At 45.3% G+C, this 112,293-nt stretch overlaps 1 protein-coding gene and 2 long non-coding RNA genes across 4 annotated transcripts; all 3 read right to left on the bottom strand.

Moving 5' to 3' along the window:
* Positions 1-1,725: 1,725 nt before the first annotated feature.
* On the bottom strand, positions 1,726-57,857 carry LOC106570858 (AP-4 complex accessory subunit RUSC2). 2 transcript variants are annotated; one of them, XM_014143426.3, is made up of 14 exons: positions 57,698-57,857; positions 40,735-42,357; positions 40,179-40,472; positions 38,528-39,107; positions 26,466-27,170; positions 25,629-25,862; positions 21,210-21,380; positions 19,004-19,080; positions 18,494-18,668; positions 12,645-12,750; positions 12,369-12,415; positions 7,004-8,174; positions 6,620-6,796; positions 1,726-6,465 (listed from the first exon to the last, which is right to left on the bottom strand). In XM_014143426.3, the coding sequence occupies exons 2-14, from the start codon at positions 42,151-42,153 to the stop codon at positions 6,255-6,257; spliced, it is 5,367 nt and encodes a 1,788-aa protein (XP_013998901.3). In that variant the 5' UTR covers positions 42,154-42,357; positions 57,698-57,857; the 3' UTR covers positions 1,726-6,254. The 2 variants fall into 2 exon arrangements, with proteins under 2 accessions (XP_013998901.3, XP_013998902.3); XM_014143427.3 differs by lacking the exon at positions 25,629-25,862.
* Positions 57,858-79,707: 21,850 nt separating this feature from the next.
* LOC106570857 (uncharacterized) lies at positions 79,708-94,619 on the bottom strand. Its single transcript, XR_006759109.2, has 2 exons — positions 93,656-94,619; positions 79,708-80,883 (listed from the first exon to the last, which is right to left on the bottom strand). It is a non-coding gene; the product is annotated as an uncharacterized LOC106570857 (long non-coding RNA).
* A 6-nt stretch (positions 94,620-94,625) lies between these two features.
* Positions 94,626-107,686, bottom strand: LOC145860859 (uncharacterized). The gene is made up of 3 exons (XR_014380573.1): positions 101,031-107,686; positions 100,176-100,245; positions 94,626-94,793 (listed from the first exon to the last, which is right to left on the bottom strand). It is a non-coding gene; the product is annotated as an uncharacterized LOC145860859 (long non-coding RNA).
* Positions 107,687-112,293: the final 4,607 nt, after the last annotated feature.

The following is a 112,293-nucleotide window of genomic DNA, read 5'->3' as shown; positions in this document are numbered from 1 at the left end:
CTAAGCATCCCACAAGTGCAATTTATTTCTGAATAAACAGTTACAGTACCATTTCTTTCCCCAGGAAACTTCACAGTAAGTGTACAGTGTACATTCTTGCATTCTTGTCTGTCTTGGACTATGGTGCTGTTATTTACAAGCAGACCTCGAGCATTACACTGAATTCAGTTGATTATGTGTATCAGGGTAGCCCTTAGGTTTATTACCGACCAAAAGCGTCTGACACATCACTGTTGGTTGTTCTTCATTGGCTCTATACAGGCTTTGGGAAAACTGGCGCTTTAACTCTGTTCTTCCGTGATAAGGTCAGGAATTTTTTTTAAATCAAATACCAGCTACGGTCGCATGTACTTTTAACAGTTCCAAAAATCGGAACGGATCAGGAAGTGTTTCAGTTACTCAGCTCCATAGTCTTGGAATGCTCTACAGACCAATTTGAAAACTCCAGGATCGTGTTTGTTTAGATACGTTGAAAAGGTTGGTTGACTTACTTGTTACTGAGTAATGTGATTGTCATTAGGATTTCATGCGGTGGTGCATGATTGATTTGATCTATGATGTTTGCACGTTTCTGTATGTAATGTATGTGTGTCTATGTCTATAATTTGTTTATGGTGTGTCTATGTCTGTAAGTTGTTAGGTCTGATATTTGTCTAAAACATTGTTCCCCCTTGCTGCTGTCTTGGTTGGACCAGGTCTCTCTTGAAAATGTGATTTTGTCTCAGTATTTAGGTGTCCATCCAATTGGCGACAGATTGTCATGCGAGTATGCAAAAATCCACATACAAACAATATGCACATTTTCCCACCAGAAATGTCTTTCCATCAAACGGACTTGTTGCACTCTAGCCAACAGCTAGCAATATAGCCTACATTATGATATTATTATGGACAAAATATGATATTTATTTGTCAAACGTCAGTCAAGCATCGATCATGTCACTATAATAAGACCCTTGACATTTATTGGAAAGGAGCATTAAGATCATACTATGCGCTTTCACCACCCTGTGAAGTTCATCATAATTTATTTCATTTGATGCCTAATAAACTGCCTGGTTTCCTGAGTCGTAGTGGGAGGACCACACACCAAAGCATCGAGTGACTCCAAGTTTACTTTGATATGATGGTTATTATATCAATATTTGCGCATAAAGGCGTTTCCACTGTCATTTCTCACATAATTCATTTTACTGACACTAAAAGCTCCCACTCGGTCGAACGAACATTTATAAAATTATACCGGAACTTACTGTTTCAATAACAGATGTCATGATTATGGTATGACTTTTCTTGCATAAAAACTGTGGATGGATACGTCGTTAATGAGACTACCTGGATAAATAAAGGTTAAATGAAAAAGTAATACATTTGACACAAGTCAAAGAGAGTTTAAAGAGTTTAAAGAAGAGAAGTGGAACCAAGTAAATAGTGTGGATAGTGTTTTCTACCACTTCCCTTCCAGTTCATTATGTTGCATCTTTCAAATCCATTAACAGTAATGTAAACCTAAGTCCCACAGAAGTTTCCAGCCCAATAGCATGTGAAATTCCAAAACCACAGGTCAGTAAAGCCCTTGAACCTGGTGTATCAAAATGAGGAATGTGGAACAATGGCCTCATCTAGTGGCAATATAGAAATACAAACATGTATGAAGGGCACAAGTAATTTGTATAAATGAAGACATTTTGTGACGTAAACAAAAGACAAGGGAGACATTTGAAGTATGATCACATGAGCACTTTGTTATTAACATCCATAGTACGTTGATATAGCATGGACACGGACGTGTCATACACGTCATACGGGCACGGAGAACAGTAGTAGTGCCATGGTGATACAGAATACAGAATGAGTAACAGTTTACTTCTATCAGAACATGGACGAGAGGCACAGGAGAGACGGAGAGAGAGAAATAGGTGAGAGAGAGGATACATTAGCTTCTTTCTATTTCTGCCTATCACTCCCAAGTAGAGAGACAAGACCAGAACCAGTACCGTATTTTGGCCACAGGAGGTTGCTAGTTATTATAAAGGTTAAATAATATAAAAATAAATGAAACTGCTAATTATGAAGGAGGGAAAATCCATCTGTACCGTTTTACAAATTTCTCTGTATCTTTTCTCTCTCTCCCTCTCTCTTTCTCTCTCCCCCTGCTCTATCCATCACTAAGACCTCTACTACAGTACAATACTGTCTGTCCCGTAGTATGACCCTGCAGGAGGATGTCAATGAAGAGCAAACTGTACCTGGAAGACTAACAAAAACCCCATCCTGACCTGCATATCCTGCATTTTCTGCATCTTTCCTGCAAATTTTCTGCACATCTGACACCTTTCCTCAAGTTATGAAGATGTGCCAAAACACAAGAACAAATATATTGTTATAGTGATAATAATTTGGGCAGGTATTTATCCCCATAACTGGCATTTAACATAATATGACATGTTATGTCCTTCTCCCATAACATGATACTAACTCACATTTTAAAACGCTTGTTATTTACGCAATAATGTCTTAAAGTACAGTTGTTAACATCCATATTTCAATAGCTTCAACCCCTATCTTTCAAAATTAATTATTGAAGATATTAAATATATTTAATTTAGAGTTAACAAAATACTTAAATCATTTATGTAAAATTAAAAAAAATTAAGAAAAAAAAGATATAAAAAAATAAAACTGTACAACAAAATAAAAGAAAGAAATACATTTTTACAAATACATTTTTAAGAGTAATAATACAACTTTATCTATAAGCTATATTAACTCTTATCTGATTGAACCTAACTGTTGTCCTCGTGGATTCGTCCTGGCAATGTTATGTTTTTCTAACCTATCATTTTTTATGTTACATTACATAATTTCATTGTGGATTATTTAGGCTCTACAAACCCTAATCTAGGGCTTAAGCCACAATGTTTTGACATCATATTAGGGTTTAATCCTTTTTTACCAGCTCTAGTTTACCTGTACTGCTAAATCTGATCCTAGTTTACCAGTACAGCTAAATCTGAACCTAGTTTACCTGTACAGCTAAATCTGAACCTAGTTTACCTGTACAGCTAAATCTGAACCTAGTTTACCTGTACAGCTAAATCTGAACCTAGTTACCTGTACAGCTAAATTTGAATCTAGTTTACCTGTACAGCTAAATCTGAACCTAGTTTACCTGTACATCTAAATCTGAACCTAGTTTATCTGTACAGCTAAATCTGAACCTAGTTTACCTGTACAGCTAAATTTGAACCGAGTTTACCTGTACAGCTAAATCTGAACCTAGTTTACCAGTACAGCTAAATCTGAACCTAGTTTACCAGTACAGCTAAATCTGAACCTAGTATACCTGTACAGCTAAATCTGAACCTAGTTTACCAGTACAGCTAAATCTCAACCGAGTTTACCTGTACAGCTAAATCTGAATCTAGTTTACCTGTACAGCTAAATCTGAACCTAGTTTACCAGTACAGCTAAATCTCAACCGAGTTTACCTGTACAGCTAAATCTGAACCTAGTTTACCAGTACAGCTAAATCTGAACCTAGTATACCTGTACAGCTAAATCTGAACCTAGTTTACCAGTACAGCTAAATCTCAACCGAGTTTACCTGTACTGCTAGAACTGAACCTAGTTTACCTGTACAGCTAAATCTGAACCTAGTTTACCTGTACTGCTAGAACTGAACCTAGTTTACCTGTACTGCTAGAACTGAACCTAGTTTACCTGTACTGCTAGAACTGAACCTAGTTTACCTGTACTGCTAGAACTGAACCTAGTTTACCTGTACTGCTAGAACTGAACCTAGTTTACCTGTACTGCTAGAACTGAACCTAGTTTACCTGTACTGCTAGAACTGAACCTAGTTTACCTGTACTGCTAGAACTGAACCTAGTTTACCTGTACTGCTAGAACTGAACCTAGTTTACCTGTACTGCTAGAACTGAACCTAAGGCAACATTTGAAACATCTGAATCCAATAAATGCGTTGGGGTTTCTTCTAAAATGCCTCTTATCCTCAAAAATATTTCCGACCAGAAAACCTGAGACCTCTCAGGACTGAAAACCAGGGAAAGTGGCTGGTTGGACGCACCGTCGCGTATATAAAACATCATGTAGGGACCATAGGCATGGTCATGGCTAAATACGTCCAGCATATCAGCTCTCCCGTGGTTCTTTCTCAAGCACTTTACGGCATACGCAATAAACAATACTCTCTTTCTCATTACATACAACCAATCAGAATCATTTGAAGTATATTTTTATGCTTGAAATTAAAACATTCAGTATACTTCTATTGTGTTTTAGAAAAGCCCACTTTTAGAGCGTTTTAGAATAGGGAGGTTGGGGTGGAGCTGGCTCCACCTCTCCATTGGTTTGTGTAGACTTCTCCCCAACACGTTCAGAAAAACTCACCTGAACACCTGAACAAGCCTCCAAAGCCATGTGTTGCTTTCATTCGACATCCTTCCTTCTTTATCCACCTCTACTACACGGTTTTCCTCAACGATAATAAATTATATCGTCATTAGTCATTAATCAATAAATAAGTAAGTTGTATATGCATTTACAGTATGGATTTATATATAGACACCTACAGCTCATAGCTTACCATAGCCTCTTGAAACTCTTCGTTTTCTCTGTACCAGAGGTACAGTATCCTCCTGAAAGCTGTGCAGTTTTATTGGATAAAGGAGAGAGGGGCGGAGCAGGTGGGAGGAGCTAGGGTTTTGGGGTTCGAACAGGGGTGAAGAAGAGTTGAAAAGACACAAAAACATTTGTCAGTTTGTTGCTAGGTTACATGCACTAGGCCCGGCTCCGCCCTTTTCCTTCCCAACACCTGCAGTGATAGGTCAGTTCATCCCATCCACCAAAACAAACAGAAAGTGAAGGGAGGAACCAGAGGATGTTGTTGGCTTTGTCCAATCAGTCAGGTTTATAAGTCCATCCAAAATCATTGTGTTACCAAGATGATGAGTATCAGGAATTTGCAGATGACGAGGAATTAATGAAGCCAGTTCAAACCGGTTTATCTGTCTGTCCATTTGTATTAAGCCCACACAGAGAGACAACGACAGCTGTCAGAAGACACACCCAGAGAAAGATCACACAAACAATATTGTCTTTTTTTTTCTGTTTTGTAACAACATTACTTTTCATACTAGCATCCTACTACAAAGCAGGGGTACTCTGGGCTAATTAAGTAAATCAAGTAGCATGATGTCAGTGTGGATACATTAAATGACAAGTCCTTTAACCAGTCTCCTGAAGTTTTATATTAGCATTAGCACTAGTATTAGCTCTAGCTTTAGCACTAGCACTTGTATTTAGCACTAGGACAAGGACTAGCACTAGCATTTGCACTAGAATTTAGCATTAGCATCTGCATTCAAAGTGTGGCACAGCTAGGTGATTGATAGAGTATAGTTCTGGTGCATGGTAAAGTAAAGCACAGCTAGGTGTGGTATATATATATATTGGCTGAGCTGAGGCAGTCTCTGTAGCTAGCCATGTGTCTCTGTTTGGTATTCCCATACAGTTTGTCTTGGTTTGGTTTGTGTGCGTGTGTGTGTGTGTGTGTGTGTGTGTGTGTGTGTGTGTGTGTGTGTGTGTGTGTGTGTGTGTGTGTGTGTGTGTGTGTGTGTGTGTGTGTGTGTGTGTGTGTGTGTGTGTGTGAGTGTGTATAGTCTTTGAATGTATGCATGCATGAGTTTAGTGTAGATGCATGCGTAGAGAAGTCTGTTTGTTTGCGCCTGTTTGTATATGTTTATGTACATACATGCATGTTTACATCTGTTTCTTTGTGTGTTTGTGTGTGTGTTTGTGTGTGTGTGTGTGTGTGTGTGTGTGTGTGTGGTGTGTGTGTGTGTGTGTGTGTGTGTGTGTGTGTGTGTGTGTGTGTGTGTGTGTGTGTGTCTGTATCTGTCTGTGTTTCGTACTCATCCCACAGTACAATAATTACACTTTAAACCAGTCATATCAGCATCCTCCATGAGTATCCATCGTCTTGTATCCACTCAGTGAATATATACTGTACATCCATATTTGGCCCTCTGAGACCTTTCCTCCTTTCCCCACTCTCCCTTCCTTAATGTGGCCCCTCGGTTCAGGCTAACGTTCCCAAAATCCCTAGGTTTACCAGAAATCCCGGTTGGAGGAAACACAGATTTCCTCCTTATTTCCTCTTGATTCCAGGAATCTCCCAACAGTGATTTCTGAAAAAACTGAATTTTGAAACCCTAGTTGAGTCTGTCAGGTCAGTGTGGCCCCTGAGGCCATTGGGGTGCCTGGCTGTCCTCCATGCCCCTCAGGGTAACATAGATGAAAGGCACCAGGCCCCGCTGGGCCCCCAGGGAGCAGAGGAGCCAGTCGGAGTCGGCCCGGCTCAGGACCCTCAGTACGTCCCCTTTCTGGAAACTCAGCTGGTCAGGCTCCGTGGCTATGTGGTGGCACAGAGCTCGCACTTCACTGGAAGGGGGGGGGGGGGGATATGTGTCATTGAATTTTGTATACGTAGCTTGTATCCTGTATTTTTTATTTGCATCCTGTATTGTTTTTGGTCTCTTGACCAGTCCTGCTGAAATATTGGTTGAATATTTTTTTTTATTGAGTATGACCTTACCAGGGTTGTTTGGTGTGGCTCTCCTGTGTTGTCTGAAGAGGTGGAGAGGGTTGGTTCAGAGTGGGAGGGGCCATAGGAGCTGAAGGCTCCACCCTCTTAACTGTCCCCGCCCCCACCGTCTGAGCTACGAGGTCCAGCACGGACATGTCCAAACCTGTCAGCCAGCCGGACGGCAGCCTGGGAGGGACAAACAAAGCACAGCCAAATCAATATGGAAAATTCCTTGCAAACTTGTGAGTCAAATAATTTATTGTATTCTTTGAAGTACATGTCCTAAAATATTGTCTCGGTTAATACTCAGCAAATGCTTAAAAGGTCTGTAAAATAAAGAGTAAATTATTACTGTACCATCTGTACCAATTTACATCACTTCACTTCCCTCACCTGCTCTGACTTTTGGCTGATCTCTGCTCTGGCCTGGAGGGGGTGCCACCACCTCCTACGCTGGACCCAAACAGCCTACCCCAACGCATGCCCTGGCCCTGGGAGGGACACTCAGCCTGGGCCGCTGGCTGGGCCACTGAGGCCTCTGGTGCTCCTGTCACTGGGGCCCCCAGTTCCGTCTCGTTCTCCTTGTCCTGGGTGAGCAGCGACTCTGGGGGACTCCCCATCCAGGAGAGTCTTCCTCTTCCCCTGGACCCTGTCCACTCACCACTGGAGCTGGAGCTGCTCTTCCTGCTTCTCCCTCTCTCTCTGAGACCCTCCTCATCCTGGCTAGACTCCGCCCCTTCCACCACGCCCTCCCTGGGGGGCGGGAGCTGGCTCCGCCTCTCCGCAGACTTCTTCCTCTTCTCAGTCTTGACAAACTTTGAGCCCCCCTGAGCTGATTGGTCGATGTAGACCTGGGAGCTCTGCATGAGCTGGTACCACCAGCACGCCTGTCGATCACGCTCCTGCCGCTGACGACCCTCCTCCGCCCAATCCCTCTCTCTCTCCTTCCTCCTCTCCTCCTTCCCTCCCTCACTTTCCCCTTCCCTCTGGCTCTCTCCTCCCACCCCCTTTGCTCTCTTTACTATGCCCCTCCCCCTCCCACTCTCCCTCCACAGATTGGCAAACCCTGTCCCTACTTCCGTCGTCATTGGCTGTGCTTCTAAAAGTCCTGCTCCTAAACAATCCATCCCTGCCCCTTCTCTCCTAGACCCTGTCCTCTGCATCATCCCTTCTCTACTCCCTCTCTCTCCAACCCCTTCCATCCTAGGCCACGTTCCTTCTCGTCTCAGACCCAGCCTCTCTCTCTTCCCCGCCCCGCCCCCTTCCCTTTTATCTCTCATAGACTCCGCCCTCCGTGACTCTGTGCTCCACCCCCTCATGAGCTGGAAGGTGGAGCGTGCTGATTGGTCCAGGTCCTCGCCGGTGGAGGCGGAGCAGAGCTGCTCCTTGCGTCTACGGTGTTCCTGGCCCTTCTGGACTAATCGGGGCTCAAAGAGCAGGTCAAGGTCAAAGGGCAACAGGGATAGAGGCTGCAGGAGGAGAAGGAACTCCTCGAATAGAGGCTGGCAGGGCCTCTGGGACAACGGCAGGAAACCCCACGGGTGGTAGTGGGTCGCTACGATGTCTGGGGAAGACAGGTGGAGAGAGACAGATGAGGAACAAACAATGGTTAGACTTTTATTTGAAGTAACCTTTATTTAAATCAGAAGAAGTTAGTATTTACAATGATGACCTGAGATTAGCAGAAGCATACCAGACATGGGTTGTAATAGTATCTGTTTTCTCTCTAAGAGGTCAGACACACTGAGAAATATGATGGCCGACAGGGTACTTAGTACAGTAGGAGGCTGTTCTTTCTCTTGCTAGAACAACAGACGTACCTGCTGCGTACCGACGAACCTGCCGTTTCCACTTGTAGAATCGCAATGCTCGGCAGTGGTCGACAACCTGACTTTGAGCCAATCAGAGAGCATGAAACTCCACGTGGGGGAGCCGAGAGAAGTGACAACAAAAATGAAAAAAAAAGTGCACTTCTCCCGGTGTCATCCACCATTTTCTTCATTGTTCTAACTAAAACAATAAAGCTGCATTATACAAGTCTTTACATATTTTACATCTAATCTAGCTAACGATTTTTGTGCTTGAAGAAAGATTTTTTGTTAGTTTTGATAATGTGCACTAGATAATGTGGGGGGGGGGGGGGGGGGGGGGGTGATGTACCAACAAACCGGAGGAAAAACATTTTATATCACTATAAAGCATTGTCAGAATTGATATTTTATATTATTTAATTAAATGCTGGGATTGGTCTGAGCTGGTGTTGCTTATTTTTATAAAGCAATATACAGCTGTGTCTGTCACTATATGCCCTTGAGGGGCCCCCTGGGACTTACAGCTGCTGCTGGTTAGCTACTGGTGGGGGGCCTGTCATATTTGATTGATGTGTAGCCTACCATGTCTGTTGCTAAGTTACATTCAGGTGAACAATTGATAGAAAGTACAAGTCAGGTAAAACGAGAGGAACGCGAGGAACGCGCAGAATAAGAAGTTAATTGCATTCTGTGTTCCACTTACAACCTACTTCTCCTCGTTGTTGTCCTTGCAACAAGACAACCGTAAAGATGGCATGGAACATCCAACCACTGTTGTTAGTGCTCTAGCCTGACAGTGGCTAATGGGGCGGGTGTTGATGGAAGCATGGCCTCGCGCCCGTGGCAAAAATAAATAAGAACAAGGCTTTCTATATGCACTGCTGCGCACACAACATACATTTAATTCTAATGAACACTGCAAGACCCTGTATAGCTACTGCTTCTAGCCTCCCAAGGTTTAAAATACTTCAGTTGGAACAGGAACACATGCAGTTGGAGGGAGCTGTTCTCACCCTGAAATGTTATTATTTATTTATTTGATTTAACTAGGCAAGTCAGTTAAGAACAAATTCTTATTTTCATACCCCGGACGACACTGGGCCAATTGTGCACCACCCTATGGGACTCCCAATCACAGCTGGATGTGATGCAACCTGGATTTGAACCAGGTACTGCAGTGACAGACCACTGCGCTACTCGGGAGCCCCTGAAGAGCCTATCAGACACAAGATGGGCCTGCAGGAAACAGGCCAGAGAAGCGGTTATTCAGAGCCTGACCTAGATCCTTGAACCTCTGAGCTGAATAAAGCACCATAACCATAAAACGCCAAAGTCGGCCTCTGAAGCCGACGGCCTGCTCTCAAAATGTATGTTGCTGTTTTGGAACAGTTTACTAAAGAAGACGTACATATTTTCTAACTATCTGCAAAAGGATTGGACTGCGTGGATCTCATTGACACCTGCATGGTTGAGATCAGACAGATGCGCACAGATGTGGCCTACGACAAGATAAAGAACACTGAGAAACAGATTGGCCCGACAAAACAACGCAACAACTGAGTTTGCAGAGTAGAGAGCGCGTAAGAGGAAGAGGTTTCATGACGAGGATTCAGAGGACGACCCAATTCTTGAAAGCAGAAGGCGCTTTGAAGTTGATGTATATTATTGCATACTTGATGTTTTTGTGGGGCAGTTTGATATGCCGGCTTCAGAGAAATGGCACGACTATTCTCTGTGCTCAACTCACAGCGCTTTGAGCACCCTGATGAAGAAAATAATATGCTTGAGCTCACACGTTTCTACTTGGAAGACATTTCCAAGCCTGAGGAAGTTGCGGATGAGTTCCTCTCTTTCCGCACAATGTATTCCGAGTTAGCCATGGATCTCATCACTGACGCAGTCCTACCATTCCTCACTGCCAACGACATGCACTGAGCATATCCAAATCTGACCATTCTCCATAGAATCTACAAAACCATTCCCATCAGCAGTGCCGAATGACGAGCGACGTCTCAGCCTCCGGAAGCTCATCAAGTGCTATTTGCGTGCATGAATGAAGCCAGACTTACCAACCTCACTTTTCTTTGTACTGAGCGGGACATAGACATCGACGAAGACAAAATGGTTGGCAGGTTTGCCAACATGAAGGAGAGGAGGATGATGTTTTAAAACGGGACCTTGATTTGTACACCTGTTGGGATTATTATTGTGTTCTATTGAATCCATGACGCAGACCCAGCGCTAGAAAGAATCAGTTTGTTCTATTGAATCCATGATGCAGACCCGGCGCCAGAACTAATCAGTTTGTTCTATTGAATCCATGATGCAGACCCGGCACCAGAACTAATCAGTTTCTTCTATTGAATGCATGATGCAGACCCGGCGCTAGAAAGAATCAGTTTGTTCTATTGAATCCATGATGCAGACCCGGCGCCAGAACTAATCAATTTGTTCTATTGAATCCATGATGCAGACCCGGCACCAGAACTAATCAGTTTCTTCTATTGAATGCATGATGCAGACCCGGCGCTAGAAAGAATCAGTTTGTTCTATTGAATCCATGATGCAGACCTGGCGCCAGACCTAATCAGTTTGTTCTATTGAATGCATGATGCAGATCCGGCGCCAGAACTAATCAGTTTGTTCTATTGAATGCATGATGCAGACCCAGCAGCAGAACTAATCAGTTTGTTCTATTGAATGCATGATGCAGACGCGGCGCCAGAAAGAATCAGTTTGTTCTATTGAATCCATGATGCAGACCCGGCACCAGAACGAATCAGTTTGTTCTATTGAATCCATGATGCAGACCCGGTGCCAGAACTAATCAGTTTGTTCTATTGAATCCATGATGCAGACCCGGCGCCAGAAAGAATCAGTTGGACAGGCATGTTCTTTCATGGGACCTCTTATGTGTGCACGTGCTTGTGCATTTACAAATGTTTTAATGGCCGTAATAGTAATGAATAGTAAAGTTTGGGGAAGCTTTATCCTATCATTTCTACCGATCTGCGGGCCAGTGCGGAGAGCACTGCCATATGGACATACTGATACACCGTGATCCATTGGTGGCTAAAGAAATGAGAGCATATAACTCAGAAATGCAGCAGTAAGCCTATAACTTCCATCGTCAGCTAAGTAAAATATATAGGCCTAAAGCCAACAAATAAAAATAGTAGAAAATGTCCTGTTAAAAATTCTGATTATTTCAATCACATTCAGCTCTCTATTCCGCCTATCTGCCTCTCTATCTGTCCTGACTTGAGCTATCACTAGTGAAGTGAAACATTGTATAAAATCATCATTTGGTCTGGCCTGCTAGTGAACATGCAACATTGTATTAACTATTCCGGGCCCTCCGAGTTTCCTGCGCCAGTGAGCTCGGGACAGAAAGCTGTTGTTTTTATTACTTTTCACTGGATATACGGGATCATCAGATCATGATATTTAGCTTTTCAAACGGTTTGGTGATTATCGAGGCCGGGAGTGTTGGAAACATTTTCAGATACTGAGGAACTATCATTTGCAACGGATGTTAAAAAACAGACCTCGTTGACTTGTGTGAGGCAAAGAAAAAATGTGTGGTGGACGTGGTCAGCCAATCAGAAATCAGACATTACCAAATGGGCGTTTTACTACATACAGTAGATCTATTTGTCTGCTAAATGAGCACTTCATGCGCTGCGATGAATGGTTTTGATGAATCTCTGCTTGGGTGCTGCTGTCCATGGTGCCGACTACCTACAGAGCTCTCCCGGCCGCTGCGCTTTGTAGAACGACATGTGCTGTCCTTGGTGCGTTAAAACATTGTATTGACTCACGGCTGACTGGAAACTTGTTTTCTTTTTTTGGGGGCCAACTTGTGGTCTGGAGTATTTCATCTGTAGTTACACATGCATGTCAGATTTCTCTGTGCGTCTGACCCTTAACACTTAAGATGTGCATACCTTCATGAGTGTAGAGGTGATTGAACCAAAACTCCAAAGATCGCAAGCTGAAACAGGGAAAAACACAAGAGATGAACAAGAAAGGAGTCAGTTATGCTGTATTGCTATGGAAACCAATACTGAGTTAGAGCCTTGCCCGGTCAGTTGTTTAGAAGGCTATTGTTAAGGTTTGTGACAGTGAGCGGGAGATAGAGTACTGTACAGGAGGGAGACACAGAGTACCGGTCTGTTAGTGACGACCACTACAAGTCGGTAACATAGAGGTAGTGTACTCACTTGAGCAGTCCGAAGATGAATGCGTTGAGTCTCATACTGTGGCTGGTGAACTCTGAGTACTGGGACACCTTGGAGAACAGGCTGTGGAGAACACGGGTGGATGGGCCTGAGGGAGGGAGGGAGGTCAGGATTATAACTCCTGCATTGTAAGATGATTTATTCGAATGTTACCTTGACAATTAAATATTAGATTCAGTGGTGTAGTGGAGGGTGTACACAGGTATATGCTACATAACCCACTTATTTTTCAGTGGGCTTTGCGTATACTCACTTGCATCACTAAAAACAAAAAACTATCACAAAAAACTAGCTCCCTGGTATACAGAAAATACCCGAACCCTGAAGCAAGCTTTCAGAAAATTGGAACGGAAATGGAGCTACACCAAATTTTAAGTCTTCCGACTAGCAGTACTGTGCAATATCGAAAAGCCCTCACTGCTTCTCAATACACCTACTTTTCCAACCTGATTGAAGAGAATAAAAACTAAAATGTGGTTTAGATACTGTCTCAAAATGAACTAAAAAGCAGCATTCCCTAAGTGAGGATGGCCTTCACTTCAGCAGCAACTTCTTTGACAAAAAAATCATGATCATTAGAAAACAAAATTACGGACTCCTCTTTGATTATGTGTATTTCTCCAAAACTCAGTTGTCCTATGTCTGTACAAAACTGCCAGCACCTCGGATCAATGGACACTCAAGATTTAAAATCCTGTATCTCTTGACAAGTTCACGAAAACAGTTATAGCCTCTGAACCGTCCAGCTACCTACTGGACCCTATTCCAACTGAACTACTGAAAGAGCTACTTCCTGGGCTTGGCCCTCCTATGTTGAACATAATAATTGGCTCCCTATCCTGCAGATGTGTACCAAACTCACTAAAAGTGGCAGTAATAAAGCCTCTCCTGAAAAAGCCAAACCTTAACCCATTCTCTCCCTCTCAATTTGTTTTGAAAAAGCTGTTGCTCGGTAACTCACTGCCTTCCTGAAAACAAAAAGAATGTTTAGGAAACGCTCCAGTTGTAAAGGGGTGAGTGACTGGTTGCTGGAAAGTCAGGCGCAGGAGAGCAGAGATGGGTGATAACAGGAGAACTTTAATATACACCCTGGCCCAAAGGCACAGGTGAGGCAGCACAAAGCACAACCACGGTAACATGAACCGGATTAAACAAAAACAAACAAACCTAGGTTTGAAACAAACCTAGCGCAAGCCAGCCTGTAGCGTAACACCCTACACAAAGAACAAATCCACACACAGACATGGGGGAAACAGAGGGTAATATACATTTAGTCTGATGAGGGAATGTGAACCAGGTGTGCGGGAAAACAAGACAAAACAAATGGAAAATGAAAGGTGGAGAGGCGATGGCTAGAAGACCGGGGACGTCGACCGCCGAACGCCGCCCGAACAAGGAGAGGGACCGACTTCGGCGGAAGTCGTGACAGTACCCCCCCTCCTTGACGCGCGGCTCCAGCAGCGCGCCAACACCGGCCTCGGGGACGACCCGGAGGGCGAGGTGCAGGGTCCTACACCGGGGTGCTGGGTCCTCCACCGGGACCCAGCATCTCTTCTCCGGACCGTACTCCTCCCAGTCCGAGGTACTGAAGGCCCCTCGCCCGACGCCTCGAATCCAGTATGGTCTGCGCTGGCCTTCTGGCGCAGCACGGTGCGCTGGAGGTGAACATGGGTGGCGTCCCAGGTCTCCTCTGCGCACCTGAACCAGTCGTCCACTGCATGAGCCTCGGTCTGACTCTGATGCCAAGGCGCCAGAACCGGCTGGTACCCCAGTACGCACTGGAAGAGCGGGAGGTTAGTGGAGGAGTGGCGGAGCGAGTTCTAAGCCATCTCGGGCCCAGGGAGCAAACGCCGCCCACTCCCCCGGGGTGTCTTGACAATAAGAAGGCAGAAACCTACCCACATCCTGGTTCACTCTTTCCACCTCCCCATTACTCTCGAGGTGAAAACCCGAGGTAAGGTTGATCGAGACCCCCAGACGTTCCATGAACGCCCTCCAGACCCTCGAAGTGAACTGGGGACCCCGATCAGACACTTTATCCTCAGGCACCCCGTAGTGCCAGAAGACGTGTGTAAACAAGGCCTCCGCAGTCTGTAGGGTCGTAGAGAGACCGGGCAGAGGGAGGAGACGGCAGGACTTGGAAAAACGCTGTGGCTATGAAAGGTAGCGGGTAACTGTACTTCACAGTGATCTGGTTAAGGGCTCGATAGTCAATACACGGGCGCAAACCTCACTCCTTCTTCTTCACAAAAAAGAAACTCGCAGGAGGCGGGTGAAGTGGAGGACCGAATGTACCCCTGACACAGAGATTCGGAGACATATGTCTCCATAGCCGCCATCTCCGCCTGTGACGGGATACACGTGACTCCTGGGAAGTGCAGTGTCTACCTGAAGGTTTATCGCACAATCCCCCCGACGATGGAGTGGTAATTGAGTCGCCTTCTTCTTAGAGAAGGTGAGAGCCAAATCGGAATATTTGGGGGGAATGCGCACGGTGGAGACCTGGTCTGGACTTTCCACCGTAGTAGCAACAAAGGAAACCCCCAAACACCTCCCCGAACACTGTTGCGACCACCCCGTGAGAGCCCTCCGTTGCCATGAAACAGTGGGGTCATGACAGGCTAACCAGGGAAAGCCTAGCACCACGGGAGACGCAGGAGAGTCAATGAGGAAGAGACTGATTCTCTCCCTGTGAACCCCCTGCGTCACCATGACCAAAGGAGTGGTGGCCTCCCTGATAAAGCCTGACCCTAATGGTCGACTGTCCAATGCGTGAAATGGAAAGGGTCTAACCACTGGAACAATGGGGATCCCTAAACTATGGGCGAATGCTCTGTCGATAAAATTCACAGCCGCGCCTGAATCGACGAGCGCCTTATGCTGGGAATGCGGGGAAAACTCAGGAAAGTTGGCTTGCAAAAACAGGTGGGCAACAGAGGGCTCTGGGTGAGAATGGTGCAAGCTCACCTGGGATGACGCCAGTGCGCTCTGCCTGCTGCCTCGATCCCCAGAGGAACCAACCTGACACCTCTGCGGCCACAGATGGTGCACGTGAAGGACCCCCCTCCATCCTCCCTGAGCGCAGCACCCCCCAGCTCCATAGGCACCGGAGCGGTGGTGCTGGGAGATGGAACTGACAGAGCCGCGTCTGAACATCCGCGGGTGACCAGCAGGTTATCCAGCCGGATGGACAGGTCCACCAGCTGGTCAAAGGTGAGGGTGGTGTCCCTGCAGGCCAACTCCCGATGGACATCCTCGCGCAAGCTGCAGCGATAGTGGTTGATTTGGGCCCTGTTGTTCCATCCCGATCCGGCGGCCAGGGTCCGGAAGTCCAGGGTGAACTCCTGGGCGCTCCTCGTCCCCTGCCTCAGGTGGAAGAGACGTTCACCCTCCGCTCTACCCTCGGGCGGGTGGTCGAAAACTGCCCGGAAGTGGCGGGTGAACTCCTCGAAGTGGTCCAGCACCGCATCTCCTTCTACCCACACGGCGTTAGCCCACTCCAGGGCATTCCCTGAGAAGTACGAGACGAGGGCAGACACCCTCTCACGTCCCGAAGGAGCCGAGTGGACGGTCCCCAGATACAGGTCCAGCTGCAGCAGGAACCCCTGGCAGCATGCTGCCGCCCCATCAAACTCCCTGGGAAGGGCGAGACGAATCCCACTGGGACCAGGTGCAGGGGAGGCGAGTAGTGGAGACCCCTATTGTGCTGGTGGGGGCGCTGGAGGGACTCCGTGTCTCTCCCACCGTTCCATAGTCTGGACGACGCGGTCCATGACAGCACCGAGATGGTGAAGCATCGCCGCGTGCTCCCGGACGCGCTCCTCTACCCCCACAACGGCGGCACCCGCTCCTGCTGACTCCATTGGCTGTGGTGAACGCTGCCCGAACAAGGAGAGGGACCGACATTGGCGGAAGTCGTGACACCAGTCTAGACTCCATCATAGTACTGAGACCGCACTTCTTTCCATTCACGAGATCTTTTAATGGCGTCTGTCCTCGTGCTCCAAAACCTTAGTGCTGCTATCAACACCATTGATCACCACATTCTTTTGGAGAGATTGGAAACCTATGCGGACAAATTCTTGCAAATTCTTGGTTTAGATCTTATCTGTAAGAAAGATATTAGTCTCAACTTTCACTGCTATGCAGATGATGCACAGCTGTACATATCGATGAAACATAGTGAAGCCCCAAAATTGCCTACCCTGGAAGCCTGTGTTTCAGACATAAGGAAATATTTTACTTTTACACTTGGATAAAACAGCGATGCTAGTTCTAGGTCCCAAGAAACAAAAAGACCTGCTGTCAGATCTGACAATGTATCTTGATGGTTGTATAGTCGTCTCAAACAAAACTGTGACGGACCTTGGCGTTACTCTTAACCCCGATCTCTCTTTCGACAAACGTATACAAAATATTGCAATCTTCATAACATTGCAAAAATCTCAAACTTTTAGTAAAAAATGTCTCTTTTGACAAACATCAAAAATATTGTAAGAGATGCTTTTTTTCCAATTTCGTAACATTGCAAAAATGTGAAACTTTTTGTCCAAAAATTCTGCTGAAAATCTAACCCATGCTGTTGTCACTTCTAGATTAGACTACTGCAATGCTCTACTCTCCGGCAACCGGATAAGGCACTGAATAAACTCCAGCTAGGGCTAAATACGACTGCTAGACTGTTGACTAGAACCCCCAAATTAAATCATATTACTCTAGTGCTAGTCTCTCTACACTGGCTTCCTGTTGAGGTTATGTCTGATTTCAAGGTTTTACTGCTAAGCTACAAAGCATTACATGGGCTTGCTCCTACCGATCTCTCTGATTTGGTCCTGCCGTACTTACCTACACGTACGCCACGTTCACAAGGTCTCCTTATTGTCGCTAGAATTTCTAAGCAAACAGCTGGAGATGGGGGTTTCTCCTATAGAGCTACATTTTTATAGAATGTTCTGCCGAGGCATGTGAGAGACACAGACTTGGTCTCAACCTTTAAGTCTTTATTGAAGACTCATCTCTTCAGTAGGTCCTATGATTGAGCGTAGTCTGGCCCAGGGGTGCGAAGGTGAACGGCAAGGTACTGGAGTGACAAACCACCCTTGCTGTCTCTGCTTGGCCGGCTCCACTCTCCACTGGGATTCTCTGCCTCTGACCCTATTAAGGGGGCTGAGTCACTGGCTTGCTCGCACGCTCCCATCCTTCCTGTCCTCGGGCTGGTGCGGTAGGGGAGATCTTCATGGGCTATACTCTGCCTTGTCTTAGGGTAGTAAGTCAGTGTTCTGTTGATATCCCTTTGGTGGTGTGGGGGCTGTGCTTTGGCAAAGTGGGTGGGGTTATATGCTGCCTGGTTGGTCCTGTCCGGGGGTAACTTTGGACGGGGCCACAGTGTCCCTCGACCCCCCAGTCTCAGTCACCAGTATCTATGCTGCAATTGTCTATGTGCCAAGGGACTAGGGACAGTCTGTCATATCTGGTGTAATTCTCCTGTCTTATCTGATGTCCTGTGTGATCTTAGGTACAGTATGTTCCCTCTAATTATCATATCTCTCTCTCTCTCACTCCCCTCCTGGATGACCTGAGCCCTAGGACCATGCCTCAGGACTACCTGGCCTGACCACCTTATCGTGCTGCTGATCCCATTTCTGCTGTTCTGCCGGGCGGCTAAGGAACCCTGCCCTGTTCACCGGTCATGCTGCCTTGTCCCGAATGTGCTATTTTGACCATCTCTCTCTCTCTCTCGCTCTCTCCTCTCTCTCTCTCTCTCTCTCTCCACCAGGCTCCAGGGCTTATGGCCTAATCATCATCATCATCATCACCATCATCATCATTACCTAGTTGTGTGGAGGCCTCTACCAGGCTCCAGGGCTGGTTGCGTCTCTGTCCTATGATCAGGTCCAGGACATAGGCCTTCAGCCCATCTCCCAGCACCTCCGTTAAAGCGGGACACAGGTACTTCAGGATCAGGTGGCCCACGTTGGGACTTACCCAACTGTTACCCAGCTTCGCCTGGAAGGGGGAGGGGTGGAGAAGAAATTGAAAAAAGGTAGAGGAGGAATGAGGACAAGAGCAGAGAAGAGAGCGGGAGCAAGAGAACAACAGATAGAGAGAGGAGAAAGACAACAAGAGATAGACAGTGACCAAGAGAGAGGAGAAAGGGGGAGTGACCAAGAGAGAGGAGAAAGGGGGAGAAAGAAAAGACATTGACATAACAGTTTATTTATGAAAAGAGATAAACATTGTTATGTTGTAAAAAACAACAACAGTCTACTATAGAAACCAAAAGGATGAAATAGAACAGTACTATCTAGTTATCGCTAGGGGTAAATCACACAGTAAAATACCTTCACATCAGGGTCCCGACTAGTGCCAAAATGAGCTACGATTAAATCTACCGCTGTATTAATGGCTTTGACTAAACCTGAGAGAGAGAGACAGAGAGAGAGGGAGAGAGAGAGAGAGAAGGGAGAGAGAGGAAGGGGGAGGAATGTAAAGAGGTAGTCAATTACAAGAGGCACTTCACATGTCAAACAGCCTCTCAGCAGTAAGTATGGTCTAACACAGTCACCTGCTTTTATCTGACTGTTATCACCCTCTTTCTATTTTCCACAATGATAATCCAATGGCCAACCTCAAGCAGAAAACTTTCATTCGCAAGGCTTGAAAGTAGAGGGACATTTCTTCATTAACTATCTACTTCAGTTTACTACCATGCACACAGCATGCTACTGTATATGTTGTTTATGGCATGTTTAACAGTAGGGCTTTCAGGATGGGTTAGAGTCAACATTCTTTTTTCCATTACAGACACTTTCTGATAGCTCCAGAAGCTTCTGAGTAACTAGCGGGAGTTAAAGTGGGTCTCGATAGAAGGACCCTTCAGTACCGGCATCAAAGGCCTAGAGACACCCACACACTCAGAGAGAGAAAGGGAGAGAGAGAGAGGGAAGAGAGAGAAAGTGAGAAAAAGAGAGAGAGACGGGGAGAGAGAGAAAGTGAGAGAAAGGGATGCGAGAGGGAGAAAGAGAGATGGGAGAGAGAGCACGAGAGAGGGAGAGGGAGAGAGAGAGAGAAAGAGAGAAAGACTCCACTCCGCATACAGCAGTAAAGGGAAGGAGGTGCAGTCAAAGGGTTTTAATACTGTACATAATGTAGCCTTTATTACCTTCTCTCTCCATTCGATGTGATATGACTGAAGGCTACGCTTCATCGTTTATGCATGGCTTTCTCCCGATCAAACAATGAATGTAATGGAGAAAAAAGTTATTTGAATACATACATACACTGTATTTACAAAAGTATGTGGACACCCCTTCAAATGTGGATTCGGCTATTTCAGCCACACCCGTTGCTGATAGGTGTATAAAATCGAGCACACCGCCATGCAATCTCCATAGACAAACATTGGCAGCAGAATGGCTTTACTGAAGAACTCAGTGACTTTCAATGTGGCACCGTCATATGATGCCACGTTTCCAACAAGTCAGTTCAAGTCAAATTTCTGCCCTGCTAGAGATGCCAAGGTCAACTGTAAGTGCTGTTATTGTGAAGTGGAAATGTTTAGGAGCAACAACGGCTCAGCCGTGAAGTGGTAGGCTACACAAGCTCACATAATGGGACGGCCGAATGCTGAAGCTCATAGCGTGTAAGAATTGTCAGTCCTCGGTTGCAACACTCACTACCGAGTTCCAAACTGCCTCTGGAAGCAACGTCTGCACAATAACTGTTCGTCGGGAGCGTCATGAAATGGGTTTCCATGGCCGAGCACCCGCACACAAGCTTAACATCACCATGCGCAATGCCAATCGTCGGCTGGAGTGGTGTAAAGCTCGCCGCCATTGGACTCTGGAACAGTGGAAGCACGTTCTCTGGAGTGATGAATCACGCTTCACCATCTGGCAGTCCGACGGAGGAATCTGGTTTTGGTGGATACCAGGAGAACGCTACCTGCCCCAATGCATAGTGCCAACTGTAAAGTTTGGTGGAAGAGGACTAATGGTCTGGGGCTGTTTTTCATGGTTTGGGCTAGGCCCCTTAGTTCCAGTTTAGGAATAAAATGACATTCAATGACATTCTAGACCATTCTATGCTTCCAACTTTGTGGCAACAGTGGAAAAAGCAGGGTCCATACAGAAATGGTTTGTCGAGATCGGTGTGGAAGAACTTGACTGGCCTTCACAAAACTCTGACCTCAACCCCTTCGAACAATTGGAACGTTGACTGCGAGCCAGGCGTAATCTCCCAGCATCAGTGCCCGACCTCACTAATGCTCTTGTAGCTGAATGGAAGCAAGTCCCTGCAGCAATGTTCCAACATCTAGTGGAAAGCCTTCCCAGAAGAGTAGAGGCTGCTATAGCAGCAAAGGGGGGACCAACTCCATATTAACGCACACTTTTTTGGAATGAGATGTTCGACAAGCAGGTGTCAACATACTTTTGGTCATGTAGTGTACATACATACGTACATACACACACACATACATACATAGATACATACATACATACATAAACACACACACATAAACTACACCCCTCCTAGTGGCTGTCTCACCTCTCTTCTGCTGCAGGTCCACAGCGATGTGGGACTGTGAGGAAGAGGAGGAGGATGAGGAAGAGGAGGCATCCGGAGAGAGACAGAACTCTTCTGGAGGACGCTCGGTCATGGAGAAGTAGTCTGGCAAGAAGTCACTGTAGTACTGCTGCAGCTGCTTCACAGACTGGCCTGAAAACACACACGTAGGATAAGTATACACACACGTAGGATAAGTACACACACACGTAGGATAAGTACACACAGACGTAGGATAAGTACATACAGACGTGGGATGAGAAAACACACACGCTCGACATACACTCATCACACACACTGGCAGCTATGTCTTTGGACACTATACATGAATAAACACACACACACACGCACACACACATAGGCACGTGCACAGATAGGGTCTACCTGTGCCCAGCACCTGCCAATTTGCCCTCCCACTCGCCAAATGCCCTTTTGGGTGGTAGTATAATTATTATAATTTTTTTATACAGTTTTTGTTGTTTTTCTTCTGAACCCACTGACCCCAAGTTGTTGTTTGACGTCATCAAGTTCGCCAGCCCTACCCCTACCCTGTCCGTTGACCTGTACGGAGCTCGCGTGTGCCCGGTTATGCCTTTTTCCCAGTCTGCCCTGTGTCATGACTCTCCTGTGAAGATGTGAAGGATCAGGTTACAGTGGGTCCGCTCTACAGTGACCCCTCTCTCCCGCAGAGGGGGAGAGGTGGAGGGGGCAGCTTTATGGCGGTCGTAAAATACTCTGCCTCTGGGCACTGTAGTATTGGGATTGGAATGTGTGACTGTGGGACACAGAGCGAGACTTGCCAAAACTCCTACATACCCAAAATTGGAGGATTGTTTTGAGAATGTGGAACCGGTCCGTGGACACTTAAGGAACCGTCATGTCGAGTTTGTTTAATTTGGTGACCTCATGAAGGACAAGAGACACACATTACTGTTTATTTGTTTGTATACACTACTCAGTTATGGAGTTTGCATCTGAATGTTGTTTAAAATAAATGATTAAGCATAAGAATACTTTTGGAAAGATAATGTGATCTTAGTCCGCTAAATTATAATTATTTTTCATAGTAACTTATGATCAGTCAGTGGCCACGCCCCCATGAGCACAGACACTATACCCAAACTTCATGGAACGACTCCTTTCCACAGAGTTAATAATAGGACTCCTGACAAAAATGTACATTTAGTCAAGAGAACGCAGAGACGGGGTCCCCACATTGAAATGGCTACCACTCTACAGACCAAGCAGACCAAGGCGTGAGCCAGATGTTGCAAAATGTTTTAGACGATAGAGATCAATAGATTGCTACAGAAGGAGCAAATCCTAGACGCCGCTTTACCAGTCTGCAGCTGAAAATGTGCGTAAGTCTAAGATGAGGATACCAACAACCGTGCAAGCATCTACTCTAACAGATCAACTCTAAGAACAATGGTACTCTGAAAGATCCATTTGTTATCAAACGACTGAATGATACGGCTGACGTATCCATTATAACAAGCTACAACTACGAAAGACTTTGAACTCTGGTGGACAAACCAGAGAATTTCTGTCGACTGACTATGCAGCAGACGGACCAGCGATCACAGAGAGGGACAACAAAGGCATACACTTGTAAATATGCAAATTGCTATTTATTTTCAAATGAGCAGCTGTGCATGTTCAAAGTATTAAAATGTCCATGAGTGTAGTCAACTGTATGTATGTGGGTCCACTCTGAGTTTCCCGCCCCCACCCCTTTCCTTTGTCTACAAAGCCGTCATATTGGTTTAGCCCACTTGGGACTTTTCAGTGTATCATGTGAGTAACCAATGTATAACTATTGTCTGTGTGTTTATGTAATTCTTTGATTGATTAGTTAGTTAGTAAATAAATAATTAAGCCAATTTGTATATCGCTGATTCATGATCTATGCTAGGGTTCGTGCAGAAATCCAAGGGTTTGCGACATTCAGGAATGAGACTGATGAGGTAATAATACATTAATAGAAGACTGTAATCGATAAGATAATAAAATATCTGAAGAGTTATATTCGGGAAATTGTAACTATATAAACAACATTTTCCCGTGGTGCCCCGACTTCCTAGTTAATTACTATCCCGTGATTCATTTAATCACGGAATTTTCTAATTCTAGTCTAACCAATAACCAAATGGAGATTCATTGAAAATAAAAATCTCATTGATTTATCAAGACCAGTCCCCATGCTTGTCTCAGAGCAGTGTGAAATGGTGCTAAAATAGTTGTAGGCTATTGCTTCTAACTTCAATATGCTCTTTAAATAAATAAGACTTACATTACTTTTACCAGCACAATACTCAACACTAGTGAGACTCATGTCGCTTACGGTAGGCCTACAGTATATCAAAACATATGACGTGACTCTCCGCCAATAATTACATATAGAGGATTGGAGGATATTTCTGTAATTCAGTTATATTTATTCCCATAGTAATTCATTATGGAGCCATAACTAAATAAACATTGGCATTTTGAAAGTGCATTTTTATCATAATTTTAATAATGAAAGCATAAAGATACCATTATTAGTTACATTGTTTTAGTTTGAACGTGCAAACTGGCACTAAGAACAGAACAGCGGGAACGTTTCCCTAGTCAGTGCCATTATTAGTGCAATGCCCCTTAAAGTGTTGCCAGTGTGGCGGGGTGGGGGTCCACCCGCTCCCCTTCCCCTCCTCCCTTCCCCATGGGCTAGTTCGGTCTTCTGTGCGTGGCTCTGAGGCCCATCCCGTGACCCCTGCCCTCGTGCCTCCTCATGTGGAGGATTGTGGATACAGCTGGAGAACTGCAAGGCAAATCCCACTGTGAGCCACTCAGGAGCCATGACCAATATGACCAATATATATAGTCCTGCTAATAACAGGGTTAATAATATATATGTGAGAATATCCAAGGGGCTTTTCTATCATTCTAAATTAATAATAATAATAATCGCTTTGTTTAAAAAATAAAAATATTTTGGAGATGATTTGGTTTTCAAATAACGTAAAATGAGTGAGAAAAAGGCCATTCTTGAACATGGGGTGAGACATTGTTACTAATTTGTAAATAAAGATTATTTTGTTATTTAGAATTTTTTATTTCTGTTTTTAGAGGGAGAAAAACCAAAAGCCTACAGTCATCTCATGGGTCTCCCAGTCGAGGCCGGCACAGGTATTGAACCAGCATCTGTATCAACACAGCCTGCACTGTTACGCAGTGTCTTAGACCGTTGCGCCACTCAGGCACTGTACAACTTAACCAGTCGGGAATGGCCTACAGCACTACAGTAAGACCAAAATAATCCTAACAAGATAAAATAATAAAAACCTTAGTGTAACAACTGTTTTAGTAAGTAATACCGAAGTCGTGCAAAATTATCCGTTTCTATTTAGGTTTATGTCGCCCATTCACTGTCAGTTAGAGACACAGTAGGACCCAAAAGCATAATCAGTGCTCTAACTCCCCCTTGAGCTGGTCTGGAGCAATGAAGTGGTGACGCAGGGTACTGTACTAAACCACAAATTAAGTACTGCGGCGTAAGCTCGCAACTTTTAAAGGAGGAACCAATGTACAAACCAGCCTTTAGTCTTAAAATCTTTGGTTGTTTTGTACATAGCCTCACATGTGAATCCTTAAAGAGATGGGTAGAGCTAAAGCTTAAGAGGGTGTGAATGATGCTGAATGGGTGTGGACAAAGAAGAGCTCTCCAGTAGGTGTACCGAAACATTCAAGGGCCATTTTCTCAAAAGTGGAGTTACAAGTTTATCAACTTTCAAAGAAGAATTACTTTCACATTGTTCCTGAGCTGTAGCGTATGATATACAATTTTCTAGCTCTGGGTCTCTACTTTTATCCAATGTAAAAAACACCATTTCAAATGTTGCTACATAAGTCCGAATCGAGCCGGTCGGTAACATATACTAAAATATACATACAAGCCACTAGCCAGCCAGCCATATACCATTAGTTAAACGATTATGAATATTAGGTTATAGTATGAAGTTGTTATTTAAGAGCATTGAAGATGAGCCACAATCAGTAAAGAAATATAGTAGCTAGCTAACTAGCATATTTACATCAATCATTAACGATCAGCTGACAGCCCACCCTCTGTTCCAGATGTCAATCACGTCTTTAGGAGACACCGTAACTAGCTGTGAGTGTGGTGTTGCAGAAATAATATTTAAAAAAATGTAAAATGTCTGTGCACGCCCCAGCACACACAGCACACAGACAGACAGACAGACAGACAGACAGACAGACAGACAGACAGACAGACAGACAGACAGACAGACAGACAGACAGACAGACAGACAGACAGACAGACAGACAGACAGACAGACAGACAGACAGACAAACAGACAGAGCGTCTGATCAACAGGGTTAGTAGTATATGAACACCGTTGAGTCGTCCCAGGGGGGCGTGGCCACTAGAGGCCGGAGGGAAGTCAAACACGTTCCTTCGTGTGACTCGCTGACCCCCGGCCCCGCCCCTACGACCGTTCCCGTCCAGACTGCCTGATAGAGGCGGTACACCTGACCCTGCAGAGCCCCCCAAGGAACACCTCTCCACCCCTAATGGGTTCTTTCGACGATACTCCCTCCATTTCAGAGTCTGTGGAGAGAGGTGGTGCCCTGTAAAGAAGGATGGACGGAGGAGGGGATACGGGGATGGAGAACACGGAGAAAAAATAAGAGAGGTGGGGGAAGAGGGGTTTGGAGTGATGCACGGAGAGATGAGAAGAGAGTCGGGTGGGAAAAGAGAAGGAGAAAATAGAGGTAATGGTAGAAAGACGGAGATGAGAGAGGAAGGTAGGTTTTCATGTGGAGGATTGGGGAAAGCAAGATTAAACGAGAAGTGAGAGGTAGATGAAGTGTACATGTGAGAAGGCAGAGGAAGAGGAGCGTTGAAATAGAGAGAGAGAGAGAGAGAGAGAGAGAGAGAGAGAGAGAGAGATGGGGTGAGTGTACATGGTAAGGAAGATAAAAAAAAGAAAGGATGGGGAAAGTGAAAAAGAAAGAAGAGAGAGAGAGTCACTAAACGTGTACGGTATATCTGTTGAATCACCATGAGAAGTGAGTAGTAAATAAACAGAATCAGTAGAAACCAGTAGAATCCATTAAAAGAAGACATGAGGGGGGGACAGGACTGGCCAACCCACCGTCCAACAACCGCACTGACACAACCACATACAGTACAAACCCCTGACTGGACCACACTGAGACAGAGACACCTACCATGTTGTGTCCTGGGCCCTGGTCCTCTGCTCCCCTCTAGGGAGTCTGATGTCTCCTCGTATCCCAGCGAAGTCTCACTGTCCTGGGGAACGGCTGGTAAAGTGGGCAGGGTCCCACGGTGGTGGTGGTGACCCTGCACCTGGCCCTGCACCGGAGGCAACATGGGGGGCACCGCACCCCGCTTCACCCCCAATGTTGGGGGCGGAGGTGTGGGTGGCAGAGCGGAAGCTGCCGGTGGTGCTGCTGGTGAAGGGGTATGGTGAAGGGGCAGGAGCCCGGTGGAGAGGGGGCAGGAGAGGCTACGAGGTGGCTGGGGGCTGGGGGTACAGGTAGAACAGGTCCCTGTGCTGGATGTCGCTCCATGGAGGCGGACCGGGGAATAGCTACCCAGTGGCGAGGGTCGGACCGAGCCAGGACCAAGGTGAGCCACTGCTGTCTCCATCCCATCACCACCACTACCCTGGCACCAACGCATCGAGTCTTCCCCTGGGTCGTTGGCGCCTTCACCACCCTCCGGACCTCCAGAAGGCCCTCCACCCCGGGCCTGCATCCCAGAGACGTAGCCTGTCAGCAGGGGAAGCAGGGGCTGGGGCGGCTTGGAGAACTGGTGGTGGAAGGTGAAGGGTTGAATGGGGAGGGTGGTGGGACGCTGGTCTTTAGTGTAACGCACCACTGCTGAGCTGGATGAAGAGCTGGAGAGACCACCTGGATGCAGAGAGAGCGAGAGCGAGACAGAGAGAGGAAAGACAAGGCCAGGAAAGGTTAGCATTTTCAGTTCACCATTTTAGCTCAGTCGCCATCCTCAAACCATATGCCCTGATAATAACTTTAGCACAGTAACCACATCAGCCATTACACAGTCTGATAATAACTGTAACACAGTAACCGCATCAGCCATTACACAGTCGGATAATTACTGTAACACAGTAACCACATCAGCCATTATACAGTCTGTATTACAAAGCTAGCATTTAAGTAAATATTAAATGTAATATTTTGTAAACATGTAGGGAAAATAAAGGATAAGTTGAATTGATTCACAGAGACAAACACAAATTGCCCAGTCATGATCCAGGAAGCTGCTACAGTCAACAGACAGAGAGTTGTTAGTACAAACAGCCCAGACTGCCCTTCAAGAGACACATAATACTATGACACACACACACACAAACACACACACACGGCCGGGGAGAGAAGACCTGAATAATACTGCGTCACTCTGTCCTATAGCAGAAGCACCAGAGATTGAAGAAACAGCCATTTTTCTTCTTTCTGTCTCTCTGTGTGTATTAGTGGTGCGTATCAGTGGTGTGAGCATGAATTTCAGCATGTGTGTTTGGTTCCACGATCCGGTCGCTGTGTGATCCACAGGGGTGTGTGTGAGGTCGAGCAGCGACATTGCGCAAGCTGTTTGTCTCTTTTGCTCCGCCATGGAATGTCAGTCAGCCTGGGTGCAGTAACATATCTATGTCACAAGGCGCAGTGTTGAGCAATGGGTGTAGTAACATGTTTTAACCAAAGGGGCAGTGTTGAGCTATGGGATGTTGTAAGATGTTTTAAACAAAGAGGCAGTGTAGAACTATGGGTGTAGTAACATCCCTCAGCCACAGAGTTGAGCAATGGTTGCAGTGACAGATGCCAAAACAACACAGCCAGGACTGTGCTCTGAGGAAAGAAACAATGCCTCTACCTCTCATCTATATCTCTAGCCATCTCCCTCTGTCATCTATATCTATAGCCATCTCTCTCTCAGCTATATCTCTAGCCATCCATCTCTCTCATCTATATCTCGAGCCATATCAGTCTCATTTATATCTCTTGCCATCTCCCTCTCTCATCTATATCTCATCTATATATCTAGCCATCTCTCTCTCTCAGCTATATCTCTAGCCATCTTGGTCTCATTTATATCTCTTGCCATCTCCCTCTCTCATCTATATCTCATCTATATTTTTCTAGCCATCTCTCTCTCTCGCATCTATATCTCTAGCCATCTCTCTCTCTCATCTATATCTCTAGCCATCTCTCGCTCATCTATATTTCTTGCCACCTTCCTCTCTCAGCTATATCTCTAGCAATCTCCCTCTCCCAGCTTATCTCAAGCCATCTCCCTTTCTCAGGTTTAAATCTAGCCATCTCCCTTGCTCATCTATATATCTAGCCATCGCAATCTCCCAATGTCATCTCTAGTCATGTCCCTCTCTCTTCTATATCGCTAGCCATCTCTCTCTCATCTATATCTCGAGCCATGTCTCTCTCAGCTATATCTCTAGCCATCTCCCTCTCTCATCTCTAGCCGTCTCCATCTCATCTCTAGCCATCTCCCTCACTCATCTATATCTCTAGCCATCTCCATCTCTCATCAACATCTCTAGCCATCGCCCTCTCTCATCTCTAGCCATATACCTCTCTCATCTCTAGCCATCTCCCGCTATCATCTCTAGCCATCTCCCTCTCTCAGCTATATCTCTATCCATCACTCTCTCATCTATATCTCTAGCCATCTCCCTCTCTCATCTATATCTCTATCCATCACTCTCTCATCTATATCTCTAGCCATCTCCCTCTCTCATCTATATCTCTAGCAATCTACCTCTCTCACCTATATCTCTAGCAATCTACCTCTCTCACCTATATCTCTAGCTATCTCCCTATCTCATCTCTTGGCATGTTCTTCTCTCATCTATATATCTAGCTGTCACGCCCTGACCATAGAGAGTCTTTTTATTCTCTATTTTGGTTAGGTCGGGGTGTGACTAGGGGGGGTGTTCTAGTCTAGGTTATTTATTTCTATGTTGGCCTGGTATGGTTCCCAATCAGATGCAGCTGTTTATCGTTGTCTCTGATTGGGGATCATATTTAGGCAGCCATTTCCCCACTGTGTTTTGTGGGATCTTGTTTATGTGTAGTTGCCTGTGAGCACTTCATGACTTCACGTTTCATTTGCCGTTTATTGTTTTGTGCGTTTCACTAATAAAGATGTGGAACCCAGATCACGCTGCACGTTGGTCCGAGTATGCTTCCAGTTTGTATGACAAGCGTGACAGAAGATCCCACCACAACAGGACCAAGCAGCGTGTCCAGGAGGAGAAGGTATCCTGGACTTGGGAGGAGATCTTGGAGGGGAAGGGATCCTGGACTTGGGAGGAAATCCTGGCAGGACAGGATCGCCTTCCTTAGCGGCAGACGCAAGGAGAGAAGGGAGGACAGCGACGACGCCGGGGTTCGCGGCCACAAGAAAAGCCCAAAGGACAGCCCAATTTCCCCACTGTGTTTTGTGGGATCTTGTTTATGTGTAGTTGCCATTTCCCCACTGTGTTTTGTGGGATCTTGTTTATGTGTAGTTGCTTGTGAGCACTCCATGACTTCACGTTTCATTTGGCGTTTATTGTTTTGTGCGTTTCACTAATAAAGATCTCAATCTCCCAATCTCATCTGTAGTCATGTCCCTCTCTCATCTATATCTCTAGACATCTCTCTCTCTCATCTATATCTCTAGCCATCTCCCTCTCTCAGCTATATCGCTAGCCATCTCCCACTCTCATCTATATCTCTAGCCATCTCTCTCTCAGCTATATATTTAGCCATCTCCCTCTATCATCTATATCTCTAGCCATCTCTCTCTCTCATCTATATCTCGAGCCATCTCCCTCTCTCATCTATATCTCTAGCCATCTCCCACTCTCATCTATATCTCTAGCCATCTCTCTCTCTCAGCTATATATCTAGCCATCTCCCTCTATCATCTATATCTCTAGCCATCCCCCTCTCATCTCTAGCCATGTCCCTCTCTTATCTCTAGCCATGTCCCTCTCTCTTCTATATCTCTAGCCATCTCCCTCTCTCACCCATATCTCTAGCCATCTCTCTCTTGTCCTCCCTCCACCTTTTTCTCTCTCTCTTTCTCTCTATTGCTGTCATCTATATCTCTCATTTACTCTCTCTCTTTCTCTCTCTCTGTCATCTGTCTTTCTCTCTCTTGTCCTCCCTCCACATTTTTCTCTCTCTCTTTCTCTCTCTTTCTCTCTCCCACTCTCTCTCTCTCGCTGTCTCTCTGTCATCTCTCTCTCTCTCGCTCTCTGCCTCTCTCTCTCTCTCGCTCTTTCCCTCTGTCATCTCTCTCTCTTTCTCTCTTGCTCTCTCTCTATCATCTCTCTCTCTCTCTCTGCCTATATCTCTCTCTCTCTCTCTCGCTCTCTCCCTCTGTCATTTCTCTTTCTCACTGCCTCTCTCTCTTGCTTTCTGTCATGTCTCTCTCTCTTTCTCACTCCCTCTCTCATCTCTATCTCTAGCCAGCTCCCTATCTATCTCGTCCTCCTTCCACTTTTTTCTCTCTCTCTTTCTCTCTCCCTCTCTCTGACATCTCTCTCTCTTTCGCTCTCGCTCTGTCATGTCTCTCTCTCTTTCTCACTCCTTCTCTCTGTCATCTCTCTCTTTTTCACTCCCTCTCTCACTGTCATCTCTCTCTTTCTCGCTGCCTCTCTCTCACTCTCTCACTCTCTCTGTCATCTCTCTTTCTCTCTCTCTCCCCTCACCCCTTCCTCTCTTTATTCATGGATGAATAATTTATCCAGCTAAGCGTTCTTTGCCAGCTCACCTCTCCTGTAGGCATCATTAAAGGGAAGGGAAAGGGGATACCTAGTCATTTGCACAACTGAATGCGTTCTTCTGCATTTAACCCAACCTCTCTGAATCAGAGAGGGGCTGCCTTAATGGATGTCCACAGCATCATAGCAAACACAACTTCTAAAGACTACACAACACATTGCAGTAGACCAATGCAGTTGAATGTAGTATGTATGATATTAAATAACTAGTGATGGGCATTTGAAATGATTTCACAATTTAATAATATAATTATATTTTTCTGATATCCGTGTAGTTGAAATACATGTGTTTCAAAGATACATATATTTTTATATGTATTCTCGAATAATTGCCACTTTATTCTAAAAATATTGCTACTTTCTTGAAGTACTATCATGCAAAACATAATAATCACCACCCATCGTTGACTGAACACATGGAGCAGCTGACTGAACACATGGAGCAGCTGACTGAACACATGGAGCAGCTGACTGTACACATGGAGCAGCTGACTGAACACATGGAGCAGCTGACTGAACACATGGAGCAGCTGACTGTACACATGGAGCAGCTGACTGAACACATGGAGCAGCTGACTGTACACATGGAGCAGCTGACTGAACACATGGAGCAGCTGACTGTACACATGGAGCAGCTGACTGTACACATGGAGCAGCTGACTGAACACATGGAGCAGCTGACTGAACACATGGAGCAGCTGACTGAACACATGGAGCAGCTGACTGAACACATGGAGCAGCTGACTGAACACATGGAGCAGCTGACATTGTATGAATTGTACATTGTATGTATATTGTATGAAGAAAAAAAATCATGACAGCATTGATGGAAACAAGAAGTTTCGGTACAATTTTATAAATGCTGACAGATTATTTAAATTGGTTTGTTCAACATGGTAGGATGTATTGTAACGACGGTCGTCAGGAATGGACCAAGGCGCAGCGGGTTGAGTGCTCATAATTAACTTTTTAATGAAAACACTTATACAAACAAAACAAAACGATGGACGACGAATACAGACTTGAAGGCGAACAACAGCAATTCAAGTGACAACCTCCCACAAATTACAAACACAAACACACCCTAATATATAGGACTCTCAATCAAAGGCAACTAGACAACACCTGTCTTCAATTGAGAGTCCACATCCCAATTAACTAAACATAGAAAACAGACTAACTAGAAAGAACATAGACTAACAGAGCAGTGACCAAAAAACCCCGGAATACATAAATCCACTACCCTCTACATAATACACACACCCCGAACCACATAAACCAAATACCCTCTGCCACGTCCTGACCAGCCTACACTAACAAAATAACCCTCATACTGGTCAAAACGTGACATTACCCCCCCCCCCCCCCAAAGGTGCAGACCCCGGATGCACCTCACACACAAAAAAAATAAAAATAAATAACCCCCAAAACACTAATAAATCCCCAAAAGTACATGGGAGGGAAGGGAGGGTGGCCACCGTCACCGACAGTGCTCCTGCAACACCCCCCCCCAACCCCAATACTCCCCCCTCAGGAGGTGGCTCAGGAGCCGGACGCAGACCCCACTCCACCCCTGGCTCACTCCCCTCATGAACTGTCTCTACAGTGATGTCCCTCTCTGTCGACCCCGGACTGTAGGGTGACTCTAGGAGCTCTGGACTGTAGGGTGACTCTAGGAGCTCTGGACTGTAGGACAACTCTAGGAGCTCTGGACTGTAGGAAGACTCTAGGAGCTCTGGACTGTAGACAGACTCACTTGGTTCTGGACTGTAGCCAGACTCACTCGGCTCTGAACAGTGGGCCGTCTCACCTGGTTCCGAACAGTGGGCCGTCTCTCTCCGGGGCACTGTCGCCGGAAGCTCTGGACAAGGCACTGTTGCCGGAAGTTCTGGACGAGGCACTGTTGCCGGAAGTTCTGGACGAGGCACTGTTGCCGGAAGTTCTGGATGAGGCACTGTTGCCGGAAGTTCTGGACGAGGCACTGTTGCCGGAAGTTCTGGACGAGGCACTGTTGCCGGAAGTTCTGGACTGTAGCCAGACTCACTTGGTTCTGGACTGTAGCCAGACTCACTCGGCTCTGAACAGTGGGCCGTCTCTCTCCGGGGCACTGTCGCCGGAAGCTCTGGACGAGGCACTGTTGCCGGAAGTTCTGGACGAGGCACTGTTGCCGGAAGGCCTGGTGCGTGGGGCTGGCTTAGGACGTGCCAGACTAAGGACACGCACCACATGGCTAGTATGAGGAACATGGACAGGACGCGCAGGACTGGGCTGACGCACTGAAGCCTGGTGCGTGGTGCTGGTAATGGAGGTACCATACTGGAGACACACACCTTAGGGCTAGTGCGTGGAGCGGGAACAGGACGTACTGGACTGGGCTGACGCACTGGAAGCCTGATGCGTGGTGCTGGTACTGGATATGCCAGACTGGAAACACACACCTTAGGGCTAGTGCGTGGAGCGGGAACAGGACGTACTGGACTGGGCTGACGCACTGGAAGCCTGGTGCGTGGTGCTGGTACTGGATATGCCAGCCTGGAAACACACACCGTAGGGCTAGTGCGTGGAGCGGGAACAGGACGTACTGGACTGGGCTGACGCACTGGAAGCCTAGTGCGTGGTGCTGGTACTGGATATGCCAGCTTTGAAACACACACCTTAGGGCTAGTGCGTGGAGCGGGAACAGGATATATTAGACCGTGGAGGCGCACTGGCGGTCTCGAGCGCAGTACTGGCTCCACCCTTCCTGGCTGGATGCCCGCTTTCCCCTGACAAATGCGGGGCGCAGGTACTGCGCACACCGGCCTGTGAATACTAGGCCTCAATGCCGTGTACCTCACTCCAACGCACGGGACCTGACTAATACTAGGCTTCCCCAATAAGCACGGGGATTTGGCTTGCGGCTCAATCCTGGCCCTGCCAAACTACCCGTGTGCCCCCCCCAAAAAATTATTGGGGCTGCCTCTCCAGTTTAATAGCCAGTCATGTTCCCCTGTAGCGTTCCCGGTCTTCGCTCCATTTTTTCCATGGGCCCTCTCCGGCCATAATCTGTTCCCATGTCCATTTCTCCCGTTGGTCCAACTCAAATTCCCTTTTCTCCTCAACGTCCACCTGTTGCTCCTTCCTTCGCTGCTTGGTCCGGATTTGGTGGGAGGTTCTGTAACGACGGTCGTCAGGAATGGACCAAGGCGCAGCGGGTTGAGTGCTCATAATTAACTTTTTAATGAAAACACTTATACAAACAAAACAAAACGATGGACGACGAATACAGACTTGAAGGCGAACAACAGCAATTCAAGTGACAACCTCCCACAAATTACAAACACAAACACACCCTAATATACAGGACTCTCAATCAAAGCCAACTAGACAACACCTGCCTTCAATTGAGAGTCCACACCCCAATTAACTAAACATAGAAAACAGACTAACTAGAAAGAACATAGACTAACAGAGCAGTGACCAAAAAACCCCGGAATACATAAATCCACTACCCTCTACATAATACACACACCCCGAACCACATAAACCAAATACCCTCTGCCACGTCCTGACCAGCATACACTAACAAAATAACCCTCATACTGGTCAGAACGTGACATGTATTTGTGTTGGTAAAATGTATTATGTGGTGGAAACGCCTTTATGTGCAAATATTGATATAATAACCATCATATCGAAGTAAACTTGGCGTCACGTGATGCTGTGGTGTGTGGTCCTCCCACTACGACTCGGGAAACCATGCAGTTTATTAGGCTACAGATAAAATACATTATGATGAACTTCACAGGGTGGTGGATGAGCTTGATGCTCCTTTACAATATATATCGAGGGTCTTATTCTGGTGACATGATGATCGATGCTTGATTGCCGTTTGACCCCCAAAAATATTCTCGCTCTTATCCATAATAATCTCATCATGTGGACTAGCTACCCGCAGAGCCTACCCACACTGCATCTGCCAGCTGTTGGCAATAACGCAGATGCCAAGACCAGAGTCGGTACATTTGCTATTAATCACAACAGTTTGTGACAAAACTATCGGTAGAGATGACAATGCGATGGAAGCACATTGAACATTAGATTTTTTTTTAATTGATAGATGAAAACTTAAGCGTAAAGGTACATTTTGTGTGAACTCCGTCATCATGCACTGATTTTTATTACGCAACAAGTCTGTTTGGTGGAAACACTACTGGTGTATATTTTGTTTATGCGGATTTTAAAATATTTGCATGAAAATCTGTCTTCATGGAAACCTAGCTAGGGTCACAGATCATTTAATTACATTTTAGTCAAAGCCTTTACATTGTTAAAATGTATATTATTTGTGCTCTTTTTAAATGATTAGCTATCATATATTCCAATAGTCTCTTTCTTTTACAGCATTAGAGAAAATGGTGTAGGCCTATAGTGGAGTGGATACTTGCTGTGTAACAAATGCTATTCTTCTATTGTGTTCTATCTTCCTTTTCCTCTTCCCTATCTCTCCATTCACCTCTCTTCAGTCCTCCCTCCTTTCCCCCTTCTACTGTCGATCCACATCCCTCCTCTCCCCTCCCCTCCCCCCTATCCTTTTTACAATCCCTTCAACCCATACCTGCGCCCAACGACACCAAATCCTATCCCCTGTCCTCAATCTGCTTCTAACCTGTTCCTATGTCACAGTGGTTTGTACATTACAGGCTGTCACTATGTTTTACTGTGAGAAAGCACTTGGACACCAGGGTTGGCCTCTCTAGAGTGACTGGAATGTGTGTTTCTCCCTCTCTCTTCCTCCTCTTTGTATCTCTCGCTCTAAGAACCCTGTGCTGGTTCTAGTAACTATGGTGATTGACGTGTAGCCAGGCTAGCGCAGTGCAGCTCGGCTTAGCTTGGTTTGGCTCAGTAGAATTAAAAAGGGGATCTCTCTCACTGGAACGACGCCACTAGTATACTCCCTCCCACAGTCTGACTGTCCTACTAGAACATTCCATTCAGAGTCCTCTGACACAATGTTCCACAGAGGAATTCATAGGAAATCCAAACACTGTTTGTTTACTGTAGTTCTATGGGCTGAATAGAAAGATCAGGGTGTTTTTATAAGCAGACACACAGTGAGCCTGCTGCCACTGTTCATATATATATATCATCACCTGGTGTCACATACCTATCTATTTCATCCTTCACATGCCTTGGTCATATTTAGCAATTGTTATTTGTTAATTGAAAAGGAGAAAACATACAGAACCAAACTCATTGATACAAAACTTTCCAAACTAGAGATAAAATGCCTCAATAACATAGAACTGTAACACATCCATAACATAGAACTGTAACACATCAATATCATAGAACTGTAACACATCCATAACATAGAACTGTAACACATCAATAACATAGAACTGTAACACATCAATAAAATAGAACTGTAACACATCAATAACATAGAACTGTAACACATCAATAACATAGAACTGTAACACATCAATATCATATAACTGTAACACATCAATAACATAGAACTGTAACACATCAATATCATAGAACTGTAACACATCAATATCATAGAACTGTAACACATCAATAACATAGAACAGTAACACATCAATATCATAGAACTGTAACACATCAATATCATAGAACTGTAACATCAATATCATAGAACTGTAACACAGCAATAACAGAACTGTAACACATCAATGTTAGAACATCGCCAACACTTTAACATGTCCCCAAAACAACCTATAACCCTATAACACTACAACCTTATAACACTACAACCTTATAACACTATAACCTTATAGCACTATAACAGTATAACCCTATAACACAATAACCTTATAACACTATACCCTTATAACACTATAACAGTATAACCCTATAACCTTATAACACTATAACAGTATAACCCTATAATACTAAAACACTAAAACAGTAAAACAGTAAAACACTATAACACTATAAACTTATAACACTATAACACTATAAACGTTTAACACTATGAAAATATAACAGTATAACACTATAACACTATAACACTAAAACACTACAACCCCATAACACTATAACCCTATAACTTTATAACACTATAACCCTTTTAACCTTATAACACTATAACCTTATAACACCATTACACTATAACCTTATAACCCTATAACACTATAACACCATTACACAATAACCTTATAACCCTATAACACTACAACCCCATAACACTAAAATAGTATAACACTAAAACAGTATAACACTATAACCCAATAACCTTAAAACACTATAACACTATAACCTTATAACACCATAACCCTATAACCCTATAACCTTATAACACCATAGCACTATAAACCTATAACCTTATAACACTATAACCTTATAACACTATAACAATATAACAGTATAACCCTATAACCCTATAAGACTATAACACTATAACCCCATAACACTATAACCCTATAACACTATAACCCTATAACACTAAAACACTATAACACTATAACACTATAACACAATATAACCCTATAACACTATAACCCTATAACCTTATAACACTATAACCCTATAACATAATAATATAAAAACACTATAACACTATAACCCTATAAATTAAAAAAATTATAACACTATAACCTTATAACACCATAACACTATAACCCTATAACCTTATAACACTATAACCTTATGACACTATAACAATATAACACTATAACCCTATAACCCTATAACACTAAAACACTATAACACTATAACACTATAACCCCATAACACTATAACACTATAACCCTATAACCTTATAACACTATAACACTATAACCTTAAAACACAATAACCATTTTAACCTTATAAGACTATAACCCTATAACCTTATAACACTATAACCCTATAACCTTATAACACTATAACCCTATAACCTTATAACACTACAACACTACACCCTTATAACCCTATAACACCATAACACCATAACACCATAAACCTATAACCCTATAACACCATAACCCTATAACCCTATAACACTATAACACTTCCCCTTCAACACCCTATAACCCTATAACACCATAACACCATAACCCTATAACCCTATAACCTTATAACCCTACAATGTATTTCCATTCAAAATCCTATTTTCCCTAACCCAAACCCAAAACCTAAACCTACCACCTAACCTTAACCCACAACCTAACCACTAACCCCTTATCCTAATTCTAATTCTAACCCTAACCCTAATTGTGGCCCTAACCCTATACCTAACCCCTAAGTTTAAAATAGCCTTTGTCCTTATGGGGATGTGGGAAATTGTCTTTGTTTTAGCATCTTTGTGGGCAGGATAGAAAAACCAACCATGGATCAAACACCTATCCAGGTATTGTGAGATCTGCCAGGCGACTGCATTGTAGTCAGTTTGAAATGCAATCATAATAATGTATTATCATTATAGCTCTTAACATGTAATATAATTATTATTTTAACCAGTGTTCTTACCTTCGGCCTTGGAGCGTGTCTCTCTGGCGCCACCACCAGGTGAGTGGCGGTCCACACTGCCCTGGCTGTAGCAGCGCTGGAAGGGCAAACTTTGGCTGTGGCTAGGACCCTGACCCAGGCCCTCCAGGATGGGGGAGAAGTCGGCCGAGGAGTGGGAGTGGGCTGAGTGGGTGGAGGAGAAGGGATCTGTACATCCCCCCATCCTAAGAGAAGGAGAGCCAGTGCTTCCTCCATTTTTCCTCTTGCTCCTGGCAATCTCTGCAAAGGAAGTGACCCGCGGCAGAGGGGGCGGGCCCAGGTGGGCGGTGCCCTCACTGAGACGGACAGGGCAGCTCAGCATGCGCTCCAATGAGCCAAGCCGAGGGGGCGGGGACATGTCCAGGTTCCGGTCGTAGCTACGGGAACGGGGGCGGCTGGGCCCACCTCCGATGGGTCCTCGGCCAACCACAGGAGGGGAGATGTTGACGTACACCTGGCCCTCAATGATTGGATCTGAACAGGCTCCACCCATCTGCTGCTGCTGATTCCTCTTCTTCCCGTCCTGCTCGTCTTCATCATTTTCTTCCTCATCTTCATGACGCTGGGTAGAGAAGACAGAGAAGGCTTAGAATAAAAGACAAAGAATCGAACACATTCTTGGATCAATGTCAAACAGGGCTCATGTAGAAGGAATAGTGTTTGGATCTCATGCTTGATACAGCAGACACTTACATAAATAATACATTTGAGTAGAGCCTTGTTTGTTTTGGATCAAACTACATTGGAAGTTGATCTCTTCCATTCTCTGCCATTGTGTTAAATAGAAACTCATCAGTTCGTATGATCAAGCTCTCAATCTAAATGAAAGGAATAATTGATACTTGTTTGACTAGTCTTTAGCTTTTCAGCATCATTAAATCTCCTACATGGGCCAGTCATAGTCATTCTCTTGAGAGCACTCGCATTGCTGATACAGCTCATCAATAAGCTAGCTTTACTTTCCAGGCTGTTATTATAAATGTACATTTGCCTGCCTGGTTAAATATAGTGTACTATACAGGGACAACGGTGCCACTCGGGATGAAGCCTTAGTCTTCAGTGTGGTGTAATGCCAGTCATACTCATGTGTTGTAATGTTGACACTATTAAGATACAGGTCTATTTATAGTAGCTATCAGAGTTACAGTCTGGGATTATTTTAGCTCTCTGTGGCTCCAGTCATAATGTTTATATTTATTTAACCTTTATTTAACCAGGGCCCATAGTGCACTGTAAGTAATACGGTGCCATTTGAGACGCACATACTCTCCAGGAATACTCCATTACAGATTACCCAGCTGCCTCAGTAGACGACAATAAAACATTCCTTTCCCTTCAACAGTAGTGGATGGTTGTACTGATCTGAAACCAGCTGCCCTCCAGTAGAGGACTTCCCCTTCAACAGTAGTGGATGGTTGTACTAATCTGAAACCAGCAGCCCTCCAGTAGGGGACTTCCCCTTCAACAGTAGTGGATGGTTGAACTGAACTGAAACCACTTTGATATGGCCTGGAACGGGACTTGAACCAACAACCTTCCAGTAACTGATCCACCTCTTTAACCTATCTATCAACCCTCATTCAAATAACACTATGTCTGATTCTGAACTGAACTAATATCCTACTCCACTCACCTGTGATGACTCTCCTCCCTCCTCCTCTTCCTCTTCCTCTTCCTCCTCCTCCTCCCCCTCCTCCTCCTCCTCCTCCTCCTCCTCCTCTCCCCCCGGTGGCCGCCTGAACAGGTAGTATTCGGTTGGCTGGGTGGCGGTGGGTGTGTCAGGGGCAGGGCTATCCTTGCTGTGCTCGTCAGAGCAGCTGGTAACCGACGTGGAGCTTCCCGCAGGGCTCGGGGGTGACGGAGACGAAAGGTCACAGGTCACCAGCTTGTAGTAGTTCTGGGTGGTTACCACCAGACGCGCCTGGCTCTGCAGAAGAAGTTGGAGAAGAAGAAGAAGAGAAAGAAGACTTTATTGTACACAAAGGTTTAGACTAAGTGAATTTTGACACTCAGCTTGGAGAGGATGGAGCACAGAGCAGCCATACTACACCACCCAGCAAGCACTTTTAGTAGTTAAATGTCTAGCTCAACAGCAGGACATAGCAGCTAGGATTTGACACTGTAAAGCACTTTGTGACAACTTCTGATGTAAAAAAGGGCTTTATAAAATACATTTGATTGATTTATACCTGCAGACAGGACATGAGGTCACTTCCTGAGTCGGAGTGGGGGGGGTGATAGGAGTTGCAGTTGGCGTCCAGGTCTAGAGCCCCCTGGTGTTCAGCTGAGCAGGTGCAGGAGGAGGTGGTGGGGTGAGGGTGAGAGTGGGGTTCGATGAGTAACGGCAGGGTGTTGTTGGAGGGGCAGGGGGGTTGTTGAGAGTGGAGGTGGGGGGGTTCGGTGGGGGAGGTGTGGAGGTCTAGGTAGAATGCCCCCCCACCTGCGGAGCCTCTTCGGCTCCCTGCCTCCTCATCCAGCACTGAGCAGATGCAGACAGAGGAGGTGCAAGATTGGTCGGTGGAGCTGTTGAGGTTGGTGGTCGTGGTGGCCAGAGGTGGCGGCTTGGTAGAGGTTGCCGGGACGCTGTTGTTCATGTTATTATAGATGGCGCTGAAGTTAACCAGCACGCCATCTGAGCTGTTACAGGAAGAGTCGCTGGCGTAGCCCAGCTGGCGTTCCGACAACTCTGAAAATGGTTCCGGAAAGTGTTCAAGATACGTCTGGGAGAGGCCGCAGCAGGAGTCAGCTTGGCTACTGCCCCGTCCCCCACCCCTCACTGGGTGATCCTCCTCCTCATCCTCACCCCACTCCTGCTCTCCGCAGTCCATGGAGAGGGTGGAGCCACTGCTGCCATGGAGACGTGGACTGTCCAATCCCAGCAGGTCCAGGCCCTCCAGGTGGGTGGAGAGATCAGAGGACCCGCCCCTAAGGGAGTCCAGCCTCCCTGAGCAGCCCCAAGAGTGCTTACCCAGGGTGCTGTGCAACAGGAAGGGCTTGTGTGTGGTGGACCCCAGGTCGTGGAGGTGAAAGGGTGCAATCCCGTCTCCCTTCTCGTCCAGGGCGGAGTTTGTATCGCCATGGAGATGAAAGGAGGAGTCTTCCAAGTAACCATTCAGGTTATCACCATCATCTTCCTCCTCTTCCTCATCCTCATCATCATCATCCTCCTCCGTGTTGAGCAGAAAAGGGTTGTGACGGAGCCGGAGTGGGTTGTTGACCTGTTCCCTTGGCTTCACCCTGGGCATAGTGTGGGCCACCATCACCATCACCTGGTCCTCGCAGTTACTGGACGTCACCGACGAATCATCGCTCCCCGTGCTGCCTCCTCTCCCTCCTCCTCCTCCATCTCCCTCTCCTCCTCCTCCTCCTCCTGTGGAGGTCTGGATGAGGCTGCTGTACACCAGGGCTTCCCTCTGGAGTACATCCTGCTCAGGAAGGGAGGTGGTGCGGCTCAAGCCCAGGGTTTCTGTGTAGCTGAAAGGGTTTGATCTCTTCAGGGACCCCCCTCCCCCACCACAGCCCTGCCGCCCCCCAGTCACCTGACAGTGTACCAGGGGGATGTGGTGAACGATCAGGGTCTCGCCAGACAGCTTGGGGGGGCTGTCCATGGTCCCTGGGTGTACCTGGGTATAGGGGTTCAGACAGGGGGCAGGGGGAAAGGCTGTGTGGGTGCTGGGGTGGGGGTGTAGGGTATGTGGAGGGGTATCGGACAGGGAGTTGGTTCAGTGGTTAGATGCTAGACCCAAGGCTCCAGGGCCTGGAATGTTGAAGGAGAGGTCATGGAAATTGACTCTGTGGTCTGAGTGGAACATCTGGAAGAGAGAGAGAGCGAGAGCGAGAGAGAGAGAGAGAGAGAGAGAGAGAGAGAAAGAGCGAGAGAGATAGTATTAGAGAAACACACTATCACACAATTTCAAAAATACTTATATCAATGTGATATATGAAGATCTTAAGAAACGTGTGGTTTGGCTCCAAAAGACACTATCCTTAATTAACCTGTCTGGGCTAGCGGGCAGTATTTTCACAGCCGGATGAAAAACGTACCCAGAAACTAGAATATGCATATTATAAGTAGATTTTGATAGAGAACACTCTGAAGTTTCTAAAACTGTTTGAATGGTGTCTGTGAGTATAACAGAACTCATATGGCAGGCAAAAACCTGAGAAAAAGTCAACCAGGAAGTGGAGGATCTGAGAATTGTAGTTCTTCTTTCTAGTCCTTTTCAAAACTACAGTATCTGTGGGGTTACGTTGCACTTCCTAAGGCTTCCATTGGCTGTCAAAAGCCTTCAGAAAGTAGTTTGAGCATTCTCCTGTCACTGGGCAGATAATAGGAGCTCAGTTACTGAGTGGACTGCCTGGCAACAAAGGGATTGGATATGCTCGATCCCGCGAGCAAAATGTTCATTCTTTTTCTCCTTGAATGAATACGCTATTGTCCGGTTGGAATATTATCACAATTTTACGTTAAAAATACCATAAAGATTTATTTTAAACAGCGTTTGACATGCTTCTAAGTACGGTAATGTAACATTTTGACTTTTTGTCTCTGGTACCGCACTCGCGCGTTATGCCTTTGGAGAGTGCTCTGAACGCACGAACAAAACGGAGGTATTTGGACATGAATATGGATTATTTCTAACAAAAACAACATTTCTTGTGGAAGTAGCAGTCCTGGGAGTGCATTCTGATGAAGATCAGCAAAGGTAAGAGAATATTTCTAATACTAATTCTGAGTTTAGTTTGCCCCGAACTTGGCGGGTGTCTGTATAGCTTTCTGTGATGGCGAGCTATGTACTCAGAATATTGAAAAATGTGCTTTCTACATAAAGCTATTGTCACGACTTCTACTGAAGTTGATGCCCCTCCTTGTTCGGGTGGTGTTCAGCGGTCGACGTCACCGGCCTTCTAGCCACCATTGATCAGTTTTTTATTTTCCATTGGTTTTGTCTGGTCTCTTTACACACCTGTTTCATATCCCAGTAATTATATGTTGTGTATTTAACCCTCTGATTCCCCTCATTTCTCTGTCGGTGATTGTTTGTTTGTTATGTACGTGTTGTTTCTATATCGGTGTGCGACGGGTTATTGTTTTACCCAGATTCTTTTCTACGTTGGTTTTTGGAAATAAATATTCCATTTTTTAAACCACTCTGTTTTCTCCTGCGCCTGACTTCCCTGCCACCTACATACACAGACTATGACAGCTATTTTAAAATCTGACACAGCGGTTGCATCCAGGAGTAGTCTATCTATAATTCTTTAAATAATTGTTATATATTTTGTCAACGTTTATGATGAGTATTTTTGTAAATTGATGTGCACATTCACCGGAGGGTTGGTGGGAATACATTTTCTGAACATCACGCGCCAATGTAAAATGCTGTTTTTGGATATAAATATGAACTTTATCGAACACAACATACATGTATTGTGTAACATAATGTTCTAGGAGTGTCATCTGATGAAGATCGTCAAAGGTTAGTGCTTCATTTAGCTGTGTTTTGGGTTTTATTGACACGTCCGTGCTTGGAAAATGGCTGTGTGATTATTTTTGTCTATGTACTCTCCTAACATAATCTAATGTTTTGCTTTCGCTGTAAAGCCTTTTTGAAATCGGACAATGTAGTTACATCAAGGAGAAGTGTATCTTTAAAATGGTGTAAAATAGTTGTATGTTTGAGAAAGTTGAATTATGACATTTTGTTGTTTTTGAATTTGCCGCCCTGATATTTCACTGGCTGTGTCCCGCAGGTGGGACACTAGCGTCCCACGTAGCCCATAGAAGTTAACATTAACATCACATTATTGGTCCCAAATTTGACTTTAACCCACCCCCTCCAAAGACACATACAGTACATACAAGTTTAGGAGAGGTGCAGGGGGCTACCACCCGGGGCACCCTGGGAGCTGTAGTTGTGTGGGATTGAGTGCCTTGCTAAAGGCACAACGGCAGGCAATGGAATCTAGGATTTGATACCAGCTGATTCGAACTCTGATGATTCGACAACCCCCTGCTGATCCAGACAGAGTGGTATTAATCGGCAACACCGGACACTGTCAATTGGCTTTGTCAGAAATGGCACCTTTATAGCGCTCTAGTTGTAGTCATTGCTACATACTGTACATCTGATTTTCCCAACCGATTTTTCCGGTAGGACCCGGGATTCAAACTGGCAACACTCTGGTAGCTGGCTTGCTTGTCAAACCGCTAGGCTACCTGCCGCCAGTCTTAAATAATTAGTCTTGTCATTCAGTTCGGCAGTGAATGACACATGAGTCACTGCCACGTGAGGTGGAATCAGTGAGGTCCTCTCCTCTCTCTACCACAGCTACATCAGACTGTCAAACAGGCCTATGAGCTCACCCATCTCATTTGAGCTCACAGATCTTAGACTTCCACAATATTTTCATACTTTCATCACTAACAACTACTCAAATCCATTGGATATGCGTACATTCAGACAGCTTCCTCATAAGCACCCTGACACAGGGGCAGACTAATCCAGACTCAACACCTACTCAGGAGGAGTAATCCCAACTCAGAAATAATCCTAGAAAGATGAATCATCCTGAAGGAAGAAAGAGTCAGAGAAAGACACAGACAGACAGACAGACAGACAGACAGACAGACAGACAGACAGACAGACAGACAGACAGACAGACAGACAGACAGACAGACAGACAGACAGACAGACAGACAGACAGACAGACAGACAGACAGACAGACAGACAGACAGACAGACAGACAGACAGACTACTGACTGACTGACAGTAGTCTGACTGACTACAGGATAAAATAAAAACCCTCCAACCCAAAAAGGCCTGTGGTGTTGATGGTATCCTCAATGAAATTATAAAATATACAGACAAAAAATTCCAATTGGCTATACTAAAACTCTTTAACATCATCCTTAGCTCTGGCATCTTCCCCAATACTTGGAACCAAGGACTGATCACCCCAATCTACAAAAGTGGAGACAAATTTGACCCCAATAACAGCTGTGGGATATGCGTCAACAGCAACCTTGGGAAAATCCTCTGCATTATCATTAACAACAGACTCGTACATTTCCTCAGTGAAAACAATGTACTGAGCAAATGTCATATTGGCATTTTACCAAATTATTGTACGACAGACCACATATTCACCATGAACACCCTAATTGACAAACAAACAAACCAAAACAAAGGCAAAGTCTTCTCATGCTTTGTTGATTTCAAAAAAGCCTTTGACTCAATTTGGCATGAGGGTCGGCTATACAAACTGATGGAAAGTGGTGTTGGCGGAAAACATACGTCATTATAAACTCCATGTACACAAACAACAAGTGTGCGGTTAAAAACACACACAGAGATGCAGCTTAAGCCCCACCCTCTTCAACATATATATCAACGAATTGGTGAGGGCACTAGAATAGTCTGCAGCACCCGGCTTCACCCTACTAGAATCTGATGTCAAATGTCTACTGTTTGCTGATGATCTGGTGCTTCTGTCACCAACCAAGGAGGGCCTACAGCAGCACCTAGATCTTCTGCACAGATTCTGCCAGACCTGGGCCCTGACAGTAAATCTCAGTAAGACCAAAATAATGGTGTTCCAAAAAAGGTCCAGTCGCCAGGACCACAAATACAAATTCCATCTAGACAACGTTGCCCTAGAGCACACAAAAAACTATACATACCTTGGCCTAAACATCAGCGCCACAGGTAACTTCCACAAAGCTGTGAACGATCTGAGAGACAAGGCAAGAAGGGCCTTCTATGCTATCAAAAGGAACATAAAATTCGACATACCAATTAGGATCTGGCAAAAAATATTTGAAAAAGTTATAGAACCCATTGCCCTTTATGGCTGTGAGGCGATCCGCTCACTAACAAAGAATTCACAAAATGTGACAAACACCAAATTGAGACTCTGCATGCAGAATTCAGTAAAAATATCCTCTGTGTACAACGTAAAACACCAAATAATGCATGCAGAGCAGAATTAGGCCAATACCCGCTAATTATCAAAATCCAGAAAAGAGCCGTTAATTAAATTCTACAACCACCTAAAAGGAAGCGACTCCCAAACCTTCCATAACATAGCCATCACCTACAGAGAGGTTAACCTGGAGAAGAGTCCCCTAAGCAAGCTGGTCCTAGGGCTCTGTCACAAACAAACAGACCCCACAGAGCCCCAGAAGAGCAACACAATTAGACCTAACCAAATCATGTGAACACAAAAAGATAATTACTTGACACATTGGAAGGAATTAACAAAAAAACTGAGCAAACTAGAATGCTATTTGGCCCTAAACAGAGAGTACACAGTGGCAGAATACCTGACCACTGTGACTGACCCAAACTTAAGGAAAGCTTTGACTACGTACAAACTCAGTGAGCATAGCCTTGCTATTGAGAAAGGCCGCCGTAGGCAGACCTGGCTCTCAAGAGAAGACAGGCCATGTGCACACTGCCCACAAAATGAGGTGGAAACTGAGCTGCACTTCCTAACCTCCTGCCCAACGTATGACCATATTAGAGACACATATTTCCCTCACATTACACAGATCCACAAAGAATTCGAAAACAAACCCGATTTTGATAAACTCCCATATCTACTGGGTGAAATACCACAGTATGCCATCACAGCAGCAAGATGTGTGACCTGTTGCCACAAGGGCAACCAGTGAAGAACAAACACCATTGTAAATACAACCCATATTTATGTTTATTTATTTTCCCTTTTGTACATTAACCATTTGCACATCGTTACAACACTGTATATATGCATAATATGACATTTGTAATGTCTTTATTCTTTTGGAACTTCTGTGAGTGTAATGTTTACTCTTCATTTTTATAGTTTATTTCACTTTTGTATATTATCTACTTCACTTGCTTTGGCAATGTTCACATATGTTTCCCATACCAATAAAGCCCCTTGAATTGAATTGAATTGAATTGAATTGAGACAGAGACAGAGACAGAGATACATATAAATAGATGTTGACCTTTTAGAACAGAGACTGACAGTGCAGGTGTTGGTTAGAGACAGTAGACACACACACACACACACACACACACACACACACACACACACACACACACACACACACACACACACACACACACACACACACACACACACACACACACACACACACACACACACACTAGACAGTAGGCTGCTCTATCTGCTGAGCGAGCTACAGATTAGCATTGCAGGTCAAGTCCATTCAATTTTAGCGGGCAATTCCCAGGCTAACTGAAATGCCTCTCCTGCCAGGTGCAAGAATAACCCTTCAAACAGTGAATGATTAGCCACCTGACAGCTTCACTGTTGCTGAGTGTTCCTTGTATGATTCTGTTCCCAGAGAGGGAAAGTGGTGCTAACAGGATTAGCCTCGCCTATTAGCTTATTTAGCGCTCTGAGGACAAGCCAACAATCACCACACCAGATGCTAACAGCAATAGCCAAGTGTGTTAGCACACTGAGAACAAGCCAACAATCACCACACAAATTCAGACTAAAACTAACAGCATTAGCCTAATGTATAGCATTCACCCACCCACTGTTGACCATTGAAATGGGATTAAGGGATTGTCTGAAGGATCTGGTTGGGTTTAAATGTCCCATACTATTATTTTTAACCCTAAAAGTGACAACATATTTATAACCCTAAATGTGCCAACTGGGATAATTTAGAAAAATGTTAATTGGTAATGATTGCAAAGAGACAATGTCTGTCAAGAAATAACACTTTTTTTTTTATTAACCTTTTGTAACACAAGTAAATGGTTTTAATATACATTTCTGTATGTTTTTTTTAAATGTTTTGAACAGTGATTTTTGATCAATTTCATCCATAACAACTTTTCATGAAAACATTTGTTTCATTCAAATGTTGTGTTTCTGTGATACTCAGATGCTAAGAAACTGTCAATTGAGCTAAATCTGACATACTGTACCGGTACGACCTATGATGGCCACTGCTATGGGCGCAAGTGCCATCAGACTTTTAGCTCTAACTTTGCAACGCTATATGGGATATTAACTTAGCTCCAATTGTATCTGAAAGATAAGAGCCTACTTGGTATACACTGGAAGCTTCATATCTTTTTAGTATTTCTTTTGCCGTTATAGTGGCTGCCATGCCCTAATGGTCAAATCTGGGGCTGCTCCATATCTATATATTTTAAGAGTACTGTCACACCCTGATCTGTTTCACTTGTCTTTGTGCCGAAACCAACCGAGTTCCTGCGGGAATCATCAGCTACAGGTGACTCGTTTACCTACTCCCATTACTCGTACTCCCTTCTTTGTTATCCTGCTGTAGGGTGATCGGTCAAAGTCTCTCCGGGTGCTCATCGACTCTGGGGCAGATGAGAGTTTTATGGACTCTACCCTGGTATCTGAGCTAGGTATCTCCATACAACTCCACTCCATTCCCATGGACGCCAGAGCACTTGACAGCCACTCTATTGGCAGGGTCACGCACAGCACAGTTCCCAATAAACTGCGAGTATCAGGCAATCACAGTGAGTCCATACAGCTTCTCCTCATCAAATCTCCCCACGTCCCTGTTGTTTTGGGATTCTCATGGCTCCAGAAGCACAACCCCGTTATTGACTGGACTACGGGTTCAATCCTATGTTGGAGCCCATTCTGCCACTCACATTGCCTTAAGGTGGCTCAGCCTGCCCCGGAACGTCCGCCTCCAGGGTTATGTACAGCCTCGGATTTCTCTGCCGTTCCCGCAGAGTACCATGACCTGGAGGTTTTCAGCTAGGCTCGTGCTACCTCTCTTCCCCCACATTATCCTTACGACTGCAAAATTGACCTTCTCCCGGGCACCACACTGCCTCGAGGCCAGCTATATTGTGAGACAAAGGCCATGGAGAAGTACATTGAGGACTCTATGGCTGCCGGGAGCATTCGCTCTTCTGCCTCCCCTGCGTCCATGTATCGACTACCGGGGCCACAATGACATCACGGTTAAGAATCGTTACCCACTGCCACTCCTCTCTGCTTTCGAAACTCTCTAGGGGGCTACCATCTTTCCCAAGCTGGACCTACGGAATGCCTACCACTTTGTTCGAATACGTGACGGAGATGAGTGGAAGACGGCTTTCAACACTGCCAGTGGACATTATGAGTAACTGGTCATGCTGCTTGGGCTCACCAACAATCCCGCTGTTTTCCAGGCCCTGGTAAACGATGTTCTCCGGGACATGTTGAATCGTTTTGTGTTTGTCTACCTCGACGACATCCTTGTTTTCTCCCGTTCTGTCAAAGAACACGTTCTCCATATCTGACAAGTCCTTCAGCGCCTCCTGGAGAATCAGCTGTTTGTGAAAGCGAAGTGCAATTTTCACCGCTCTACTATCTCCTTTCTAGAATACGTCATCGCTGAAGGGAATGTCCAGACGGATCCTGAAAAGGTGAGGGCGGTGGTGGATTGGCCCCAACCCATGTCCAGGGTGCAGTTACAACGGTTCCTGGGGTTTGGTCATTTCCACTGCCGTTTCATTTGGGGCTACAGCACCCTGGCGGCTCCCCTTTCTGCAGTCACCTATCCCAAGGCACCATTCACATGGTCCCCAGCTGTTGACAGGGCATTTGTAGACCTTAAGCAGCGATTAACTACAGCCCCATCCTCATCCATCCGGACCCGGCCCGTCAGGTTGTGGTTGAGGTTGACGCTTCTGACGTGGGAGTCGGGGACGTCTTGTCCCAGCTGTCTGTCCAGGATCAAAAGCATCATCCCTTTGCCTTCCTGTTTCATTGTCTCAACTCCGTGGAAATGAACTATGACGTTGGGAACCAGGAACTTCAGACGGATAAAATGGCATTGGAGGAGTGGAGGCACTGGCTGGAAGAGGCGGAACATCCATTTTTGGTGTGGAGTGACCAGCCAAGCGCCTTACTCTAGGTAGGCCCGTTGGGCTCTGTTATTCACCAGGTTCAACTTCACCATCTCCTACCGCCCAGGGTCCCAAAATGTGAAGCCGTATGCCCTCTCTCACCTGTACAGTTCTGCTGCCACACCCTCTGAATCTGAGACCATCCTCCCTACCTCATGTCTTGCGGCTTCGGTTGTCTGGGGTATTGAGGTCCTGGTCCACAAGGCACAATGTTCCCAGCGGACCCTTGGGGGGGCCCGGCTAACCGGATGTTCTTCCCTGATTCGGCCTGGTCTCAGGTCCTGGAATGGGCTCATTCCTCCAGGCTTACCTGTCATCCTGGTGCCCATCAAACCCTGGCCTTCCTCCGACAACGCTTCAGGTGACCCGCTATGGTTCCTGATGTCTCGGCCTTCGTCGCTGCATGCACGGTGTGTGCTCAAAATATTACTCTGTGGCAAGCTCTGTCTGGCCTCCTTCAGCCACTCCCTGTTCCTCATTGCCCCTGTTCCCTTTTTCCCATGGATTTTGTCACTGGGCTCCCTACGTCAGATGGCAACATCACCATTCTTACTGTGGTGTACAGGTTCTCTAAAGCCACTCATTTCATCCCTCTCTCCAAGTTACCGTCAGCCAAGGAGACGGCCCAGCTCATGGTGCCGCATGTCTTCCGAATCCATGGACTCCCGGTCAACATTGTCTCTGATCGTGGTCCTCAGTTCTCGTCCCGATTCTGGAAGGCGTTCTGCACCCTTATTGGGTCGTCGTCAGTATGTCCTCTGGATTTCATCCCCAGTCCAACGGCCAGCCGGAGCGAGCCAATCAAGACATGGAAACGACACTTCAGTGTCTTGTCACTCTACCAACCCCACCACTTGGAGCCAGCAACTGGTCTGGGTGGAGTATGCTAGGAACACTCTTCCCTGCTCGGCCACTGGGCTCTCCCCTTTCGACTTCTCCATGGGATATCAGCCCCAGCTCTTCCCGGAGCAAGAAGTTGAAGTCAACAAACACTCAGCCCAGATGTTCGTCACCCTCAGCCCAGATGTTCGTCAGCTCGGTCGGCTCTTCTCAAGACCACCTCCAGGTACCGTTGACAAGCATCGGCAAACTTTCCCCCCGTTTCATTGGTCCTTTCCCCATCTCTAGAGTCCTTAATCCCACTGCTGTCCGTCTGTTGTTACCCCGTACCCTCCGTATACATCCTACTTTTCATGTGTCCAGGATTAAGCCCTTGTCTCACAGCTCTTTGTCTTGTGTTTCCAGGCCCACCCCTACTCCCCGTGTCATCGATGGCTATCCGGCGTACACAGTGAGACGTCTCCGGAGTGTTCGACCACGGAACAGGGGTTTCCGGCTATGAAACACACACAGGCGCACACACAAACACACACATGCAAAAATGCACGCAGACAGGACACAGGAACTCACACACACACACCAAACACCAAATAACCAATAAACACAATATGAAAACGTTGCGTCTGAATGAGGGCTGAAGTGTCAATACCCATCTCTGTCCAGGGTTGATGGTGAGCTCATGGATGTCCAACACATACAGGATGCTCCATTACAGACAACAGACAACAGAACAAACCCAAACTATTTTTTTACAAATAAACTGGGCTACGGCTCTGTGTTGTTGGGTCACTGGCAGGAATACACACAATCTTTTAGCTAGTCTATCACACGCCTCAATGACCTGGCCTTCTGTCTGTTTCTCTGAAAGCACTCTCCTCGAATATCCCCTGTCTGCTTCTATCTATCCACCCAGCGAGAGAAAGAAAGAGAGACAAAGAGAGAGAGATGGGGAGAGAGAGAGAGAGAGAGAGAGAGAGAGAGAAATAAGAGAGGCCACACAGGTTCTCTTGCCATGCCAATAAAGGAATTTGAACACACACACACACACACTTTAAGGGAAAGCTGCAAACAAAGGACATCATCCTCCTCCCTCCCCTCCCTCTGACCCGCTCCCTCCCTTTCTCACTCTTACATCATTAGTGTGAACAAAGGACATCATCCTCCTCCTCCCTCCCCTCCCTCTTCCCACTCCCTCTCTTCCTCGGGTCTTACATCATAAGGACAGGGCTGGGACTCAGAGCAGACCTTCCCAGAGACGGTGCACCCCGAGCAGCTACAGAGACAGCCAGCCATGGATATTATTACCAACACCACGGTGCCTTCAGAAAGTATTCACACCCCTTGACTTTTTACACATGTTGTTATATTACACCCTGAATTTACAATGGATTGTATTGAGCTTGTGTGTCACTAGCCTACACACAATACCCCATAATGTCAAAGTGGAATTGTGTTTTTAGAAATGTTTGCAAATTAATTCAAAATGACAAGCTGAAATGTCTTGAGTCAATAAGTATTCCTTTAGGTTTGCCTTTGTTATGGCAAGCCTAAATAAGTTCAGGAGTAAAAATGTGATTAATATGTCACATAATAACTTTCATGGACTCACTCTATGTGCAATAATAGTGTTTGTCACGCTCCTCTTCGTCTGAAGATATGGAGAAATCGCTGTCGGAAGAAGTGGACCAATACGCAGCGGGTTGCGTGCTCATCATATTTTATTTAAATGTGAACACCACGAAAAAACAAGAAACAATGACCGCCAGGAACAGTTTTGCAGGCTATACACAACGCAATGCAAAAACAACTACCCACAAACTACAACCAAAACACAAACCTATATATAGGACTCTCAGTCTGAGGCAACAGAAAACACCTGCCTCCAATTGAGAGTCCAACACCTAATTACTTAGACATAGAAATACAAAGAACTAGAATGAACCTAGAAATACAAAACATAGAACATAAACCAAAACCCGGAAATAATCAATCAAACACCCCTACAAAATTCACACTCAACCTAAACCATACAAAACAAATACCCTCTGCCACGTCCTGACCAAACTACAATAACAAATAACCCCTATACTGGTCAGGACGTGACAGTGTTCTACATGATTTTTGAATGACTACCTCAACTCTGTACCCCACACATACAATTATCTATAAGGTCCCTCAGTCTAGCAATTTCAAACACAGATTCAACAACAAAGACCAGGGAGGTTTTCCAATGCCTCACAAAGAAGGGCACCAATAGGTTAAAAACAAAGCAGATGCTGGATATATCCCTTTGAGCATGGTAAAGTTATTAATTACAGTTTGGATGGTGTATCAATACACCCAGTCACTGCAAAGATACAGGTGTCCTTCCTAACTCAGTTACCATAGAGGAAGGAAACAGCTCAGGGATTTCACCATGAGGCCAAAGGTGACTTTAAATAAGTTACAGAGTTTAATGGCTGTGATAGGAGAAAACTGAGGATGGATCAACAACATTGTAGTTACTCCACAATACTAACTTAAATGACAGAATGACAGTGAAAAGAAAACAAATATTACAGAACAAAAATATTCCAAAACATGCATCCTGTTTGCAATAAGGCAGTAAAGTAAAACTGAACAAAAACTAAGATATTAACTATGTGCTATGTTTGAGGGAAATCCAACAACACACCACTAAGTACCACTCTTCATATTTTCAAGCATGGTAGTGGCTGCATCATGTTATGGGTATGCTTGTCATCGGCAAGGACTAGGGAGTTTTTTTAGGATAAAAAGAAATGGAATAGAGCTAAGCCCAGCAAAATCCTAGAGGAAAACCTGGTTCAGTCTGCTTTCCAACAGACACTGGGAGACAAATTCACCTTTCAGCAGGACAATAGCCTAAAACACAAGGCCAAATATACACTGTTGCTTACCAAGATGACATTGAATATTCCTGAGTGGCCTAGTTACAGTATTGACTTAAATGATCACCAACCAACTTGACAGAGCTTGAAGAATTTTAAAAAGAAGAATGCGCAAATTGTGTACAATCCAGGTGTGAACAGCTCTTAGAGACAGAAAGACTGTCAGCTCTAATCGCTGCCAAATGTGATTCTAACATGTATTGACTAGGGGTGTGAATACTTATGTAAATGAGATATTTCTGTATTTCATTTTCAATACATTTGCAAAAAAAATTCTAAACATGTTTTCACTTTGACATTATGGGGTATTATTGTGTGTAGATGGGTGAGAAAAAGCATCAATTTAATCCATTTTGAATACAACACAACAAAATGTGGAATAAGTCAAGGGGTATGAATACTTTCTGAAAGCACTGTCCCTCCCTACGTCTCTGATAGAGCCCCCAGATACAACGACAAGTCACTACCAACCCAGTCCCTTCCTTGTCCATATCTCTTTCTCTCCCTCCCTCCCTCCCTCCCTCCCTCCCTCCCTCCCTCCCTCCCTCCCTCCCCTCCCTCCCTCCCTCCCTCCCTCCCTCCCTCCTCTATCTCTACCACTATTCTCCATCCTCTCTCCCTCCCACCTCCCACCTCTCTCCCTCAAACCTCTCTCCCTCATCCTCTCTCCCTCCTCTCTCTCCCTCCTCTCTCCCTCAATCTTCTCTCTTTCCCTCCTCTCTCCCTCCCTCCCTTTCTCCCACCTCTCTCCCTTCCTCCTCTCTCCCACCTCTCTACACCTCCCACCTCTCTCTCACCTCTCCCACCTCTCTCCCTCAACACTCTCCCTCCCTCTCAAGAGTTCTTTCCCTTACCTGACTATAAGAAGATTACTCTCTTTACGTAACATAGTAGCTTGATGTACAAGTTGCCTCTAGTGAAATGTCTACTAAGTATACTGTAGGTAAACACAGGTAAGTAGAGCATGCAGCTCCCTCTCTAGTTCTCTCTAATGCAGGGTGAAAGATGTATCTCTGTTATATTGTGATGTGTTGACATTCTGCTGACTTAGAAAGGGAAAGGAAATAGCTGCACATTCCGTAGATCAGATGAAGTAAATGTAATTATAATAATTAGCCAATGACAGCAAGCTGACTTCATCAGGGTTCCTCAATATTCTGCAGCCTCACATCTATCAGGCTTTGGGACTGCTGATACAGTGTTTCTCAACATTCTGTAGCCTCACATCTATCAGGCTTTGGGACTGCTGATACAGTGTTTCTCCCCTCTCCTCCCCTATTTTCTCCTCTCCCCTGTCTCATAAGAAATACACTGGATGTAATACAATGTCTTATACAGCCTGATAGACATATGCACACACACACCCACCCACCCACCCACAGACACCCACACCCACAACCCACCCGCCCGCCCGCCCACCAACCTACCCAAACCCCACCAATACACACACACACACACACACACACACACACACACACACACACACACACACACACACACACACACACACCTACCCCCCCCCCCCCCCACACACACACACACACACACACCTACCCCCCCCCCCCCACACACACACACACCTACCCCCCCCCCCCCACACACACCTACACACACACACACACCCACCCACCCACAGACACCCACACCCACACACCTAACCCACCCGCCCGCCCACCAACCTACCCAAACCCCACCAATACACACACACACACACACACACACACACACCTACCCCCCCCCACACACACACACACACCTACACACCACACACACACACACACACACACACACACACACACACACACACACACACACACACACACACCTACCCACCCCACCAATCCACCAATGACAAGGTGTTTCAAAGCCTTATCCTTTACCCTCACCTCCTACAGACACCCAGTCTGTTTCTGTCTCAAAATCCTGTAGAGCTTTGATGTAATCATTCCCTGCTATAGAGCCAGGACAAGTGATAACTTGATCGACCAGGGACGAGACAGACAAAGTTAAGCCGCAGCTGGGCTGCTTAAGGCCGGGGGCGACACGCCCGGACATGTGTCCGCCTGTCCGGGTTATGGGAGACATTCCCCGGTAGACCTACATACATTTAAAGCTAAGAAGCAGCAGCGTGGTAGCATAGGCCTGCTTTTGAAATGATGTAATCGCCCTGTCTGTGTTGAGCAGATATCACATCAGACATGAAAGTTCCTGACAGACAGAACTATGATGGGAAAATGCGGGATACATAACGGGACGATACGCAGCAGCACAGAAACGCTTGGTTGCATCTCGCTCTGTCTCTCGATAGAGGTTTAATAGGTCACATGGCAATGAAAACACCCAGAAGCCAAAGGGAAATATGGGGCAAGAAAAAGCGCTGCCTTTGTTATCGCAATATAGAACATTTCTGATAGCAGACCAAGTGATCCATCATATTAATATATCGGTGATATGAGTCATACGAGCCGGAATATTTTTTGATAAATCCATCGCTTACGCTATAGAGCATCTATCCTATCACATAGACCTACGCTATACTCTCACTAATCGATAACACAGTAAATACAGTGTATCCATAATTGAACAACGTGGATATCTTGTTATGTTAACATCTGTTAATATTTCCGCGTTAGCGTTGACGTGCACTGTCTATTCCCCAAAACAACAATATAAATATCCCCAATATCACTCCTCCCATCTGTGGTGATCACTGGGAATGCGCGCACCCAAATCGATACAATGATGGTTTTGGAGACAATGTAACTGGGTATGCTATAGGAAAGGCCCGTTACATGGCAATGTATGATTCCTTTCCAGTCCCAGAAAGGCTACAAAGAAAATATTCAATACTCTAGTCTTAAACATCCACAAAAGTACCGAACGTGTCAAGAACATTTTTGTCCGTTGTTTCTGTTTAGTTTAGAATGTAGATGACAGGACTATGTTATTATGTAGCCCAGCTTCCACCATCATCATCCACCGCCCCGTACCGTGTGTCAAACAGCTTCCTCGCCTTTGTAAGGATTCAGTGCGAGATGATGGCACATGGGCAATGTCTGTTTATCTTGTTATTTAACCACATAGCCAAGAATCAATCACTCGGTTTCTCACCAATATTGCGATATAATACACATATGTGCCATGCATTGTCATTAAGATGGCGTTAATTAGGCCTAATGGAGGTTGCGCTGTGTTGTCGCGAGCACTAGAGTCTAATGTCTTTGGATAAAGAGTCGAGATCAGAAAATCAACAATGGGATTAAACAACACACGATTAAAAAGTTTACATTCCAAACGATCTAGGCATGTCAATAACCGCATTTGTTTTGACAGAAGACCCGCTTTTACTGCGCCTTTACCGTTATGATGCTACGGCATCATTTTCCAGCTTCCCATTCAATGCTGTCCAAGCAATTCTGCATTGCTTCTCCCTCTCTCCCCATTATATCCCAACCTTCTATTAGAAAGCCACGAAGGCGACTATACTTACGTTTAAGCAGGTTGTCAACGATGATATTATTATCGTGTCAATAGTATCCACATGTCAAATGTTGTCAATAACCACGGGTATAATATGCCTAATCCTAGACGAATGGAACATGTTTTTTTCAGCCCGCGAGCAGCAGCGTTGCAGCCCTCCACAGCGCAGCAGCGGCGTAGAACGGGACTCTTACGTCAACACCGATTCAGCTCTACTCTCCCGCATAGGGATTCGGTTAGGCCCAATACGGAGAGGATCAAGTAAAATACCTGTATCTCTAGCTTCCTGGAGGCTGGTTTCCAATTTATGGGCAACCTGCGGGGGGGGGGGGGGGGGGGGGGGGGGGGCTTTTATTGGCATGGGAAACATATGTTAACATTGCCAACGCAAGTGAGTTAGATAATACACAAAAGTGAAATAAACTATAAAAATGAAGAGTAAACATTACACTCACAGAAGTTCCAAAAGAATAAAGACATTACCAATGTCATATTATGTCTATATACAGAGCTGTAACGATGTACAAATGGTTAAAGTACAAAAGGGAAAATAAATAAACATAATATGGGTTGTATTTACAATGGTGATTGTTCTTCACTGGTTGCCCTTTTCTTGTGACAACAGGTCACACATCTTGCTGCTGTGATGGCATACTGTGGCATTTCACCCAGTAGATATGGGAATTTATCAAAATTGGGTTTGTTTTAGAATTCTTTGTGGATCTGTGTAATCTGAGGGAAATATGTGTCTCTAATATGGTCATACATTTGGCAGGAGGTTAGGAAGTGCAGCTCAGTTTCCACCTCATTTTCTGGGCAGTGTGCACATGGCCTGTCTTCTCTTGAGAAGCAGGTCTGCCTACGGCGGCCTTTCTCAATAGCAAGGCTATGCTCACTGAGTCTGTACATAGCAAAGCCTTCCTTAAGTAGGGGTCAGTCACAGTGGTCAGGTATTCTGCCACTGTGTACTCTCTGTTTAGGGACAAATAGCATTCTAGTTTGCTCAGTTCTTTTGTTAATTCTTTCCAATGTGTCAAGTAATTATCTTTTTGTTTTCTCATGATTTGGTTGGGTCTAATTGTGTTGCTGTCCTGCGGCTCTGTGGGGTGTGTTTGTGAACAGAGCCCCAGGACCAGCATGCGTAGGGGACTCTTCTCTCTCTCTCCCTCTTTCAATTCAAGGGGCTTTATTGGCGTGGGAAACATATGTTAACATTGCCAAAGCAAATGAAGTAGATAATATACAAAAGTGAAATAAACAAAAATGAACAGTAAACATTACACTCACATTACACTCTCTCCCTCTCTAACTAGCTGTCACGTTCGTCGTAGGAAGGAGACCAAAGCGCAACGTGGGTATCGTTCCACATCTTTTATTTTAATGTGAAATTTTGTAAAACAAACAATAAACTACAAACAAAACACAAACTGTGACGAAAGAGGTGCAACATGCACTAACTCAAAATAATCTCCCACAAACACAGGTGGGAAAAACAACTACTTAAATATGATCCCCAATTAGAGACAACGATGACCAGCTGCCTCTAATTGGGGATCATACAAAAATCCCAACATTGAAAAAAGAAACTAGAACCAAAACAACATAGAACTAAATAAACTGGTGCAGGACGAAGAACCTTCTCATCCCGCGGATCCGCCAGCACCGGTGGAGGCTCTAGACTGCGGACCGTCACTGGAGACTCCGGACCGTCGCTGGAGATTCCGGACTGGGGACCGTCGCTGGAGGCCCCGGACTGTGGGCCGTCTCAGGAGGCCCCGGACTGTGGGCCGTCTCAGGAGGCCCCGGACTGTGGGCCGTCTCAGGAGGCCCCGGACTGTGGGCCGTCTCTGGAGGCTCAGGACTGTGGGCCGTCTCAGGAGGTTCCGGACTGTGGACCGTCTCAGGAGGTTCCGGACTGTGGATCGTCGTTGGAGGTTCCGGACTGTGAACCGTCGTTGGAGGTTCCGGACTGTGAACTGTCACCGGAAGCTCTGGACTATGAACTGTCACCGGAAGCTCCGGACTGAGAACTGTCGCCGGAAGCTCTGGACTGGGAACTGTCGCCGGAAGCTCCGGACTGGGAACTGTCGCCGGAAGCTCCGGACTGGGAACTGTTGCCGGAAGCTCCGGACTGGGAACTGTCGCCGGAAGCTCTTGAACGGGAAGGTGCACTGGAGGCCTGATGTGTGGGGCCGGCACAGGTGGCGCCAGACTGGTAACATGCACCTCAGGGCGAGTGCGAAGAGCAGGCACAGGACACACCGGACTGGGAAGGCACACTGGAGGCCTAATGCGTGGAGCCGGGACAGGTGGCACCAGACTGTTGACACGCACTTCAGGGCGAGTGCGAGGAGCAGACACAGGACGTACTGGACTGGGGAGGCGCTCTGGAGGCCTGATGCGTGGGACCGGTACAGGTGGCACCGGACTAGTGACACGCACTTCAGGGCGAGAGCGGGAGCAGGCACAGGACGTACTGGACTGAGGACACGCACTTCAGGGAGAGTGCGAGAAGGAAGCACAGGACGTACTGGGCTGTGGAGGCGCACTGGAGACCTGGTGCGTAGAACCGGTGCAGGATATACTGGACCGTGGAGGTGCACTGGAGGTCTGGAGCGTAGAGCTGGCACAACCAGTCCTGGCTGAACGCTCACTTTAGCCCGGCAAGTGCGGGGCGCTGGCACAGGACGAACTGGGCTGTGAATGCACACTGGCGACACAGTGCGTAGAGCTGTCGCAGGATATCCTGGACCGAGGAGGCGTACTGGAGACCAGGAGTGCTGAGCCGGCACAACCCGTCCTGGCTGAATGCTTACTTTAGCCCGGCAAATGCGGGGTGCGGGCACAGTGCGCACCGGGCAATGAATGTGCACTGGAGATACAGTGCGCATCACCGCATAACACGGTGCCTGACTGGTCACACGCTCACCACGGTAATCACGGGGAGTTGGCTCAGGTCTAAACCCTGACTCCGCCAATCTCCCCGTGTGCCCCCCCCCCCCCCCCCAATTTCTTTTGGAGCTGCCTCTCGGGTTTCCGTCGTTGCCATGCTAATTCCTCGTATCGTCGCTGTTCTTCTTTGGCTGTCTCTATCTCCTCCCTTGGACGGCGATATTCCCCAATCTGCGTCCAGGGACCCTTGCCGTCCAGGATCTCCTCCCATGTCCACTCCTGGCCACGCTGCTTGGTCCTCTTGTGGTGGGAGATTCTGTCACGTTCGTCGTAGGAAGGAGAACAAAGCGCAGCGTGGGTATCATTCCACATCTTTTATTTTAATGTGAAACTTTGCAAAACAAACAATAAACTATAAACAAAACACAAACCGTGACGAAAGAGGTGCAACATGCACTAACTCAAAATAATCTCCCACAAACACAGGTGGGAAAAACAACTACTTAAATATGATCCCCAATTAGAGACAACGATGACCAGCTGCCTCTAATTGGGGATAATACAAAAATCCCAATATAGAAAAAAGAAACGAGAACCAAAACAACATAGAACTAAATAAACTAGATAAACCCCCCAGTCACCCCCTGACCTACTCTATCATAGAAAATAAGAGCTCTCTAATGGTCAAGACGTGAAACTAGCACAGACACTCGGACCCTAAAACTTCAATAACTTGCAAATGATTTGAGTTACATACCTCAGGTTAGGCATTTTATGAAGGAAAAAAAGGTGTACAAAATTGTACAGGTATTATTTTTCTGATTCTGACCCGAGTTCCATAATCACATTGTGATGGCATTGTGATGGCATCCTGACACACCATCAAGTCAACCTAGTTAGGGACTGTCAACAAAGGGCATGATCACAATATTCAAATTTCTAAAGCTCTTACACCAGGTGACATAGCAACCTAATTTGAGTTGTCTGCTATTCCTTACGTAGAGAGGCAAATTGCACATCCTTTGGTTTTCTCAAAATGATCCCAACTTTTCTTTAAATATATATATATTTATACAAAATCGCTTCAAATTCAATAGCTCCTTGACCATGTTACCTAGACACCTCAAACCAACGTTGGAGTGTTCACACGGTAGGGACACACATCGCACACTCTTTGGTTTTCTGCATTTAAAAAAAATATATTTTACCTTAATTTATTAATTCAAATCTTTAGTTATAATTTCAATAGCTACTTGATCACATGACCTAGGTACCTCAAACAAACATTTAATTGTTCACAGGGTAGGGAAAAACATTGCTGCTATTCCTTACATAGAGAGGCAAGTTACACATCCTTTGGTTTTCTCAAAATTATCCCAACTTTTCTTTGAATATATATATATATATATATATATATATATATATATATATATATATATATATATATATATATATATTTATACAAAATCGCTTAAAATTCAATAGTTCCTTGACCGTGTGGCCTAGACACCTCACACCAATGTTGGAGTGTTCACAGCATAAGGACAAGGATAAAAATTGCACACCCTTTGGTTTTCAGAAAAATAATTTTGTTTTATTTTACCTTAATTATTTGTAAAATGTTTGATTCAGAATTTCAATAGCTCCTTGGTCACATAACCCTCTGCTTTTCCTATAAAGCGCTTACGTGATTTTATATAAATATTGGAAAAAGGAGACAGGTTAAAGAAGGATTTTTAAGCCTTGACAAAATTAAGACATGGATTGTGTATGTGTACCATTCAGAGGATGAATGGGCAAGACAAAATACGTAAATGCCTTTGAACGGGGTATGATAGTGGGTGCCAGAATTGCAACGCTGCTAGGTTTTTCACACTCAACAGCAACTCAATATTAGGAAGGTAAAGGAGGATACCTTGTCAGTTGTACAACTGAATGCATTCAACTGAAATGTGTCTTCTGCATTTAACCCAAACCCTCTGAATCAGAGAGGTGCAGGGGGGCTGCCTTAATCAACATCCACGGGACCTGGGGAACAGGTGCCTTACACAGGGGCAGAATGACAGATTTGACCCCTTTTAGCTCAGGGATTCGATCCAGCAACCTTTTAGTTACAGGACCAACACTTCTACCAGCCAGGCTACCTGCCACCCCTGGTATCCTTAAGCTTTTGTATACTCAGCGTGTATACTCATATGTGTGTGTGCACAAATTTGTTTACATCCCTGTTAGTGAGCATTTCTCCTTTGCCAAGATAATCCATCCACCTGTGTGTGTCTCTTTGTGTGTGTATGTGTGTTTGTATAAGTAGAAACAAAGAGATAGAGGAGGATCAGAGGGAGCATTCCTAAGATCACACTGTACATCAGGTAGGACAGACTGACCCTAGCCCCCCCCCAACACATACTGTAGGCTATTGCAGCATAGATACTGGAGACTGAGACAGGGGGGATGGACCAACACTCTGGCCCTGTCCAAAATTATTCCTGGACAGGACCAATCAGGCAGGATAAACACCACCAACTTGCCAAAGCACAGCCCCCACACCAGTCAAGAGAAATCAACAACCACTAACTTACTACCAGGAGACAAGTTTGAGTATAGACCAAGAAGATCTCCCCCACAACGCACTAGCCCTAGGGAGGCACAAAACTGAACAGGAAGATTACATCAGTGACTCAACCTGCCCAAGGGAGTCGAGTATAGTGAACAAAACCTGGCATGAAGTGATGCGCCCTCATAGGGATAGCATGGGAGCAAGCGAGCAGGCCAGTGACTTGGCCTCCGTAATAGTGTCAGAAGCCCAGGAGAGAGTGGAGAGCCGGCCAGGCAGAGACAGCAAAGGTGGTTCATCTTGCCAGTGCCTTGCCGTTCACTTTCACACCCCTGAGCCACACTACACTCAATCATAGGACCTACTGAAGAGATTCAGTAGACTTAAAGGTTGAGACCAAGTCTGCTTCTCTCAAATGGATCGGCAGACTATTCTATCAAAATGTATCTCTATAGGAGAAATCCCTGCCTCCAGCTGTTTCCTTTGAAATTATTGAGACAATAAGGAGGCTTGCATCTTGTGACCATAGCGCACGTGTAGGTAAATGATGTAATGGCAGGACCAAATCAGAGAGTAGGAACAAGTCCATATGATACTTTTTAGGTTAATAGTAAAACCTTGAGATAAGCCCTAGCTTTAACAGGAAGTCAGCGTAGAGAGGCTAGCACTGGAGTAATATAATATGAGATGGTTTTTGAGTCTGGCTCTAATTATTCAAATGGAGTGATGGATGTTCCAGGAGTTTCAGAGGAGTGCAGCTGAGCTGAAGGCACTGAAGACAAGGTCCCCAGTGGCCAGGAGTCTGGTGTTGGGGGTGTTGGGGGCCAGAGCCAGACGAGTAGAGTGAGTAACAGGGGATTTAGGTGTGCAGCATATCAGAGAGGTAAGAAACATAAGAAACACCAGAACATGAAGAGATGTGTAGGTGAGCAGTGGAGTCGGTGGAGAGTGGATGTGATGTTTTCCCAGGTTTTGGTGTGTATGTAGGGAAGTTTCGGGTTCCATCGGTGGGAAATAAAGTATCCAAGGATAGAGGGAACAACAACAGTCTTTTAAAGGTAGACAGCGTTCAGACAATGTGCACAATGGTGCGAAATGGTTTATACAGCCTGCCTGCAAAGTTCTCCAACGGTCTACAGCCTTACTTTAAACCATAACATCAGATAAGGACCCAGAGGAGGGAGAACACTATATTTTCCCTTCCCCTGCCAGCCCATCAGAATGCCTGCAAACAGTTTGAGCCATAACGACAACCTCAAAATGGTGTACCCTTCAGGGTGAGCACTGAAGCAACAGAATTGGTTGACAGAGAGGCTATAGAGATGAGCATTACAGTAGTCCAGGTAAGAGGTGACAATCTGACAAACTGTTCAACCAATACTATTCAGAATGCCCAAAACCTGGCGGTCCAACTTTGCAGAGCTAAAAGTCTTATTGTTGAAACTGAGACAGTCAGAGATGTGGGGCTCTAATTTTGTACTTTATGGGAAAACCAAAAGGTGTGTGATGTGTGTCCTTACCCTCTGAACACTTCAAAGTTGGTTTGAGGTGTCTAGGTCATGTGATCAAGGACCTATTGAAATTATAAGTAAAACATGTAAGTAATAAATTAAAGTAAAAGAAAATGTAACAACTTTTCAGAAAACCAAAGCGTGTATAGCAGTTGTCCCTACCCTGTGAATGTTCCAAAGTTAGTTTGAGGTGTCTAGGTCACATGTTCAAGGAGCTATTGAATTTTAAATTATATTAAAAAAAAATATATATATATATATATAATTAGGAATAATTTCATGACAAATCTAAAAGGGTGTGGAACATGCCTCTCTATATAAGGAATAATGGACAGATGAAACTAGGTTGTTAAGTCACGTGGTTGTAGAGTTATTGAAATTGTGTAAGCGCTTTATGGGAAAACCAAATGTACATTTAAGTCATTTAGCAGACGCTCTTATCCAGAGCGACTTACAGTAGTGAATGCATACATTTCATACATTTTTTTTCTCCGTACCAGTCCCCCGTGGGAATCGAACCTACAACCCTGGCATTGCAAACACCATGCTCTACCAACTGAGCCACACAAATGTTGGTTTAAGGTGACTAGGTCATGTGATCAAGAACCTATTGAAATTCTAAGTAAAATAATTTAAAAAACAACAGGAAACCAAAGAGTGTGTAGCTGTTGTCCCTACTGTGAACATTCCACAGTTGGTGTGAGTTGTCTAGGTCACATGGTCAAGGAGCTAGTGCATTTTAAATAATTTTTCAATGTAGTAATAATTTTAAATGTAGGAATAATTTTATGAGAAAATAAAAGGGTGTGCAACATGCCTCTGTATATAAGGCATATTGGACAGTGAAATTAGATTGCTAAATCACATGGTGTAAGAGCTATTGGAATTTGAATACTGTGATTATGCAATTAGTTGACGGTCCCTAACAAGTTGCATTGACAGTTCTCCAGGCAGCCTAAACCTTTGCCATGTGATTATGAAACTAGGGTCGGAATTGGTAAAATAAGACCTCAACAATGTTGTGCACCTTTTGTCCTTCACAAAGAACCTGAGGTATCTAGCTCAAATAGTTTGCGAATTATTGAATTATTATGACTGATTTCCATAATAACATAATGCGATTGAATCATCCAAATTCGATTATCCATTAAAACTGTGAGTTCACCTTTATCCTTGTTAGAGAGCAAAATGCCACTTATTTTAATAATGTATTTATCGTTAAATGATATTCGATTATTATGAATGCTCGATCCCGACACCAGAAACAAAAAGTCATAAGATAGTACATCTTAATTATGAAATATTAAGTAATTATTATGTTATAGTAATTCCTAAGTAATTATTAGGAGATACTAAGTAATTATTGTGAAATACTAAGTCATTATTATTGGATAGTAAGTCATTATTATGAGATAGTAAGTCATGAAGTTGCACAAACAATTGTTTTGCTAACATATGATGTGGGTCGCTGAAAAGGTTGAAGACCCCTGATTTAACCTCTTGAGATGGGAAAACATATTCTTTATCGAGTTGAACATGAGCTCTTTATTACAGAATGTTAAAATTAGGTGAAGTAAAGTTATTCTACCTAAACAGCACTCAATTGGTGGAACTACCCAAGTTCTGTAGGTCGGAGAGCTAACTATGTATTTATTGTTTCTCTCTCATATTCTGCCACCACTTCATTAAGAGAAGCTATTTCAATCTGATATTTCTCCTATGGTCTACCATAGATTGTATAGATATATAGACAACATTTCCATTTTAGAGCACTTCGACAGACTTTTTACCTAGTTTGCTCTGGGATTCGAACCAGCGACCTTTCCATTTCCTGGTCCAACGCTCTTAACTTATAAATATTGGGCCAGCAAGATATGACCCCTCTCTATTATAACATAACAGTCACACATTGTAGCAAACTGATGGAATGTTAGGAGATTCACTGGAAGTCTAACATAATACCACAATGTATGTTTAAATTCTAATAAATAACCAATTAAATCAACACCGTAAAAACAATGTCGCTTTTTTAATTCATGCTTTTATTAAAGCTGAACAGTACTTTGCTCCCAGGTACCATCTCCTGCCGTTGTGCCCTAGATCAAGGCACTTAACCCCTAAATGGCTCTTCATCCAAGGGGTGCTGCTCCATAGCTTTCCCTGTGTCTCTCAAATTGTTTCATCATGTTGAGTTGGGAGATATCTTGTAGGTCTAGGACAGGAGGGTGGTGGAACTGACCAGCGATGTGTTCAACTTGGATAAAGATGAGAATCTCTGGTCTGTGGAGCCACTGATTGGGGAGAGAACTTGCTTAACTTCTTGCTTAACTTCTGTTTAAACCATGTCCATTTGGGGATATCTTCTAGGACCGCAGAGGTGGTGATCAGAGTTGAATTCAACAAGGATATTCAACTTGGATAAAGATTAGAATCTCTAGTCTGGGGAGGAGAGTCACTGACCTTAGAATGTTTGTTGCCTCGATGAAGAGGATACTGCTGACTTGAGGAGCTTATAATGTTTTGTTGAGGAAATGTGGCCTTGAAGAAGAGGAGGAGGAATTATTGGGAGACACTTTTATTACCAGTGTATCTCTAGTGGTAATTTGGCTCCGCCCAGTTTCAGTTCTGAGCAACAGGAAGTCAGGAATGCTGAAAGACGTCACAGAGACAGGAAAGTATTCACTAAGTATCTTTATCTTTACAAGTGTGTTGCATGTTGACTAAATCCTCTCATTTGGAGCCAAACATGTGGATAATATCACTTCTTTAAAGTGGGGACATATATAATAGCACTGTAGAACATAAATACATGTTTAAACATTTTTTACCACAACTTAATTCTCTTCTAGATGTCTGGCTTTTTCTTTGGTTTGGTGGTTGACTGATTTCTCAGCCACCTCTGAAATCCCCTGCTGGCTCTCTGGTCCCCCCTGCTGTCTCTCTGGTCCCCCCTGCTGGCTCTCTGGTCCTCCCTGCTGGCTCTCTGGCTCCCCCCTGCTGTCTCTCTGGTCCTCCCTGCTGGCTCTCTGGTCCTCCCTGCTGTCTCTCTGGTCCCCCCTGCTGGCTCTCTGGCTCCCCCCTGCTGGCTCTCTGGCTCCCCCTGCTGGCTCTCTGGTCCCCCCTGCTGGCTCTCTGGTCCTCCCTGCTGGCTCTCTGGTCCCCCCTGCTGGCTCTCTGGTCCTCCCTGCTGGCTCTCTAGTCCTCCCTGCTGGCTCTCTGGTCCCCCCTGCTGTCTCTCTGGTCCCCCCTGCTGGCTCTCTGGTCCTCCCTGCTGGCTCTCTGGTCCCCCCTGCTGTCTCTCTGGTCCCCCCTGCTGTCTCTCTGGTCCTCCCTGCTGGCTCTCTGGTCCCCCCTGCTGGCTCTCTGGTCCCCCCTGCTGTCTCTCTGGTCCCCCCTGCTGTCTCTCTGGTCCTCCCTGCTGGCTCTCTGGCTCCCCCTTGCTGGCTCTCTGGCTCCCCCCTGCTGTCTCTCTGGTCCTCCCTGCTGGCTCTCTGGTCCTCCCTGCTGGCTCTCTGGCTCCTCTGGCTGGTCATGTACAGCCAGGGGAGCCATGTCTAATGTAAACAGCCTCCAGATTCATCTCCAGTCATCTCTCCTCCTGTTCTTTAGGTGCTGTTCCTTCCTCCTCTCCCTGTCCTCTTTAACTGTCTGTTGAGTCTGTTTTGTAAGCAGGGATTGCTCTCTCCACTGCTTATTGAAATACTCCATCTTCTTCCATTTCTCTTCAGCTTTCAGCAACCCCTCCCTCTTCTCCCTCTCTCTCTCTCTCTCTGCCCAGGTGGTGAAGGATGTTATCGCTCCTATGGCTCCAGGGATGTCTGGGAGGGGAGAAGCAGAGGTCACATTTAAAACCTGTTTGGGATAGGGGGCAGTATTTTCACGGCCGGATGAAAAAACGTACCCGATTTAGAATATGTATATTATTAGTAGATTTGGATAGAAAACACTCTGAAGTTTCTAAAACTGTTTGAATGGTGTCTGTGAGTATAACAGAACTCATAAGGCAGGCAAAAACCCGAGAAAATTCCAAGCAGGAGGTGGCCTGTCTGAGAATTTGTAGTTCTTCTTTTGGTTCTCTATCAAAACTACAGTATATGTGGGGTTATGTTGCACTTTCTAAGGCTTCCATTGGCTGTCTAAAGCCTTCAGAAAGCGGATTGAGCCATCTCCTGTCTCTGGGCAGAGTATAGTAGCTCAGTTTCTCAGTGGTCTGCCTGGGGACAAAGAGATTGGATATGCGCGTTCTCGCGTGCACACTGTTTTTTCTTTTCCTCTTTGAATGAAAACACTATTGTCCTGTTGGAATATTATCGCTATTTTACGAGAAAAATACCATAAAAATTGATTTAAACAGCGTTTGGCATGCTTCTACGTACGGTAATGGAACATTTTGAATTTTTTAGTCTCGATATGCTCTCGCACGTTACCCTTTGGATAGTGACCTGAACGCACGAACAAAACAGAGGTATTTGGACATAACTATGGATTATTTGGACCAAAAACAACATTTATTATGGAAGTAGCAGTCCTGGGAGTGCATTCTGACGAAGATCAGCAAAGGTAATACAATATTTCTAATACTAATTCTGAGTTTAGTGTGCTTCGAACTTGGCGGGTGTCAAAATAGCTAGCCGTGATGGCTGAGCTATGTACTCAGAATATTGCAAAATGTGCTTTTGCAGAAAAGCTATTTTAAAATCTGACATAGCGATTGCATAAAGAAGTTCTGTATCTATAATTCTTAAAATAATTGTTATATATTTTGTCAACGTTTATGATGAGTAATTTTGTAAATTCACCGGAAGTTTTTGGTGGGAATGCATGTTCTGAACATCACACGCCAATGTAAAAAGCTGTTTTTGGATATAAATGTGAAGTTGATTGAACAAAACATACATGTATTGTATAACATAATGTCCTAGGAGTGTCATCTGATGAAGATCAAAGGTTAGTGCTTCATTTAGCTGTGTTTTGGGTTTTTGTGACATATATGCTTGCTTGGAAAATGGCTGTGTGATTATTTTTGTCTATGTACTCTCCTAACATAAACTAATGTTTTGCTTTCGCTGTAAAGCCTTTTTGAAATCGGACAATGTGGTTACATTAACGAGAGTCTTATCTTTAAAATGGAAATTATTGCATTTTTGAGGTTTTTGTATTTCGCGCCACGCTGTCCCATTGGATATTGGCTAGGCGTTCCGCTGGCGGAACGTCTGTCCTCAACAGGTTTTAACATGCGTCCCAAATGCCACCGTATTCCAGGGATTAACACGGGTAACCAGGATCCCCGGACTGTCCCGGGACCACCCTTCACATTTCCCGAAAAATAAAATGACAAGACCCGGGAAATTGCAATATTTCCCCCCAATGTCGCGCTAATGCAATTCAACCAAATACACAACATGTGCAGCAGCAGATTGGCAAAACGTAAAATATCACATTATCCAAACAAGTTGGAAGCCTTGAACCTAGCATATTAACGTTGCAGTAACATAATAAATGTACATCCGACACTCAAATTAGTATGATTTGTTACATGTATGGTTACATAAGACAGATGTTTACTGAAGGCAAAAAACGAAAATAGGATGGTTGTTCGGGGTGGATGGGTAGGTGTATAATGCGAACGTCTACCCAGAAACAAGTTGCACGTTTGAATCTCATCACGGACAACTTCAGCATTTTAGGTAATTAGCAACTTTACAACTACTTACTGCTTTTGAGCTACTTTGCAACTACTTCCCATCTTAGCTAACTCTTCCCCTAACCCTCACCTTAAAAAAACATTTAACTTAACCCTAACCTTAATCCATATCCTTAACCCTAACCTCTGACCTAGCTAACATTAGCTAGTTAGCGTTAGCTGCCTAGCCACCTAGCTAGAATTCGTAACATATCATACGTTTTGGAAATCTGTAACATATTGGAAGTTTTGCAAATTCATAATATACTGTATAATAACTGTAAATAGAGATTCCACCTACGTAATTATTATATGAGTGATGGCTTACTAGCCAATCCATGAGAGTTGTTCAGTTATATTTGTTGCGTTCTGGTTTAAAAAGTATCCGATTTTGACTGTACATATTGCCACAGCATGGAACCAAGCTCGTTGTTGTTTTGGAGCTAGTCGGTCTAATTGCATTGTATTATTTACAAGTTGGTAATAAAACGACCAAAGATAGAAAGTTGTTGTGGCCTTCTTTCCACGCCTCCAAGAAACGAGGAGTTGGAGTTGACAGGGGTCCAGGATCATTGGTGTAACTACATTACAGTAGCTAGCTACCATTAGCCAACAACTGTGGAAAAGCTAACAGGAGATGTCTGGTCAACTCCACGAAGCACACACAACAATACGAATTGTAATTCGTAACATATCATATGAAATGGGTGATGGACATCCACAAATTAATACATACCAAACGAAAAATAAAATGTCATGCTCAATTGAGTGTCTCGGATTTATGTACAGAATAACTTCAAATGCTCTGAGACCAGGTGGCAGCCAAATTCACAGCACATCATTGACACTGCCTGATTGCACACGAGACCCGAATGCAGTTTAGAGTTCTCATCAGAACTGAAAATTCGATCCTGTTCCAATCCAAACCCAATGAGTTGAAAGCCCGAGCCCAGGTCCGACATCACAGAAATTAAACGAGCCCGAACCCGAGAAAAGGCAGATTTCAAGATAACAGTAGGCTATATTGATTTAAACTGGTGTTGAGAATAACACGGCAGAGGCGGTGTGAAAAGAAGAGGAAACAGCCATTGTGTCACGGGTGTCGTAGGGATTGGACCAAAACGCAGCGGGAACGTGTAAACTCATCTTCTTATTTTATTAAAGAAGGAAAACAAAAGAAACACGTATACAAAAACAAACGACACTAAACAGTCCTGTCAGGTGCACGAACACAAAACACTAAATAACTACCCACAAATCCCATAGAAAAAACACCCCTCTTAAATAGGACCTTCAATTAGAAGCAACGAGGAGCAGCTGCTTCCAATTGAAGGTCAACCCAATAAACACCACATAGAAATAGACATACTAGAACTAACATAGAAATAGACTAACAAAGAACATAGCCCAACAAACCCCAAAACACTCTAAACAAAACACTCTAAACAAACCCCCTGCCACGCCCTGACCAAACTACAATAACAACCTCTTTTACTGGTCAGGACGTGACAGTACCCCCCCCCCCCCCCAAAGGTGCAGACCCTGGAAGCACCTCACACAAAAAATAAACACAAAAAAATAAACCCCAAAACAAAAAATAATCCTAACTAAAATGAGGAGAGGGTGGCCACCGTCACCGGTGGTTCTTGTGCTACACCCCCCCCCCCCCCCCCAACCTCCTACTACGGAGGTGGCTCAGGCTCCGGCCTTACTCCCCAACCTAACCTGTCCACCCCCGCTAAATGCTTATTATATTTTACCCCTCCCGAAGTCTCTGGGCTATGGCGCATCGCTGAAGACCTCGGGCTGATGCGCGTCGCTGGAGACCTCGGGCTGATGCGCGTCGCTGGAGACCTCGGGCTGGAGGGCGACTCTGGGAGCTCCGGACTGGAGGGCGACTCTGGGAGCTCCGGTTCCGGACTGTAGGGCGACTCTGGCTGCGCCGGTTCCGGACTGTAGGGCGACTCTGGCTGCGCCGGTTCCGGACTGTAGGGCGACTCTGGCTGCGCCGGTTCCGGACTGTAGGGCGACTCTGGCTGCGCCGGTTCCGGACTGTAGGGCGACTCTGGCTGCGCCGGTTCCGGACTGTAGGGCGACTCTGGCTGCGCCGGTTCCGGACTGTAGGGCGACTCTGGCTGCGCCGGTTCCGGACTGTAGGGCGACTCTGGCTGCGCCGGTTCCGGACTGTAGGGCGACTCTGGCTGCGCCGGTTCCAGACTGTAGGGCGACTCTGTCGGTTCCGGACTGTGGGCCATCTCTGTCGGTTCCGGACTGTGGGCCATCTCTGGCAGCTCCGGACTGTGGGCCGGAGCCGGAACCTCTGGACGGGGCACTGTCGCCGGACACTCTGGACGGGGCACTGTCGCCGGACACTCTGGACGGGGCACTGTCGCCGGACACTCTGGACGGGGCACTGTCGCCGGACACTCTGGACGGGGCACTGTCGTCGGAAGCTCTGGACGGGGACTGCGCACTGAAGGCCTGATGCGTGGGGCTGTCTTAGGAGGCGCCAGACTAGGGACACACACCACAGGGCTAGTGCGAGGAGCAGGAGCAGGACGAGCTGGACTGGGCTGACGCACTGGAGGCCTGGTGCGTGGGGCTGGTACTGGAGGTACCAGACTGGAGACACGCACCCCAAGGCTAGTGCGAGGAGCGGGAACAGGATGTACTAGACTGGGCTGACGCACTGGAGGCCTGATGCGTGGTGCTGGCTTTGGAGGCGCCAGACTAGAGACACGCACCTCAGGCTAGTGCGAGGAGCAGGAACTGGATACACCGGGCCATGAGTAGGCACTGGAGGTCTGGAGCGCACCTCCTGCACAACCCGTCCTGGCTGGATGGTAATAGTAGCCCTGCTGGCACAGGGCGAACTAGGCTGTGCAGAGGCCTGATGGCTGCCGTGCGTAGAGCAGGCGTAGGGTAGCCTGGGCCTAGGAGGCGCACTGGTGGCCAGATGTGCTGCGCAGGCATCCTCCTTCCAGGCTGGATGCCCACTCTAGCACGGCACTTGCGAGGGGCTGGGATCGCTCGCACCGGACGGTGCGTGCGCATGGGCGAGATTGTGCGCACTTCCGCATACACCGGCGCTCTCCTCTCCACATGCTCCCCATAATAAGCACGGTGAGTTGGCTTAGGGCTCACCCTTGGCCTAGCCAAACTACCCGTGTGCACCCCAAAAAAAATGTCTTGGGGGTGCCACTCAGGCTTCCTTGCCAGCCGTGTTCCCGCATAGCGTCCCCGGTCCTCTTCAGCCTTCCTCCATGGTCCTTCTCCCGCTAGTATATGCTCCTAAGTCCAAAACTCCTTATAGCTCTGCTGCTGCTCCTTCCTCCACTGCTTGGTCCGTTGGTGGTGGGTAGTTCTGTCAGGTATCGTAGGGATTGGACCAAAACGCAGCGGGAACATGTAAACTCATCTTCTTATTTTATTAGAGAAGGAAAACAAAAGAAACAAGTATACAAAAACAACAAACGACACTAAACAGTCCCGTCAGGTGCACGAACACAAAACAGGAAACAACTACCCACAAATCCCATAGAAAAAACACCCCTCTTAAATAGGATCTTCAATTAGAAGCAACGAGGAGCAGCTGCTTCCAATTGAAGGTCAACCCAATAAACACCACATAGAAATAGACATACTAGAACTAACATAGAAATAGTGTAACAAAGAACATAGCCCAACAAACCCCAAAATACTCTAAACAAACACCCCCTGCCACGCCCTGACTAAACTACAATAACAACAACCTCTTTTACTGGTCAGGACATGACACATTGGCCTAGAAAAAGCACAGAGGGAGGAAAACTCACCTAAATTATGAAAATATTGGGATAAAGTAGGCTAATTCAATTGAAGGCATGTATCAAATTCTTGATTATACTGAAACTCCCAAAGTCATATACAACCGTTATACTAATTTCCAGCAATAGTCACGTGTGGTCACCAAGATTATCATTTCAGCACCGGTTTGGTTGGGACAGCACCATCGCTGCTTTGAGACAAGCTTGCTAAATTAATATAGATAATATTAGTTAAATTGAGGTGCTAACGATAATCTTTAGTCTAGTTTGCTCATATATTAGCTGATCAGAACATTATACAAGAGGATTTTGCCTGTTCCCAACCAAACGCCTGTAACTTGTCTGATAATCAATCAATATGATTTGGTTTCACAGAATCTGTCTGTATAATATTTGGTTAATTGATCTGTGGCTGGACAAGTGGAAGTGGTATCTAATGTCTTTGTTTTCTCATCTATCACTGATCAGAAACATTTAGCATGTAATAATGAAGCCTAATTCAAGAGTATTATTTATCTATTGCCTCATATAGTACCCTTACATAGCCGTATATAGAGCCGAGGCTGTTTTCCTATCGTCCCAATTCCACTGAAACCCAAAATCCTCACTCCTGTCTCGCATGAAATACCTAACTTTATTCTGTAATCCATAGGTGGCATTATCAAAGCACGTCTCGCCTATGCATGCCAAAATACCGCTATAACATTTCCCCCGCTTCTCTGCGCTGTCTCCTATTGCTCCCCATATGAGAGCTTCGGTAGATAATGTGTGATCAGCAAACGGTATGAGATTAGATTGTCATAAATGTTGAAGCCGTGTTGAATGGACCAAACTGCAGCAGGCGGAATGTGGATACTCATCTTTTAATATTTTAAAGCAAAGTATACACAGAAAACAATAAACAATGAACGACTTCAGACAGGCTACCAGGCTATACGTACAAAATAATAGCAGTGTTAGCACAACCACCCACAAATCCAAGTGACAAACATACTCCTAAATATATGACTCCCAATCAGGAACAACGATGACAGTACCCCCCCCCCCCCCCCTAAAGGTGCATACCCCGAATGCACCTAAAAAGAAACAACAAAAATCCCCTCTACCACAACAAAACAAAAAACCCCTAAACAATAAGGGAGGGAAGGGAGGGTGGCTGCCGTCAACGACGGCACAGTGCTACACCCCTTCTCCCCAACCCACCTATCCTGGAGGCCTACTGCCCTCCAGGTTGTAGGCAGACTCATTGGGTTCCGGGTCGTAGACAGACTCACTCCGTTGTGGCTCATGGGCAGACTCTTTCCATTCCAGGTCGTAGGCATACTCCCTCCGGTTAACGCTGTAGGTAGACTCACCCGGTTCTGGGTCATAGGCAGACCCCTTCGGTTCCGGGTCGCAGGCAGACCCCTTCAGTTCCGGGTCGCAGGCAGACCCCTTCGGTTCCGGGTCGCAGGCAGACTACCTTGGTTCCGGGTCGCAGGCAGGCTCCCTCGGTTCCGGGTCACAGGCAGGCTCCCTCAGTTCCGGGTCACAGGCAGACCCCTTTGGTTCCGGGTCACAGGCAGACCCCTTTGGTTCCAGGTCACAGGCAGTCTCCCTCGGTTCCGGACTAGACACTGTTGCCGGATACTCTGGACTGCACACTGTTGCCGGATACTCTGGACTGCACACTGGTGCCGGATAATTTGGACTGCACACTGGTGCCTGATACTCTGGACCGCACACTGGTGCCGGGCTCTTGAGGCTGGGCCGACGCACTGGAAGCCTGGTGCGTGGGCCTGGTAGAGCTGGTACCAGGCTGAAGACACGCAGCCTAGGGCTAGTGCGAGGAGCGGGAACAGGCTGAATAGGATTAGGCCGACTCATGGGAAGCTTGGTCCGGGTTGCTGGTACTGGTCGTGCCAGACTGGAGGAACTCACTTCCGGGATAGCACGAGAGGCGAGAAAGACTGGGCCATGGAGGCGCACAGGTGGCCATGACCGCACCGCCTGCACAACCCGTCCATTTTCTCAGCGTTCCTCCTCTCCTTCTTCCGCTGCTTGGTCTTGTTGTGGTGGGTGGTTCTGTCACAAATGTTGAAGCCGTGTTGAATGGACCAAACTGCAGCAGGCGGAATGTGGATACTCATCTTTTAATATTTTAACCTCTATGGGCTAGGTGGGACGCTCGCGTCCCACCTACTCAACAGCCAGTGTAATCCCACGGCGCGATATTCAAATACCTCACAAATGCAAAAACTTCAATTTTTCAAACATATGACTATTTTACACCATTTTAAAGACAAGACTCTCGTTAATCTAACCACACTGTCCGATTTCAAAAAGGCTTTACAACGAAAGCAAAACATTAGGTTATGTCAGCAGAGTACCCAGCCAGAAATAATCAGACACCCATTTTTCAAGCTAGCATATAATGTCACATAAACCCAATCCACAGCTAAATGCAGCACTAACCTTTGATGATCTTCATCAGATGACAACCCTAGGACATTATGTTATACAATACATGCATGTTTTGTTCAATCAAGTTCATATTTATATCAAAAACCAGCTTTTTACATTAGCATGTGACTAGCATGTGACTAGCATTCCCACCGAACACTGCCGGTGAATTTACTAAATTACTCACGATAAACGTTCACAAAAAGCATAACAATTATTTTAAGAATTATAGATACAGAACTCCTCTATGCACTCGATATGTCCGATTTTAAAATAGCTTTTCGGGGAGAAAGCACATTTTGCAATATTCTCAGTAGATAGCCCGGCATCACAGGGCTAGCTATTTAGACACCCAGCAAGTTTAGCACTCACCAAAGTCAGATTTACTATAAGAAAAATGTTATTACCTTTGCTGTTCTTCGTCAGAATGCACTCCCAGGACTTCTACTTCAATAACAAATGTTGGTTTGGTCCCAAATAATCCATTGTTATATCCAAATAGCAGCGTTTTGTTCGTGCGTTCAAGACACTATCCGAAAGGGTAAATAAGGGTGACGAGCATGGCGCATTTCGTGACAAAGAATTTCGAAATATTCCATTACCGTACTTCGAAGCATTTCAACCGCTGTTTAAAATCAATTTTTATGCCATTTTTCTCGATAATATTCCGACCGGGAATCTGCATTTAGGTAAAAAGAGGAAAGAAAATAAAGCACGGGGTCGACTCGGGCACGCGCCTAAGCCCATTGTCCTCTGATCGGCCACTTGCCAAACGCGATAATGTGTTTCAGCCAGAGGCTGCCTCGATATCATTCAGCTTTTTCCCGGGCTCTGAGAGCCTATGGGAGCCGTAGGAAGTGTCACGTTACAGCAAAGATCCTCAGTCTTCAATAAAAAGAGCCAAGATGAACAACATCTTGTCAGACAGGCCACTTCCTGTTCAGAATCTTCTCAGGTTTTTGCCTGCCATATGAGTTCTGTTATACTCACAGACACCATTCAAACAGTTTTAGAAACTTTAGGGTGTTTTCTATCCAAAGCCAATAATTATATGCATATTCTAGTTACTGGGCAGGAGTAGTAACCAGATTAAAACGGGTACGTTTTTTATCCGGCCGTGTCAATACTGCCCCCTAACCCTAACAGGTTAAAGCAAAGTATACACAGAAAACAATAAACAATGAACGACTTCAGACAGGCTACCAGGCTATACGTACAAATTAATAGCAGTGTTAGCACAACCACCCACAAACCCAAGTGACAAACATACTCCTAAATATATGACTCCCACTCAGGAACAATGATAACCAGCTGTCCCTGATCGGGAGCCACACAGACCAACATAGAAACAAAACACCCAGAACACACATACAGACATACTCTGCCACGTCCTGACCAAAATACTACACAACTACACCCTCTGTTGGTCAGGACGTGACATAGATATGGTATATATTTTTTAACAGAGTTGGACCCCTTTCAGATACCTTGATATTTAAACAATTTCCTCTCTTCATCTCCCCGTTATTCACAAGCTGATCTCCTATTTCTATAATTATCAACTCGATTTTGCCAAATTGGTGATATTCTGGCGATTTGGTGATTTGTCTTTTGTTTTACTGTGGTGACACAGTTCGCAGGATTCGACAACGTTATAACCTACTAGGGGCGCGCTCTTTGCAGTGGCGGTTCTAGACCATTTCAACTGGGGGGGCCAAGCTGGGGCCAGTTGTACTGTTAGAGGGGCCAGTTACATTAGACGTTATTGTTGTCATATCGTTTTCTTCACTGCATTGCAGGCATTAGCAGGCAAAAGACCATGTTCATAATCATCATCGTTGCCACTGTCTAATAACGGATGTAAAAACAGAACGATAGCAAAAATGTGTTATGTAAAAATGATTTCATACTCCACATTTAGGGGGGCCACAAGGGGGTCCAAAATTGTTGTCACAGGGGCACTGCCCCCCCCCCCCCCGCTAGTGGCTCTTTGCATCCTGAGCGTGCTCTTTGTCAAGATAGCCTAGCCTACTTTTTCCCGGTATTCAGAATTCCCTGTGTCGATACCAGATCAGTTTGACAAGTTTGGTCAGTAGTTTTCTAGTGAAACAATGACACAACATGATGACAGGTGGTGGAACTAATGTGTGTGTAGAGGAGACTAAAGATGATGATGTCATAAGGAAAACAGGTCTTACCTATGTTGATGATCTCATAGCCCTCCTCCTCTCTCTGATACATTCTCTCTGTCTTTTTGAGGTTTCTCTTCTCCCACTTCTTATTCACCCAATGCTCTCCTTCTGATACTTTTATTGGCTGGGGCAAGGTCCTCTTTGTCGTCCTCCTTCTCTTCAGGGTTCTTCTCCTCCTCTTCAGGCTTCTCTAAACTCACCCCTCTTGTACTTCTCATCCGTTCTTTCCTCTTCTGCCATCTCCTGCCTCTTTTTTGCCTCTGTCATCTTCTCTCTTTTTTATCCTGCTCTTCTTGTTGTTGTACCCTCTCCAGCTGCCTGTCCATTGCTAAGTCTTTCCTCCTTCTTCATCCTGATTTGTTGTTCTTCTTCTATCCGTTCTCTTCCCCCTTCAATATTTCTAGCCTCCTCTCTTTATGCCTAATTAGCCATTCCTATGCCTCTGCTTTTAAATCTATTTTAATTCCATCATTCTCCATGCTTACTGTCTTCTGTTTGACTTCATTGCCATCAGAAAGTGACAAAGTAAAAGATGGTGAGTGACAAAGATAGTCCTACCCATCCCTCTATAGCTGTACCTCCTCTCTTTCCTCCTCCTCTGCTTCCTCCATCAGTTTCTGCTTTTCTTTTCTCTTCCTTTCTGTCGCTCAATTTCAACTTGTTCTCTGCTCGTCCTCTCTTCTTCTCACTTCCTCCCTCTCTCTCATAATCATCTTCTCTCTCTTTATCTCTTTCCGTCTCTCTTCTTTTAATTCCATCTCTCTCTGTTTCTGATTCTCTCTCTCCCTTTCTCCATCTCTCCTCTTGAAGTTCTTATTTCTTCTATCTATCTCTGTCTCTTATTCTCCCTCTCTTCCCTCTTTCTTCACATCAATTTGCTTCTGTTCTTGTCTATCTTCTTCTTCTGTCACTGGTGTAGAGAAGAGTAGGCAGGAGGCAGTTGCAGGTTTAGAACTACTGAATTTATTTAAGCACCGTAGATCAAAGCGGGATGAAACCCAAACGCTATTGTGCTCAAAATATATCTTCATAAAAAAATGCACAGCGTGAACACAAAGTGCAAAATATAAAGTACTCAGGAAATAGTAGGAGTGATTCCTTTCAGGAAAACAAGTAACATTTACAATGACCGACAAATGACAGAGGGAGTATATATACAGTGATAGAGTGGGGATTGGAACCAGGTGTGTGTAATGATGACGAGACAAGTCCGAGGTTGATGAGTGAAGGGCGTTTGCCAGCAGTAGGTTCGGCAGCAGCTAGAATGCCGGTGACGCCCAATGCCTGAGCTGGACAGGAGAGGGAACCAAAGCGAAGGTTGGTGTGATTTCATCTGTCTCTGTCTCTGTCTCTGTGTGTTTCGATCTCCCTCTCTTTCCTCCTTCTCCTTCCTTCCAACATTAATTGGTGCATGAGACTAATGCAGTGCGACTTGAGTTTAGCCATCAGCTGGACGACTGTGTCCCCTTTCCTCAGCAGAGGGAGAGAGAGCTGAGGGACGGTGAGTTTCACCTCTGCTCCCTCCCTCCCCTCAGACTGACCATCAGATGCAGGCCATCAGTTCAGTAAAAAGGTAAAAGGTCATTATTATGCTCACTCAGCTGTGCCTCACAAGTAATACAACAAATGATCTATTACCAGTGTGATCATAGACCTACATTTGTTAAATATACTTTCTAATTAGTCTGAGAATAACAACATGTGCAGGGCAATTCAAGCACAGCCAATATGCAGTGATAATGTATTGGGCCAATAGGCTACAGAACAAACCTCATTGCTACAGAGCGGTTTTTAATTGGTTAATGTTGCATAGGCTTACGTAATTTAAGTAATGTTTAAAAACAATCTGAGCGGTAGATCTCGGCTTGCAAATTGACTCAAAGTGATATTGACTCAGAAAAGGTTGGTGACCACTGTTCTATGTCAATTTGTCTCTGTCTTTCCATCACTTTCATTCTTTCCTCTTCTTGCCTCTTCACCGCCTCTTTCCATCTTGCATCTTTTCCTGTGTCTTCTTCTCAATCTCTGCCTTCTCCTCTATGTCCATTTGGATCTGTTTCCATCTATCATGGTTCCGGAACTCCAATTTGAGCAGCAGCAGCTGAAAAATGAGCTCCTACAAATATTGAAATTTACATGGTTTTTAGAGTGAAGTACATCGGAAAAAAGCAAAAGAAAACTGCAAGACTGAAGAGGAGAAAAAACAAGCAACAAACAAAGAAGATAGGCTTTTGAAAAATAACTATTTTTCATAAAATTGTAGTTATCTTAGCTAGCTGAATTGTTTACCAGTTGCTAAGCAGTTGCTAGGGACTCTTTTGGAAGAAGCTAGCTAGCTAACGAAGAACAACAAAGAATATCTAGTTAACAGAAGAAAAGAAAGAGAAAATCAGGACAGAAGAAAAAGGATATCAAAGTGAAACAGTTGTCTAAAGACACAAGAGACAATAATACAAGAAACAACACTTCTGTAGCTTGTCAACTATGTGTCTGTCTATCCCTGTTCACTCCCCTCTGCACAGGCCATACAAACGCTTCACACCGCGTGGCCGCTGCCACTCTAACCTGGTGGTCCCAGCGCGCACGACCCACGTGGAGTTCCAGGTCTCCGGCAGCCTCTGGAACTGCCGGTCTGCGGCCAACAAGGCTGAGCTCATCTCAGCCTATGCTACCCTCCAGTCCCTAGACTTCCTGGCGCTGACGGAAACATGGATTACCACAGATAACACTACTACTCCTACTGCTCTCTCTTCGTCTGCCCACGTGTTCTCGCATACCCCTAGAGCATCGAGCCAGCGGGGTGGTGGCACTGGAATCCTCATCTCTCCCAAGTGGACATTCTCTCTTTCTCCCCTGACCCATCTGTCTATCTCCTCATTTGAATTCCATGCTGTCACAGTTACCAGCCCTTTCAAGCTTAACATCCTTATCATTTATCGCCCTCCAGGTTCCCTTGGAGAGTTCATCAATGAGCTTGACGCCTTGATAAGTTCCTTTCCTGAAGATGGCTCACCTCTCACAGTTCTGGGTGACTTTAACCTCCCCACGTCTACCTTTGACTCATTCCTCTCTGCCTCCTTCTTTCCACTCCTCTCCTCTTTTGACCTCAACCTCTCACCTTCCCCCCCTACTCACAAGGCAGGCAATACGCTTGACCTCATCTTTACTAGATGCTGTTCTTCCACTAATCTCATTGCAACTCCCCTCCAAATCTCCGACCACTACCTTGTATCCTTTTCCCTCTTGCTCTCATCCAACACTTCTCACTCTGCCCCTACTCGGATGGTATTGCGCCGTCCCAACCTTCGCTCTCTCTCTCCCGCTACTCTCTCCTCTTCCATCCTATCATCTCTTCCCTCTGCTCAAACCTTCTCCAACCTATCTCCTGATTCTGCCTCCTCAACCCTCCTCTCCTCCCTTTCTGCATCCTTTGATTTTCTCTGTCCCCTATCATCCAGGCCGGCTTGGTCCTCCCCTCCTGCTCCGTGGCTCGACGACTCACTACGAGCTCACAGAACAGGGCTACGGGCAGCCGAGCGGAAATGGAGGAAAACTCGCCTCCCTGCGGACCTGGCATCCTTTCACTCCCTCCTCTCTACATTCTCCTCTTCTGTCTCTGCTGCTAAAGCCACTTTCTACCACTCTAAATTCCAAGCATCTGCCTCTAACCCTAGGAAGCTCTTTGCTACCTTCTCCTCCCTCCTGAATCCTCCTCCCCCTCCCCCCCCCCTCTCCTCCCTCTCTGCGGATGACTTCGTCAACCATTTTGAAAAGAAGGTTGATGATATCCGATCCTCGTTTGCTAAGTCAAACGGCACCACTGGTCCTGCTCACACTGCCCTACCCTGTGCTTTGACCTCTTTCTCCCCTCTCTCTCCAGATGAAATCTCGCGTCTTGTGACGGCCGGCCGCCCAACAACCTGCCCGCTTGACCCTATCCCCTCCTCTCTTCTCCAGACCATTTCCGGAGACCTTCTTCCCTACCTCACCTCGCTCATCAACTCATCCTTGACCGCTGGCTACATCCCTTCCGTCTTCAAGAGAGCGAGAGTTGCACCCCTTCTGAAAAAACCTACACTCGATCCCTCCGATGTCAACAACTACAGACCAGTATCCCTTCTTTCTTTTCTTTCCAAAACTCTTGAACGTGCCGTCCTTGGCCAGCTCTCCTGCTATCTCTCTCAGAATGACCTTCTTGATCCTAATCAGTCAGGTTTCAAGACTGGGCATTCAACTGAGACTGCTCTTCTCTGTGTCACGGAGGCTCTCCGCACTGCTAAAGCTAACTCTCTCTCCTCTGCTCTCATCCTTCTAGACCTATCTGCTGCCTTTGATACTGTGAACCATCAGATCCTCCTCTCCACCCTCTCCGAGTTGGGCATCTCCGGCGCGGCCCACGCTTGGATTGCGTCCTACCTGACAGGTCGCTCCTACCAGGTGGCGTGGCGAGAATCTGTCTCCGCACCATGCGCTCTCACCACTGGTGTCCCCCAGGGCTCTGTTCTAGGCCTTCTCCTATTCTCGCTATACACCAAGTCACTTGGCTCTGTCATATCCTCACATGGTCTCTCATATCATTGCTATGCAGACGACACACAATTAATCTTCTCCTTTCCCCCTTCTGATAACCAGGCGGCGAATCGCATCTCTGCATGTCTGTCAGACATATCAGTGTGGATGACGGATCACCACCTCAAGCTGAACCTCGGCAAGACGGAGCTGCTCTTCCTCCCAGGGAAGGACTGCCCGTTCCATGATCTCGCCATCACGGTTGACTACTCCCTTGTGTCCTCCTCCCAGAGTGCTAAGAACCTTGGCGTGATCCTGGACAACACCCTGTCGTTCTCCACTAACATCAAGGCGGTGACCCGATCCTGTAGGTTCATGCTCTACAACATTCGCAGAGTACGACCCTGCCTCATACAGGAAGCGGCGCAGGTCCTAATCCAGGCACTTGTCATCTCCCGTCTGGATTACTGCAACTCGCTGTTGGCTGGGCTCCCTGCCTGTGCCATTAACCTGTTAGGGCTAGGGGGCAGCATTTGCACGTCCGGATAAAAAAAATGTACCCGATTTAATCTGGTTACTAATCCTACCCAGTAACTAGAATATGCATATACTTATTATATATGGATAGAAAACACTCTAAAGTTTCTAAAACTGTTTGAATGGTGTCTGTGAGTATAACAGAACTCATTTGGCAGGCAAAACCCTGAGACATTATCTGACAGGAAGTGGATACCTGATGTGTTGTATTACCTTTAAACCTATCCCATTGAAAAACACAGGGGCTGAGGAATATTTTGGCACTTCCTATTGCTTCCACTAGATGTCACCAGCCTTTACAAAGTGTTTTGAGTCTTCTGGAGGGAGATCTGACCGAACAAGAGCCATGGAACGATGATGTCCCATTAGACACCTGGCGCGCGAGTTCATGTTGGGTACCCTCGTTCCAATACGTTATAAAAGAGTATGCATTCGTCCACCTTGAATATTATTCATGTTCTGGTTAAAAAAGGCCCTAATGATTTATGCTATACAACGTTTGACATGTTTGAACGAACGTAAATATATTTTTTCCCCTCGTTCATGACGAGAAGTCCGGCTGGCTTAGATCATGTGCTAACAAGACGGAGATTTTTGGACATAAATGATGAGCTTTTTTGAACAAAACTACATTCGTTATGGACCTGTGATACCTGGAAGTGACATCTGATGAAGAGAATCAAAGGTAATGGATTATTTACATAGTATTTTCGATTTTAGATCTCCCCAACATGACGTCTAGTCTGTATCGCAACGCGTATTTTTCTGGGCGCAGTGCTCAGATTATTGCAAAGTGTGATTTCCCAGTAAGGTTATTTTTAAATCTGGCAAGTTGATTGCGTTCAAGAGATGTAAATCTATAATTATTTAAATGACAATATAATATTTTACCAATGTTTTCTAATTTTAATTATTTAATTTGTGACGCTGACTTGACTGCCGGTTATTGGAGGGAAACTATTTCCTCAACATCAATGCCATAGTAAAACGCTGTTTTTGGATATAAATATGAACTTGATAGAACTAAAAATGCATGCATTGTCTAACATAATGTCCTAGGAGTGTCATCTGATGGAGATTGTAAAAGGTTAGTGCATCATTTTAGCTGGTTTTATGGTTTTGGTGACCCTGTCTTTGACTTGACAAAACATTACACACAACTCTTGTAAATGTACTGTCCTAACATACTCTAAATTTATGCTTTCGCCGTAAAACCTTTTTGAAATCGTAAAACGTGGTTAGATTAAGGAGATGTTTATCTTTCAAAGGGTGTAAAATAGTTGTATGTTTGAAAAATTTGAATTTTGACATTTATTTGGATTCAAATTTGCCGCTCTTGAAATGCACCTGCTGTTGATGGAGTGCACCACGGGTGGCACGCTAGCGTCCCACCTAGCCCATAGAGGTTAAACCCCTACAACTCATCCAGAACGCCGCAGCCCGTCTGGTGCTCAACCTTCCCAAGTTCTCTCACGTCACCCCGCTCCTCCGCTCTCTCCACTGGCTTCCAGTTGAAGCTCGCATCCGCTACAAGACCATGGTGATTGCCTACGGAGCTGTGAAGGGAACGGCACCTCCATACCTTCAGGATCTGATCAGGCCCTACACCCAAACAAGGGCACTGCGTTCGTCCACCTCTGGCCTGCTGGCCCCCCTACCTCTGAGGAAGCACAGTTCCCGCTCAGCCCAGTCAAAACTGTTCGCTGCTCTGGCACCCCAATGGTGGAACATGCTCCCTCACGACGCCAGGACAGCGGAGTCAATCACCACCTTCCGGAGACATCTGAAACCCCACCTCTTTAAGGAATACCTAGGATAGGATAAAGTAATCCTTCTAACCCCCCCCCCCCCCTTAAAAGATTTAGATGCACTATTGTAAAGTGGTTGTTCCACTGGATATCATAAGGTGAATGCACCAATTTGTAAGTCGCTCTGGATAAGAGCGTCTGCTAAATGACTTAAATGTAATGTAATGTAATCTCTGTCTCCATCTTTCTCCATCTTTCTCTCTCTCTTCTTCTTGTATATCTTTCTATATATGTCACTGTATTGAGTACAGATCAGTCCCCTGGGACCAGACTATATATGTCACTGTATTGAGTATAGATCAGTCCCCTGGGACCAGATTATATATCTTACTGTGTTGAGTATAGATCAGTCCCCTGGGACCAGACATCAACAGCATCATTCCAGGCACCCTGGACCCACTTCAATTCGCATACCACCCCAACAGATCCACAGATGACGCAATCTCTAATGCACTCCACACTGCCCTTTCGCACATGAACAAAATGAATGCCTATGCAAGAAGGCTGTTCATTGAGTACAGCTCAGAGTTGAACACCACAGTGCCCATAAACCTCATCACTAAGCTAAGGACCCTCGGACTAAACACCTCCCTCTGCAACAGAATGTTGGAAAAATTGGCAGTTAATTTGAACAATTAATGGAATCATTCCTCTAAAACTGTCTGGCTAGCTAGCTAACAAACATACAGGGAAGATACATTCCTCAAATTCATTATTTTACACAATATCTTATCAGGGCATTGGCAAACCATGGTTGACCAACTTCCTGACCAAAATGGCTGACCTTTATACCATCATTAGATGGTTCATGACCATTCTAGTATTCTAATTCCTAATAGTATGACCACCATCTCCTCCCTATCTTGGGGGTGTCTGTCGCGGACACCGACAACTTGCTTCTGGACAAGCTAAACACCTTCTTCGCCCGCTTTGAGGATAACACAGTGCCACCGACGCGGCCCGCTACCAAGGACTGTGGGCTCTCCTTCTCCGTGGCTGATGTGAGTAAGACATTTAAGTGTGTGAACCCTCCCAAGGCTGCCGACCCAGACGGCATCCCTAGCCGCGTTCTCAGAGCATGCGCAGACTCAGAGCATGCGCCGACCAGCTGGCTGGTGTGTTTACAGACATATTCAATCTCTCCCTATCCCAGTCTGCTTTCCCCACATGCTTCAAGATGGCCACCATTGTTCCTGTACCCAAGAAATCAAAAGCAACTGAACTAAATTACTATTGCCCCGTAGCACTCACTTCTGTCATCATGAAGTGCTTTGAAAGACTAGTCAAGGATCTTATCACCTCTCTCTCCCTTACCTGACACCCTAGACCCACTTCGATTTGCATACTGCCCCAATAGATCCACAGACGATGCAATCACCATCGCACCGCACACTGCGCTATCTCATCTGGGCAAGAGAAATACCTATGTAAGATTGCTGTTCATCGACCATTGCTCCACCTTCCACACCACAGTACCCTCCAAGCTCATCATTAACCTGTTAGGGCTAGGGGGCAGTATTGGCACGGCTGGATAAAAAACGTACCCGATTTAATCTGGTAACTACTCCTGCCCAGTAACTAGAATATGCATATAATTATTGGCTTTGGATAGAAAACACCCTAAAGTTTCTAAAACTGTTTGAATGGTGTCTGTGAGTATAACAGAACTCATATGGCAGGCCAAAACCTGAGAAGATTCCATGCAGGAAGTGGCCTGTCTGACAAGTTGTGTTTCATCTGGGCTCTTTTTATTGAAGATTTAGGATCTTTGCAATAACGTGACACTTCCTACGGCTCCCATAGGCTCTCAGAGCCCGGGAAAAAGCCGAAGGATATCGAGGCAGGCTCTGGCTGAAACATATTATCGCGTTTGGCAAGTGGCCGCTCAGAGTACTGTGGGCTTAGGCGCGTGCCCGAGTCGACCGAATGCTTTATTTTCTTTCCTCTGTTTACCTAAATGCAGATTCCCGGTCGGAATATTATCGCTTTTTTACAAGAAAAATGACATAAAAATGGATTTTAAACAGCGGTTGACATGCTTCGAAGTACGGTAATGGAATATTTAGATTTTTTTGTCACGAATTGCGCCATGCTCGTCACCCTTATTTACCCTTTCGGATAGTGTCTTGAACGCACGAACAAAACGCCGCTGTTTGGATATAACGATGGATTATTTTGAACCAAACCAACATTTGTTATTGAAGTAGAAGTCCTGGGAGTGCATTCTGACGAAGACAGCAAAGGTAATAACATTTTTCTTATAGTAAATGTGACTTTTCTGAGTGCTAAACTTGCAGGGTGTCTAAATAGCTAGCCCTGTGATGCCGGGCTATCTACTGAGAATATTGCAAAATGTGCTTTCACCGAAAAGCTATTTTAAAATCGGACATATCGAGTGCATAGAGGAGTTCTATATCTATAATTCTTAAAATAATTGTTATGCTTTTTGTGAACGTTTATCGTGAGTAATTTAGTAAATTCACCGGCGGTGTTCGGTGGGAATGCTAGTCACATGCTAGTCACATGCTAATGTAAAAAGCTGGTTTTTGATATAAATATGAACTTGATTGAACAAAACATGCATGTATTGTATAACATAATGTCCTAGGGTTGTCATCTGATGAAGATCATCAAAGGTTAGTGCTGCATTTAGCTGTGGTTTGGGTTTATGTGACATTATATGCTAGCTTGAAAAATGGGTGTCTGATTATTTCTGGCTGGGTACTCTGCTGACATAATCTAATGTTTTGCTTTCGTTGTAAAGCCTTTTTGAAATCGGACAGTGTGGTTAGATTAACGAGAGTCTTGTCTTTAAAATGGTGTAAAATAGTCATATGTTTGAAAAATTGAAGTTTTTGCATTTCTAAGGTTTTTGAATAACGCGCCACGGGATTACACTGGCTGTTACGTAGGTGGATCGATTTGGTGCCACCTATCCTAGAGAGGTTAAGCTCGAGGCCCTGGCTCTGAACCCCGCCCTGTGCAACTGGGTCCTGGACTTCCTGATGGGTCGCCCCCAGATGGTAAAGGTAGAAAACAACACCTCCACTTTGCTGATCCTCAACACTGGGGCCCCACAAGGGTGCGTGGTCAGAACCCTGCTCTACTCCCGGTTCACCCATTACTGTGTGGCCATGCACGCCTCCAACTCAATCATCAAGTTTGCAGATGCCACAACAGTACTAGTCTTGATTACCAACAATGACGAGACAGCCTACAGGGAGGAGGTGAGGGCTCTGGAAGTGTGGTGCCAGGAAAATAACCTCTCACTCAACGTTAACAAAACAACGGAGATGATCAGGGAAGAGCAGATTGAGCAGCCCCCTAGCCACATCGACGGGACCGCAGTGTAGAAGGTGGAAAGCTTCAAGTTCCTTGACGTACACATCACTGACAAACTGAAATGGTCCACCAACACAGACAGTGTGGTGATGAAGGCACAACAGGAATGCCAAAAAGATCATCAAGGACAACAACCACCCGAGCCACTGCCTGTTCACTCCACTGTCATCCAGAAGGCAAGGTCAGCACAGGTGCATCAAAGCTGGGACTGAGAGACTGAAAAACAGCTTCTATCTCAAGGCCATCAGACTGTTAAACAGCCATCACTAGCACCTTAGAGGATGCTGCCTATACACATAAACTTGAAATCACTGCCCACTATAATAAATGGAACACTAGTCACTTTAATAATGTTTACATATTTTGCATTACTCATCTCATATGTATATACTGTATTCTATACTATTTTACTGTATCTTAGTATATGCCGCTCTGACATCGCTCATCCATATATGTATATATTCTTAATTCCATTCCTTTACTTAGATTTGTGTGTATTGTGTATATGTTGGGAAATTGTTAGATATTACTTGTTAGATATTACTGCACTGTTGGAGCTAGAAACCCAAGCATTTCGCTACACCCACAATAACATCTGCTAAACACGTGTATGTGACCAATAACATTTGATTTGTATCATCTGCATATAAATGGATGGGAGAGCTTCCTACTGCTTGAGGTATGTTGTTGATGTAAATTGAGAAGAGCGTGGGGCCTAGGATCGAGCCTTGGGGTACTCCATTGGTGACAGGAATAATGGTTGAGACAGCAGATGTTCTGACTTTAAAAACGGAACTCTTTGAGATAGGTAGTTAGCAAACCAGACCAAAGACCCCTCAGAGACACCAATACTACTTAGCCAGCCCACAAGAATGGAATGGTCTACCGTATCAAAAGCTTTGGCCAAGTCAATAAAAATGTGACCCGATTCAGGAAACTAGGCATATGTCGCAAGTCACAACTTCACTGGAGAGCATTTTGAATGTAAAAAAAGTTTTTTTTTTAATCAAAATTAGTTTTTTGGCAGAAATGCCTTCTCAAACATGTGAACTTTCATGTGCCTTAATATCAAACTTGTATGCAATCTGTAAACATGAATAAAATGGTTAAATTACAAGCCTAGTTGGTTTAGCCACAGAGAAAGTGAGCAACCTTCCCGCTAGCCATGATTGGCTGAGATAATGAGTGGGCTGGACATGCCAAGAGATGAGGTGTAGCAACTTGTGTCTATAAAAGGAAATGCTCGTTATGCGTAGATAATCCTTTCTACTGCAGTTTTTTCTAAAGATATAACCTTGTTGCTACTGCTCTCAATATGTTGCTACTGCTCTCAATAACATTGCTGCCCTGAATTTATCAGGCGCTATCGACAAAGGCGCTATCGACAAAGGTCAGTGGGAAAAAGTTGTGATGGGCTACTTTCTGGAGGACGATCGTGCCATGCTGACTCTCTCTGACTCTGAAAATGAATCAGACGATGAGGAAATCCCTGATTTAGGTAGGAACATTTTCATTGAAGAAGACATTGTGGAGTCTTCTGATGACAGTGATGGAGAAGAAACAGCGACAATCAACAGTGTTGTTGTCATGGAAGAAGTTGACCGAGTTTTGAAATCAGTGGAACGTCTGGTAGAAGCAGAGAATGATAAGGAGATTAATATAATTCTGCCGTTTCATTGCAAATGCATAGGGGGTTGAAAAGAGAACATAGAAGGCTGTTGTATAAAACACATCTCCGGATTACATCTTCAAACTAAGAGCAACCATGGCATCCGTGACAGAGAAGGTGAAAGAGCTGATTATTCTTATGGCATTGCACACGGTCAGTGTGAACCAGAGTGACATGACACAATGGGCCAAACAAGCTGTTCAAACTAAACGGAAACGACACAGGACGTGTTATTTAATAAAATGGGTTGCAGTCTGCCATGATGCTTTCATCCATGTATAACAGGTAAGAATCTATCATTGAACCTATTTTGGTTAACTTTAGCTAGCTTTGACAATCGGTTTGTATTGTTAGTTAAAGCTTGCTGTTAGCTATCCAGCTGGACTTCAATGGCTGGCTTGCTAACGTTACTCGATGGATTGGGATTTTAGTTCATTTTTTAACTAGCTAGCTAAAGTTAACATTACATGTCTTAACAAAAGACCCCAAGTTAAAGCTTGCTGTTAGCTAGCTAACGTTAGCATGGGTTAGATGTCTGGCTTGCTAGCTAACATGAACGTACATGTATGAAGTGTGTGTAACGTGAGTATCTGGAATTTGTCTTTCAGCATCAGTAGAACACGGCTGACTCTCCTCCACCAGTCATACATGGAGAATGGTCTAATGCCTCCCATCAAAAAGAGAGCTGACCCAATCAAGCACAGTTTACACCTGAATCATGAGGAGTGGTGAACTTCAACAACAACTATGCAGAAGATAATACCAGGACGCCACCCAGGACACAAAAACTTTGGTGGAAAGCTACTGCCATCCCATGTAACAACTGGCACTACTTTTCTTGATCTAAAAAAAAATCTGTATTTTCCAGAGGTACGTGTAGTCAGGCTGTCTTCCTTCAGGAATCTGTGTAAAAAATTGCTGCCCCACATAAAAGCACCAAGCCCAGGACAGACCTGTGCTGGCAGTGCCAGAGGAACAACTATCAGTTCTTCAAATCTGCCAATCTGCCAGAAGCTGTTAAGTCAGCCAAGCTGAAGAAGCAAGAGCAGCATCTCCTGCTTGTTCAGAGTGAGCGGTCTGTCTACCAGAAGATAGTTGCTGACTACAAGACCACCTGTCAAGACCTGCAGTTGTCTCTGGGGGGCCCTACTGAACCAGCAAGCAAAGACATCAGGATGCATTACAGCTTTGATTTTGCTCAACAAGTAAGCAACATTTCCTCATTTATACTGGTTAAAGAAATAGACGGATAGATGCATATACACTAAACATATATAGCATTCTTTGTCCTCCAAACACGACGAGTTGAGTTTTTACCAATATATATATATATATATATATATATATACACTGCTCAAAAAATAAAAGGAACACTTAAACAACACAATGTAACTCCAAGTCAATCACACTTCTGTGAAATCAAACTGTCCACTTAGGAAGCAACACTGATTGACAGTACATTTCACATGCTGTTGTGCAAATGGAATAGGCAACAGGTGGAAATTATAGGCAATTAGCAAGACACCCCCAATAAAGGAGTGGTTCTGCAGGTGGGGACCACAGACCACTTCTCAGTTCCTATGCTTCCTGGCTGATGTTTTGGTCACTTTTGAATGCTGGTGGTGCTTTCACTCTAGTGGTAGCATGAGACGGAGTCTACAACCCACACAAGTGGCTCAGGTAGTGCAGCTCATCCAGGATGGCACATCAATGCGAGCTGTGGCAAGAAGGTTTGCTGTGTCTGTCAGCGTAGTGTCCAGCGCATGGAGGCGCTACCAGGAGACAGGCCAGTACATCAGGAGACGTGGAGGAAGCTGTAGGAGGGCAACAACCCAGCAGCAGGACCGCTACCTCCGCCTTTGTGCAAGGAGGAGCAGGAGAAGCACTGCCAGAGCCCTGCAAAATGACCTCCAGCAGGCCACAAATGTGCATGTGTCTGCTCAAACGGTCAGAAACAGACTCCATGAGGGTGGTATGAGGGCCCGACGTCCACAGGTGGGGGTTGTGCTTACAGCCCAACACCGTGCAGGACGTTTGGCATTTGCCAGAGAACACCAAGATTGGCAAATTCGCCACTGGCGCTCTGTGCTCTTCACAGATGAAAGCAGGTTCACACTGAGCACGTGACAGACGTGATAGAGTCTGGAGACGCCGTGGAGAACGTTCTGCTGCCTGCAACATCCTCCAGCATGACCGGTTTAGCGGTGGGTCAGTCATGGTGTGGGGTGGCATTTCTTTGGGGGGCCGCACAGCCCTCCATGTGCTTGCCAGAGGTAGCCTGACTGCCATTAGGTACCGAGATGAGATCCTCAGACCCCTTGTGAGACCATATGCTGGTGCGGTGTGCCCTGGGTTCCTCCTAATGCAAGACAATGCTAGACCTCATGTGGCTGGAGTGTGTCAGCAGTTCCTGCAAGAGGAAGGCATTGATGCTATGGACTGGCCCGCCCGTTCCCCAGACCTGAATCCAATTGAGCACATCTGGGACATCATGTCTCGCTCCATCCACCAACGCCACGTTGCACCACAGACTGTCCAGGAGTTGGCGGATGCTTTAGTCCAGGTCTGGGAGGAGATCCCTCAGGAGACCATCGGCCACCTCATCAGGAGCATGCCCAGGCGTTGTAGGGAGGTCATACAGGCACGTGGAGGCCACACACACTACTGAGCCTCATTTTGACTTGTTTTAAGGACATTACATCAAAGTTGGATCAGCCTGTAGTGTGGTTTTCCACTTTAATTTTGAGTGTGACTCCAAATCCAGACCTCCATGGGTTGATAAATTGGATTTCAATTGATTATTTTTGTGTGATTTTGTTGTCAGCACATTCAACTATGTAAAGAAAAAAGTATTTCATAAGATTATTTCTTTCATTCAGATCTAGGATGTGTTGTTTAAGTGTTCCCTTTATTTTTTTGAGCAGTATATATATATATATATATATATATGGGAGGCAGGCAAATACCTTTCACTGAGCTGTGTAAAGACAGACTGACAGGGGTGAGACAATTATCCTTCTTACCCTATGCAACTAGCTCCCATCTACTTTTTCGCTGCTCGCAAGGGTATCTTGTTTGGTGTCTGCTGTGAAGGAATACCAGAACAAGTCAACTACTTGATTGCTGAAGGCATGTCATCCAGCAAAGACAGTAGCGCAGTCATCAACTACATGTACCATTTCATCACCAACCACGGAGTTGGGGAAACACGTGTGTACCTGCATTTTGATAACTGAGGTGGCCAAAACAAGAACACGTTTGTGCTCTGGTATTGTGCCTGGCGGACCATGCACAAGCTCCAGCAGAGTCTGGACCTTCACTTCCTGATCACAGGCCACACCAAGTTAACCCCGACTGCTGCTTCAGCCTCATCAAGCAGCGCTTCAGAAAGACCAGAGTGAACACTTTGTCTGAGATTCCTGGTGTTGTGAAGGACAGCACTGTGACAGGGGTCAACATCCCATAGCTGGTTGGACTGGAGGATGGTACGCTGCTGGTGGAAAGCTATGGCTGGCAACAACACCTGACTCTGTACTTCAGGCCGCTGCCACAGATCAAGCAGTACCAGCATTTCTTGTGAATATCCTTTTCATTGCTTTGTATGAGGTTATTCTTCGTATCTAAACTTGGGAGGTGAATTGATGTTGTGCAAGGTTGTAATGTCTTAAATTGTATTTTTGTTATTTCCTGTTTAATTGCTTCGATGCTCTGGAGCCTGGTGTTGTTTTCGCCAAGGAGCGTTTGGACTCAGTCGGGACCAGATTTCAGCTGTTGCTCAACGCTGACATCCATCCTCCCATAGATGGCCTGCCTGTACAAGCACCACCAGGACTGGACATCTTTTTGAGAAGATCAGGGAGTTTTGCAACAAAGAGGCTATGGACATCACATGCCCTGCTCCAAAGTCACGGGCAGGACAGAAACAGGCTCTCCGACTATACTATAAACCTGTCCATCTAGCACCAGGCAGGCTAAAGCAAAGAGTATTTGAATCCAGGTCTGTAAGTTGACATAACATGTTATTAATAATTTAGATGAATACAAACACATCATTGGCATGAGCTCTCAAATCAGTCAGAAATTGTCCTTATTGTTTCCAATCTAAAGAATAGTGTTGCAAACTTGGAACTCACCTCTTCTCCGTAATTCCTCTGTTTCTTTCTGTAAATGAAGAGATGCATTCATTCAGCAACAATGTGTTCTTCTGTGTGTCTGTCTGTTTAGGCTTCTAGAACAATGCCACAACAAACACCAATAAACTCCAACACAGAGCAACATGGTTGATCAAAGTTGTGATGTCATCCGTTCCCTTTGTGATGACATCATAGCCTGGTCCCAGTTCTGTTTGTGCTGTTTAGACAATTCTAATGGACAGAGAGTTGGAAGTAAAGCACAAACTGATCTTAGACCAGGCTATAATGTAGCCTATAATGTAGCCTCCAAATGTGCACATTTGTTCATGTTCTTTGCTGGTAATGAGTTATTAGCCCAGTTATAGATCATTTCTAGTCAGCAATGGGGGAGTGATTGCTTCCTACAAGAGCATAAAATGTGTGGATTTCTAAACATCTTTGAATAGCAAGTCAGGTAAAGAGCCCTGCATTTTTTTTTCCAAAAGTCTCATGGAATGTAGGCCTACATTGAACACCACACACCGGCTGCTACTGTAGGCTGAATGATAGAACAGCTATTTCCATGTTTAAAGTTAATCGGATGCATTTTCTCACTTGTTTTTGACGGTAGGCCAATCTGATATTCATACATTATGATCAAATAGCCACAGTTTTACAACTTTCAAGTTTTCGCTCAGCAGACCAGAAGTTTGCTCAGTGCCCGAAAAAAAAGAGAGCAAACATTGGTGGCCAGTTATAGTGAATAGTGATTAGTCTCCTTACTTCTCTTCTTCTCACAAACCAGACAGTACACTGAAACCTTTAGAGAAGACTAACAGCAGTTCAGGCAGTCTACAGGAAGTCTGCTGATAGTGACCTTGATTTGACCCTATCACGCTGCAAGATCTGCTATGAATCATTCAATTATCCAAAAGTAGAAAGTGGAGAGAAATGACTGTAGATCTGATCTGACAGATACAACTAGTGTTTAGTGTTGATGATGTCTTAAACAGCCAACTGGTTGATCAGAGCCAATCAGAGCCTTCTATTCAGAATTTTCACAGAATTCTGACCATTGTTACACCATTCTCTACATGTGGATCCACTGAAAAGGCCTAGCTTGGCCTTTAGGCAATGACTAAATGAAGAGTAGGACCCAGTTTACCATTACAAATATCACCCCAATCATTGGTAGTTGATTTTAGTTGACTGACAGTGTTGATCCATTATTATACAAATGTACTCAGTCATTAATTGATCAATCAAGGCTGTATAGGAACAAATATAACAATTATTTTTTATTTTAGAGACTCTTCAAAATGAACAGCATAAACATGTATAGTATTGCAAAGTGAACAGCTGTGGTACATTGAAGACAGGAGGATTTAAAGATTATTAGTATTATTATATACATTTTAATTGTTATTTTAAAGGTACACATAAAGACAGAATTTAATCTGTTGAAACAAAATATGAATTGTAGCATCAAGTACCAAAATAGTAATTTACTGGTTATATTAACACATATTCATTCATGAAAATTACCTTGTTTATAGTCTAAATAGAAATGATTTAGAACAGCTCTGTCAATCATCACTGTGGTCTAACAGGCTCATGTTTGCCACACGGCTCACATTTCCACCCTGTGACATTATGAAAGCTTATACAGGGTAGTTGTTAAGGTTTATCACCCACAGTTGTTCACTCCCCCTCATATAACCCATACTAGTTGTATTGTACCAGACTATTGCTGCCACCTTAACCAGAAACACAGTTTGTTGTGAGACAGAAGTAGCCTTATAGACACAGGGTCGCTACTCGCTATAGTTTATTTTTGTGTGGCTGATTTGAGGATTTCACTTGAAAGCCACAGTTTTCACAAACGGTTCACATATAGTGTATGATAATATTAATGTCCATATCATTTCACATATTATAACCAAATTAGTGACATTTCACACATTTGATGCAAAAATCTATATTATACCATTTACCAGTATTACACCACAGTTTGGGTTGAGGGCCTTCCTCAAATAGTGGCATCTGGCCACTTCTTCAGCTTTCGTTCCTTGAATTTGTTTGTTCTTTTCTGGTTTCTGTTGTTGTTCCCTAAACGATTATGTTGCTGCTTGGCCTGTCTTCTCCCTGTGTGGGCTGTCGGGCGGTTGCAGGGGCTGTAGAGGCTGCAGCACCGGGCGGTTTAGGGAACAGCGAGCTGATTATTTGAGAATGTAACTTAGATATCTTGTCAAAATTAAGGTTGTCAAGGGTGATCACTCTATTTTCCACCTCAGGATGGGCGGTGCTGCTGCTACTATTTTCCACCTCAGGATGGGCGGTGCTGCTGCTACTATCTTCCACCTCAGGATGGGCGGTGCTGCTGCTACTATCTTCCACCTCAGGATGGGCGGTGCTGCTGCTACTATCTTCCACATCAGGATGGGTGGTGCTGCTGCTACTATCTTCCACCTCAGGATGGGCGGTGCTGCTGCTACTATCTTGCACATCAGGATGGGCGGTGCTGCTGCTACTATCTTCCACCTCAGGATGGGCGGTGCTGCTGCTACTATCTTCCACCTCAGGATGGGCGGTGCTGCTGCTACTATCTTCCACCTCAGGATGGGTGGTGCTGCTGCTACTATCTTCCACCTCAGGATGGGCGGTGCTGCTGCTACTATCTTCCACCTCAGGATGGGCGGTGCTGCTGCTACTATCTTCCACATCAGGATGGGTGGTGCTGCTGCTTGCCCCGCCTCCTCCCTGTGTGGTGGGGGTTGTAGAGGTTGGTCTGTCTTCTCCCTGTGTGGTGGGGGTTGTAGAGGTTGGTCTGTCTTCTCCCTGTGTGGTGGGGGTTGTAGAGGTTGCCCCGCCTCCTTCCTGTGTGGTGGGGGTTGAAGAGGTTGCCCCGCCTCCTCCCTGTGTGGTGGGGGTTGTAGAGGTTGGTCTGTCTCGTCCCTGTGTGGTGGGGGTTGTAGAGGTTGGTCTGTCTTCTCCCTGTGTGGTGGGGGTTGTAGATGTTGCCCCGCCTCCTTACTGTGTGGTGGCGGTTGTAGAGGTTGCCCCGCCTCCTCCCTGTGTGGTGGTGGTTGTAGAGGTTGCCCCGCCTCCTCCCTGTGTGGTGGGGGTTGTAGAGGTTGCCCCGCCTCCTCCCTGTGTGGTGGGGGTTGTGGAGGTTGCCCCGCCTCCTCCCTGTGTGGTGGGGGTTGTAGAGGTTGCCCCGCCTCCTCCCTGTGTGGTGGAGGTTGTAGAGGTTGCCCTGTCTCCTCCCTGTGTGGTGGGGGTTGTAGAGGTTGCCCCGCCTCCTCCCTGTGTGGTGGAGGTTGTAGAGGTTGCCCTGTCTCCTTCCTGTGTGGTGGGGGTTGTAGAGGTTGCCCCGCCTCCTCCCTGTGTGGTGGAGGTTGTAGAGGTTGCCCCGCCTCCTCCCTGTGTGGTGGAGGTTGTAGAGGTTGCCCCGCCTCCTTCCTGTGTGGTGGGGGTTGTAGATGTTGGCCCGTCTTCTCCCTGTGGTGGAGGTTGTAGATGTTGCCCCGCCTCCTCCCTGTGTGGTGGGGGTTGTAGATGTTGGTCTGTCTCCTCCCTGTGTGGTGGGGGTTGTAGATGTTGCCCTGTCTTCTCCCTGTGTGGTGGGGGTTGTAGATGTTGGCCTGTCTTCTCCCTGTGTGGTGGAGGTTGTAGATGTTGCCCCGCCTCCTTCCTGTGTGGTGGGGGTTGTAGATGTTGGCCCGTCTTCTCCCTGTGTGGTGGGGGTTGTAGATGTTGGCCCGTCTTCTCCCTGTGTGGTGGTTGGTTGTAGATGTTGGCCTGTCTCCTTCCTGTGTGGTGGGGGTTGTAGATGTTGGCCTGTCTCCTCCCTGTGTGGTGGGGGTTGTAGATGTTGGCCCGTCTTCTCCCTGTGTGGTGGTTGGTTGTAGATGTTGCCCCGCCTCCTCCCTGTGTGGTGGGGGTTGTAGATGTTGCCCCGCCTCCTCCCTGTGTGGTGGGGGTTATAGATGTTGGCCTGTCTCCTTCCTGTGTGGTGGGGCTTGTAGATGTTGGTCTGTCTCCTACCTGTGTGGTGGGGGTTGTAGATGTTGCCCTGTCTTCTCCCTGTGTGGTGGGGGTTGTAGATGTTGGCCTGTCTTCTCCCTGTGTGGTGGGGGTTGTAGATGTTGGCCTGTCTCCTCCCTGTGTGGTGGGGGTTGTAGAGGTTGCCCCGCCTCCTCCCTGTGTGGTGGAGGTTGTAGAGGTTGCCCTGTCTCCTCCCTGTGTGGTGGGGGTTGTAGAGGTTGCCCCGCCTCCTCCCTGTGTGGTGGGGGTTGTAGATGTTGGCCTGTCTCCTCCCTGTGTGGTGGGGGTTGTAGATGTTGGCCTGTCTCCTTCCTGTGTGGTGGGGGTTGTAGATGTTGGTCTGTCTCCTCCCTGTGTGGTGGGGCTTGTAGATGTTGGTCTGTCTCCTCCCTGTGTGGTGGGGGTTGTAGATGTTGCCCTGTCTTCTCCCTGTGTGGTGGGGGTTGTAGATGTTGTCCTGTCTTCTCCCTGTGTGGTGGGGGTTGTAGATGTTGCCCTGTCTCCTCCCTGTGTGGTGGGGGTTGTAGATGTTGGCCTGTCTTCTCCCTGTGTGGTGGGGGTTGTAGATGTTGGCCTGTCTCCTCCCTGTGTGGTGGAGGTTGTAGAGGTTGCCCCGCCTCCTCCCTGTGTGGTGGGGGTTGAAGGGGCTGCAGTCGAAGAGGGCTGTAGTAGTTCTCTGATTTTCAGAACTACACTCTCCTTAGCTGTTCTCTTTAAGTCTTTTTCAATAAGAATGTCTATCTCTTCCTTAATATTCTCCTCATAAAGAGCCATGTGATAAGCTTTGATTGTACTGTCCACCACACAATCGTTAATGTTCTCATTCGTTGTACATTTTCTGCAGATATCAGAACAGATTTTACTCCAAGGTGTTGCAGTCAGAATAAAAGTCAAAATAAGCATACCCAGAACCAGTCCCAAGCCAATAACCTGAAACAAAATGTGTTTTCATGTTAAAGGTAATCTATTATTTAGACCAACCTATACTCTTGTGTCCATCCCCCCAAATACTCTTGACCCCCCCCCTCAATACTCTGGTCTTCACCCCCCTCAACACTCTGGGCAGCGTCTAATATGTTTTTATGTTCTGAAACGTTCAATTGACGGGAAACAGCATTGTACTGAACGAGCAGTTGAAAAACTTGGAGGGTTGGGTTGTGTCTAGAGGAACGCTGTCAGCATGGCCACTAAGTCTGGACTGATCTTTTCAAGAATGTAAACGTGTGGAAATGTGTTCAGTACAAGTTGTTCCGCAATGTAGCAAACGTTCAAGCAAACTGAAAACACCACTGGTATCCACCCCCCCCCACCCCCAATACTCTGGTACACCCCCCCCCCCCCCACAATTTTTATAAATAACAAGTAAATAATGAAAGGTACTCACCATGGACTGCCTTTTGAAATTAGTTTCATGTTTCTTTTCTAGTTCCTCTTGGGAGGGTGTGGTGTTGTTCCTGCAGGGAAGCATTGCTCTTTTATAGCACACGTACCAGTCCCCATCAAAAAGCACAGACACAACCCACAGCAACCCTATAGCAGTCGCCTTAATGAGGCTTGACAACAGTCTTCCCCAACAATTACAGCTACATCTGCATGTAATTCTCAAGACTCGTTGAAACTCTCCATCCATCCAGAGAATCAAGAAAAACAATATCAGAGCTGGACGCACCATGTAGATGGTACAATGTTTATAGGTAACCTCTGGTTTAACACCGTGTTTACATAAGCATTTTAAGTGCTCATCAAACACAACTTGGTAAATAAAAGGAGCAGACGAGGTCAAGTACAAACTGCCTTTTTTTCTCACTTGTGAGATCAGACTGTCAAATGCTGACTTGAAGTGCTCCATGTTTCACCTTATTATAACCTATCAGTATCAGAGTTTCTACAGCGTCCCCTGACTACCGTCCTGTCTACTTTCCTCTCCCCAGATGAACAGAGTGATGATGTTAGTTCCTGGTACACCTCTACTAGTCTGGTTATACCTCTTCTAAACACCTCAGCTGCAGCTCCATCCTGTTGTTTTAAAGTCTGTGGTTTTGTCTGACAAGATGGTACAGATAGTAAATGTTAGAGTGTACACCTTGCACTTTACAGATGAAGAAGTTGTTCAATAAGAAAATAATGCCTTTAATTTCAGAGAGACTTGAACAGCATAAACATGTTCAATAATCTGGTCTCCACCCCCCTCAATGCTCTGGGGACTTTTAATAATCAATAACAAGTAAAAGGTACTCACCATAGACTCCCTTTTGAAATGAGTTTCAAGTTGAGTTTTGAGTTCCTCTTGGGAGGGAGTGGTATCAGTGTTGTTCTTTCAGTGAAACTCTGTTCTTATACAGCACACGTACCCGTCTCCATCAATGAGCACAGACACAATCCACAGCAGCCGCCTTTATGAGGATGGCCAACAGTCTTCGCCACAAATTACAGCTGCATCTGCATGTAATTCTCAAGACTCGTTGAAACTCTCCGTCCATCCAGAGATTCAAGAGAAACAAGATCAGAGTTGGCAACACCATGTAGAAGATACACTGGTTATAGGTAACCTCTGGATTAACAAAATGTTCACAAGAGCATTTTAAATGGTGTCGTGACTTCGGCTATGCCGGATTAAGTGATATGACATGCAATTTTATAAAATCCTTTCTCTGTAATTAATATTACCTGATTGAGCTAATCATGTAAATGTAATTAACTAGAAAGTCGGGGCACCATGGAATAACGTTTATAGAGCTGTTATCTTCCGAATAAACTCTTAAAGACCTAGTAATATTTTACATCAATAGCGGTCCACATTAATCGTCACCTTATTTTCAGTCTCATAGGAAAGTTGTAAATTCTTGGTTATCTTCACGAACCCTGGCTAACAAGTTGAATCAGCAATACAAAATTGGGTTTAATTATTTATTTATTCACTACCTAACTAATCACACAGAATTACATATACACAGAATACAAATTATGTCATACAGAAAACGTCCCTGGTGAACGGAACCTGTATGAGGCTTGTTGCACGAAGAAAGGGGTTGGGCTTGAATGAAAGAGCAGGAAGAATGAGGAACAAAGGGAGAAGCTGTGCTATCGTAAATACAGTATCTTATGCATTCTAAATTACCGCCCATTTGGAAAAGGAAAATGCAATAAATATTTACTCTGAGCTGCGCTTCGGTAGGTTGGTCATAGATGCTGGCTGTGTTGGCCAACAGGGATCTTCCTGTCCTCGGAATTATGTCACTGGTGATAAATTGGATACGTTGTAGTATCTTCATTGTGTGTTAGGCTGGATATGTCGTCTGTCCTTACCTAGCCCACGTTTACAGCGGCCGCTGCTAACTCAACGGCAAGGAAGTATCACTTCTGTAGTGAATAAGAGTTCAAAGTTCATACCATTCACAACCAAAGCTCACGCTGAGGTTGGCTTAGTTCTGTACTTGACAGGTTAGTCCTTTTAACGCAGAGGCTGCAGACCTCACGTACCCGGAAAAGGCTGGTTACATTTTCGTCAAGGGCTTATATAGTGGAGGGAGAGAAGGGTGTGTTTCATAGTTTATAACCCATGTCTCTTCACAGGGGTGGGCCACTGATTGAGAAGGGCTCTTTCCTTATGAAAACCCAATTCTCTCAATTGGAAGCTAAAATTACATTTAATTTCCCAACAAACAGTTTCAATATCAAACATTTAAATTGCACAACAATTCCATGTGAATCTGATAACTAGAATGTGTAGACTTTCCCAGGTACAGTTTATGTCGTCATGTCATCAGTCATAATGTCTCAGATGAAAAACGAACTGACATCCATACTCATTAAGTACCTGGTATATTTCCAACTGGTTCTATTACCGAAATATGGTTCCTTTCCCCCACTCGTTTGATGTTCCCAGACTCTCTATGTTTAAGAAAACTATTCGAGAGTCCTTCAGTAGGGTCAGAGAGAGAGGGGAAGGGAGAAAGGTATTTATGGGGGTCATAAACCTTACCCACAGGCCAACGTCATGACAGTGGTCATCAAACACAACATTGTGAAGAAAAATAACAAAGAAAGTCACGTAAAAACTGGCTGTATTTCTCACTTGTGAGATCAGAATGTCAGAATGTATCAGATTTGCATTTTATTTATTTATTTAGTGTATATACTATGTGTCAATATGATGTCCCAAAAACGTGACATTGGAAATTTGAGATAAAAATCAATGATATGCTGCTGTGCCACACACACCACCATAAGTACAGATGGAACATTGTCCTTGCTTGAAGTAGAAACAGGTGCACCTTTTTGGAACACTGGGCAAGTGACTACCAGGTGGCTGTGTTACGATTGGGTTGGTTTTGACAATAAGGCACCGGACTACCACCATATATACTGCTCAAAAAAATAAAGGGAACACTTAAACAACACATCCTAGATCTGAATGAAAGAAATAATCTTATTAAATACTTTTTTCTTCTTCAGTCACCAGCAATAGATGCAAAGAATGTCTGCAAAACATCATCTTTGAGAAGTATATATGTCCTGTACTAAATCTAGGGCTGAGTGAAGAACATGTTCAGTAAGAAAACTATGCCTTTAATTTAAGAGAGACTTGTCACAATGAGAGACTCCACTGCATAAACATGTTCAGTGTTGCAATGTGAACACCATAGCTGTGGTGTCTTGGTCCCAGATTTGTTTGTGCTCTTGCTTGTGTAACAGTGTTGCTTCCGTCCCTCTCCTCGCCTCAACCTGGGCTCGAACCAGGGACCCTCTGAACAAATCAACAACTGCCTCCCACGAAGCATCATTACCTATCGCTCCAAATAAGCCACGGCCCTTACAGAGCAAGGGAAAAAACTACTTCAATGTCTCAGAGTGAGTGACGTCACTGATTGAAACGCTATTAGCATGCACTGCGCTAACTAGCTAGCCATTTCACACCGGTTACCCACACCCCCCTTTGACCACCTTTTCAGCAACAACCAGTGATCCGGGTCACGGCACCAATGTAACAGTGTTGCTTCCCTCCACAAACAATGTCTGAGGTCATCAAATGAAACTAATAGAGTATAGTAAGGGACAGGGAATATTACTACAATGTTTCAGTTGAAAACCAGCCACATCTAGTTCATGGTGAATATTATTACAATGTTTCAGTTGATAACGAGTCACATCCAGTTCATGGTGAATATTATTACAATGTTTCAGTTGATAACCAGTCACATCTAGTTCATGGTGAATATTATTACAATGTTTCAGTTGATAACCAGTCACATCTAGTTCATGGTGAATATTATTACAATGTTTCAGTTGATAACCAGTCACATCTAGTTCATGGTGAATATTATTACAATGTTTCAGTTGATAACCAGTCACATCTAGTTCATGGTGAATATTATTACAATGTTTCAGTTGATAACCAGTCTATTGGTGACACTTTACTTGACACCAGGCGTCATAAAACGTTATGACATGGTCATAACCTGTCATAATATGTCATAACAGTTGCCAAATTGTCATAACCTTTCCTAATATGGTCATAACACTGTCATGAACTATATATTTACACCTGTTGTGACGTATGTTGCACTATTTCATGGCTGATTAAGACACCTACATAAGAGTGTCAAAACCCACATTTATTCAAATGCCAAGAAGTTCCCTTTCGTTTGAACGTTTGTTGTTGTTGTAATTCATTTTTAACTGGCATGTTTTTTTTCATCATATTCTAAATAACTTGTTGAAAATGCACTTTAAGACACTGTCAAGAAGCATTATGACCATCCTGTGTCACTTTACTTGGGCCAAGAAAATACACATAATGACACTGTCAAGAAGCATTAAGACCATGACAATTGCATAAGCCTTATAGATCTATCACGTACTGTACATGCCCTTATATCATTCATCAGCCAAATAGAGTGTCTTGTCCTGCTCCTGAAATCTGCGCCTGCATTCATCCCAGTCATCAGAAACAGACCATTGGGGTAGGTGCATGTCTAACATAAATGTGTGCAATTACAATTATAATTGAATATGGTCAAATTCAGAAAATGTTATGTAAGTAGGTGTAATGGATTATTTTGCATTGTGTGGTAAGTTTTGTGAGGTTTGACACTCGTATGTAGGTGACATAACCAACCATAAAATAACGCATCAAGTCCATATGTTATTTTTGTGTTATTTCATTACATTTTACTTTTTTTTTTTTTACATTTTAGTCATTTAGCAGACGCTCTTATCCAAAGCGACTTACAGTAGTGAATGCATACATTTCATACATTTTTTTTTCCTGTGCTGGCCCCCCGTGGGAAACGAACCCACAACCCTGGCGTTGCAAACACCATGCTCTACCAACTGAGCTACAGGGAAGGCTATTTCATGGTTTTGATGTCTTCACTTTTATTCTACAATGTAGAAAATAGTAAAAATAAAGAAAAACCCATGAATGTGCAGGTGTGTCAAAACTTTTGACTGGTACTATATTTGTCATGACAGTGTTATGACCATATTATGACAGGTTATGTCAGTTGTTATGACATGGTTATGACTGTGTCATAACGTGTTATGATGCTGGGTGTCAAGTGAAGTGTTACCTGATGGTTTTCGTTAAGGTCCATGTCTGTGGGTTATATTTCACTATGATAGACATGTGTCAGAGGTAGCTAAATGTGTCTATCACTGCATTATATGTTATGACCCCTATGTAGTTAGTTGTCAACAGGATTGAGGGTATTATAAGGGAACAATCTCCTCAAACTAAGGCAATTGGATATGTTATTAACTTCCTAATACAACACATGTTAAGGTATGTCACAATTGGAACAGTAATGACATCTCTATGGCCCACCTTGGGGGGTCAAAGGTCATACATGTTTTTGGTCCGTATTGGCATCCCTAATTTCTACATTTTATTTTCAAACATTACAAAATGGGAGAAATGGCTTGCATTCCGTTCATAACATTCTAACAAACAACCTGATGATGAGGGCATTAACTTACAGCTGGTAAAGTTTTAAAGCCTTAAGTATGAAACACACCGAGAATCTGAGTGCTGATAGACTGCTGATCGATACTTATCACAGTGGGAGGCCGTTCCATCTTGCTAGAACAACATACTTAACTGCTGTGTACTCATCTGGTACTGGCAAAATTACCGTTACTACTTGTAGAATCGCAATGCTTGACAGTGGTCGACAACTTGAGCCAATCAGAGAGCATGAACCTCCACGTAGGGGAGCCGACAGGAGTGACAACAAAAAGGAAACAAGAGGGCACTTCTCCCGGTGTCATCCACCTTTTTCATCATTGTTCTAACTAAAACAATACAGAAGTCTTTACATATTTTACATCTAGCTAACGATGGGATGGCCGCATGCTGCCAGGGTTTCCTGCTGCAGCTGGAGTTATATCTGGCGACCGTCCACCCGGCTCCCTCGGGCCGTGAGAGGGTGTCCGTCCTCGTCTCGTGCCTCTCTTGGAAAGCCTTGGAGTGGGCCAACGCTGTGTGGATTTCACCCGCGTCTTTTCCACCTGAACGTCTTTTCCACCTGAGGCAGGGGACGAGGTGCGCGCAGGAGTTCGCGATTGACTTTTGGACCCTGGCCGCCAGTGCGGGATGGAACGACAGGGCCCTGATCGACCACTATCGCTGCAGTTTGCGTGAGGACGTCCGTTGGGAGTTGGCTTGTAGGGACACCACCCTCACTTTTGACAAGCTGGTGGACCTGTCCATTCAGCTGGATAACCTGCTGGCTATCCGCGGACGTTCAGAGCTGGACCTTTCGGTTTCATCCCCCAGCACTACTGCTCCAATACCCATGGAGCTGGGAGGTGCTGCACACCGGAGGAGGTTCCTTCACGTGCACCATCTGTGGCCGCAGAGGTCACACTGCCGGTCGGTGTCGTGTTAGTTCCTCTGGGGGTCGAGGCAGCAGGCAGGGCACTCTGGCATCACCCCAGGTAAGCCGGCAACATTCTCACCCAGAGCCCTCTGTTGCACACCTGTTTTTGTATGTTACTTTTCCTGAGTTTTCCCCGCATAAGGCGCTCGTCGATTCAGGCACAGCTGGGAATTTCATAGACAGATCATTCGCCCATAGTTTAGGGATCCCCATTGTTCCAGTGGCTATGCCCTTCCCAGTTCACGCCTTAGACAGTCGACCATTAGGGTCAGGGTTGTTTAGGGAGGCCACCGGTCCTCTGGGCATGGTGACGCAGGGGGGTCACAAGGAGAGAATCAGTCTCTTCCTCATTGACTCTCCTGTGTTTCCCGTGGTGCTAGGCCTACACTGGTTAGCCTGTCATGACCCCACTGTTTCATGGCAACGGAGGGCTCTCACGGGGTGTTCGCGAGAGTGATCGGGGAGGTGTTTAGGGGTTTCCGTTGGTGCTACTACGGTGGAAAGTCCAGACCAGGTCTCCACCGTGCACATTCCCCCCGAATACTTCCGATTTGGCTCTCGCCTTCTCCAAAAAGAAGGCGACTCAATTACCACCCCATCGTCGGGGGGCATGGTCCGGTAAATCTCCTGGTAGACGCTGCACTTCCCAGGAGTCACGTGTATCCCCTCTCACAGGTGGAGACGGTGGCTATGGAAACTTATGTCTCCGAATCCCTGCGTCAGGGGTACATTCAGTCCTCTACTTCACCTGCCTCCTCGAGTTTCTTTTTTGTGAAGAAGAAAGAGTGGGGTCTGCGCCCATGTATTGACTATCGAGCTCTTAAAGAGTTTGTGCTTTGCCTCAAACCTCATGCTCCACATACTGTGTGTAAGAAAGGATCGATTTGTCTTTTGCATGCTGGGTAATGTATCATAAAGTGATGTTTGGGTATTATGTTTTTATGTGGGTACAACTGTTTGAAGAGTGTGTGATGTTCAATGATCAACTGCTTCAGATACACAGTCATGCCCTCCCTAAGAAAAGGGGAAAAAAACAATGTTGATTATTTGCAGTAAGATGAGCATCAAATTCCAGTTCTCATTTCCTGGTGGAACAAAATCACCCAAAATAAAGGGAACGTTTCACACAAAACACAGAGTTTGCTATTTCCACTGTCCTCTAGGTTGACTTTAGTTGGACGGTTTTTGCACTCCAACTACCCATAGTCAAACAAGTATATTCTAGAGAGAAGGGCACCTTTCAAAATACAATTTTCAGAGACATTTGTGACAATATTTTTTACATTCAAATGGCTCTCCTGTGAAGTCGTGACTTGCGACATACGCCAAGTTTCCTGAATTGGGACACATATTCAAACAACAATTTTAACTCAAACTGAGCCACCCCTTTAAGAATGTCATGCGTATGTCCACATAAAAATTACTACAAACATGGAAGTGCTGCAAACGTGTCTTTCACTGGGATTTGATCATACATGCCTGTTTGTCTATTTCGCCTACTATCAAATTTCACTCCCAACACTACTTCTACTGGCTCCACAACACCCCATTTCTGGTTGAAGTACTATGTTCTCTTGGTTTCTGTGGTAAAACTGGCAAATGGGTTTTCAAAGTTCTCAAAACTATCCTTTCCAGCAGATGTAGAGGGGTTAGGCAGAACTGACAGAACACGTTGTTTAATTTGGGAGTGCAGCCTAGTAGTAAGATCTTATCAATCACACACTACTGTTGACACGACACTATTTGCAACACCACTAGCTTGCAACTTGGCAATGATGGAGGCACACATATCTTCAGCAAGACTCTGTCCATTCTTCTCAAAACAATCACTTTGAGTGTTATGTCATGGAATTATTCTAATCAAAGCAGAGAGACTTTTAGATTTCTTCAAAACAATTGAACTTTATTATTTAATTACTGCAGTAATGGAGTTTGTCGGTAACCACCCGGAGGTGATCACTGAGGAACTCTACGAGCAGAACTAAGCCACAGCAGTTTATAGTTAAGACAAATCCTCCTGAATACGTGACAAACAACAGATGTGTGGAATGGGTCAAAGGGTTAGGATATGTTATGAAATAAATGAATACTTCAGAGCAGACAGTATCTGCTGTGAAGACTGTTCTCATTGTATGGAAACCAGGGTTTTAAAGAAGCAATAAAACTGGCCTTCTTTAGACTAGTTGAGTATCTGGACCATCAGCATTTGTGGGTTCGATTACAGGCTCAAAATGGCCAGAACAAATAACTTTCTTCTGAATTGCGCCTATGTAGATATTCCATAAAAAATCTGCCGTTTCCAGCTACAATAGTCATTTACAACATTAACAATGTCTACATTGTATTTATGATCAATTTGATGTTATTTTAATGGACAAAAACAAAAGTGCTTTTCTATCAAAAACAAGGACATTTCTAAATGACCCCAAACTTTTGAACGGTAGTGTACATAAAGGGGCCCTAAAATTCAAAATGAAATAGCTAAATGATCCTTGGTAATGTTTGACCATCTTAAAATAACTCCATATTATAGCTTAGTAGAACCTTAATCACAGGTTGAATCCTTCCATGATGCCTCTTTTTTATTACCCAGAGATAAAAAGAGTTAGCCATTAAGGTGAACATGTGCTCTTTACAGAATGTTAAAAATAGGTGAAGTAAAGTTACACTACCTAAACGGTCCTCAATTGGTGGAACTACCCAAGTTCTGTAGGTCGGAGAGCTAACTATGTATCTATTGTTTCTCTCATATTCTGCCACCACTTCATTTAGAGAAGCTATTTCAATCTGACATTTATCCTATGGTCTAAAATAGACTGTATAGATAACGTTCACATTTTAGAGCACATCGACAGATTTTTCACCAGGTTTGCTCTGGGATTCGAACCAGCGACCTTTCTATTTGCTGGTCCAACGCTCTTAACTTATAAATGTTGGGCCAGCAAGAGATGACCCCTCTCTAATATAACATATCAGTCACACATTGTAGCAAACTGATGGAATGTTAGGAGATTCACTGGAAGTCTAACATATAATATTCCATGATGTATGTTTAAATTCTAATAAATAACCCAAAAAATCAACACCTTAAAAACAATGTCACTTTTTTTAATTCATGCTTTTAGTAAAGCTGAACAGTACTTTGCTCCCAGGTACCATCTCCTGCCGTTGTGCCCTAGATCAAGGCACTTAACCCCTAAATGGCTCTTCATCCAAGGGGTGCTGCTCCATGGCTTTCCCTGTGCCTCTCAAATTGTTTCACCATGTTGAGTTGGGAGATATCTTCTAGGTCTAGCACAGGAGGGTGGTGGAACTGACCAGCGATGTGTTCAACTTGGATAAAAATGAGAATATCTGGTCTGTGGAGCCACTGATTGGGGAGAGAACTTGCTTAACTTCTTGCTTAACTTCTGTTTAAACCATGTCCATTTGGGGATATCTTCTAGGAAAGCAGAGGTGGTGAGCACAGTTGAATTCAACAAGGATATTCAACTTGGATAAAGATACGAATTTCAGGTCTGGGGAGGAGAGTCACTGACCTTAGAATGTTAGAATGAGTCACTGACCTTTGACCTGATGAAGAGCATACTGCTGATTTTACAAGTGTGTTGCATGTTCACTAAACCCTCACATTTGGAACCAAACGTGTTGATAATATCACTTCTTGAAGTGGGGACATATATAATAACACTGTAGAACATAAAAACATTTTTAAACATTATTTACCCCGTCTTAATTCTCTTCCAGATGCCTGGCTTTTTCTTGGGTTTGGTGGTTGCCTCTGATTTCTCAGCCAACTCTGAAATCCCCTGCTGGCTCTCTGGCTCCCCCTGCTGGCTCTCTGGCTCCCCCCTGCTGGCTCTCTGGTCCCCCCTGCTGGCTCTCTGGTCCCCCCTGCTGGCTCTCTGGTCCCCCCTGCTGGCTCTCTGGTCCCCCCTGCTGGCTCTCTGGTCCCCCCCTGCTGGCTCTCTGGTCCCCCTTGCTGGCTCTCTGGCTCCGCCCTGCTGGCTCTCTGGCTCCCCCCTGCTGGCTCTCTGGCTCCTCCCTGCTGGCTCTCTGGCTCCCCCCTGCTGTCTCTCTGGTCCTCCCTGCTGGCTCTCTGGCTCCCCCCTGCTGGCTCTCTGGCTCCCCCCTGCTGGCTCTCTGGCTCCCCCCTGCTGGCTCTCTGGCTCCCCCCTGCTGGCTCTCTGGCTCCCCCCTGCTGGCTCTCTGGCTCACCCCTGCTGGCTCTCTGGCTCACCCCTGCTGGCTCTCTGGCTCCCCCTGCTGGCTCTCTGGTCCCCTCTGCTGGCTCTCTGGCTCCCTCGGCTGGTCATGTACAACCCAGCGAGGCCTTGGTTTACCTTCTGGCCCGTGGCCCACCCCAGCAACTGTTGACCGTGGTTGTAGTCAGATGGAAACTGGTTGATGAACTGGGTGCTGAACTTCTTGATTTGCCCGTCAACCCTGTACATGTGACAATTGAACTTCTAATCTAATGTAATCAGCCTCCAGATTCATCTCCAGTCATTTCTCCTCCTGTTCTTTTAGGTACTGTTCCTTCCTCCTCTCCCTGTCCTCTTCAATCGTCTGTTGAGTCTATTTTGTAAGCAGGGACTGCTCTCTCCACTGCTTATTGAAATACTCCATCTTCCACCTTTTCGCCTCATCTTTCAGCAACCCCTCCCTCTTCTCCCTCTCTCTCTCTGCCCAGGTGGTGAAGGAAGCCTTGAACCTAGCATATTTTCTTCACGTTGCATCCTGGTCTCATTATCTAGACGTAACGTAATAAATGTACATCCGACACTCAAATTAGTATGGTTTGTTACATGCATGGTTACATAAGACAGATGTTTACTGAAGGCAAAAACAAAAATAGGGTGGTTGTTCAGGGTGGATGGGTTGGTGAATAATGTGAACGTCTACCCACCCACAGGTTGCACGTTTGAATCTCATCACGGACAACTTCAGCATTTTAGATAATTAGCAACTTTACAACTACTTACTGCTTCTGAGCTACTTTGCAACTACTTCCCATCATAGCTAACTCTTCCCCAAACATTTAATTTAACTCCTATACTTAACCCTACTGTCACGTCCTGACCAGTTTAGGTATTATTTGTATGGTAGTTTGGTCAGGACGTGGCAGAAGGTATTTGTTTTGGTTGGTTCGGGGTGGTTGGTTGTGTTTAGGGTGTGTGATTTATGTAGTCTGGGGTTTGAGTAATTGTTCTAGTGTTGGTTTTCTATGGTTTTCTAGTCTGTCTATTTCTGTGTGGTTTGTGTGGCTCCCGATCAGGAACAGCTGTACGTCGTTGTTCCTGATTGGGAGTCATATATTAGAGGCTTGTTTTCACCTGGGGATTTTGTGAGTAGTTGTCTTTAGCACTGCTGTTGTAAGTATAGACTGTTAAACTGTCTTCTGTCGTTCTTTTGTTTATTGTTTTTCCCGTGTTCACATTTATTTAATAAATTAATATGATGAGCACGCAACCCGCTGCACCTTGGTCCTCTCTACACAACGACACCTAACCTTAATCCATATCCCTAACCCCTAACCTAGCTAACATTAGCTAGTTAGCGTTAGCTGCCTAGCCACCCAGCTAGAATTCATAACATATCATACGTTTTGGAAATTCGTAA

This window comes from Salmo salar, chromosome 15 (genome assembly GCF_965601325.2).
Source record: "Salmo salar chromosome 15, fSalSal1, whole genome shotgun sequence".
NCBI classification, from domain to species: Eukaryota; Metazoa; Chordata; class Actinopteri; order Salmoniformes; family Salmonidae; genus Salmo; species Salmo salar.
Note: the sequence above shows the minus strand (reverse complement) of the source record. Positions and strands in the feature narration are given on the sequence as shown.

What these genes read in the sequence shown, in the direction of transcription:
- LOC106570858 (XM_014143426.3), bottom strand. Translation starts at nt 42,153, where the DNA reads ATGGACAGCCCCCCCAAGCTGTCTGGCGAGACCCTGATCGTTCACCAC. An exon ending in GACACGCTCCAAGGCCGAAG is followed by an intron (nt 27,171 to 38,527) that starts GTAAGAACACTG and finishes CTCTGCATCCAG; the next exon opens with GTGGTCTCTCCAGCTCTTCA. An exon ending in CCCCCTGGGACGACTCAACG is followed by an intron (nt 21,381 to 25,628) that starts GTGTTCATATAC and finishes GTGTGTTTTCAG; the next exon opens with GCCAGTCTGTGAAGCAGCTG.